At 45.3% G+C, this 115,345-nt stretch overlaps 20 non-coding genes across 20 annotated transcripts; all 20 read right to left on the bottom strand.

The window, feature by feature from the left end:
• Positions 1-3,446: 3,446 nt before the first annotated feature.
• TRNAP-CGG (transfer RNA proline (anticodon CGG)) lies at positions 3,447-3,519 on the bottom strand. Its single transcript has one exon. It is a non-coding gene; the product is annotated as a tRNA-Pro (tRNA).
• Positions 3,520-8,141: 4,622 nt separating this feature from the next.
• TRNAR-CCG (transfer RNA arginine (anticodon CCG)) lies at positions 8,142-8,214 on the bottom strand. The gene has a single exon. It is a non-coding gene; the product is annotated as a tRNA-Arg (tRNA).
• A 4,950-nt stretch (positions 8,215-13,164) lies between these two features.
• On the bottom strand, positions 13,165-13,237 carry TRNAR-CCG (transfer RNA arginine (anticodon CCG)). Its single transcript has one exon. It is a non-coding gene; the product is annotated as a tRNA-Arg (tRNA).
• Positions 13,238-17,854: 4,617 nt separating this feature from the next.
• TRNAR-CCG (transfer RNA arginine (anticodon CCG)) lies at positions 17,855-17,927 on the bottom strand. The gene has a single exon. It is a non-coding gene; the product is annotated as a tRNA-Arg (tRNA).
• A 4,732-nt stretch (positions 17,928-22,659) lies between these two features.
• Positions 22,660-22,732, bottom strand: TRNAR-CCG (transfer RNA arginine (anticodon CCG)). The gene has a single exon. It is a non-coding gene; the product is annotated as a tRNA-Arg (tRNA).
• A 4,904-nt stretch (positions 22,733-27,636) lies between these two features.
• TRNAR-CCG (transfer RNA arginine (anticodon CCG)) lies at positions 27,637-27,709 on the bottom strand. The gene has a single exon. It is a non-coding gene; the product is annotated as a tRNA-Arg (tRNA).
• A 4,618-nt stretch (positions 27,710-32,327) lies between these two features.
• TRNAR-CCG (transfer RNA arginine (anticodon CCG)) lies at positions 32,328-32,400 on the bottom strand. Its single transcript has one exon. It is a non-coding gene; the product is annotated as a tRNA-Arg (tRNA).
• A 4,822-nt stretch (positions 32,401-37,222) lies between these two features.
• Positions 37,223-37,295, bottom strand: TRNAR-CCG (transfer RNA arginine (anticodon CCG)). The gene has a single exon. It is a non-coding gene; the product is annotated as a tRNA-Arg (tRNA).
• Positions 37,296-42,117: 4,822 nt separating this feature from the next.
• Positions 42,118-42,190, bottom strand: TRNAR-CCG (transfer RNA arginine (anticodon CCG)). The gene has a single exon. It is a non-coding gene; the product is annotated as a tRNA-Arg (tRNA).
• Positions 42,191-47,312: 5,122 nt separating this feature from the next.
• Positions 47,313-47,385, bottom strand: TRNAR-CCG (transfer RNA arginine (anticodon CCG)). The gene has a single exon. It is a non-coding gene; the product is annotated as a tRNA-Arg (tRNA).
• Positions 47,386-52,205: 4,820 nt separating this feature from the next.
• Positions 52,206-52,278, bottom strand: TRNAR-CCG (transfer RNA arginine (anticodon CCG)). Its single transcript has one exon. It is a non-coding gene; the product is annotated as a tRNA-Arg (tRNA).
• A 15,053-nt stretch (positions 52,279-67,331) lies between these two features.
• Positions 67,332-67,404, bottom strand: TRNAR-CCG (transfer RNA arginine (anticodon CCG)). Its single transcript has one exon. It is a non-coding gene; the product is annotated as a tRNA-Arg (tRNA).
• A 4,841-nt stretch (positions 67,405-72,245) lies between these two features.
• Positions 72,246-72,318, bottom strand: TRNAR-CCG (transfer RNA arginine (anticodon CCG)). Its single transcript has one exon. It is a non-coding gene; the product is annotated as a tRNA-Arg (tRNA).
• A 4,822-nt stretch (positions 72,319-77,140) lies between these two features.
• TRNAR-CCG (transfer RNA arginine (anticodon CCG)) lies at positions 77,141-77,213 on the bottom strand. Its single transcript has one exon. It is a non-coding gene; the product is annotated as a tRNA-Arg (tRNA).
• Positions 77,214-81,941: 4,728 nt separating this feature from the next.
• On the bottom strand, positions 81,942-82,014 carry TRNAR-CCG (transfer RNA arginine (anticodon CCG)). Its single transcript has one exon. It is a non-coding gene; the product is annotated as a tRNA-Arg (tRNA).
• A 4,957-nt stretch (positions 82,015-86,971) lies between these two features.
• TRNAR-CCG (transfer RNA arginine (anticodon CCG)) lies at positions 86,972-87,044 on the bottom strand. Its single transcript has one exon. It is a non-coding gene; the product is annotated as a tRNA-Arg (tRNA).
• Positions 87,045-91,865: 4,821 nt separating this feature from the next.
• On the bottom strand, positions 91,866-91,938 carry TRNAR-CCG (transfer RNA arginine (anticodon CCG)). The gene has a single exon. It is a non-coding gene; the product is annotated as a tRNA-Arg (tRNA).
• A 4,997-nt stretch (positions 91,939-96,935) lies between these two features.
• Positions 96,936-97,008, bottom strand: TRNAR-CCG (transfer RNA arginine (anticodon CCG)). Its single transcript has one exon. It is a non-coding gene; the product is annotated as a tRNA-Arg (tRNA).
• A 4,821-nt stretch (positions 97,009-101,829) lies between these two features.
• On the bottom strand, positions 101,830-101,902 carry TRNAR-CCG (transfer RNA arginine (anticodon CCG)). Its single transcript has one exon. It is a non-coding gene; the product is annotated as a tRNA-Arg (tRNA).
• Positions 101,903-111,736: 9,834 nt separating this feature from the next.
• On the bottom strand, positions 111,737-111,809 carry TRNAR-CCG (transfer RNA arginine (anticodon CCG)). The gene has a single exon. It is a non-coding gene; the product is annotated as a tRNA-Arg (tRNA).
• Positions 111,810-115,345: the final 3,536 nt, after the last annotated feature.

Below are 115,345 nucleotides of genomic sequence, written 5' to 3'. Positions count from 1 at the left end.
AATACCACTGTACCCCAAAACTCAAACCTAGCCCTGAACCCTAAAAATAACCCTGTACCCCAAAACCCAAACCTACCCCTGAACCCTAAAATACCCCTGTACCCCAAAACCCACACCTAGCCCTGAACCCTAAAAATACCCCTGTACCCCAAAACCCAAACATAGCCCTGAACCCTTAAAATACCCCTGTACCCCAAAACCCAAACCTACCCCTGAACACTAAAAATACCCCTATACCCCAAAACCCAAACCTAGCCCTGAATCCTAAAAATACCCGTGTACCCCAAAACCCATACCTATCACTAAACCCTAAAACTACCCCTGTACCCCATAACCCAAAACTATATCTGAACCCTTAAAATGCCCAAACACCCCAAAACATATACCTCAGTACCCCAAAACATATACCCCTATACCCATACTTACCTTATCCAAACATTAAAAAAAACATGCTTTTACCATTCATGCATTTACAATGAATTTCGTTGTAAATGTATGTGTGGTAAAAGCATATTATATGTAATGCCATGCGTTATAATGGCATGGTGATGGATCAAACCCAGATCTTTTGACTGGGTGTGAGTGTTTGATTGGTTCAGATGCTCCGTCCATCACCACTCCCTTTTGTACCGGTTTTGGCCGCCATAAGTGTGGCAGGGCATGCTCAGACGTGAGTCCCTTGCTCACTTTGCCACTGGATTCAAGCAAGCCGGGCTGAAGACGGCTGGAATGCCAGAAACCGGTCCTTGGAAGCTTGTTTCCGGTCCAGGGAAGACATGGCTTGGCAGTTCGGGCTGGACTGTTCCCATGAGGCACAGGGTCAGACTGATTTGCATATAGCCATGTCTGAACTGGGGTGGCAGAGTGGGCTAAAGAACGGTGATGGATCAAACCCAGATCTTTTGACTGGGTGTGAGTGTTTGATTGGTTCAGATGCTCCGTCCATCACCACCCCCTTTTGTACCTCTTAAGTGCATCAGCAGTGCACTGTGAATCGGAGCATTTCACAGGCCTGTCACAGATAAGAAATGCTATCAAAACGAAATCCTACAAAACAATATACTACTGGCCAGCAGCAATTCATACCCGGACAACGTCGGGACGGGCTGCTAGTAATCTTATAAGAATGCAGGGGCGGCAGGGAGAGATACACCCTGTGAACTAAGTGTGATTTCAGGACTCCCTATTGATTTATAAATTCACACTTGTAATGGCCCAAAGAAGGTGTTGGCATACTAGGGTGCACTGTAATACCAGCAAACAATGAAGGGAAAGGGTCAAGCAGGTGACCTGTCTCTTCAAGTGTGAGGATGGTGACATTTGAACCCACAGATTACAGGTGTATCCAGGGAAAATGGTGTCCTCTGAAGTGAGTTAAGGATTCTCCCTACGGGAGGTTGGTGGCCTCTGCCTCAAGGAGCAGCATGTCTCTGAATATGGAATCAGACTCAAGGGCAGTCATTACTTTGATGAATAAGTGGGGCCTCTGGATTCAAGGGAAGTCAGATCCCTGATGACTGGGGCCAATGGATTCAAGGATGGTCAGGTCTCTGATGACTGGGGCCAATGGATTGAAGGATGGTCAGATCTGATGACTGGGGCCAATGGATTCAAGGATGGTCAGGTCTCTGATGACTGGGGCCAATGGATTCAAGGATGGTCTTGATTCTGGCCTCTGTATTCTTCGGACGGAGATTCCCTTACAAGCAGAGATGTGCGACAGTGTATACATTTTTTGACACAGAATTTGTTAAATTCCATAAACATTGTCTGGCATTCCACACAATAACAGTGTCAGAAGGAAATGTTTTTTCTGGGTTCTTGCATGACATTGTTTAAGCAAACGCACCCCTCATGTGAACACAACTCTCCAAATACCACAGGAGACTAGCACTAACACAAATTGTCTTTCTGCAAGACACTTTCATTGTAAACCACTCTCCCTCAGATATATTGTGAGACGTCTTCGGCAAGGTGTACTCTGCTTAAAAAATGTTACGCAAACTTGCCACAGGTGGCATTTTGATAAGACTAAAGAATTACACAACAATGTAGGATTTCAGAAGCAAAACTAAAAGTTTGCCCCGCCCCAGTGGCAGAGGATCGTAGATGTCCCATGGAGTGCACTGATGGAAGTTCCCAGACGAATATAGAGAGTGGGCGTAGCTCACAAAGGAGGTCTTAGAGAGCAACGATGTACCTGACCCGTGACCCCATCAATTTATAATGTCGATTCATTATCTGCTACGTTCCTCTGTAGTCCAGACTTACACTGTGATATCCAATGTGTTTCCACAACCAATGCTGAAGGTTCTGCTGCTCACCATCAATGAATGCATTTAGTGATGTTTTAATGAGTAAACACAAATAAAATAATGTTCTTTTTATAATTATTTGCCCGTGCATATTCTCTCAAGCCGAGGGACCGCCAATCTCTCGAGAGCACACAGTCAACTCTCAAATTTCTAGAGAGATGAAGGCCACCTTGGATGGCGAGGGAAGCTCCTAATGTTAAATGTGATGTCAGAATATAAGGGAAGGGATTCCTTGGAGAGAATGTGATGACTTCTGAATCTGTCCAGCACCTTTACAATGATCATGGCCGGCATTGGAAGACAGGAGATGGGTCGATAGCTGCAAGGGTCTTGTTTATTAAGGGAAGATATTTTTTTATTAATGTTTGAGCCAACACTGCTTACAGACTGAATGGAATTTTCCTGACTGGCACATTATTTATTATTTGGATAATGTCGGCCAGTATTGGCCCAATAGTCTGAGCTGCAAGGATGGCAACTATGCGAGGGTAAGGGGTGCATGGAAAGCCCGATTTAGAGGTTTTGATCAGTTTCGTAAGCTCAAACATAGAAGGTGGCATGGAGTGGCTAAGAGAGGAACCCATATCAGTTTGAATTGGAAATAGCACAGCTGATGAGGATGTAGATGTAAGAGAGGAGAAGTTTTTGTAACAGTCTTCAACTTTGAGGCAGAAGGCCTCCGCCACAGAGTTACTAAAGGATTGCCTGCAGTATTTAGGCAAGGAGGAAGTGTCGTGGTGAGTTATTTGATAGCCTCAAACAGTTCTTTTGGGGAGTTTGCGTCTGCTTCAGTTTTGCTGGGGACGTAGGCCGATTTCTCCTTGCGTATCAGCGTCTTATATCTAGATAGACTTATCTTATATTTGACCTTTTCTGAGTCACAGCATCTGACTCTCTCCATCTTTTCTCTTGTCTCCTGAAGACCTGTTTAAGGGACCTTATGTCGTCAGAGAACCATAGGCAGGTAGATGATCTCATTTGATCTTGGTCCATGTCACAGGAGACAAGATGGTGCTGGCCAAGTCTGGCTAGATTGTCTTTCATTTTGCTGGAGACATTACAAGACCTTCATGATTATGCTAATCTAGATCCCACCATGGGCACAATATGGCCATTTAAGAAAAAATCATACGACCCAGGTGGGACTCGAACCCACAATCCCCAGCTTCCGAGGCTGATGCCTTATCCATTAGGCCACTGGGCCTTGCTTGAACGAAAAGATAAGAGAACAACCACATCTGAAGAAAATGACTAGTATCAAACAGCCTGCAGAGAGCATTAAGAGACTCAAAGATACATCTTAACAGCACACTGACCACATACACAGAGTCAGTATGCCAATAGGACGTAATTCAGGTGTGGCAGGGGTAAGAAGCCAGGAACAGAGATACACTGAAATTACAAAACACTTCAGGTCCTGCCATTGTGGGTATTGCTTCTATATTAGACTGTGTAGAACAGAGTGTCTGCCCTGCCTCCGGGATAATAAGCCATGGGGAGTCTGACATCGAAATGATAGATGATCTTATAAGAATGCAGGGGCGGCAGGAAGAGAAACACCCTGTAAACTAAGTGTGATTTCAGGACTCCCTATCTATACTAATATAATAAAGAGAGAGCCCAAACCTTTGAGGCGGGTAATCTCAGGAACTACAGCACCAATCAAAACACCCAATACAGTGTTGGAAAGGGCATTTGCAGCAGAAGGACATAGGCTATGCAGACGTCCACCATATACATTTAAAAGGTAAAAGAACTGTGCCAGCAAAGTAGTCCCTTGTGGGCGTGTCTGCATTGTGCTGTGGGCGTGTGCTGGGGGGCGTGACAAACGCTGGGGGCGTTTGGTACATTCCGCCCTTCATGCCATGTCTCATATTGTGTGCTGTGGGCGTGTGCTGGGGGCGTGGGAGTGTGCGGGCGTGGGATTACGGAAAAAAAAGTGAGCGTTGTGCCCAATATTTTATGGTTTTTTCTTCCCAGGTTCTGTACATTCCAGCTCCGGGTGTCCACCCTGCTCCCTTTAAATACCCTGCACCCCATAATCATAACCCACCCTTACTCCTTAAAATACCCCACAAACCTTAAACACTAACCCATCTTAACCCTATAAATATACCATGTACCCCAAAACCCAAACCTATCCCTAAACCCTATAAATACCCCTGTACCCCAAAACCCAAACCTACCCCTGAACCCTAAAAATACCCCTGTACCCCAAAACCCAAACTCAGTCCTGAACCCTAAAAATACCACTGTACCCCAAAACTCAAACCTAGCCCTGAACCCTAAAAATAACCCTGTACCCCAAAACCCAAACCTACCCCTGAACCCTAAAATAACCCTGTACCCCAAAACCCAAACCTAGCCCTGAACCCTAAAAATACCCCTGTACCCCAAAACCCAAACCTAGCCCTGAACCCTTAAAATACCCCTGTACCCCAAAACCCAAACCTACCCCTGAACCCTAAAAATACCCCTATACCCCAAAACCCAAACCTAGCCCTGAATCCTAAAAATACCCCTGTACCCCAAAACCCATACCTATCACTAAACCCTAAAATTACCCCTGTACCCCATAACCCAAAACTATATCTGAACCCTTAAAATGCCCAAACACCCCAAAACATATACCTCAGTACCCCAAAACATATACCCCTATACCCATACTTACCTTATCCAAACATTAAAAAAAAACATGCTTTTACCATTCATGCATTTACAATGAATTTCGTTGTAAATGTATGTGTGGTAAAAGCATATAAAATGTAATGCCATGCGTTATAATGGCATGGTGATGGATCAAACCCAGATCTTTTGACTGGGTGTGAGTGTTTGATTGGTTCAGAGGCTCCGTCCATCACCACTCCCTTTTGTACCGGTTTTGGCCGCCATAAGTGTGGCGGGGCATGCTCAGACGTGAGTCCCTTGCTCACTTTCCCACTGGATTCAAGCAAGCCGGGCTGAAGACGGCTGGAATGCCAGAAACCGGTCCTTGGAAGCTTGTTTCCGGTCCAGGGAAGACATGGCTTGGCAATTCGGGCTGGACTGTTCCCATGAGGCACAGGGTCAGACTGATTTGCATATAGCCATGTCTGAACTGGGGTGGCAGAGTGGGCTAAAGAACGGTGATGGATCAAACCCAGATCTTTTGACTGGGTGTGAGTGTTTGATTGGTTCAGATGCTCCGTCCATCACCCCCCCCTTTTGTACCTCTTAAGTGCATCAGCAGTGCACTGTGAATCGGAGCGTTTCACAGGCCTGTCACAGATAAGAAATGCTATCAAAACGAAATCCTACAAAACAATATACTACTGGCCAGCAGCAATTCATACCCGGACAACGTCGGGACGGGCTGCTAGTAATCTTATAAGAATGCAGGGGCGGCAGGGAGAGATACACCCTGTGAACTAAGTGTGATTTCAGGACTCCCTATTGTTTTATAAATTCACTCTTGTAATGGCCCAAAGAAGGTGTTGGCATACTAGGGTGCACTGTAATACCAGCAAACAATGAAGGGAAAGGGTCAAGCAGGTGACCTCTCTCTTCAAGTGTGAGGATGGTGACATTTGAACTCACAGATTACAGGTTTATCCAGGGAAGATGGTGTCCTCTGAAGTGAGTTAAGGATTCTCCCTACGGGAGGTTGGTGGCCTCTGCCTCAAGGAGCAGCATGTCTCTGAATATGGAATCAAACTCAAGGGCAGTCATTACTTTGATGAATAAGTGGGGCCTCTGGATTCAAGGGAAGTCAGATCTCTGATGACTGGGGCCAATGGATTCAAGGATGGTCAGGTCTCTGATGACTGGGGCCAATGGATTGAAGGATGGTCAGATCTGATGACTGGGGCCAATGGATTCAAGGATGGTCAGGTTTCTGATGACTGGGGCCAATGGATTCAAGGATGGTCAGCTCTCTGATGACTGGGGCCAATGGATTGAAAAATGGTCAGCTCTCTGATGACTGGGGCCAATGGATTCAAGGATGGTCAGATCTGATGACTGGGGCCAATGGATTCAAGGATGGTCAGCTCTTTGATGTCTTGATTCTGGCCTCTGTATTCTTCGGACGGAGATTCCCTTACAAGCAGAGATGTGCGACAGTGTATACATTTTTTGACACAGAATTTGTTAAATTCCATAAACATTGTCTGGCATTCCACACAATAACAGTGTCAGAAGGAAATGTTTTTTCTGGGTTCCTGCCATGACATTGTTTAAGCAAACGCACCCCTCATGTGAACACAACTCTCCAAATACCACAGGAGACTAGCACTAACACAAATTGTCTTTCTGCAAGACACTTTCATTGTAAACCACTCTCCCTCAGATATATTGTGAGACGTCTTCGGCAAGGTGTACTCTGCTTAAAAAATGTTACGCAAACTTGCCACAGGTGGCATTTTGATAAGACTAAAGAATTACACAAAAATGTAGGATTTCAGAAGCAAAACTAAAAGTTTGCCCCGCCCCAGTGGCAGAGGATCGTAGATGTCCCATGGAGTGCACTGATGGAAGTTCCCAGACGAATATAGAGAGTGGGCGTAGCTCACAAAGGAGGTCTTAGAGAGCAACGATGTACCTGACCCGTGACCCCATCAATTTATAATGTCGATTCATTATCTGCTACGTTCCTCTGTAGTCCAGACTTACACTGTGATATCCAATGTGTTTCCACAACCAATGCTGAAGGTTCTGCTGCTCGCCATCAATGAATGCATTTAGTGATGTTTTAATGAGTAAACACAAATAAAATAATGTTCTTTTTATAATTATTTGCCCGTGCATATTCTCTCAAGCCGAGGGACCGCCAATCTCTCGAGAGCACACAGTCAACTCTCAAATTTCTAGAGAGATGAAGGTCACCTTGGATGCCGAGGGAAGCTCCTAATGTTAAATGTGATGTCAGAATATAAGGGAAGGGATTCCTTGGAGAGAATGTGATGACTTTTGAATCTGTCCAGCACCTTTACAATGATCATGGCCGGCATTGGAAGACAGGAGATGGGTCGATAGCTGCAAGGGTCTTGTTTATTAGGGGAAGATATGTTTTTTATTAACGTTAGAGCCAACACTGCTTACAGACTGAATGGAATTCTCCTGACTGGCACATTATTTATTATTTGGATAATGTCAGCCAGTATTGGCCCAATAGTCTAAGCTGCAAGGATGGCAACTATGCGAGGGTAAGGGGTGCATAGCAAGCCCGATTTAGAGGTTTTGATCAGTTTCGTAAGCTCAAACATAGAAGGTGGCATGGAGTGGCTAAGAGAGGAACCCATATCAGTTTGAATTGGAAATAGCACAGCTGATGAGGATGTAGATGTAAGAGAGGAGAAGTTTTTGTAACAGTCTTCAACTTTGAGGCAGAAGGCCTCCGCCACAGAGTTACTAAAGGATTGCCTGCAGTATTTAGGCAAGGAGGAAGTGTCGTGGTGAGTTATTTGATAGCCGCAAACAGTTCTTTTGGGGAGTTTGCGCCTGCTCCAGTTTTGTTGGGGACGTAGGCCGATTTCTCCTTGCGTATCAGCGTCTTATATCTAGATACACTTATCTTATATTTGACCTTTTCTGAGTCACAGCATCTGACTCTCTCCATCTTTTCTCTTGTCTCCTGAAGACCTGTTTAAGGGCCCTTATGTCGTCAGAGAACCTTAGGCAGGTAGATGATCCCATTTGATCTTGGTCCATGTCACAGGTGACAAGATGGTGCTGGCCAAGTCTGGCTAGATTGTCTTTCATTTTGCTGGAGACATTACATGACCTTCATGATTATGCTAATCTAGATCCCATCATGGGCACAATATGGCCATTTAAGAAAATATCATACGACCCAGGTGGGACTCGAACCCACAATCCCCAGCTTCGGAGGCTGATGCCTTATCCATTAGGCCACTGGGACTTGCTTGAACGAAAAGATAAGAGAACAACCACATCTGAAGAAAATGACTAGTATGAAACAGCCTGCAGAGAGCATTAAGAGACTCAAAGATACATCTTAACAGCACACTGACCACATACACAGAGTCAGTATGCCAATAGGACGTAATTCAGGTGTGGCAGGGGTAAGAAGCCAGGAACAGAGATACACTGAAATTACAAAACACTTCAGGTCCTGCCATTGTGGGTATTGCTTCTATATTAGACTGTGTAGAACAGAGTGTCTGCCCTGCCTCCGGGATAATAAGCCATGGGGAGTCTGACATCGAAATGATAGATGATCTTATAAGAATGCAGGGGCGGCAGGAAGAGAAACACCCTGTAAACTAAGTGTGATTTCAGGACTCCCTATCTATACTAATATAATAAAGAGAGAGCCCAAACCTTTGAGGCGGGTAATCTCAGGAACTACAGCACCAATCAAAACACCCAATACAGTGTTGGAAAGGGCATTTGCAGCAGAAGGACATAGGCTATGCAGACGCCCACCATATACATTTAAAAGGTAAAAGAACTGTGCCAGCAAAGTAGTCCCTTGTGGGCGTGTCTGCATTGTGCTGTGGGCGTGTGCTGGGGGGCGTGACAAACGCTGGGGGCGTTTGGTACATTCCGCCCTTCATGCCATGTCTCATATTGTGTGCTGTGGGCGTGTGCTGGGGGCGTGGGCGTGTGCGGGCGTGGGATTACGGAAAAAAAGTGAGCGTTGTGCCCAATATTTTATTGTTTTTTCTTCCCAGGTTCTGTACATTCCAGCTCCGGGTGTCCACCCTGCTCCCTTTAAATACCCTGCACCCCATAATCATAACCCACCCGTACTCCTTTAAATACCCCACAAACCTTAAACACTAACCCATCTTAACCCTATAAATATACCATGTACCCCAAAACCCAAACATATCCCTAAACCCTATAAATACCCCTGTACCCCAAAACCGAAACCTAGCCCTGAACCCTATAAATACCCCTGTACCTCAAAACCCAAACCTACGCCTGAACCCTGAAAATACCCCTGTACCCCAAAACCCAAACCTAGCCCTGAACCCTAAAAATACCCCTGTACCCCAAAACCCAAACCTACCCCTGAACCCTAAAATACCCCTGTTCCCCAAAACCCAAACCTAGGCCTGTACCCAAAAAATACCCCTGTACCCCAAAACCCAAACCTAGCCCTGAACCTTAAACACTACCCCATCTTAACCCTATAAATATACCATGTACCCCAAAACCCAAACCTATCCCTAAACCCTATAAATACCCCTGTACCCCAAAACCCAAACCTACCCCTGAACCCTAAAAATACCCCTGTACCCCAAAACCCAAACTTAGTCCTGAACCCTAAAAATACCACTGTACCCCAAAACTCAAACCTAGCCCTGAACCCTAAAAATAACCCTGTACCCCAAAACCCAAACCTACCCCTGAACCCTAAAATAACCCTGTACCCCAAAACCCAAACCTAGCCCTGAACCCTAAAAATACCCCTGTACCCCAAAACCCAAACCTAGCCCTGAACCCTTAAAATACCCCTGTACCCCAAAACCCAAACCTACCCCTGAACCCTAAAAATACCCCTATACCCCAAAACCCAAACCTAGCCCTGAATCCTAAAAATACCCCTGTACCCCAAAACCCATACCTAAACCCTAAAACTACCCCTGTACCCCATAACCCAAAACTATATCTGAACCCTTAAAATGCCCAAACACCCCAAAACATATACCTCAGTACCCCAAAACATATACCCCTATACCCATACTTACCTTACCAAACATTAAAAAAAACATGCTTTTACCATTCATGCATTTACAATGAATTTCGTTGTAAATGTATGTGTGGTAAAAGCATATAAAATGTAATGCCATGCGTTATAATGGCATGGTGATGGGTCAAACCCAGATCTTTTGACTGGGTGTGAGTGTTTGATTGGTTCAGATGCTCCGTCCATCACCACTCCCTTTTATACCGGTTTTGGCCGCCATAAGTGTGGCAGGGCATGCTCAGACGTGAGTCCCTTGCTCACTTTGCCACTGGATTCAAGCAAGCCGGGCTGAAGACGGCTGGAATGCCAGAAACCGGTCCTTGGAAGCTTGTTTCCGGTCCAGGGAAGACATGGCTTGGCAGTTCGGGCTGGACTGTTCCCATGAGGCACAGGGTCAGACTGATTTGCATATAGCCATGTCTGAACTGGGGTGGCAGAGTGGGCTAAAGAACGGTGATGGATCAAACCCAGATCTTTTGACTGGGTGTGAGTGTTTGATTGGTTCAGATGCTCCGTCCATCACCACCCCCTTTTGTACCTCTTAAGTGCATCAGCAGTGCACTGTGAATCGGAGCGTTTCACAGGCCTGTCACAGATAAGAAATGCTATCAAAACGAAATCCTACAAAACAATATACTACTGGCCAGCAGCAATTCATACCCGGACAACGTCGGGACGGGCTGCTAGTAATCTTATAAGAATGCAGGGGCGGCAGGGAGAGATACACCCTGTGAACTAAGTGTGATTTCAGGACTCCCTATTGTTTTATAAATTCACTCTTGTAATGGCCCAAAGAAGGTGTTGGCATACTAGGGTGCACTGTAATACCAGCAAACAATGAAGGGAAAGGGTCAAGCAGGTGACCTCTCTCTTCAAGTGTGAGGATGGTGACATTTGAACTCACAGATTACAGGTTTATCCAGGGAAGATGGTGTCCTCTGAAGTGAGTTAAGGATTCTCCCTACGGGAGGTTGGTGGCCTCTGCCTCAAGGAGCAGCATGTCTCTGAATATGGAATCAAACTCAAGGGCAGTCATTACTTTGATGAATAAGTGGGGCCTCTGGATTCAAGGGAAGTCAGATCTCTGATGACTGGGGCCAATGGATTCAAGGATGGTCAGGTCTCTGATGACTGGGGCCAATGGATTGAAGGATGGTCAGATCTGATGACTGGGGCCAATGGATTCAAGGATGGTCAGGTCTCTGATGACTGGGGCCAATGGATTCAAGAATGGTCAGCTCTCTGATGACTGGGGCCAATGGATTGAAGAATGGTCAGCTCTCTGATGACTGGGGCCAATGGATTCAAGGATGGTCAGATCTGATGATTGGGGCCAATGGATTCAAGGATGGTCAGCTCTTTGATGTCTTGATTCTGGCCTCTGTATTCTTCGGACGGAGATTCCCTTACAAGCAGAGATGTGCGACAGTGTATACATTTTTTGACACAGAATTTGTTAAATTCCATAAACATTGTCTGGCATTCCAGACAATAACAGTGTCAGAAGGAAATGTTTTTTCTGGGTTCCTGCCATGACATTGTTTAAGCAAACGCACCCCTCATGTGAACACAACTCTCCAAATACCACAGGAGACTAGCACTAACACAAATTGCCTTTCTGCAAGACACTTTCATTGTAAACCACTCTCCCTCAGATATATTGTGAGACGTCTTCGGCAAGGTGCACTCTGCTTAAAAAATGTTATGCAAACTTGCCACAGGTGACATTTTGATAAGACTAAAGAATTACACAAAAATGTAGGATTTCAGAAGCAAAACTAAAAGTTTGCCCCGCCCTAGTGGCAGAGGATCGTAGATGTCCCATGGAGTGCACTGATGGAAGTTCCCAGAAGAATATAGAGAGTGGGCGTAGCTCACAAAGGAGGTCTTGGAGAGCAACGATGTACCTGACCCGTGACCCCATCAATTTATAATGTCGATTCATTATCTGCTACGTTCCTCTGTAGTCCAGACTTACACTGTGATATCCAATGTGTTTCCACAACCAATGCTGAAGGTTCTGCTGCTCGCCATCAATGAATGCATTTAGTGATGTTTTAATGAGTAAACACAAATAAAATAATGTTCTTTTTATAATTATTTGCCCGTGCATATTCTCTCAAGCCGAGGGACCGCCAATCTCTCGAGAGCACACAGTCAACTCTCAAATTTCTAGAGAGATGAAGGTCACCTTGGATGGCGAGGGAAGCTCCTAATGTTAAATGTGATGTCAGAATATAAGGGAAGGGATTCCTTGGAGAGAATGTGATGACTTCTGAATCTGTCCAGCACCTTTACAATGATCATGGCCGGCATTGGAAGACAGGAGATGGGTCGATAGCTGCAAGGGTCTTGTTTATTAAGGGAAGATATTTTTTTATTAACGTTAGAGCCAACACTGCTTACAGACTGAATGGAATTCTCCTGACTGGCACATTATTTATTATTTGGATAATGTCGGCCAGTATTGGCCCAATAGTCTGAGCTGCAAGGATGGCAACTATGCGAGGGTAAGGGGTGCATGGCAAGCCCGATTTAGAGGTTTTGATCAGTTTCGTAAGCTCAAACATAGAAGGTGGCATGGAGTGGCTAAGAGAGGAACCCATATCAGTTTGAATTGGAAATAGCACAGCTGATGAGGATGTAGATGTAAGAGAGGAGAAGTTTTTGTAACAGTCTTCAACTTTGAGGCAGAAGGCCTCCGCCACAGAGTTACTAAAGGATTGCCTGCAGTATTTAGGCAAGGAGGAAGTGTCGTGGTGAGTTATTTGATAGCTGCAAAGAGTTCTTTTGGGGAGTTTGCGCCTGCTTCAGTTTTGTTGGGGACGTAGGCCGATTTCTCCTTGCGTATCAGCGTCTTATATCTAGATAGACTCATCTTATATTTGACCTTTTCTGAGTCACAGCATCTGACTCTCTCCATCTTTTCTCTTGTCTCCTGAAGACCTCTTTAAGGGCCCTTATGTCGTCAGAGAACCATAGGCAGGTAGATGATCTCATTTGATCTTGGTCCATGTCACAGGAGACAAGATGGTGCTGGCCAAGTCTGGCTAGATTGTCTTTCATTTTGCTGGAGACATTACAAGACCTTCATGATTATGCTAATCTAGATCCCACCATGGGCACAATATGGCCATTTAAGAAAAAATCATACGACCCAGGTGGGACTCGAACCCACAATCCCCAGCTTCGGAGGCTGATGCCTTATCCATTAGGCCACTGGGCCTTGCTTGAACGAAAAGATAAGAGAACAACCACATCTGAAGAAAATGACTAGTATCAAACAGCCTGCAGAGAGCATTAAGAGACTCAAAGATACATCTTAACAGCACACTGACCACATACACAGAGTCAGTATGCCAATAGGACGTAATTCAGGTGTGGCAGGGGTAAGAAGCCAGGAACAGAGATACACTGAAATTACAAAACACTTCAGGTCCTGCCATTGTGGGTATTGCTTCTATATTAGACTGTGTAGAACAGAGTGTCTGCCCTCCCTCCGGGATAATAAGCCATGGGGAGTCTGACATCGAAATGATAGATGATCTTATAAGAATGCAGGGGCGGCAGGAAGAGAAACACCCTGTAAACTAAGTGTGATTTCAGGACTCCCTATCTATACTAATATAATAAAGAGGGAGCCCAAACCTTTGAGGCGGGTAATCTCAGGAACTACAGCATCAATCAAAACACCCAATACAGTGTTGGAAAGGGCATTTGCAGCAGAAGGACATAGGCTATGCAGACGCCCACCATATACATTTAAAAGGTAAAAGAACTGTGCCAGCAAAGTAGTCCCTTGTGGGCGTGTCTGCATTGTGCTGTGGGCGTGTGCTGGGGGGCGTGACAAACGCTGGGGGCGTTTGGTACATTCCGCCCTTCATGCCATGTCTCATATTGTGTGCTGTGGGCGTGTGCTGGGGGCGTGGGAGTGTGCGGGCGTGGGATTACGGAAAAAAAAGTGAGCGTGTGCCCAATATTTTATTGTTTTTTCTTCCCAGGTTCTGTACATTCCAGCTCCGGGTGTCCACCCTGCTCCCTTTAAATACCCTGCACCCCATAATCATAACCCACCCTTACTCCTTAAAATACCCCACAAACCTTAAACACTAACCCATCTTAACCCTATAAATATACCATGTACCCCAAAACCCAAACCTATCCCTAAACCCTATAAATACCCCTGTACCCCAAAACCCAAACCTACCCCTGAACCCTAAAAATACCCCTGTACCCCAAAACCCAAACTTAGTCCTGAACCCTAAAAATACCACTGTACCCCAAAACTCAAACCTAGCCCTGAACCCTAAAAATAACCCTGTACCCCAAAACCCAAACCTACCCCTGAACCCTAAAATAACCCTGTACCCCAAAACCCAAACCTAGCCCTGAACCCTAAAAATACCCCTGTACCCCAAAACCCAAACCTAGCCCTGAACCCTTAAAATACCCCTGTACCCCAAAACCCAAACCTACCCCTGAACCCTAAAATACCCCTATACCCCAAAACCCAAACCTAGCCCTGAATCCTAAAAATACCCCTGTACCCCCAAACCCATACCTATCACTAAACCCTAAAACTACCCCTGTACCCCATAACCCAAAACTATATCTGAACCCTTAAAATGCCCAAACACCCCAAAACATATACCTCAGTACCCCAAAACATATACCCCTATACCCATACTTACCTTATCCAAACATTAAAAAAAAACATGCTTTTACCATTCATGCATTTACAATGAATTTCGTTGTAAATGTATGTGTGGTAAAAGCATATAAAATGTAATGCCATGCGTTATAATGGCATGGTGATGGATCAAACCCAGATCTTTTGACTGGGTTTGAGTGTTTGATTGGTTCAGATGCTCCGTCCATCACCACTCCCTTTTGTACCGGTTTTGGCCGCCATAAGTGTGGCAGGGCATGCTCAGACGTGAGTCCCTTGCTCACTTTGCCACTGGATTCAAGCAAGCCGGGCTGAAGACGGCTGGAATGCCAGAAACCGGTCCTTGGAAGCTTGTTTCCGGTCCAGGGAAGACATGGCTTGGCAGTTCGGGCTGGACTGTTCACATGAGGCACAGGGTCAGACTGATTTGCATATAGCCATGTCTGAACTGGGGTGGCAGAGTGGGCTAAAGAACGGTGATGGATCAAACCCAGATCTTTTGACTGGGTGTGAGTGTTTGATTGGTTCAGATGCTCCGTCCATCACCACCCCCTTTTGTACCTCTTAAGTGCATCAGCAGTGCACTGTGAATCGGAGCGTTTCACAGGCCTGTCACAGATAAGAAATGCTATCAAAACGAAATCCTACAAAACAATATACTACTGGCCAGCAGCAATTCATACCCGGACAACGTCGAGACGGGCTGCTAGTAATCTTATAAGAATGCAGGGGCGGCAGGGAGAGATACACCCTGTGAACTAAGTGTGATTTCAGGACTCCCTATTGTTTTATAAATTCACTCTTGTAATGGCCCAAAGAAGGTGTTGGCATACTAGGGTGCACTGTAATACCAGCAAACAATGAAGGGAAAGGGTCAAGCAGGTGACCTCTCTCTTCAAGTGTGAGGATGGTGACATTTGAACTCACAGATTACAGGTTTATCCAGGGAAGATGGTGTCCTCTGAAGTGAGTTAAGGATTCTCCCTACGGGAGGTGGTGGCCTCTGCCTCAAGGAGCAGCATGTCTCTGAATATGGAATCAAACTCAAGGGCAGTCATTACTTTGATGAATAAGTGGGGCCTCTGGATTCAAGGGAAGTCAGATCTCTGATGACTGGGGCCAATGGATTCAAGGATGGTCAGGTCTCTGATGACTGGGGCCAATGGATTGAAGGATGGTCAGATCTGATGACTGGGGCCAATGGATTCAAGGATGGTCAGGTCTCTGATGACTGGGGCCAATGGATTCAAGAATGGTCAGCTCTCTGATGACTGGGGCCAATGGATTGAAGAATGGTCAGCTCTCTGATGACTGGGGCCAATGGATTCAAGGATGGTCAGATCTGATGATTGGGGCCAATGGATTCAAGGATGGTCAGCTCTTTGATGTCTTGATTCTGGCCTCTGTATTCTTCGGACGGAGATTCCCTTACAAGCAGAGATGTGCGACAGTGTATACATTTTTTGACACAGAATTTGTTAAATTCCATAAACATTGTCTGGCATTCCAGACAATAACAGTGTCAGAAGGAAATGTTTTTTCTGGGTTCTTGCATGACATTGTTTAAGCAAACGCACCCCTCATGTGAACACAACTCTCCAAATACCACAGGAGACTAGCACTAACACAAATTGCCTTTCTGCAAGACACTTTCATTGTAAACCACTCTCCCTCAGATATATTGTGAGACGTCTTCGGCAAGGTGCACTCTGCTTAAAAAATGTTATGCAAACTTGCCACAGGTGACATTTTGATAAGACTAAAGAATTACACAAAAATGTAGGATTTCAGAAGCAAAACTAAAAGTTTGCCCCGCCCTAGTGGCAGAGGATCGTAGATGTCCCATGGAGTGCACTGATGGAAGTTCCCAGAAGAATATAGAGAGTGGGCGTAGCTCACAAAGGAGGTCTTGGAGAGCAACGATGTACCTGACCCGGGACCCCATCAATTTATAATGTCGATTCATTATCTGCTACGTTCCTCTGTAGTCCAGACTTACACTGTGATATCCAATGTGTTTCCACAACCAATGCTGAAGGTTCTGCTGCTCGCCATCAATGAATGCATTTAGTGATGTTTTAATGAGTAAACACAAATAAAATAATGTTCTTTTTATAATTATTTGCCCGTGCATATTCTCTCAAGCCGAGGGACCGCCAATCTCTCGAGAGCACACAGTCAACTCTCAAATTTCTAGAGAGATGAAGGTCACCTTGGATGGCGAGGGAAGCTCCTAATGTTAAATGTGATGTCAGAATATAAGGGAAGGGATTCCTTGGAGAGAATGTGCTGACTTCTGAATCTGTCCAGCACCTTTACAATGATCATGGCCGGCATTGGAAGACAGGAGATGGGTCGATAGCTGCAAGGGTCTTGTTTATTAAGGGAAGATATTTTTTTATTAACGTTAGAGCCAACACTGCTTACAGACTGAATGGAATTCTCCTGACTGGCACATTATTTATTATTTGGATAATGTCGGCCAGTATTGGCCCAATAGTCTGAGCTGCAAGGATGGCAACTATGCGAGGGTAAGGGGTGCATGGCAAGCCCGATTTAGAGGTTTTGATCAGTTTCGTAAGCTCAAACATAGAAGGTGGCATGGAGTGGCTAAGAGAGGAACCCATATCAGTTTGAATTGGAAATAGCACAGCTGATGAGGATGTAGATGTAAGAGAGGAGAAGTTTTTGTAACAGTCTTCAACTTTGAGGCAGAAGGCCTCCGCCACAGAGTTACTAAAGGATTGCCTGCAGTATTTAGGCAAGGAGGAAGTGTCGTGGTGAGTTATTTGATAGCTGCAAAGAGTTCTTTTGGGGAGTTTGCGCCTGCTTCAGTTTTGTTGGGGACGTAGGCCGATTTCTCCTTGCGTATCAGCGTCTTATATCTAGATAGACTTATCTTATATTTGACCTTTTCTGAGTCACAGCATCTGACTCTCTCCATCTTTTCTCTTGTCTCCTGAAGACCTCTTTAAGGGCCCTTATGTCGTCAGAGAACCATAGGCAGGTAGATGATCTCATTTGATCTTGGTCCATGTCACAGGAGACAAGATGGTGCTGGCCAAGTCTGGCTAGATTGTCTTTCATTTTGCTGGAGACATTACAAGACCTTCATGATTATGCTAATCTAGATCCCACCATGGGCACAATATGGCCATTTAAGAAAAAATCATACGACCCAGGTGGGACTCGAACCCACAATCCCCAGCTTCGGAGGCTGATGCCTTATCCATTAGGCCACTGGGCCTTGCTTGAACGAAAAGATAAGAGAACAACCACATCTGAAGAAAATGACTAGTATCAAACAGCCTGCAGAGAGCATTAAGAGACTCAAAGATACATCTTAACAGCACACTGACCACATACACAGAGTCAGTATGCCAATAGGACGTAATTCAGGTGTGGCAGGGGTAAGAAGCCAGGAACAGAGATACACTGAAATTACAAAACACTTCAGGTCCTGCCATTGTGGGTATTGCTTCTATATTAGACTGTGTAGAACAGAGTGTCTGCCCTCCCTCCGGGATAATAAGCCATGGGGAGTCTGACATCGAAATGATAGATGATCTTATAAGAATGCAGGGGCGGCAGGAAGAGAAACACCCTGTAAACTAAGTGTGATTTCAGGACTCCCTATCTATACTAATATAATAAAGAGAGAGCCCAAACCTTTGAGGCGGGTAATCTCAGGAACTACAGCACCAATCAAAACACCCAATACAGTGTTGGAAAGGGCATTTGCAGCAGAAGGACATAGGCTATGCAGACGCCCACCATATACATTTAAAAGGTAAAAGAACTGTGCCAGCAAAGTAGTCCCTTGTGGGCGTGTCTGCATTGTGCTGTGGGCGTGTGCTGGGGGGCGTGACAAACGCTGGGGGCGTTTGGTACATTCCGCCCTTCATGCCATGTCTCATATTGTGTGCTGTGGGCGTGTGCTGGGGGCGTGGGAGTGTGCGGGCGTGGGATTACGGAAAAAAAAGTGAGCGTGTGCCCAATATTTTATTGTTTTTTCTTCCCAGGTTCTGTACATTCCAGCTCCGGGTGTCCACCCTGCTCCCTTTAAATACCCTGCACCCCATAATCATAACCCACCCTTACTCCTTAAAATACCCCACAAACCTTAAACACTAACCCATCTTAACCCTATAAATATACCATGTACCCCAAAACCCAAACCTATCCCTAAACCCTATAAATACCCCTGTACCCCAAAACCCAAACCTACCCCTGAACCCTAAAAATACCCCTGTACCCCAAAACCCAAACTTAGTCCTGAACCCTAAAAATACCACTGTACCCCAAAACTCAAACCTAGCCCTGAACCCTAAAAATAACCCTGTACCCCAAAACCCAAACCTACCCCTGAACCCTAAAATAACCCTGTACCCCAAAACCCAAACCTAGCCCTGAACCCTAAAAATACCCCTGTACCCCAAAACCCAAACCTAGCCCTGAACCCTTAAAATACCCCTGTACCCCAAAACCCAAACCTACCCCTGAACCCTAAAATACCCCTATACCCCAAAACCCAAACCTAGCCCTGAATCCTAAAAATACCCCTGTACCCTCAAACCCATACCTATCACTAAACCCTAAAACTACCCCTGTACCCCATAACCCAAAACTATATCTGAACCCTTAAAATGCCCAAACACCCCAAAACATATACCTCAGTACCCCAAAACATATACCCCTATACCCATACTTACCTTATCCAAACATTAAAAAAAAACATGCTTTTACCATTCATGCATTTACAATGAATTTCGTTGTAAATGTATGTGTGGTAAAAGCATATAAAATGTAATGCCATGCGTTATAATGGCATGGTGATGGATCAAACCCAGATCTTTTGACTGGGTGTGAGTGTTTGATTGGTTCAGATGCTCCGTCCATCACCACTCCCTTTTGTACCGGTTTTGGCCGCCATAAGTGTGGCAGGGCATGCTCAGACGTGAGTCCCTTGCTCACTTTGCCACTGGATTCAAGCAAGCCGGGCTGAAGACGGCTGGAATGCCAGAAACCGGTCCTTGGAAGCTTGTTTCCGGTCCAGGGAAGACATGGCTTGGCAGTTCGGGCTGGACTGTTCACATGAGGCACAGGGTCAGACTGATTTGCATATAGCCATGTCTGAACTGGGGTGGCAGAGTGGGCTAAAGAACGGTGATGGATCAAACCCAGATCTTTTGACTGGGTGTGAGTGTTTGATTGGTTCAGATGCTCCGTCCATCGCCACCCCCTTTTGTACCTCTTAAGTGCATCAGCAGTGCACTGTGAATCGGAGCGTTTCACAGGCCTGTCACAGATAAGAAATGCTATCAAAACGAAATCCTACAAAACAATATACTACTGGCCAGCAGCAATTCATACCCGGACAACGTCGGGACGGGCTGCTAGTAATCTTATAAGAATGCAGGGGCGGCAGGGAGAGATACACCCTGTGAACTAAGTGTGATTTCAGGACTCCCTATTGTTTTATAAATTCACTCTTGTAATGGCCCAAAGAAGGTGTTGGCATACTAGGGTGCACTGTAATACCAGCAAACAATGAAGGGAAAGGGTCAAGCAGGTGACCTCTCTCTTCAAGTGTGAGGATGGTGACATTTGAACTCACAGATTACAGGTTTATCCAGGGAAGATGGTGTCCTCTGAAGTGAGTTAAGGATTCTCCCTACGGGAGGTGGTGGCCTCTGCCTCAAGGAGCAGCATGTCTCTGAATATGGAATCAAACTCAAGGGCAGTCATTACTTTGATGAATAAGTGGGGCCTCTGGATTCAAGGGAAGTCAGATCTCTGATGACTGGGGCCAATGGATTCAAGGATGGTCAGGTCTCTGATGACTGGGGCCAATGGATTGAAGGATGGTCAGATCTGATGACTGGGGTCAATGGATTCAAGGATGGTCAGGTCTCTGATGACTGGGGCCAATGGATTGAAGAATGGTCAGCTCTCTGATGAAGGGGCCAATGGATTCAAGGATGGTCAGATCTGATGACTGGGGCCAATGGATTCAAGGATGGTCAGATCTGATGACTGGGGTCAATGGATTCAAGGATGGTCAGCTCTCTGATGACTGGGGCCAATGGATTGAAGAATGGTCAGCTCTCTGATGAAGGGGCCAATGGATTCAAGGATGGTCAGATCTGATGACTGGGGCCAATGGATTCAAGGATGGTCAGCTCTTTGATGTCTTGATTCTGGCCTCTGTATTCTTCGGACGGAGATTCCCTTACAAGCAGAGATGTGCGACAGTGTATACATTTTTGGACACAGAATTTGTTAAATTCCATAAACATTGTCTGGCATTCCACACAATAACAGTGTCAGAAGGAAATGTTTTTTCTGGGTTCTTGCATGACATTGTTTACGCAAACGCACCCCTCATGTGAACACAACTCTCCAAATACCACAGGAGACTAGCACTAACACCAATTGTCTTTCAGCAAGACACTTTCATTGTAAACTACTCTCCCTCGGATATATTGTGAGACGTCTTCGGCAAGGTGCACTCTGCTTAAAAAATGTTACGCAAACTTGCCACAGGTGACATTTTGATAAGACTAAAGAATTACACAAAAATGTAGGATTTCAGAAGCAAAACTAAAAGTTTGCCCCGCCCCAGTGGCAGAGGATCGTAGATGTCCCATGGAGTGCACTGATGGAAGTTCCCAGAAGAATATAGAGAGTGGGCGTAGCTCACAAAGGAGGTCTTGGAGAGCAACGATGTACCTGACCCGTGACCCCATCAATTTATAATGTCGATTCATTATCTGCTACGTTCCTCTGTAGTCCAGACTTACACTGTGATATCCAATGTGTTTCCACAACCAATGCTGAAGGTTCTGCTGCTCGCCATCAATGAATGCATTTAGTGATGTTTTAATGAGTAAACACAAATAAAATAATGTTCTTTTTATAATTATTTGCCCGTGCATATTCTCTCAAGCCGAGGGACCGCCAATCTCTCGAGAGCACACAGTCAACTCTCAAATTTCTAGAGAGATGAAGGTCACCTTGGATGCCGAGGGAAGCTCCTAATGTTAAATGTGATGTCAGAATATAAGGGAAGGGATTCCTTGGAGAGAATGTGATGACTTCTGAATCTGTCCAGCACCTTTACAATGATCATGGCCGGCATTGGAAGACAGGAGATGGGTCGATAGCTGCAAGGGTCTTGTTTATTAAGGGAAGATATGTTTTTTATTAACGTTAGAGCCAACACTGCTTACAGACTGAATGGAATTCTCCTGACTGGCACATTATTTATTATTTGGATAATGTCGGCCAGTATTGGCCCAATAGTCTGAGCTGCAAGGATGGCAACTATGCGAGGGTAAGGGGTGCATGGCAAGCCCGATTTAGAGGTTTTGATCAGTTTCGTAAGCTTAAACATAGAAGGTGGCATGGAGTGGCTAAGAGAGGAACCCATATCAGTTTGAATTGGAAATAGCACAGCTGATGAGGATGTAGATGTAAGAGAGGAGAAGTTTTTGTAACAGTCTTCAACTTTGAGGCAGAAGGCCTCCGCCACAGAGTTACTAAAGGATTGCCTGCAGTATTTAGGCAAGGAGGAAGTGTCGTGGTGAGTTATTTGATAGCCGCAAACAGTTCTTTTGGGGAGTTTGCGCCTGCTTCAGTTTTGTTGGGGACGTAGGCCGATTTCTCCTTGCGTATCAGCGTCTTATATCTAGATAGACTTATCTTATATTTGACCTTTTCTGAGTCACAGCATCTGACTCTCTCCATCTTTTCTCTTGTCTCCTGAAGACCTGTTTAAGGGCCCTTATGTCGTCAGAGAACCATAGGCAGGTAGATGATCTCATTTGATCTTGGTCCATGTCACAGGTGACAAGATGGTGCAGGCCAAGTCTGGCTAGATTGTCTTTCATTTTGCTGGAGACATTACATGACCTTCATGATTATGCTAATCTAGATCCCACCATGGGCACAATATGGCCATTTAAGAAAAAATCATACGACCCAGGTGGGACTCGAACCCACAATCCCCAGCTTCGGAGGCTGATGCCTTATCCATTAGGCCACTGGGCCTTGCTTGAACGACAAGATAAGAGAACAACCACATCTGAAGAAAATGACTAGTATCAAATAGCCTGCAGAGAGCATTAAGAGACTCAAAGATACATCTTAACAGCACACTGACCACATACACAGAGTCAGTATGCCAATAGGACGTAATTCAGGTGTGGCAGGGGTAAGAAGCCAGGAACAGAGATACACTGAAATTACAAAACACTTCAGGTCCTGCCATTGTGGGTATTGCTTCTATATTAGACTGTGTAGAACAGAGTGTCTGCCCTGCCTCCGGGATAATAAGCCATGGGGAGTCTGACATCGAAATGATAGATGATCTTATAAGAATGCAGGGGCGGCAGGAAGAGAAACACCCTGTAAACTAAGTGTGATTTCAGGACTCCCTATATATACTAATATAATAAAGAGAGAGCCCAAACCTTTGAGGCGGGTAATCTCAGGAACTACAGCACCAATCAAAACACCCAATACAGTGTTGGAAAGGGCATTTGCAGCAGAAGGACATAGGCTATGCAGACGCCCACCATATACATTTAAAAGGTAAAAGAACTGTGCCAGCAAAGTAGTCCCTTGTGGGCGTGTCTGCATTGTGCTGTGGGCGTGTGCTGGGGGGCGTGACAAATGCTGGGGGCGTTTGGTACATTCCGCCCTTCATGCCATGTCTCATATTGTGTGCTGTGGGCGTGTGCTGGGGGCGTGGGCGTGTGCGGGCGTGGGATTACGGAAAAAAAGTGAGCGTTGTGCCCAATATTTTATTGTTTTTTCTTCCCAGGTTCTGTACATTCCAGCTCCGGGTGTCCACCCTGCTCCCTTTAAATACCCTGCACCCCATAATCATAACCCACCCTTACTCCTTTAAATACCCCACAAACCTTAAACACTAACCCATCTTAACCCTATAAATATACCATGTACCCCAAAACCCAAACATATCCCTAAACCCTATAAATACCCCTGTACCCCAAAACCGAAACCTAGCCCTGAACCCTATAAATACCCCTGTACCTCAAAACCCAAACCTACGCCTGAACCCTGAAAATACCCCTGTACCCCAAAACCCAAACCTACCCCTGAACCCTAAAATACCCCTGTTCCCCAAAACCCAAACCTAGGCCTGTACCCAAAAAATACCCCTGTACCCCAAAACCCAAACCTAGCCCTGAACCTTAAACACTACCCCATCTTAACCCTATAAATATACCATGTACCCCAAAACCCAAACCTATCCCTAAACCCTATAAATACCCCTGTACCCCAAAACCCAAACCTACCCCTGAACCCTAAAAATACCCCTGTACCCCAAAACCCAAACTTAGTCCTGAACCCTAAAAATACCACTGTACCCCAAAACTCAAACCTAGCCCTGAACCCTAAAAATAACCCTGTACCCCAAAACCCAAACCTACCCCTGAACCCTAAAATAACCCTGTACCCCAAAACCCAAACCTAGCCCTGAACCCTAAAAATACCCCTGTACCCCAAAACCCAAACCTAGCCCTGAACCCTTAAAATACCCCTGTACCCCAAAACCCAAACCTACCCCTGAACCCTAAAAATACCCCTATACCCCAAAACCCAAACCTAGCCCTGAATCCTAAAAATACCCCTGTACCCCAAAACCCATACCTAAACCCTAAAACTACCCCTGTACCCCATAACCCAAAACTATATCTGAACCCTTAAAATGCCCAAACACCCCAAAACATATACCTCAGTACCCCAAAACATATACCCCTATACCCATACTTACCTTACCAAACATTAAAAAAAACATGCTTTTACCATTCATGCATTTACAATGAATTTCGTTGTAAATGTATGTGTGGTAAAAGCATATAAAATGTAATGCCATGCGTTATAATGGCATGGTGATGGGTCAAACCCAGATCTTTTGACTGGGTGTGAGTGTTTGATTGGTTCAGATGCTCCGTCCATCACCACTCCCTTTTATACCGGTTTTGGCCGCCATAAGTGTGGCAGGGCATGCTCAGACGTGAGTCCCTTGCTCACTTTGCCACTGGATTCAAGCAAGCCGGGCTGAAGACGGCTGGAATGCCAGAAACCGGTCCTTGGAAGCTTGTTTCCGGTCCAGGGAAGACATGGCTTGGCAGTTCGGGCTGGACTGTTCCCATGAGGCACAGGGTCAGACTGATTTGCATATAGCCATGTCTGAACTGGGGTGGCAGAGTGGGCTAAAGAACGGTGATGGATCAAACCCAGATCTTTTGACTGGGTGTGAGTGTTTGATTGGTTCAGATGCTCCGTCCATCACCACCCCCTTTTGTACCTCTTAAGTGCATCAGCAGTGCACTGTGAATCGGAGCGTTTCACAGGCCTGTCACAGATAAGAAATGCTATCAAAACGAAATCCTACAAAACAATATACTACTGGCCAGCAGCAATTCATACCCGGACAACGTCGGGACGGGCTGCTAGTAATCTTATAAGAATGCAGGGGCGGCAGGGAGAGATACACCCTGTGAACTAAGTGTGATTTCAGGACTCCCTATTGTTTTATAAATTCACTCTTGTAATGGCCCAAAGAAGGTGTTGGCATACTAGGGTGCACTGTAATACCAGCAAACAATGAAGGGAAAGGGTCAAGCAGGTGACCTCTCTCTTCAAGTGTGACGATGGTGACATTTGAACTCACAGATTACAGGTTTATCCAGGGAAGATGGTGTCCTCTGAAGTGAGTTAAGGATTCTCCCTACGGGAGGTTGGTGGCCTCTGCCTCAAGGAGCAGCATGTCTCTGAATATGGAATCAAACTCAAGGGCAGTCATTACTTTGATGAATAAGTGGGGCCTCTGGATTCAAGGGAAGTCAGATCTCTGATGACTGGGGCCAATGGATTCAAGGATGGTCAGGTCTCTGATGACTGGGGCCAATGGATTGAAGGATGGTCAGATCTGATGACTGGGGCCAATGGATTCAAGGATGGTCAGGTCTCTGATGACTGGGGCCAATGGATTCAAGGATGGTCAGCTCTCTGATGACTGGGGCCAATGGATTGAAGAATGGTCAGCTCTCTGATGACTGGGGCCAATGGATTCAAGGATGGTCAGATCTGATGATTGGGGCCAATGGATTAAAGGATGGTCAGCTCTTTGATGTCTTGATTCTGGCCTCTGTATTCTTCGGACGGAGATTCCCTTACAAGCAGAGATGTGCGACAGTGTATACATTTTTTGACACAGAATTTGTTAAATTCCATAAACATTGTCTGGCATTCCAGACAATAACAGTGTCAGAAGGAAATGTTTTTTCTGGGTTCTTGCATGACATTGTTTAAGCAAACGCACCCCTCATGTGAACACAACTCTCCAAATACCACAGGAGACTAGCACTAACACAAATTGCCTTTCTGCAAGACACTTTCATTGTAAACCACTCTCCCTCAGATATATTGTGAGACGTCTTCGGCAAGGTGCACTCTGCTTAAAAAATGTTATGCAAACTTGCCACAGGTGACATTTTGATAAGACTAAAGAATTACACAAAAATGTAGGATTTCAGAAGCAAAACTAAAAGTTTGCCCCGCCCTAGTGGCAGAGGATCGTAGATGTCCCATGGAGTGCACTGATGGAAGTTCCCAGAAGAATATAGAGAGTGGGCGTAGCTCACAAAGGAGGTCTTGGAGAGCAACGATGTACCTGACCCGTGACCCCATCAATTTATAATGTCGATTCATTATCTGCTACGTTCCTCTGTAGTCCAGACTTACACTGTGATATCCAATGTGTTTCCACAACCAATGCTGAAGGTTCTGCTGCTCGCCATCAATGAATGCATTTAGTGATGTTTTAATGAGTAAACACAAATAAAATAATGTTCTTTTTATAATTATTTGCCCGTGCATATTCTCTCAAGCCGAGGGACCGCCAATCTCTCGAGAGCACACAGTCAACTCTCAAATTTCTAGAGAGATGAAGGTCACCTTGGATGGCGAGGGAAGCTCCTAATGTTAAATGTGATGTCAGAATATAAGGGAAGGGATTCCTTGGAGAGAATGTGATGACTTCTGAATCTGTCCAGCACCTTTACAATGATCATGGCCGGCATTGGAAGACAGGAGATGGGTCGATAGCCGCAAGGGTCTTGTTTATTAAGGGAAGATATTTTTTTATTAACGTTAGAGCCAACACTGCTTACAGACTGAATGGAATTCTCCTGACTGGCACATTATTTATTATTTGGATAATGTCGGCCAGTATTGGCCCAATAGTCTGAGCTGCAAGGATGGCAACTATGCGAGGGTAAGGGGTGCATGGCAAGCCCGATTTAGAGGTTTTGATCAGTTTCGTAAGCTCAAACATAGAAGGTGGCATGGAGTGGCTAAGAGAGGAACCCATATCAGTTTGAATTGGAAATAGCACAGCTGATGAGGATGTAGATGTAAGAGAGGAGAAGTTTTTGTAACAGTCTTCAACTTTGAGGCAGAAGGCCTCCGCCACAGAGTTACTAAAGGATTGCCTGCAGTATTTAGGCAAGGAGGAAGTGTCGTGGTGAGTTATTTGATAGCTGCAAACAGTTCTTTTGGGGAGTTTGCATCTGCTTCAGTTTTGTTGGGGACGTAGGCCGATTTCTCCTTGCGTATCAGCGTCTTATATCTAGATAGACTTATCTTATATTTGACCTTTTCTGAGTCACAGCATCTGACTCTCTCCATCTTTTCTCTTGTCTCCTGAAGACCTCTTTAAGGGCCCTTATGTCGTCAGAGAACCATAGGCAGGTAGATGATCTCATTTGATCTTGGTCCATGTCACAGGAGACAAGATGGTGCTGGCCAAGTCTGGCTAGATTGTCTTTCATTTTGCTGGAGACATTACAAGACCTTCATGATTATGCTAATCTAGATCCCACCATGGGCACAATATGGCCATTTAAGAAAAAATCATACGACCCAGGTGGGACTCGAACCCACAATCCCCAGCTTCGGAGGCTGATGCCTTATCCATTAGGCCACTGGGCCTTGCTTGAACGAAAAGATAAGAGAACAACCACATCTGAAGAAAATGACTAGTATCAAACAGCCTGCAGAGAGCATTAAGAGACTCAAAGATACATCTTAACAGCACACTGACCACATACACAGAGTCAGTATGCCAATAGGACGTAATTCAGGTGTGGCAGGGGTAAGAAGCCAGGAACAGAGATACACTGAAATTACAAAACACTTCAGGTCCTGCCATTGTGGGTATTGCTTCTATATTAGACTGTGTAGAACAGAGTGTCTGCCCTGCCTCCGGGATAATAAGCCATGGGGAGTCTGACATCGAAATGATAGATGATCTTATAAGAATGCATGGGCGGCAGGAAGAGAAACACCCTGTAAACTAAGTGTGATTTCAGGACTCCCTATCTATACTAATATAATAAAGAGAGAGCCCAAACCTTTGAGGCGGGTAATCTCAGGAACTACAGCACCAATCAAAACACCCAATACAGTGTTGGAAAGGGCATTTGCAGCAGAAGGACATAGGCTATGCAGACGCCCACCATATACATTTAAAAGGTAAAAGAACTGTGCCAGCAAAGTAGTCCCTTGTGGGCGTGTCTGCATTGTGCTGTGGGCGTGTGCTGGGGGGCGTGACAAACGCTGGGGGCGTTTGGTACATTCCGCCCTTCATGCCATGTCTCATATTGTGTGCTGTGGGCGTGTGCTGGGGGCGTGGGAGTGTGCGGGCGTGGGATTACGGAAAAAAAAGTGAGCGTGTGCCCAATATTTTATTGTTTTTTCTTCCCAGGTTCTGTACATTCCAGCTCCGGGTGTCCACCCTGCTCCCTTTAAATACCCTGCACCCCATAATCATAACCCACCCTTACTCCTTAAAATACCCCACAAACCTTAAACACTAACCCATCTTAACCCTATAAATATACCATGTACCCCAAAACCCAAACCTATCCCTAAACCCTATAAATACCCCTGTACCCCAAAACCCAAACCTACCCCTGAACCCTAAAAATACCCCTGTACCCCAAAACCCAAACTTAGTCCTGAACCCTAAAAATACCACTGTACCCCAAAACTCAAACCTAGCCCTGAACCCTAAAAATAACCCTGTACCCCAAAACCCAAACCTACCCCTGAACCCTAAAATAACCCTGTACCCCAAAGCCCAAACCTAGCCCTGAACCCTAAAAATACCCCTGTACCCCAAAACCCAAACCTAGCCCTGACCCCTTAAAATACCCCTGTACCCCAAAACCCAAACCTACCCCTGAACCCTAAAATACCCCTATACCCCAAAACCCAAACCTAGCCCTGAATCCTAAAAATACCCCTGTACCCCCAAACCCATACCTATCACTAAACCCTAAAACTACCCCTGTACCCCATAACCCAAAACTATATCTGAACCCTTAAAATGCCCAAACACCCCAAAACATATACCTCAGTACCCCAAAACATATACCCCTATACCCATACTTACCTTATCCAAACATTAAAAAAAAACATGCTTTTACCATTCATGCATTTACAATGAATTTCGTTGTAAATGTATGTGTGGTAAAAGCATATAAAATGTAATGCCATGCGTTATAATGGCATGGTGATGGATCAAACCCAGATCTTTTGACTGGGTGTGAGTGTTTGATTGGTTCAGATGCTCCGTCCATCTCCACTCCCTTTTGTACCGGTTTTGGCCGCCATAAGTGTGGCAGGGCATGCTCAGACGTGAGTCCCTTGCTCACTTTGCCACTGGATTCAAGCAAGCCGGGCTGAAGACGGCTGGAATGCCAGAAACCGGTCCTTGGAAGCTTGTTTCCGGTCCAGGGAAGACATGGCTTGGCAGTTCGGGCTGGACTGTTCACATGAGGCACAGGGTCAGACTGATTTGCATATAGCCATGTCTGGACTGGGGTGGCAGAGTGGGCTAAAGAACAGTGATGGATCAAACCCAGATCTTTTGACTGGGTGTGAGTGTTTGATTGGTTCAGATGCTCCGTCCATCACCACCCCCTTTTGTACCTCTTAAGTGCATCAGCAGTGCACTGTGAATCGGAGCGTTTCACAGGCCTGTCACAGATAAGAAATGCTATCAAAACGAAATCCTACAAAACAATATACTACTGGCCAGCAGCAATTCATACCCGGACAACGTCGGGACGGGCTGCTAGTAATCTTATAAGAATGCAGGGGCGGCAGGGAGAGATACACCCTGTGAACTAAGTGTGATTTCAGGACTCCCTATTGTTTTATAAATTCACTCTTGTAATGGCCCAAAGAAGGTGTTGGCATACTAGGGTGCACTGTAATACCAGCAAACAATGAAGGGAAAGGGTCAAGCAGGTGACCTCTCTCTTCAAGTGTGAGGATGGTGACATTTGAACTCACAGATTACAGGTTTATCCAGGGAAGATGGTGTCCTCTGAAGTGAGTTAAGGATTCTCCCTACGGGAGGTTGGTGGCCTCTGCCTCAAGGAGCAGCATGTCTCTGAATATGGAATCAAACTCAAGGGCAGTCATTACTTTGATGAATAAGTGGGGCCTCTGGATTCAAGGGAAGTCAGATCTCTGATGACTGGGGCCAATGGATTCAAGGATGGTCAGGTCTCTGATGACTGGGGCCAATGGATTGAAGGATGGTCAGATCTGATGACTGGGGTCAATGGATTCAAGGATGGTCAGGTCTCTGATGACTGGGGCCAATGGATTCAAGGATGGTCAGCTCTCTGATGACTGGGGCCAATGGATTGAAGAATGGTCAGCTCTCTGATGAAGGGGCCAATGGATTCAAGGATGGTCAGATCTGATGACTGGGGCCAATGGATTCAAGGATGGTCAGCTCTTTGATGTCTTGATTCTGGCCTCTGTATTCTTCGGACGGAGATTCCCTTACAAGCAGAGATGTGCGACAGTGTATACATTTTTGGACACAGAATTTGTTAAATTCCATAAACATTGTCTGGCATTCCACACAATAACAGTGTCAGAAGGAAATGTTTTTTCTGGGTTCTTGCATGACATTGTTTACGCAAACGCACCCCTCATGTGAACACAACTCTCCAAATACCACAGGAGACTAGCACTAACACCAATTGTCTTTCAGCAAGACACTTTCATTGTAAACCACTCTCCCTCAGATATATTGTGAGACGTCTTCGGCAAGGTGCACTCTGCTTAAAAAATGTTACGCAAACTTGCCACAGGTGACATTTTGATAAGACTAAAGAATTACACAAAAATGTAGGATTTCAGAAGCAAAACTAAAAGTTTGCCCCGCCCCAGTGGCAGAGGATCGTAGATGTCCCATGGAGTGCACTGATGGAAGTTCCCAGAAGAATATAGAGAGTGGGCGTAGCTCACAAAGGAGGTCTTGGAGAGCAACGATGTACCTGACCCGTGACCCCATCAATTTATAATGTCGATTCATTATCTGCTACGTTCCTCTGTAGTCCAGACTTACACTGTGATATTCAATGTGTTTCCACAACCAATGCTGAAGGTTCTGCTGCTCGCCATCAATGAATGCATTTAGTGATGTTTTAATGAGTAAACACAAATAAAATAATGTTCTTTTTATAATTATTTGCCCGTGCATATTCTCTCAAGCCGAGGGACCGCCAATCTCTCGAGAGCACACAGTCAACTCTCAAATTTCTAGAGAGATGAAGGTCACCTTGGATGCCGAGGGAAGCTCCTAATGTTAAATGTGATGTCAGAATATAAGGGAAGGGATTCCTTGGAGAGAATGTGATGACTTCTGAATCTGTCCAGCACCTTTACAATGATCATGGCCGGCATTGGAAGACAGGAGATGGGTCGATAGCTGCAAGGGTCTTGTTTATTAAGGGAAGATATGTTTTTTATTAACGTTAGAGCCAACACTGCTTACAGACTGAATGGAATTCTCCTGACTGGCACATTATTTATTATTTGGATAATGTCGGACAGTATTGGCCCAATAGTCTGAGCTGCAAGGATGGCAACTATGCGAGGGTAAGGGGTGCATGGTAAGCCCGATTTAGAGGTTTTGATCAGTTTCGTAAGCTTAAACATAGAAGGTGGCATGGAGTGGCTAAGAGAGGAACCCATATCAGTTTGAATTGGAAATAGCACAGCTGATGAGGATGTAGATGTAAGAGAGGAGAAGTTTTTGTAACAGTCTTCAACTTTGAGGCAGAAGGCCTCCGCCACAGAGTTACTAAAGGATTGCCTGCAGTATTTAGGCAAGGAGGAAGTGTCGTGGTGAGTTATTTGATAGCCGCAAACAGTTCTTTTGGGGAGTTTGCGCCTGCTTCAGTTTTGTTGGGGACGTAGGCCGATTTCTCCTTGCGTATCAGCGTCTTATATCTAGATAGACTTATCTTATATTTGACCTTTTCTGAGTCACAGCATCTGACTCTCTCCATCTTTTCTCTTGTCTCCTGAAGACCTGTTTAAGGGCCCTTATGTCGTCAAAGAACCATAGGCAGGTAGATGATCTCATTTGATCTTGGTCCATGTCACAGGTGACAAGATGGTGCTGGCCAAGTCTGGCTAGATTGTCTTTCATTTTGCTGGAGACATTACATGACCTTCATGATTATGCTAATCTAGATCCCACCATGGGCACAATATGGCCATTTAAGAAAAAATCATACGACCCAGGTGGGAATCGAACCCACAATCCCCAGCTTCGGAGGCTGATGCCTTATCCATTAGGCCACTGGGCCTTGCTTGAACGACAAGATAAGAGAACAACCACATCTGAAGAAAATGACTAGTATCAAATAGCCTGCAGAGAGCATTAAGAGACTCAAAGATACATCTTAACAGCACACTGACCACATACACAGAGTCAGTATGCCAATAGGACGTAATTCAGGTGTGGCAGGGGTAAGAAGCCAGGAACAGAGATACACTGAAATTACAAAACACTTCAGGTCCTGCCATTGTGGGTATTGCTTCTATATTAGACTGTGTAGAACAGAGTGTCTGCCCTGCCTCCGGGATAATAAGCCATGGGGAGTCTGGCATCGAAATGATAGATGATCTTATAAGAATGCAGGGGCGGCAGGAAGAGAAACACCCTGTAAACTAAGTGTGATTTCAGGACTCCCTATCTATACTAATATAATAAAGAGAGAGCCCAAACCTTTGAGGCGGGTAATCTCAGGAACTACAGCACCAATCAAAACACCCAATACAGTGTTGGAAAGGGCATTTGCAGCAGAAGGACATAGGCTATGCAGACGCCCACCATATACATTTAAAAGGTAAAAGAACTGTGCCAGCAAAGTAGTCCCTTGTGGGCGTGTCTGCATTGTGCTGTGGGCGTGTGCTGGGGGGCGTGACAAACGGTGGGGGCGTTTGGTACATTCCGCCCTTCATGCCATGTCTCATATTGTGTGCTGTGGGCGTGTGCTGGGGGCGTGGGCGTGTGCGGGCGTGGGATTACGGAAAAAAAAGAGAGCGTTGTGCCCAATATTTTATTGTTTTTTCTTCCCAGGTTCTGTACATTCCAGCTCCGGGTGTCCACCCTGCTCCCTTTAAATACCCTGCACCCCATAATCATAACCCACCCTTACTCCTTAAAATACCCCACAAACCTTAAACACTAACCCATCTTAACCCTATAAATATACCATGTACCCCAAAACCCAAACATATCCCTAAACCCTATAAATACCCCTGTACCCCAAAACCCAAACCTAGCCCTGAACCCTATAAATACCCCTGTACCTCAAAACCCAAACCTACGCCTGAACCCTGAATATACCCCTGTACCCCAAAACCCAAACCTAGCCCTGAACCCTAAAAATACCCCTGTACCCCAAAACCCAAACCTACCCCTGAACCCTAAAATACTCCTGTTCCCCAAAACCCAAACCTAGCCCTGAACCCTAAAAATACCCCTGTACCCCAAAACCCAAACCTAGCCCTGAACCTTAAACACTAACCCATCTTAACCCTATAAATATACCATGTACCCCAAAACCCAAACCTATCCCTAAACCCTATAAATACCCCTGTACCCCAAAACCCAAACCTACCCCTGAACCCTAAAAATACCCCTGTACCCCAAAACCCAAACTTAGTCCTGAACCCTAAAAATACCACTGTACCCCAAAACTCAAACCTAGCCCTGAACCCTAAAAATAACCCTGTACCCCAAAACCCAAACCTACCCCTGAACCCTAAAATAACCCTGTACCCCAAAACCCAAACCTAGCCCTGAATCCTAAAAATACCCCTGTACCCCAAAACCCATACCTATCACTAAACCCTAAAACTACCCCTGTACCCCATAACCGAAAACTATATCTGAACCCTTAAAATGCTCAAACACCCCAAAACATATACCTCAGTACCCCAAAACATATACCCCTATACCCATACTTACCTTATCCAAACATTAAAAAAAACATGCTTTTACCATTCATGCATTTACAATGAATTTCGTTGTAAATGTATGTGTGGTAAAAGCATATAAAATGTAATGCCATGCGTTATAATGGCATGGTGATGGATCAAACCCAGATCTTTTGACTGGGTGTGAGTGTTTGATTGGTTCAGATGCTCCGTCCATCACCACTCCCTTTTGTACCGGTTTTGGCCGCCATAAGTGTGGCAGGGCATGCTCAGACGTGAGTCCCTTGCTCACTTTGCCACTGGATTCAAGCAAGCCGGGCTGAAGACGGCTGGAATGCCAGAAACCGGTCCTTGGAAGCTTGTTTCCGGTCCAGGGAAGACATGGCTTGGCAGTTCGGGCTGGACTGTTCACATGAGGCACAGGGTCAGACTGATTTGCATATAGCCATGTCTGGACTGGGGTGGCAGAGTGGGCTAAAGAACAGTGATGGATCAAACCCAGATCTTTTGACTGGGTGTGAGTGTTTGATTGGTTCAGATGCTCCGTCCATCACCACCCCCTTTTGTACCTCTTAAGTGCATCAGCAGTGCACTGTGAATCGGAGCGTTTCACAGGCCTGTCACAGATAAGAAATGCTATCAAAACGAAATCCTACAAAACAATATACTACTGGCCAGCAGCAATTCATACCCGGACAACGTCGGGACGGGCTGCTAGTAATCTTATAAGAATGCAGGGGCGGCAGGGAGAGATACACCCTGTGAACTAAGTGTGATTTCAGGACTCCCTATTGTTTTATAAATTCACTCTTGTAATGGCCCAAAGAAGGTGTTGGCATACTAGGGTGCACTGTAATACCAGCAAACAATGAAGGGAAAGGGTCAAGCAGGTGACCTCTCTCTTCAAGTGTGAGGATGGTGACATTTGAACTCACAGATTACAGGTTTATCCAGGGAAGATGGTGTCCTCTGAAGTGAGTTAAGGATTCTCCCTACGGGAGGTTGGTGGCCTCTGCCTCAAGGAGCAGCATGTCTCTGAATATGGAATCAAACTCAAGGGCAGTCATTACTTTGATGAATAAGTGGGGCCTCTGGATTCAAGGGAAGTCAGATCTCTGATGACTGGGGCCAATGGATTCAAGGATGGTCAGGTCTCTGATGACTGGGGCCAATGGATTGAAGGATGGTCAGATCTGATGACTGGGGTCAATGGATTCAAGGATGGTCAGGTCTCTGATGACTGGGGCCAATGGATTCAAGGATGGTCAGCTCTCTGATGACTGGGGCCAATGGATTGAAGAATGGTCAGCTCTCTGATGAAGGGGCCAATGGATTCAAGGATGGTCAGATCTGATGACTGGGGCCAATGGATTCAAGGATGGTCAGCTCTTTGATGTCTTGATTCTGGCCTCTGTATTCTTCGGACGGAGATTCCCTTACAAGCAGAGATGTGCGACAGTGTATACATTTTTGGACACAGAATTTGTTAAATTCCATAAACATTGTCTGGCATTCCACACAATAACAGTGTCAGAAGGAAATGTTTTTTCTGGGTTCTTGCATGACATTGTTTACGCAAACGCACCCCTCATGTGAACACAACTCTCCAAATACCACAGGAGACTAGCACTAACACCAATTGTCTTTCAGCAAGACACTTTCATTGTAAACCACTCTCCCTCAGATATATTGTGAGACGTCTTCGGCAAGGTGCACTCTGCTTAAAAAATGTTACGCAAACTTGCCACAGGTGACATTTTGATAAGACTAAAGAATTACACAAAAATGTAGGATTTCAGAAGCAAAACTAAAAGTTTGCCCCGCCCCAGTGGCAGAGGATCGTAGATGTCCCATGGAGTGCACTGATGGAAGTTCCCAGAAGAATATAGAGAGTGGGCGTAGCTCACAAAGGAGGTCTTGGAGAGCAACGATGTACCTGACCCGTGACCCCATCAATTTATAATGTCGATTCATTATCTGCTACGTTCCTCTGTAGTCCAGACTTACACTGTGATATTCAATGTGTTTCCACAACCAATGCTGAAGGTTCTGCTGCTCGCCATCAATGAATGCATTTAGTGATGTTTTAATGAGTAAACACAAATAAAATAATGTTCTTTTTATAATTATTTGCCCGTGCATATTCTCTCAAGCCGAGGGACCGCCAATCTCTCGAGAGCACACAGTCAACTCTCAAATTTCTAGAGAGATGAAGGTCACCTTGGATGCCGAGGGAAGCTCCTAATGTTAAATGTGATGTCAGAATATAAGGGAAGGGATTCCTTGGAGAGAATGTGATGACTTCTGAATCTGTCCAGCACCTTTACAATGATCATGGCCGGCATTGGAAGACAGGAGATGGGTCGATAGCTGCAAGGGTCTTGTTTATTAAGGGAAGATATGTTTTTTATTAACGTTAGAGCCAACACTGCTTACAGACTGAATGGAATTCTCCTGACTGGCACATTATTTATTATTTGGATAATGTCGGCCAGTATTGGCCCAATAGTCTGAGCTGCAAGGATGGCAACTATGCGAGGGTAAGGGGTGCATGGTAAGCCCGATTTAGAGGTTTTGATCAGTTTCGTAAGCTTAAACATAGAAGGTGGCATGGAGTGGCTAAGAGAGGAACCCATATCAGTTTGAATTGGAAATAGCACAGCTGATGAGGATGTAGATGTAAGAGAGGAGAAGTTTTTGTAACAGTCTTCAACTTTGAGGCAGAAGGCCTCCGCCACAGAGTTACTAAAGGATTGCCTGCAGTATTTAGGCAAGGAGGAAGTGTCGTGGTGAGTTATTTGATAGCCGCAAACAGTTCTTTTGGGGAGTTTGCGCCTGCTTCAGTTTTGTTGGGGACGTAGGCCGATTTCTCCTTGCGTATCAGCGTCTTATATCTAGATAGACTTATCTTATATTTGACCTTTTCTGAGTCACAGCATCTGACTCTCTCCATCTTTTCTCTTGTCTCCTGAAGACCTGTTTAAGGGCCCTTATGTCGTCAAAGAACCATAGGCAGGTAGATGATCTCATTTGATCTTGGTCCATGTCACAGGTGACAAGATGGTGCTGGCCAAGTCTGGCTAGATTGTCTTTCATTTTGCTGGAGACATTACATGACCTTCATGATTATGCTAATCTAGATCCCACCATGGGCACAATATGGCCATTTAAGAAAAAATCATACGACCCAGGTGGGAATCGAACCCACAATCCCCAGCTTCGGAGGCTGATGCCTTATCCATTAGGCCACTGGGCCTTGCTTGAACGACAAGATAAGAGAACAACCACATCTGAAGAAAATGACTAGTATCAAATAGCCTGCAGAGAGCATTAAGAGACTCAAAGATACATCTTAACAGCACACTGACCACATACACAGAGTCAGTATGCCAATAGGACGTAATTCAGGTGTGGCAGGGGTAAGAAGCCAGGAACAGAGATACACTGAAATTACAAAACACTTCAGGTCCTGCCATTGTGGGTATTGCTTCTATATTAGACTGTGTAGAACAGAGTGTCTGCCCTGCCTCCGGGATAATAAGCCATGGGGAGTCTGGCATCGAAATGATAGATGATCTTATAAGAATGCAGGGGCGGCAGGAAGAGAAACACCCTGTAAACTAAGTGTGATTTCAGGACTCCCTATCTATACTAATATAATAAAGAGAGAGCCCAAACCTTTGAGGCGGGTAATCTCAGGAACTACAGCACCAATCAAAACACCCAATACAGTGTTGGAAAGGGCATTTGCAGCAGAAGGACATAGGCTATGCAGACGCCCACCATATACATTTAAAAGGTAAAAGAACTGTGCCAGCAAAGTAGTCCCTTGTGGGCGTGTCTGCATTGTGCTGTGGGCGTGTGCTGGGGGGCGTGACAAACGGTGGGGGCGTTTGGTACATTCCGCCCTTCATGCCATGTCTCATATTGTGTGCTGTGGGCGTGTGCTGGGGGCGTGGGCGTGTGCGGGCGTGGGATTACGGAAAAAAAAGAGAGCGTTGTGCCCAATATTTTATTGTTTTTTCTTCCCAGGTTCTGTACATTCCAGCTCCGGGTGTCCACCCTGCTCCCTTTAAATACCCTGCACCCCATAATCATAACCCACCCTTACTCCTTAAAATACCCCACAAACCTTAAACACTAACCCATCTTAACCCTATAAATATACCATGTACCCCAAAACCCAAACATATCCCTAAACCCTATAAATACCCCTGTACCCCAAAACCCAAACCTAGCCCTGAACCCTATAAATACCCCTGTACCTCAAAACCCAAACCTACGCCTGAACCCTGAATATACCCCTGTACCCCAAAACCCAAACCTAGCCCTGAACCCTAAAAATACCCCTGTACCCCAAAACCCAAACCTACCCCTGAACCCTAAAATACTCCTGTTCCCCAAAACCCAAACCTAGCCCTGAACCCTAAAAATACCCCTGTACCCCAAAACCCAAACCTAGCCCTGAACCTTAAACACTAACCCATCTTAACCCTATAAATATACCATGTACCCCAAAACCCAAACCTATCCCTAAACCCTATAAATACCCCTGTACCCCAAAACCCAAACCTACCCCTGAACCCTAAAAATACCCCTGTACCCCAAAACCCAAACTTAGTCCTGAACCCTAAAAATACCACTGTACCCCAAAACTCAAACCTAGCCCTGAACCCTAAAAATAACCCTGTACCCCAAAACCCAAACCTACCCCTGAACCCTAAAATAACCCTGTACCCCAAAACCCAAACCTAGCCCTGAATCCTAAAAATACCCCTGTACCCCAAAACCCATACCTATCACTAAACCCTAAAACTACCCCTGTACCCCATAACCGAAAACTATATCTGAACCCTTAAAATGCTCAAACACCCCAAAACATATACCTCAGTACCCCAAAACATATACCCCTATACCCATACTTACCTTATCCAAACATTAAAAAAAACATGCTTTTACCATTCATGCATTTACAATGAATTTCGTTGTAAATGTATGTGTGGTAAAAGCATATAAAATGTAATGCCATGCGTTATAATGGCATGGTGATGGATCAAACCCAGATCTTTTGACTGGGTGTGAGTGTTTGATTGGTTCAGATGCTCCGTCCATCACCACTCCCTTTTGTACCGGTTTTGGCCGCCATAAGTGTGGCAGGGCATGCTCAGACGTGAGTTCCTTGCTCACTTTGCCACTGGATTCAAGCAAGCCGGGCTGAAGACGGCTGGAATGCCAGAAACCGGTCCTTGGAAGCTTGTTTCCGGTCCAGGGAAGACATGGCTTGGCAGTTCGGGCTGGACTGTTCCCATGAGGCACAGAGTCAGACTGATTTGCATATAGCCATGTCTGAACTGGGGTGGAGGAGTGGGCTAAAGAACGGTGATGGATCAAACCCAGATCTTTTGACTGGGTGTGAGTGTTTGATTGGTTCAGATGCTCCGTCCATCACCACTCCCTTTTGTACCTCTTAAGTGCATCAGCAGTGCACTGTGAATCGGAGCGTTTCACAGGCATGTCACAGATAAGAAATGCTATCAAAACGAATTCCTACAAAACAATATACTACTGGCCAGCAGCAATTCATACCCTGACAACGTCGGGACGGGCTGCTAGTAATCTTATAAGAATGCAGGGGCGGCAGGGAGAGATAGACCCTGTGAACTAAGTGTGATTTCAGGACTCCCTATTGTTTTATAAATTCACTCTTGTAATGGCCCAAAGAAGGTGTTGGCATACTAGGGTGCTCTGTAATACCAGCAAACAATGAAGGGAAAGGGTCAAGCAGGTGACCTCTCTCTTCAAGTGTGAGGATGGTGACATTTGAACTCACAGATTACAGGTTTATCCAGGTAAGATGGTGTCCTCTGAAGTGAGTTAAGGATTCTCCCTACGGGAGGTTGGTGGCCTCTGCCTCAAGGAGCAGCATGTCTCTGAATATGGAATCAAACTCAAGGGCAGTCATTACTTTGATGAATAAGTGGGGCCTCTGGATTCAAGGGAAGTCAGATCTCTGATGACTGGGGCCTATGGATTCAAGGATGGTCAGGTCTCTCATGACTGGGGCCAATGGATTGAAGGATGGTCAGATCTGATGACTGGGGCCAATGGATTCAAGGATGGTCAGGTCTCTGATGACTGGGGCCAATGGATTCAAGGATGGTCAGCTCTCTGATGACTGGGGCCAATGGATTGAAGAATGGTCAGCTCTCTGATGACTGGGGCCAATGGATTCAAGGATGGTCAGATCTGATGGCTGGGGCCAATGGATTCAAGGATGGTCAGCTCTTTGATGTCTTGATTCTGGCCTCTGTATTCTTCGGACGGAGATTCCCTTACAAGCAGAGATGTGCGACAGTGTATACATTTTTTGACACAGAATTTGTTAAATTCCATAAACTTTGTCTGGCATTCCACACAATAACAGTGTCAGAAGGAAATGTTTTTTCTGGGTTCTTGCATGACATTGTTTAAGCAAACGCACCCCTCATGTGAACACAACTCTCCAAATACCACAGGAGACTAGCACTAACACAAATTGTCTTTCTGCAAGACACTTTTATTGTAAACCACTCTCCCTCAGATATATTGTGAGCCGTCTTCGGCAAGGTGCACTCTGCTTAAAAAATGTTACGCAATCTTGCCACAGGTGACATTTTGATAAGACTAAAGAATTACACAACAATGTAGGATTTCAGAAGCAAAACTAAAAGTTTGCCCCGCCCCAGTGGCAGAGGATCGTAGATGTCCCATGGAGTGCACTGATTGAAGTTCCCAGAAGAATATAGAGAGTGGGCGTAGCTCACAAAGGAGGTCTTGGAGAGCAACGATGTACCTGACCCGTGACCCCATCAATTTATAATGTCGATTCATTATCTGCTACGTTCCTCTGTAGTCCAGACTTACACTGTGATATCCAATGTGTTTCCACAACCAATGCTGAAGGTTCTGCTGCTCGCCATCAATGAATGCATTTAGTGAAGTTTTAATGAGTAAACACAAATAAAATAATGTTCTTTTTATAATTATTTGCCCGTGCATATTCTCTCAAGCCGAGGGACCGCCAATCTCTCGAGAGCACACAGTCAACTCTCAAATTTCTAGAGAGATGAAGGTCACCTTGGATGGCGAGGGAAGCTCCTAATGTTAAATGTGATGTCAGAATATAAGGGAAGGGATTCCTTGGAGAGAATGTGATGACTTCTGAATCTGTCCAGCACCTTTACAATGATCATGGCCGGCATTGGAAGACAGGAGATGGGTCGATAGCTGCAAGGGTCTTGTTTATTAAGGGAAGATATTTTTTTATTAACGTTAGAGCCAACACTGCTTACAGACTGAATGGAATTCTCCTGACTGGCACATTATTTATTATTTGGATAATGTCGGCCATTATTGGCCCAATAGTCTGAGCTGCAAGGATGGCAACTATGCGAGGGTAAGGGGTGCATGGCAAGCCCGATTTAGAGGTTTTGATCAGTTTCGTAAGCTCAAACATAGAAGGTGGCATGGAGTGGCTAAGAGAGGAACCCATATCAGTTTGAATTGGAAATAGCACAGCTGATGAGGATGTAGATGTAAGAGAGGAGACGTTTTTGTAACAGTCTTCAACTTTGAGGCAGAAGGCCTCCGCCACAGAGTTACTAAAGGATTGCCTGCAGTATTTAGGCAAGGAGGAAGTGTCGTGGTGAGTTATTTGATAGCCGCAAACAGTTCTTTTGGGGAGTTTGCATTTGCTTCAGTTTTGTTGGGGACGTAGGCCGATTTCTCCTTGCGTATCAGCGTCTTATATCTAGATAGACTTATCTTATATTTGACCTTTTCTGAGTCACAGCATCTGACTCTCTCCATCTTTTCTCTTGTCTCCTGAAGACCTGTTTAAGGGCCCTTATGTCGTCAGAGAACCTTAGGCAGGTAGATGATCTCATTTGATCTTGGTCCATGTCACAGGAGACAAGAGGGTGCTGGCCAAGTCTGGCTAGATTGTCTTTCATTTTGCTGGAGACATTACAAGACCTTCATGATTATGCTAATCTAGATCCCACCATGGGCACAATATGGCCATTTAAGAAAAAATCATACGACTCAGGTGGGACTCGAACCCACAATCCCCAGCTTCGGAGGCTGATGCCTTATCCATTAGGCCACTGGGCCTTGCTTGAATGAAAAGATAAGAGAACAACCACATCTGAAGAAAATGACTAGTATCAAACAGCCTGCAGAGAGCATTAAGAGACTCAAAGATACATCTTAACAGCACACTGACCACATACACAGAGTCAGTATGCCAAAAGGACGTAATTCAGGTGTGGCAGGGGTAAGAAGCCAGGAACAGAGATACACTGAAATTACAAAACACTTCAGGTCCTGCCATTGTGGGTATTGCTTCTATATTAGACTGTGTAGAACAGAGTGTCTGCCCTGCCTCCGGGATAATAAGCCATGGGGAGTCTGACATCGAAATGATAGATGATCTTATAAGAATGCAGGGGCGGCAGGAAGAGAAACACCCTGTAAACTAAGTGTGATTTCAGGACTCCCTATCTATATCTATACTAATATAATAAAGAGAGAGCCCAAACCTTTGAGGCGGGTAATCTCAGGAACTACAGCACCAATCAAAACACCCAATACAGTGTTGGAAAGGGCATTTGCAGCAGAAGGACATAGGCTATGCAGACGCCCACCATATACATTTAAAAGGTAAAAGAACTGTGCCAGCAAAGTAGTCCCTTGTGGGCGTGTCTGCATTGTGCTGTGGGCGTGTGCTGGGGGGCGTGACAAACGGTGGGGGCGTTTGGTACATTCCGCCCTTCATGCCATGTCTCATATTGTGTGCTGTGGGCGTGTGCTGGGGGCGTGGGAGTGTGCGGGCGTGGGATTACGGAAAAAAAAGTGAGCGTTGTGCCCAATATTTTATTGTTTTTTCTTCCCAGGTTCTGTACATTCCAGCTCCAGGTGTCCACCCTGCTCCCTTTAAATACCCTGCACCCCATAATCATAACCCACCCTTACTCCTTAAAATACCCCACAAACCTTAAACACTAACCCATCTTAACCCTATAAATATACCATGTACCCCAAAACCCAAACCTATCCCTAAACCCTATAAATACCCCTGTACCCCAAAACCCAAACCTAGCCCTGAACCCTATAAATACCCCTGTACCTCAAAACCCAAACCTACGCCTGAACCCTGAATATACCCCTGTACTCCAAAACCCAAACCTAGCCCTGAACCCTAAAAATACCCCTGTACCCCAAAACCCAAACCTACCCCTGAACCCTAAAATACTCCTGTTCCCCAAAACCCAAACCTAGCCCTGAACCCTTAAAATACCCCAGTACCCCAAAACCCAAACCTAGCCCTGAACCTTAAACACTAACCCATCTTAACCCTATAAATATACCATGTACCCCAAAACCCAAACCTATCCCTAAACCCTATAAATACCCCTGTACCCCTAAACCCAAACCTACCCCTGAACCCTAAAAATACCCCTGTACCCCAAAACCCAAACTTAGTCCTGAACCCTAAAAATACCACTGTACCCCAAAACTCAAACCTAGCCCTGAACCCTAAAATACTCCTGTTCCCCAAAACCCAAACCTAGCCCTGAACCCTTAAAATACCCCAGTACCCCAAAACCCAAACCTAGCCCTGAACCTTAAACACTAACCCATCTTAACCCTATAAATATACCATGTACCCCAAAACCCAAACCTATCCCTAAACGCTATAAATACCCCTGTACCCCAAAACCCAAACCTACCCCTGAACCCTAAAAATACCCCTGTACCCCAAAACCCAAACTTAGTCCTGAACCCTAAAAATACCACTGTACCCCAAAACTCAAACCTAGCCCTGAACCCTAAAAATAACCCTGTACCCCAAAACCCAAACCTACCCCTGAACCCTAAAATAACCCTGTACCCCAAAACCCAAACCTAGCCCTGAATCCTAAAAATACCCCTGTACCCCAAAACCCATACCTATCACTAAACCATAAAACTACCCCTGTACCCCATAACCCAAAACTATATCTGAACCCTTAAAATGCCCAAACACCCCAAAACATATACCTCAGTACCCCAAAACATATACCCCTATACCCATACTTACCTTATCCAAACATTAAAAAAAACATGCTTTTACCATTCATGCATTTACAATGAATTTCGTTGTAAATGTATGTGTGGTAAAAGCATATAAAATGTAATGCCATGCGTTATAATGGCATGGTGATGGATCAAACCCAGATCTTTTGACTGGGTGTGAGTGTTTGATTGGTTCAGATGCTCCGTCCATCACCACTCCCTTTTGTACCGGTTTTGGCCGCCATAAGTGTGGCAGGGCATGCTCAGACGTGAGTTCCTTGCTCACTTTGCCACTGGATTCAAGCAAGCCGGGCTGAAGACGGCTGGAATGCCAGAAACCGGTCCTTGGAAGCTTGTTTCCGGTCCAGGGAAGACATGGCTTGGCAGTTCGGGCTGGACTGTTCCCATGAGGCACAGAGTCAGACTGATTTGCATATAGCCATGTCTGAACTGGGGTGGAGGAGTGGGCTAAAGAACGGTGATGGATCAAACCCAGATCTTTTGACTGGGTGTGAGTGTTTGATTGGTTCAGATGCTCCGTCCATCACCACTCCCTTTTGTACCTCTTAAGTGCATCAGCAGTGCACTGTGAATCGGAGCGTTTCACAGGCATGTCACAGATAAGAAATGCTATCAAAACGAATTCCTACAAAACAATATACTACTGGCCAGCAGCAATTCATACCCTGACAACGTCGGGACGGGCTGCTAGTAATCTTATAAGAATGCAGGGGCGGCAGGGAGAGATAGACCCTGTGAACTAAGTGTGATTTCAGGACTCCCTATTGTTTTATAAATTCACTCTTGTAATGGCCCAAAGAAGGTGTTGGCATACTAGGGTGCTCTGTAATACCAGCAAACAATGAAGGGAAAGGGTCAAGCAGGTGACCTCTCTCTTCAAGTGTGAGGATGGTGACATTTGAACTCACAGATTACAGGTTTATCCAGGTAAGATGGTGTCCTCTGAAGTGAGTTAAGGATTCTCCCTACGGGAGGTTGGTGGCCTCTGCCTCAAGGAGCAGCATGTCTCTGAATATGGAATCAAACTCAAGGGCAGTCATTACTTTGATGAATAAGTGGGGCCTCTGGATTCAAGGGAAGTCAGATCTCTGATGACTGGGGCCAATGGATTCAAGGATGGTCAGGTCTCTGATGACTGGGGCCAATGGATTGAAGGATGGTCAGATCTGATGACTGGGGCCAATGGATTCAAGGATGGTCAGGTCTCTGATGACTGGGGACAATGGATTCAAGGGTGGTCAGCTCTCTGATGACTGGGGCCAATGGATTGAAGAATGGCCAGCTCTCTGATGACTGGGGCCAATGGATTCAAGGATGGTCAGATCTGATGGCTGGGGCCAATGGATTCAAGGATGGTCAGCTCTTTGATGTCTTGATTCTGGCCTCTGTATTCTTCGGACGGAGATTCCCTTACAAGCAGAGATGTGCGACAGTGTATACATTTTTTGACACAGAATTTGTTAAATTCCATAAACATTGACTGGCATTCCACACAATAACAGTGTCAGAAGGAAATGTTTTTTCTGGGTTCTTGCATGACATTGTTTAAGCAAACGCACCCCTCATGTGAACACAACTCTCCAAATACCACAGGAAACTAGCACTAACACAAATTGTCTTTCTGCAAGACACTTTTATTGTAAACCACTCTCCCTCAGATATATTGTGAGACGTCTTCGGCAAGGTGCAATCTGCTTAAAAAATTGTTACGCAATCTTGCCACAGGTGACATTTTGATAAGACTAAAGAATTACACAACAATGTAGGATTTCAGAAGCAAAACTAAAAGTTTGCCCCGCCCCAGTGGCAGAGGATCGTAGATGTCCCATGGAGTGCACTGATGGAAGTTCCCAGAAGAATATAGAGAGTGGGCGTAGCTCACAAAGGAGGTCTTGGAGAGCAACGATGTACCTAACCCGTGACCCCATCAATTTATAATGTCGATTCATTATCTGCTACGTTCCTCTGTAGTCCAGACTTACACTGTGATATCCAATGTGTTTCCACAACCAATGTTGAAGGTTCTGCTGCTCGCCATCAATGAATGCATTTAGTGATGTTTTAATGAGTAAACACAAATAAAATAATGTTCTTTTTATAATTATTTGCCCGTGCATATTCTCTCAAGCCGAGGGACCGCCAATCTCTCGAGAGCACACAGTCAACTCTCAATTTTCTAGAGAGATGAAGGTCACCTTGGATGGCGAGGGAAGCTCCTAATGTTAAATGTGATGTCAGAATATAAGGGAAGGGATTCCTTGGAGAGAATGTGATGACTTCTGAATCTGTCCAGCACCTTTACAATGATCATGGCCGGCATTGGAAGACAGGAGATGGGTCGATAGCTGCAAGGGTCTTGTTTATTAAGGGAAGATATTTTTTTATTAACGTTAGAGCCAACACTGCTTACAGACTGAATGGAATTCTCCTGACTGGCACATTATTTATTATTTGGATAATGTCGGCCAGTATTGGCCCAATAGTCTGAGCTGCAAGGATGGCAACTATGCGAGGGTAAGGGGTGCATGGCAAGCCCGATTTAGAGGTATTGATCAGTTTCGTAAGCTCAAACATAGAAGGTGGCATGGAGTGGCTAAGAGAGGAACCCATATCAGTTTGAATTGGAAATAGCACAGCTGATGAGGATGTAGATGTAAGAGAGGAGAAGTTTTTGTAACAGTCTTCAACTTTGAGGCAGAAGGCCTCCGCCACAGAGTTACTAAAGGATTGCCTGCAGTATTTAGGCAAGGAGGAAGTGTCGTGGTGAGTTATTTGATAGCCGCAAACAGTTCTTTTGGGGAGTTTGCGTCTGCTTCAGTTTTGTTGGGGACGTAGGCCGATTTCTCCTTGCGTATCAGCGTCTTATATCTAGATAGACTTATCTTATATTTGATCTTTTCTGAGTCACAGCATCTGACTCTCTCCATCTTTTCTCCTGTCTCCTGAAGACCTGTTTAAGGGCCCTTATGTCGTCAGAGAACCATAGGCAGGTAGATGATCTCATTTGATCTTGGTCCATGTCACAGGTGACAAGATGGTGCTTGCCAAGTCTGGCTAGATTGTCTTTCATTTTGCTGGAGACATTACATGACCTTCATGATTATGCTAATCTAGATCCCACCATGGGCACAATATGGCCCTTTAAGAAAAAATCATACGACCCAGGTGGGACTCGAACCCACAATCCCCAGCTTCGGAGGCTGATGCCTTATCCATTAGGCCACTGGGCCTTGCTTGAACGAAAAGATAAGAGAACAACCACATCTGAAGAAAATGACTAGTATCAAACAGCCTGCAGAGAGCATTAAGAGACTCAAAGATACATCTTAACAGCACACTGACCACATACACAGAGTCAGTATGCCAATAGGACGTAATTCAGGTGTGGCAGGGGTAAGAAGCCAGGAACAGAGATACACTGAAATTACAAAACACTTCAGGTCCTGCCATTGTGGGTATTGCTTCTATATTAGACTGTGTAGAACAGAGTGTCTGCCCTGCCTCCGGGATAATAAGCCATGGGGAGTCTGACATCGCAATGATAGATGATCTTATAAGAATGCAGGGGCGGCAGGAAGAGAAACACCCTGTAAACTAAGTGTGATTTCAGGACTCCCTATCTATACTAATATAATAAAGAGAGAGCCCAAACCTTTGAGGCGGGTAATCTCAGGAACTACAGCACCAATCAAAACACCCAATACAGTGTTGGAAAGGGCATTTGCAGCAGAAAGACATAGGCTATGCAGACGCCCACCATATACATTTAAAAGGTAAAAGAACTGTGCCAGCAAAGTAGTCCCTTGTGGGCGTGTCTGCATTGTGCTGTGGGCGTGCGCTGGGGGGCGTGACAAACGCTGGGGGCGTTTGGTACATTCCGCCCTTCATGCCATGTCTCATATTGTGTGCTGTGGGCGTGTGCTGGGGGCGTGGGCGTGTACGGGCGTGGGATTACGGAAAAAAAAGTGAGCGTTGTGCCCAATATTTTATTGTTTTTTCTTCCCAGGTTCTGTACATTCCAGCTCCGGGTGTCCACCCTGCTCCCTTTAAATACCCTGCACCCCATAATCATAACCCACCCTTACTCCTTAAAATACCCCACAAACCTTAAACACTAACCCATCTTAACCCTATAAATATACCATGTACCCCAAAACCCAAACCTATCCCTAAACCCTATAAATACCCCTGTACCCCAAAACCCAAACCTAGCCCTGAACCCTATAAATACCCCTGTACCTCAAAACCCAAACCTACGCCTGAACCCTGAATATACCCCTGTACCCCAAAACCCAAACCTAGCCCTGAACCCTAAAAATACCCCTGTACCCCAAAACCCAAACCTACCCCTGAACCCTAAAATACTCCTGTTCCCCAAAACCCAAACCTAGCCCTGAACCCTAAAAATACCCCTGTACCCCAAAACCCAAACCTAGCCCTGAACCTTAAACACTAACCCATCTTAACCCTATAAATATACCATGTACCCCAAAACCCAAACCTATCCCTAAACCCTATAAATACCCCTGTACCCCAAAACCCAAACCTACCCCTGAACCCTAAAAATACCCCTGTACCCCAAAACCCAAACTTAGTCCTGAACCCTAAAAATACCACTGTACCCCAAAACTCAAACCTAGCCCTGAACCCTAAAAATAACCCTGTACCCCAAAACCCAAACCTACCCCTGAACCCTAAAATAACCCTGTACCCCAAAACCCAAACCTAGCCCTGAATCCTAAAAATACCCCTGTACCCCAAAACCCATACCTATCACTAAACCATAAAACTACCCCTGTACCCCATAACCCAAAACTATATCTGAACCCTTAAAATGCCCAAACACCCCAAAACATATACCTCAGTACCCCAAAACATATACCCCTATACCCATACTTACCTTATCCAAACATTAAAAAAAACATGCTTTTACCATTCATGCATTTACAATGAATTTCGTCGTAAATGTATGTGTGGTAAAAGCATATAAAATGTAATGCCATGCGTTATAATGGCATGGTGATGGATCAAACCCAGATCTTTTGACTGGGTGTGAGTGTTTGATTGGTTCAGATGCTCCGTCCATCACCACTCCCTTTTGTACGGGTTTTGGCCGCCATAAGTGTGGCAGGGCATGCTCAGACGTGAGTCCCTTGCTCACTTTGCCACTGGATTCAAGCAAGCCGGGCTGAAGACGGCTGGAATGCCAGAAACCGGTCCTTGGAAGCTTGTTTCTGGTCCAGGGAAGACATGGCTTGGCAGTTCGGGCTGGACTGTTCCCATGAGGCACAGGGTCAGACTGATTTGCATATAGCCATGTCTGAACTGGGGTGGCAGAGTGGGCTAAAGAACGGTGATGGATCAAACCCAGATCTTTTGACTGGGTGTGAGTGTTTGATTGGTTCAGATGCTCCGTCCATCACCACCCCCTTTTGTACCTCTTAAGTGCATCAGCAGTGCACTGTGAATCGGAGCGTTTCACAGGCCTGTTACAGATAAGAAATGCTATCAAAACGAAATCCTACAAAACAATATACTACTGGCCAGCAGCAATTCATACCCGGACAACGTCGGGACGGGCTGCTAGTAATCTTATAAGAATGCAGGGGCGGCAGGGAGAGATACACCCTGTGAACTAAGTGTGATTTCAGGACTCCCTATTGTTTTATAAATTCACACTTGTAATGGCCCAAAGAAGGTGTTGGCATACTAGGGTGCACTGTAATACCAGCAAACAATGAAGGGAAAGGGTCAAGCAGGTTACCTCTCTCTTCAAGTGTGAGGATGGTGACATTTGAACTCACAGATTACAGGTTTATCCAGGGAAGATGGTGTCCTCTGAAGTGAGTTAAGGATTCTCCCTACGGGAGGTTGGTGGCCTCTGCCTCAAGGAGCAGCATGTCTCTGAATATGGAATCAAACTCAAGGGCAGTCATTACTTTGATGAATAAGTGGGGCCTCTGGATTCAAGGGAAGTCAGATCTCTGATGACTGGGGTCAATGGATTCAAGGATGGTCAGGTCTCTGATGACTGGGGCCAATGGATTGAAGGATGGTCAGATCTGATGACTGGGGCCAATGGATTCAAGGATGGTCAGGTCTCTGATGACTGGGGCCAATGGATTCAAGGATGGTCAGCTCTCTGATGACTGGGGCTAAAGGATTGAAGAATGGTCAGCTCTCTGATGACTGGGGCGATTGGATTCCAGGATGGTCAGATCTGATGGCTGGGGCCAATGGATTCAAGGATGGTCAGCTCTTTGATGTCTTGATTCTGGCCTCTGTATTCTTCGGACGGAGATTCCCTTACAAGCAGAGATGTGCGACAGTGTATACATTTTTTGACACAGAATTTGTTAAATTCCATAAACATTGTCTGGCATTCCACACAATAACAGTGTCAGAAGGAAATGTTTTTTCTGGGTTCTTGCATGACATTGTTTAAGCAAACGCACCCCTCATGTGAACACAACTCTCCAAATACCACAGGAGACTAGCACTAACACAAATTGTCTTTCTGCAAGACACTTTTATTGTAAACCACTCTCCCTCAGATATATTGTGAGACGTCTTCGGCAAGGTGCACTCTGCTTAAAAAATGTTACGCAATCTTGCCACAGGTGACATTTTGATAAGACTAAAGAATTACACAAAAATGTAGGATTTCAGAAGCAAAACTAAAAGTTTGCCCCGCCCCAGTGGCAGAGGATCGTAGATGTCCCATGGAGTGCACTGATGGAAGTTCCCAGAAGAATATAGAGAGTGGGCGTAGCTCACAAAGGAGGTCTTGGAGAGCAACGATGTACCTGACCCGTGACCCCATCAATTTAAAATGTTGATTCATTATCTGCTACGTTCCTCTGTAGTCCAGACTTACACTGTGATATCCAATGTGTTTCCACAACCAATGCTGAAGGTTCTGCTGCTCCCCATCAATGAATGCATTTAGTGATGTTTTAATGAGTAAACACAAATAAAATAATGTTCTTTTTATAATTATTTGCCCGTGCATATTCTCTCAAGCCGAGGGACCGCCAATCTCTCGAGAGCACACAGTCAACTCTCAAATTTCTAGAGAGATGAAGGTCACCTTGGATGCCGAGGGAAGCTCCTAATGTTAAATGTGATGTCAGAATATAAGGGAAGGGATTCCTTGGAGAGAATGTGATGACTTCTGAATCTGTCCAGCACCTTTACAATGATCATGGCCGGCATTGGAAGACAGGAGATGGGTCGATAGCTGCAAGGGTCTTGTTTATTAAGGGAAGATATTTTTTTATTAACGTTAGAGCCAACACTGCTTACAGACTGAATGGAATTCTCCTGACTGGCACATTATATATTATTTTTATAATGTCGGCCAGTATTGGCCCAATAGTCTAAGCTGCATGGATGGCAACTATGCGAGGGTAAGGGGTGCATGGCAAGCCCGATTTAGAGGTTTTGATCAGTTTCGTAAGCTCAAACATAGAAGGTGGCATGGAGTGGCTAAGAGAGGAACCCATATCAGTTTAATTGGAAATAGCACAGCTGATGAGGATGTAGATGTAAGAGAGGAGAAGTTTTTGTAACAGTCTTCAACTTTGAGGCAGAAGGCCTCCGCCACAGAGTTACTAAAGGATTGCCTGCAGTATTTAGGCAAGGAGGAAGTGTCGTGGTGAGTTATTTGATAGCCGCAAACAGTTCTTTTGGGGAGTTTGCGTCTTCTTCAGTTTTGTTGGGGACGTAGGCCGATTTCTCCTTGCGTATCAGCGTCTTATATCTAGATAGACTTATCTTATATTTGACCTTTTCTGAGTCACAGCATCTGACTCTCTCCATCTTTTCTCTTGTCTCCTGAAGACCTGTTTAAGGGCCCTTATGTCGTCAGAGAACCATAGGCAGGTATATGATCTCATTTGATCTTGGTCCATGTCACAGGTGACAAGATGGTGCTGGCCAAGTCTGGCTAGATTGTCTTTCATTTTGATGGAGACATTACATGACCTTCATGATTATGCTAATCTAGATCCCACCATGGGCACAATATGGCAATTTAGAAAAAATCATACGACCCAGGTGGGACTCGAACCCACAATCCCCAGCTACGGAGGCTGATGCCTTATCCATTAGGCCACTGGGCCTTGCTTGAACGAAAAGATAAGAGAACAACCACATCTGAAGAAAATGACTAGTATCAAACAGCCTGCAGAGAGCATTAAGAGACTCAAAGATACATCTTAACAGCACACTGACCACATACACAGAGTCAGTATGCCAATAGGACGTAATTCAGGTGTGGCAGGGGTAAGAAGCCAGGAACAGAGATACACTGAAATTACAAAACACTTCAGGTCCTGCCATTGTGGGTATTGCTTCTATATTAGACTGTGTAGAACAGAGTGTCTGCCCTGCCTCCGGGATAATAAGCCATGGGGAGTCTGACATCGAAATGATAGATGATCTTATAAGAATGCAGGGGCGGCAGGAAGAGAAACACCCTGTAAACTAAGTGTGATTTCAGCACTCCCTATCTATACTAATATAATAAAGAGAGAGCCCAAACCTTTGAGGCGGGTAATCTCAGGAACTACAGCACCAATCAAAACACCCAATACAGTGTTGGAAAGGGCATTTGCAGCAGAAGGACATAGGCTATGCAGACGCCCACCATATACATTTAAAAGGTAAAAGAACTGTGCCAGCAAAGTAGTCCCTTGTGGGCGTGTCTGCATTGTGCTGTGGGCGTGTGCTGGGGGGCGTGACAAACGCTGGGGGCGTTTGGTACATTCCGCCCTTCATGCCATGTCTCATATTGTGTGCTGTGGGCGTGTGCTGGGGGCGTGGGAGTGTGCGCGCGTGGGATTACGGAAAAAAAAGTGAGCGTGTGCCCAATATTTTATTGTTTTTTCTTCCCAGGTTCTGTACATTCCAGCTCCGGGTGTCCACCCTGCTCCCTTTAAATACCCTGCACCCCATAATCATAACCCACCCTTACTCCTTAAAATACCCCACAAACCTTAAACACTAACCCATCTTAACCCTATAAATATACCATGTACCCCAAAACCCAAACCTATCCCTAAACCCTATAAATACCCCTGTCCCCCAAAAACCCAAACCTACCCCTGAACCCTAAAAATACCCCTGTACCCCAAAACCCAAACTTAGCCCTGAACCCTAAAAATAACCCTGTACCCCAAAACCCAAACCTACCCCTGAACCCTAAAATAACCCTGTACCCCAAAACCCAAACCTAGCCCTGAACCCTAAAAATACCCCTGTACCCCAAAACCCAAACCTAGCCCTGAACCCTTAAAATACCCCTGTACCCCAAAACCCAAACCTACCCCTGAACCCTAAAATACCCCTATACCCCAAAACCCAAACCTAGCCCTGAATCCTAAAAATACCCCTGTACCCCCAAACCCATACCTATCACTAAACCCTAAAACTACCCCTGTACCCCATAACCCAAAACTATATCTGAACCCTTAAAATGCCCAAACACCCCAAAACCTATACCTCAGTACCCCAAAACATATACCCCTATACCCATACTTACCTTATCCAAACATTAAAAAAAAACATGCTTTTACCATTCATGCATTTACAATGAATTTCGTTGTAAATGTATGTGTGGTAAAAGCATATAAAATGTAATGCCATGCGTTATAATGGCATGGTGATGGATCAAATCCAGATCTTTTGACTGGGTGTGAGTGTTTGATTGGTTCAGATGCTCCGTCTGAGGTTCCGTGACGATTTGAACCCGTGTTTTCAATATTGTCGGAAATACATAATATTGGTATCAGCGAACCGCAAATGATCCATTTAGCACATCCTGGTGTTTTCGCTATGCTACGAGCAAGAGTACTCCTGCTATGAACACATTTCTGATCTACCCACGGCATCCATCTTAGATCATGGCAGCCATTTTGTCTTTCTTGCCCTCACATACGCAATAACCTCTGATCATTTCATTTCGATTAAGGACACGTAGCCTTAGCCGGAGATTCACCTCCTTCAGTGACACGTGCACCTTGGAACAGAACACGCTGTAGCTGCATGACTCGACAAAGGCTGCCTCCTCTGCCCGAGGCCAGCCCCACCGAACTGGTTCTCGTGTCCATTGTCCCGATCATGATTAGGCGGCCGAAGCCGGTAGCCTTGCCCATTTACAACCCACAAACATCCCTTATCCCACTTTTCTATCTTCCACACCTGGCTCCGTTCCTTTCTTTCTGAATCTTTATTAGGGGGAGGTAACGAAATTTACGATGAGGCGGTCCGGCTCTTGAATGCAATATTGACAAGGGATTGTGATGAACTAGTGGGAACCCCTCTTCGTAATGTTTGGCATCAGATATTATCAACGGTTCTTGTGTAACACCAAATATTTATTGTTTTAGGCACAAAGGTTTTGAGAATGTATTACATGTAAAGAATTCGCCCCCAGCTTAAAATTTAGTATATAAGGAGCAACCCTCTTTGTACAATTTGAACAGGCTCCTAGAATCTGCCCATGTGTGGTTTCTGTGACTTCTGTGTCCCTGCAGTAATAAACCTTTGGTCTTTGACGCCACCATCGAGAAGCCCGTGTTTCTGTTCATTTGCGCACCAAGGCAGGTGGAACTCCGGGGTCTTTGGGTGTTGTTCCCTGACACCTCTGGACGGAACCAAAAAGTCCAGAACTCCAAGTGGCGCCCAACATGGGGCGACGTCATTCGGTACCGGTCCAAAAGCCTGAAGAGTTCGAGAAGCTTCGTGTGAAGATTCCTGAGGGAGGCGCCCCACTTCATCGATCCCGGCATATCGCAAAAGTGGCCCGAAGTTCTCTTCCACGAGGGTTCCCGTTCAGGACGGCTGCAGTGGGCCGTTGCCTTGACCGTCGCCCTGTCTTGGACCCGAGGTGCAGTCCTTAGTACAGCGAAACGTGACGGGTTTCTCCTTGGTGACGTCTTCAGTGCCTCAGTTAAGTATTTAGTGGTTGCTAGCTGGTTACTTCGTGAGGGTTGTTAAAATCCTTTTTGGTTCTTGATTTGGTTTGGTTTCGTAAGATTATCACTGGTTGTTCTGGTTACGATAATCTATTTGGTTTAGTTTGGGTATCGATACATCAGTTCGTTTTGGTAGGCCTAAGTCCTTGGTTCAGGTGCACATATTTGTTTCTTGTTTTGTTTGTTCTGTGTTCCGGATTGCAAAATGGTAAGTCGGAGAAACTGTATGTTGTCTTGTTTTGGTTGCAACAGTGACTCACGATTGGAGGACTCATGTCTGGTTCCTCCGATTGGGACTCCCCTATATGACTTGTACTGTAAACATGGTGTGGGTCCTATATCTTATAATGAGGTGTGGGTCCGATACACTGAGAAAGATGGTGTCCTTAGTTGGCCACTGCATGGTAGTTTTGAACCCGAAATCCTTGACAATTTAGAAGCAAAATTGTTTAGGAAGAAAGCCCGGCCGTCAATGTTTGATTCTTTCCGTTACTGGCGAAAAGAATCCAAACAGAGAGAAATGAAGAGGTTAAAGAAAGAACAGAAAGAGCAAGAAGAGTTGACTCTGGAGCAAGCGGCTAAGCAGCTGCAAGTTAACGAGTCAGAGAAGGCCATAGAGGTGGCCATCAGAGAGCATAATTTAGCGATTGACAAGTGCTATCCTGCCTTGCCATCGAAAACAGCTAAGATACTAGAGGATTCCGAAAACGATCCTCTGTTGTCTTATTTGTTACGGTCACCTCCACCGTATGCACAAGGTGCTACGGCTCCACCTTTACCGAATGTACAATTGCCGGTTGCTGGACAACCTGGTATTCCTGCTCCTGCCCCTCAGAATCAAGCTCCTGTACCTCCTGTGGTCAATGTGAATGTTCCTACGGCTCCTCCTCCTCCTGGATTGCCGACTTCAATACCTGTATCTGTCTCGCTTACACCTACTGTTCCACAAACTATCTTTCTCGATACTTCTACTGTCCCGCTATCTGTTCCTACCTCTACTGTGTTCTCTGCGTCTGCGAGTGTGTTGACTCCACTTTCTGTTCGTCGAAGAATCCCTGATTCTGTATCTAACATTCTGTCTCCTTTATATAAAACTTTAATCAAGACTCCTACTTCTGACTCTGTTCAGAGACGTAGTCAGCTTCCGAGTACTGAGGAACGGGGAATTTTAGATTCCACGGCTCTCAGATGGATTTCGAAGAGTAGGAGATATAGTACGAGAGATGTGCTAGACACCTTTATGCAGTGGAAAGAACCAACGCAACGGTATGTCTTTGATGAGATGTGCTCGCTGTTACGTGAGGAGATAGAAGAAGATGATGTTGAATCGAATCTAGAAGACTTAATTAAGGTTCAGAAAGAGTTCGCTGCAGGAATGATAGTAGGCCAAAATATAGAAGAAGCGATGGAACTGATTTTAAGTTATAGAAATGATCCATCACTTCGTTCACCGAGAGATTTAGAGAAAAGCAAGACGAAGCTAAGTCGCCAATATCCAATGAGGGAGGTTCCTCCAATTTGGCGCGATGCTGTACAAGCTGATAATGTCAATGGTATTGTAGCTGCTCCGGCGCAATTCCAAAGAGTGTGGATACACATTCCGTGGAAGCGAGTTGAAGTGCTAGCAGTAAAGCAGGCCTTGCCAGACCCGCGTAAGAATCCTGCTGGATACTATAAGGAATTAACACAGACAGTTGAGGCTTGTATAATGAACTTAGCGGACATCGATATGTTATTTGGTAATGTAGTTCCTCAACCAATTTGGGCTAAAATTCGTAGAGAGAATCATCCAGCCCTAGGTGGTGATTGGGCAGCTATTGTTGCAGCGGATGGTCAGCAAGTAGGTGGTGCAAAACCCGAACCCCTAATTGCTAATCTTCCAGGTAGGATAATTGATTTAATGAAGACTCTGATGCCCGCATTGCGTGTTAATTGGGACAAATTGTCAGCATGTAGACAGAAAAAAGACGAAAGTGTCTCCGACTTCTTCACGAGATTCGAAGAGACTTTTGTAGATCACAGTGGTCAGGATATGAGCACAGAAGGAGGACAGAGACTGTTTGTCGATAAATTTGTGCATAATTTGTTACCTGAGTTATGCAATAAATTAAAAGATTCCGAGAGTGCGTGGGCTGTTTCTACAACTGCGCAAATTCTTGCAACTGCACAGTATTATGAAAATAGAGATAAAGAGGAAAAAGAAAAATCAGATAAGAAAACAAAAGATTTAAAAACTAAAGTTCTTTTGCAACAGGCGTATCCGCCTCGCATGAATCAGAATAATACGCAACAGAACTCGTATCAAAGAGCAGATTATAGTTCACCGAGGCCTCAATATCAGTGGAACCAGTGTGCGTACTGTAAGAAAGAGGGTCACTACAAGAATGAGTGTCTGATCTTAACGCAAAATAATGCAGCAGCAGCTCAGAGAGGTCGTGGTGGTTTTGTGCAAAATTCTAGAGGTCGAGGGCGAGGTGCTATGCCTCCACAGACGAACGATCGTCCTTCCAATCACTTTGATCAACGAAATGGACAGTTGGCCCAGCAAAATAGATCTCAACAGTATCTTGTTGAAGACTATTGTGAAGTGGATGAGGGATTTCAGCAAAATGGGTACTAGGACAGCCATGGACAGAGAGAGGGAGTAGTATCAGTTCCAGTGGATCAGAGTGGGCCTTATGTCGCAGTAGCAACATCAGGTGTAGTCGAACCGTTTCTGTTGGATACTGGTGCAGCAAAAAGTTCTATCATTCATGCGAAACTCCCTGGCGCACCTTTGTCCGGCTCAACTAATGTCTCTGTAGGTTTTTCAGGCGCCCCTGTTTACAACCCCATATCTGGTCCTTTGTCTATTTCTGTTGGACCGTGTCAATTGAAAGCACCCCTGATTTTGACGACGGGTTGTAATGAAAATCTGCTTGGTTTAGACTTGTTAAAACGACTATATGCGACATTGTACTGTTCTCCGGAAGGAGTACAGCTTACATTGGGTAAAAGAATCACCTCTCCGATGTACTTGTCAATGGATGCACTCCCGCCAGAGCTACGTTCACTCCCTGATTCTCTTTGGGCGACTGGTCCTAACGATGTAGGCCTTTTGGAAATACCACCATATGTAGTCACTTTGAAAGCGAATGTAAAATTTCCACGAATTCCTCAATATAAAATATCTAGTGAAGGTGAACGTGCACTTTTATTGATTGTACAAGATTTGATTAAGAAAAGTGTGGTTGAAGAAACTAGAGGAAATGTCTGTAACAGTCCTGTATTACCAATTTTGAAACGAACTGATCCTACAAAGCCTCCAGTGTATAGGTTTGTCATCGACCTCAGAGAAGTTAATAAGATTGTGATTCCACAGTTTCCTGTGGTTCCAGACATTACTGCCTTGTTAACATTGATTCCTGCTACAGCTACTTGGTTTTCAGTCATTGACTTGAAGAATGCCTTTTTCAGCATTCCGATAGCCGAGGAAAGCAGAGATATTTTCGGCTTCTGTCTAGGAGGTCGAAGTTTCAGATTTAAACGCGCTCCACAAGGCTATTGTGAGAGCCCATCTATTTACAGTCAAGCATTAAAAAGTCAGTTAGATACCTTTGTCCTTCCTCCAGGCTCTGCTCTAGTGCAGTATGTAGACGATCTTCTAGTGGCTGCCGATGACAAGGAAACTTGCAAAGCAGCTACGATTTCGTTATTACATCATTTGTCTAATTTGAATCACAAGGTATCACCTTCGAAAATGCAATACTGCTGCCAAGAAGTGACCTACCTAGGTCATCTCTTGTCAAAGGAGGGAAGGAAGTTGACCCCAGAGAGAATAAAAGCAATTACGCAGATGAGTGTTCCTCGCACGCAGAGAGAAGTGCGTGCCTTTCTAGGTATTACCTCTTACTGTAGGCAGTGGATCCCAAATTTTTCTCTTTTAGCAAAACCTTTGGTGGCTTTGACTGGGAAAAATGTTCCGAGTCCGGTGCCATGGTCTGATGAATGTCAGGAGAGTTTTACTGAATTACGAAAAGCACTGTGTTCAGCTCCTGTATTGGGTACACCTGATTACAGTAAGCCATTCACGCTCTACGTTCACGAGAGAGAAGGTTGCGCGTTGAGTGTTCTGACACAGACATTTGGTGATAAGCAACGCCCTTGTGCGTATTTTTCATCAACATTAGATCCGGTAGCTAGAGCGTTACCTAGTTGTTTGAGAGCTACAGCGGCAGCTGCGGCTTCCATTCGACAATCTGCTGGATTGGTGATGAACAACATGCTAGTGGTCATGGTTCCTCATGCTGTGGATACACTCATGAATCGAACCAAGACACAACACCTTACCAGTGCGAGACTATCTGGTTACGAGCTGACGTTATTAGCGAGTCATATTCAGATCAAAAGATGCAATGTATTGAATCCAGCAACGTTGTTGCCGGCTAATCAAGAGTCGAGTGATTCCGAGCCACATGATTGTTGTTTTAGAACGGAGGAAGAGACAAAAGGACGTATTGACTTAAAGGATACTCCATTATCAGATCCAGATGGTACGCTGTATGTGGATGGGTCATGCTTTAAATTGGAGAATGGTGATGTGACTGCTGCTTACGCAGTAACGACTCTGAAGACGATTGTGGAGACTGCAAGAGTGAGTCAGAATTCTGCCCAAGCTGCAGAATTAATAGCTTTAACAAGAGCGTGTGTTTTAGCTAAGGGAAAGAGAGTGAATGTGTTTACAGATAGTCAGTACGCGTTCGGCGTGGCCCATAGTTTTGGCCGTTTGTGGAAAGAAAGAGGTTTCATTACGTCCCATGGGACTAAGATTCAACATGGTCAGCTAGTTAACGACTTGTTGGAATCTCTAACCTTGCCGACTGAAGTTGCGATTGTAAAGTGCAGTGCTCATAAAGCAATCACGGATGATGTTGGTCGTGGGAATGCTTTTGCTGATGAGACTGCTAAACAAACAGCTAGAGACATGATGAGCAGAATGTATGTTGCTACGTCTGCAAGATGGATTGCTGAGTCTGGAATGTGTGAGGATACAATGGAAAGTGTGAAAGAGATTCAGAAAGAGGCAACTGAGGAAGAAAAACGTGTATGAAGAGAAAGTACGGGCAAGTTGGATTCGAATGGGTGTTGGATTGATTTGACAGAACAGCAGCGTTGGATGTTGCCTGATGCGTATGTGCTTGCAGTGGTGACAATGGCGCATGGAGTAGCGCATATAAGTTCTAAGGGAATCTGTAAGATGTTGGCTCCAGTCTGGAAGAATGATGGGATCAGTAAATGTGCAGAGAGAGTGGTGAAAATTGTATGGTATGCCTGATGCATAATCCTGGCAAGGGAACTCCAACTCCTGCTGGTCACTTCGCTCCTCCTTCCTGCCCCTTTGAAGTGATTCAGTTAGACTTCATTCACATGGATCGCTGTAATAATCTGAAATACGTCCTTGTGGTAGTCTGTGCTTTTTCCAGGTGGATCGAAGCATATCCACTAAAGGACAATACTGCCCTATCAACTGCCAAAATTCTTCTCAAAGAATATTTCCCTAGATTTGGAATGCCACGGATTGTATGGTCAGATAACGGAAGTGAGTTTATAGGGAAAGTTATGCAGAGTGTATGTACCGGCCTAGGCATAAGACAGAAGTTCCACAGTGCGAATCATCCCCAGTCTGCTGGTTTAGTAGAGGGTTACAATGGCACCCTCAAGCTGAAAATAGCTAAAATACAAGCATCCACAGGCTTACCCTGGCCAGATGCACTTCCTTTGGCTTTGCTATCAACAAGAGCAACTGTACATTCTAGAGTGGGGCTTAGCCCCTATGAGATAGTCTTTGGCCGCCCGGCAAATATTTGGGGTGTGCCGAGGCCTAAGGAGTTTTGTTCTCTAGAATATCCTATGTTGATAGACTACCTTTACGACTTGACTGCTAAATTGAGTCTTATTCACCAACAGGTTTTCGATGCATTGCCAAAGCCTCCGGAGAGTCCAGGGCATCAGCTGAAACCCGGCGATCAAATCGTGATCAGAAACTTCGCGAGGACGGAGAACCTTCAGCCCAGATACGTCGGCTCCTTCCAGGTCCTGCTTGCAACGAGAACAGCAGTTCGTGTAGCTGGCCGCAAGCATTGGGTGCACGCATCTCATGTTAAGCGTGTACCTTTGCCACTTCCTTACGACGACTGGGTGAAGAAGGGAATTGGTGCCTCCGAATTTGAACGTACGCCAAAGTTCATCCCTTTCAGCGATGCCGAATTGATTACCGACACTCCAAACTCTGACTCTCCTCCTGAAAAGACTCCTTTGAACTCTGAACATTTGTCCCCTGCATCAGAAAAAAATCTGTCATCTGCGAACTTGAACACTGCAACAGCTACCAGTGATACACTATTTGCCGATCAAACAGTACCTGCGAAGCAAAGATACAATTTACGACCTCGTAATATGGACAAATAAAGCAGGCAACTGCCCATTGTGATATTTTGAAATTTTGAACTTTTGCCTTCAGCCAGGAAGTTTGCTATTGTTTTATTGTTTTTAAAATTGCCTTGCCGTCTGGGTAGCCGTAGGGTCTTGGCTGTGTGCCTAGTTGAATCTGCGGGGGTCTGACACAAGGTCGATCTTTCTGTTGGTTCTGGGAACTCCCAGGGCTGATAGAGGCATTTTCATCTACGTACACATCATCAGTGGTCGCGAGCGGATTGTAGAAGATGGAGCTTCCTGCGCTGCAACGAGAAAATGTGATTTATGTTCGCAGAAACAGACTTTACAGAATTCTTCACAGCAAATGCTTTTTAATACAATGTGCCATTACATTTTTGATTGTTTTGATAACATTGGTGGGTGGAATCGTTTTCGGTATGAGTTTGATTTTTGTGCCAGTAACTACAGTACCTCCCCTTGATCCTGTTACTTCTACTGTTTCTTCTATACACTCTTTTCACTCGTTTCCTGAACATGAGCAAGCTCGACGCTCAGAATTCATTAATAACACTTTTGTACAGCTCTTGCATCAACACCAACTGGTAGTTAACACTACAGACTGCTGGGTGTGTGGCTTGATACCCCACACTATGGATAAAGGTATTCCCTATCTGGTTTTGCCTTTCAGCTACAATGGATCATTTTAGGCCCTCCAAACCATCTTTGCTTATGCCCTTGAAACCTATCCTCCACGTCCACCACGTTCCACTAAATATAACTCTGCCAACAAAGCTTTAGTCCAGGGAATTATTGACATGATCAAGGACGTCAATAATACTCCATCTTACCCTAGAGACGAATTGCGAGTGTATTTGAGTTGGAATTCTTCAGAGTATCGCCTTAGTTTGGGAGAAAGCAAGCGTAAAAGCTCAACTCCAATCTGGGTCGTACCTCACCGAGGTCAGGTCTGTTTGCAAGGTAATGGGAGAAATCCGAGAGCTCAGCTAGGGAGGAGTGAGTGCGTAGAGACTTATGTGTTTCCGGCTAACTCTTCCCCTGCCTTTCTTACTGCTAGGGGTACCTACTTCATCTGTCGAGACCGAGCTTATACATGGTTGCCTGCCGACTTTTCAGGCTCATGTTATATTGCTCGATTGTTGCCTCCAACATATACTGCTTCATCTGATTATCACAGGACTAGAGTAGCGAGAGGTGTCTTCAGCAAGGAAGATACTGCTGGTCAGGAAGCTGGAGACTTCTTTAAAGGCTTCCTTCCGTTCTGGGGGCCTATGGCCAATAGTAGAAACATACGTCAGCTAACACGGGTAGTTGAATCTACTATTACCGAAACTGCTGGTGCCCTTAGCAATTTGACAGCTGAGCTTCAGGCGGATAGACTCATGACGTTGCAGAACCGTATGGTTCTAGACGTTATACTTGCAGATCGAGGTGGGGTATGCAGAATGATCCAATCGAGCTGCTGTGTCTTTATTCCTAATAATGCTCCAACAGTCTATGAGGCGATCTCGAAGCTACACAAGATTTCCGATTCTATTCATGTAGACAAAGGAAACTGGTCCCTCATGGAGTGGTTTTGGACTCTGATATCAGCGTGGGGATGGAAGGTTCTGATGGTCATTGGTGTCATCTTAGTATTCCTCTTCTCATGCTGCCTGATTATCCAGTGTGGTCCTGCTCTGTGTAGTCTTTGTGCGGCAACCTGTTTTAGGAAACCACCTGCGTTTGGAGAAAAGGCACGAGAAAGGATGATGATACAACAGCATGTCACTGACCTGATGAGCATAGAATTAGACTCTGACATAGACTGAGTAATTGCCTATGTAAGGGCAAAAGGAGGGTCTGAGGTTCCGTGACGATTTGAACCCGTGTTTTCAATATTGTCGGAAATACATAATATTGGTATCAGCGAACCGCAAATGATCCATTTAGCACATCCTGGTGTTTTCGCTATGCTACGAGCAAGAGTACTCCTGCTATGAACACATTTCTGATCTACCCACGGCATCCATCTTAGATCATGGCAGCCATTTTGTCTTTCTTGCCCTCACATACGCAATAACCTCTGATCATTTCATTTCGATTAAGGACACGTAGCCTTAGCCGGAGATTCACCTCCTTCAGTGACACGTGCACCTTGGAACAGAACACGCTGTAGCTGCATGACTCGACAAAGGCTGCCTCCTCTGCCCGAGGCCAGCCCCACCGAACTGGTTCTCGTGTCCATTGTCCCGATCATGATTAGGCGGCCGAAGCCGGTAGCCTTGCCCATTTACAACCCACAAACATCCCTTATCCCACTTTTCTATCTTCCACACCTGGCTCCGTTCCTTTCTTTCTGAATCTTTATTAGGGGGAGGTAACGAAATTTACGATGAGGCGGTCCGGCTCTTGAATGCAATATTGACAAGGGATTGTGATGAACTAGTGGGAACCCCTCTTCGTAATGTTTGGCATCAGATATTATCAACGGTTCTTGTGTAACACCAAATATTTATTGTTTTAGGCACAAAGGTTTTGAGAATGTATTACATGTAAAGAATTCGCCCCCAGCTTAAAATTTAGTATATAAGGAGCAACCCTCTTTGTACAATTTGAACAGGCTCCTAGAATCTGCCCATGTGTGGTTTCTGTGACTTCTGTGTCCCTGCAGTAATAAACCTTTGGTCTTTGACGCCACCATCGAGAAGCCCGTGTTTCTGTTCATTTGCGCACCAAGGCAGGTGGAACTCCGGGGTCTTTGGGTGTTGTTCCCTGACACCTCTGGACGGAACCAAAAAGTCCAGAACTCCACGTCCATCACCACTCCCTTTTGTACCGGTTTTGGCCGCCATAAGTGTGGCAGGGCATGCTCAGACGTGAGTCCCTTGCTCACTTTGCCACTGGATTCAAGCAAGCCGGGCTGAAGACGGCTGGAATGCCAGAAACCGGTCCTTGGAAGCTTGTTTCCGGTCCAGGGAAGACATGGCTTGGCAGTTCAGGCTGGACTGTTCACATGAGGCACAGGGTCAGACTGATTTGCATATAGCCATGTCTGAACTGGGGTGGCAGAGTGGGCTAAAGAACGGTGATGGATCAAACCCAGATCTTTTGACTGGGTGTGAGTGTTTGATTGGTGCAGATGCTCCGTCCATCACCACCCCCTTTTGTACCTCTTAAGTGCATCAGCAGTGCACTGTGAATCGGAGCGTTTCACAGGCCTGTCACAGATAAGAAATGCTATCAAAACAAAATCCTACAAAACAATATACTACTGGCCAGCAGCAATTCATACCCTGACAACGTCGGGACGGGCTGCTAGTAATCTTATAAGAATGCAGGGGCGGCAGGGAGAGATACACCCTGTGAACTAAGTGTGATTTCAGGACTCCCTATTGTTTTATAAATTCACTCTTGTAATGGCCCAAAGAAGGTGTTGGCATACTAGGGTGCACTGTAATACCAGCAAACAATGAAGGGAAAGGGTCAAGCAGGTGACCTCTCTCTTCAAGTGTGAGGATGGTGACATTTGAACTCACAGATTACAGGTTTATCCAGGGAAGATGGTGTCCTCTGAAGTGAGTTAAGGATTCTTCCTACGGGAGGTGGTGGCCTCTGCCTCAAGGAGCAGCATGTCTCTGAATATGGAATCAAACTCAAGGGCAGTCATTACTTTGATGAATAAGTGGGGCCTCTGGATTCAAGGGAAGTCAGATCTCTGATGACTGGGGCCAATGGATTCAAGGATGGTCAGGTCTCTGATGACTGGGGCCAATGGATTGAAGGATGGTCAGATCTGATGACTGGGGTCAATGGATTCAAGGATGGTCAGGTCTCTGATGACTGGGGCCAATGGATTCAAGGATGGTCAGCTCTCTGATGACTGGGGCCAATGGATTGAAGAATGGTCAGCTCTCTGATGACTGGGGCCAATGGATTCAAGGATGATCAGATCTGATGGCTGGGGCCAATGGATTCAAGGATGGTCAGCTCTTTGATGTCTTGATTCTGGCCTCTGTATTCTTCGGACGGAGATTCCCTTACAAGCAGAGATGTGCGACAGTGTATACATTTTTTGACACAGAATTTGTTAAATTCCATAAACTTTGTCTGGCATTCCACACAATAACAGTGTCAGAAGGAAATGTTTTTTCTGGGTTCTTGCATGACATTGTTTACGCAAACGCACCCCTCATGTGAACACAACTCTCCAAATACCACAGGAGACTAGCACTAACACCAATTGTCTTTCAGCAAGACACTTTCATTGTAAACCACTCTCCCTCAGATATATTGTGAGACGTCTTCGGCAAGGTGCACTCTGCTTAAAAAATGTTATGCAAACTTGCCACAGGTGACATTTTGATAAGACTAAAGAATTACACAAAAATGTAGGATTTCAGAAGCAAAACTAAAAGTTTGCCCCGCCCTAGTGGCAGAGGATCGTAGATGTCCCATGGAGTGCACTGATGGAAGTTCCCAGAAGAATATAGAGAGTGGGCGTAGCTCACAAAGGAGGTCTTGGAGAGCAACGATGTACCTGACCCGTGACCCCATCAATTTATAATGTCGATTCATTATCTGCTACGTTCCTCTGTAGTCCAGACTTACACTGTGATATCCAATGTGTTTCCACAACCAATGCTGAAGGTTCTGCTGCTCGCCATCAATGAATGCATTTAGTGATGTTTTAATGAGTAAACACAAATAAAATAATGTTCTTTTTATAATTATTTGCCCGTGCATATTCTCTCAAGCCGAGGGACCGCCAATCTCTCGAGAGCACACAGTCAACTCTCAAATTTCTAGAGAGATGAAGGTCACCTTGGATGGCGAGGGAAGCTCCTAATGTTAAATGTGATGTCAGAATATAAGGGAAGGGATTCCTTGGAGAGAATGTGATGACTTCTGAATCTGTCCAGCACCTTTACAATGATCATGGCCGGCATTGGAAGACAGGAGATGGGTCGATAGCTGCAAGGGTCTTGTTTATTAAGGGAAGATATTTTTTTATTAACGTTAGAGCCAACACTGCTTACAGACTGAATGGAATTCTCCTGACTGGCACATTATTTATTATTTGGATAATGTCGGCCAGTATTGGCCCAATAGTCTGAGCTGCAAGGATGGCAACTATGCGAGGGTAAGGGGTGCATGGCAAGCCCGATTTAGAGGTTTTGATCAGTTTCGTAAGCTCAAACATAGAAGGTGGCATGGAGTGGCTAAGAGAGGAACCCATATCAGTTTGAATTGGAAATAGCACAGCTGATGAGGATGTAGATGTAAGAGAGGAGAAGTTTTTGTAACAGTCTTCAACTTTGAGGCAGAAGGCCTCTGCCACAGAGTTACTAAAGGATTGCCTGCAGTATTTAGGCAAGGAGGAAGTGTCGTGGTGAGTTATTTGATAGCTGCAAACAGTTCTTTTGGGGAGTTTGCATCTGCTTCAGTTTTGTTGGGGACGTAGGCCGATTTCTCCTTGCGTATCAGCGTCTTATATCTAGATAGACTTATCTTATATTTGACCTTTTCTGAGTCACAGCATCTGACTCTCTCCATCTTTTCTCTTGTCTCCTGAAGACCTCTTTAAGGGCCCTTATGTCGTCAGAGAACCATAGGCAGGTAGATGATCTCATTTGATCTTGGTCCATGTCACAGGAGACAAGATGGTGCTGGCCAAGTCTGGCTAGATTGTCTTTCATTTTGCTGGAGACATTACAAGACCTTCATGATTATGCTAATCTAGATCCCACCATGGGCACAATATGGCCATTTAAGAAAAAATCATACGACCCAGGTGGGACTCGAACCCACAATCCCCAGCTTCGGAGGCTGATGCCTTATCCATTAGGCCACTGGGCCTTGCTTGAACGAAAAGATAAGAGAACAACCACATCTGAAGAAAATGACTAGTATCAAACAGCCTGCAGAGAGCATTAAGAGACTCAAAGATACATCTTAACAGCACACTGACCACATACACAGAGTCAGTATGCCAATAGGACGTAATTCAGGTGTGGCAGGGGTAAGAAGCCAGGAACAGAGATACACTGAAATTACAAAACATTTCTGGTCCTGCCATTGTGGGTATTGCTTCTATATTAGACTGTGTAGAACAGAGTGTCTGCCCTGCCTCCGGGATAATAAGCCATGGGGAGTCTGACATCGAAATGATAGATGATCTTATAAGAATGCAGGGGCGGCAGGAAGAGAAACACCCTGTAAACTAAGTGTGATTTCAGGACTCCCTATCTATACTAATATAATAAAGAGAGAGCCCAAACCTTTGAGGCGGGTAATCTCAGGAACTACAGCACCAATCAAAACACCCAATACAGTGTTGGAAAGGGCATTTGCAGCAGAAGGACATAGGCTATGCAGACGCCCACCATATACATTTAAAAGGTAAAAGAACTGTGCCAGCAAAGTAGTCCCTTGTGGGCGTGTCTGCATTGTGCTGTGGGCGTGTGCTGGGGGGCGTGACAAACGCTGGGGGCGTTTGGTACATTCCGCCCTTCATGCCATGTCTCATATTGTGTGCTGTGGGCGTGTGCTGGGGGCGTGGGAGTGTGCGGGCGTGGGATTACGGAAAAAAAAGTGAGCGTGTGCCCAATATTTTATTGTTTTTTCTTCCCAGGTTCTGTACATTCCAGCTCCGGGTGTCCACCCTGCTCCCTTTAAATACCCTGCACCCCATAATCATAACCCACCTTTACTCCTTAAAATACCCCACAAACCTTAAACACTAACCCATCTTAACCCTATAAATATACCATGTACCCCAAAACCCAAACCTATCCCTAAACCCTATAAATACCCCTGTACCCCAAAACCCAAACCTAGCCCTGAACCCTATAAATACCCCTGTACCTCAAAACCCAAACCTACGCCTGAACCCTGAAAATACCCCTGTACCCCAAAACCCAAACCTAGCCCTGAACCCTAAAAATACCCCTGTAACCCAAAACCCAAACCTACCCCTGAACCCTAAAATACTCCTGTTCCCCAAAACCCAAACCTAGCCCTGAACCCTTAAAATACCCCAGTACCCCAAAACCCAAACCTACCCCTGAACCCTAAAAATACCCCTGTACCCCAAAACCCAAACTTAGTCCTGAACCCTAAAAATACCACTGTACCCCAAAACTCAAACCTAGCCCTGAACCCTAAAAATAACCCTGTACCCCAAAACCCAAACCTACCCCTGAACCCTAAAATAACCCTGTACCCCAAAGCCCAAACCTAGCCCTGAACCCTAAAAATACCCCTGTACCCCAAAACCCAAACCTAGCCCTGTACCCTTAAAATACCCCTGTACCCCAAAACCCAAACCTACCCCTGAACCCTAAAATACCCCTATACCCCAAAACCCAAACCTAGCCCTGAATCCTAAAAATACCCCTGTACCCCCAAACCCATACCTATCACTAAACCCTAAAACTACCCCTGTACCCCAGAACCCAAAACTATATCTGAACCCTTAAAATGCCCAAACACCCCAAAACATATACCTCAGTACCCCAAAACATATGCCCCTATACCCATACTTACCTTATCCAAACATTAAAAAAAAACATGCTTTTACCATTCATGCATTTACAATGAATTTCGTTGTAAATGTATGTGTGGTAAACGCATATAAAATGTAATGCCATGCGTTATAATGGCATGGTGATGGATCAAACCCAGATCTTTTGACTGGGTGTGAGTGTTTGATTGGTTCAGATGCTCCGTCCATCACCACTCCCTTTTGTACCGGTTTTGGCCGCCATAAGTGTGGCAGGGCATGCTCAGACGTGAGTCCCTTGCTCACTTTGCCACTGGATTCAAGCAAGCCGGGCTGAAGACGGCTGGAATGCCAGAAACCGGTCCTTGGAAGCTTGTTTCCGGTCCAGGGAAGACATGGCTTGGCAGTTCGGGCTGGACTGTTCACATGAGGCACAGGGTCAGACTGATTTGCATATAGCCATGTCTGGACTGGGGTGGCAGAGTGGGCTAAAGAACAGTGATGGATCAAACCCAGATCTTTTGACTGGGTGTGAGTGTTTGATTGTTTCAGATGCTCCGTCCATCACCACCCCCTTTTGTACCTCTTAAGTGCATCAGCAGTGCACTGTGAATCGGAGCGTTTCACAGGCCTGTCACAGATAAGAAATGCTATCAAAACGAAATCCTACAAAACAATATACTACTGGCCAGCAGCAATTCATACCCGGACAACGTCGGGACGGGCTGCTAGTAATCTTATAAGAATGCAGGGGCGGCAGGGAGAGATACACCCTGTGAACTAAGTGTGATTTCAGGACTCCCTATTGTTTTATAAATTCACTCTTGTAATGGCCCAAAGAAGGTGTTGGCATACTAGGGTGCACTGTAATACCAGCAAACAATGAAGGGAAAGGGTCAAGCAGGTGACCTCTCTCTTCAAGTGTGAGGATGGTGACATTTGAACTCACAGATTACAGGTTTATCCAGGGAAGATGGTGTCCTCTGAAGTGAGTTAAGGATTCTCCCTACGGGAGGTGGTGGCCTCTGCCTCAAGGAGCAGCATGTCTCTGAATATGGAATCAAACTCAAGGGCAGTCATTACTTTGATGAATAAGTGGGGCCTCTGGATTCAAGGGAAGTCAGATCTCTGATGACTGGGGCCAATGGATTCAAGGATGGTCAGGTCTCTGATGACTGGGGCCAATGGATTGAAGGATGGTCAGATCTGATGACTGGGGTCAATGGATTCAAGGATGGTCAGGTCTCTGATGACTGGGGCCAATGGATTCAAGGATGGTCAGCTCTCTGATGACTGGGGCCAATGGATTGAAGAATGGTCATCTCTCTGATGAAGGGGCCAATGGATTCAAGGATGGTCAGATCTGATGACTGGGGCCAATGGATTCAAGGATGGTCAGCTCTTTGATGTCTTGATTCTGGCCTCTGTATTCTTCGGACGGAGATTCCCTTACAAGCAGAGATGTGCGACAGTGTATACATTTTTGGACACAGAAGTTGTTAAATTCCATAAACATTGTCTGGCATTCCACACAATAACAGTGTCAGAAGGAAATGTTTTTTCTGGGTTCTTGCATGACATTGTTTACGCAAACGCACCCCTCATGTGAACACAACTCTCCAAATACCACAGGAGACTAGCACTAACACCAATTGTCTTTCAGCAAGACACTTTCATTGTAAACCACTCTCCCTCAGATATATTGTGAGACGTCTTCGGCAAGGTGCACTCTGCTTAAAAAATGTTACGCAAACTTGCCACAGGTGACATTTTGATAAGACTAAAGAATTACACAAAAATGTAGGATTTCAGAAGCAAAACTAAAAGTTTGCCCCGCCCCAGTGGCAGAGGATCGTAGATGTCCCATGGAGTGCACTGATGGAAGTTCCCAGAAGAATATAGAGAGTGGGCGTAGCTCACAAAGGAGGTCTTGGAGAGCAACGATGTACCTGACCCGTGACCCCATCAATTTATAATGTCGATTCATTATCTGCTACGTTCCTCTGTAGTCCAGACTTACACTGTGATATCCAATGTGTTTCCACAACCAATGCTGAAGGTTCTGCTGCTCGCCATCAATGAATGCATTTAGTGATGTTTTAATGAGTAAACACAAATAAAATAATGTTATTTTTATAATTATTTGCCCGTGCATATTCTCTCAAGCCGAGGGACCGCCAATCTCTTGAGAGCACACAGTCAACTCTCAAATTTCTAGAGAGATGAAGGTCACCTTGGATGCCGAGGGAAGCTCCTAATGTTAAATGTGATGTCAGAATATAAGGGAAGGGATTCCTTGGAGAGAATGTGATGACTTCTGAATCTGTCCAGCACCTTTACAATGATCATGGCCGGCATTGGAAGACAGGAGATGGGTCGATAGCTGCAAGGGTCTTGTTTATTAAGGGAAGATATGTTTTTTATTAACGTTAGAGCCAACACTGCTTACAGACTGAATGGAATTCTCCTGACTGGCACATTATTTATTATTTGGATAATGTCGGACAGTATTGGCCCAATAGTCTGAGCTGCAAGGATGGCAACTATGCGAGGGTAAGGGGTGCATGGCAAGCCCGATTTAGAGGTTTTGATCAGTTTCGAAAGCTTAAACATAGAAGGTGGCATGGAGTGGCTAAGAGAGGAACCCATATCAGTTTGAATTGGAAATAGCACAGCTGATGAGGATGTAGATGTAAGAGAGGAGAAGTTTTTGTAACAGTCTTCAACTTTGAGGCAGAAGGCCTCCGCCACAGAGTTACTAAAGGATTGCCTGCAGTATTTAGGCAAGGAGGAAGTGTCGTGGTGAGTTATTTGATAGCCGCAAACAGTTCTTTTGGGGAGTTTGCGCCTGCTTCAGTTTTGTTGGGGACGTAGGCCGATTTCTCCTTGCGTGTCAGCGTCTTATATCTAGATAGACTTATCTTATATTTGACCTTTTCTGAGTCACAGCATCTGACTCTCTCCATCTTTTCTCTTGTCTCCTGAAGACCTGTTTAAGGGCCCTTATGTCGTCAGAGAACCATAGGCAGGTAGATGATCTCATTTGATCTTGGTCCATGTCACAGGTGACAAGATGGTGCTGGCCAAGTCTGGCTAGATTGTCTTTCATTTTGCTGGAGACATTACATGACCTTCATGATTATGCTAATCTAGATCCCACCATGGGCACAATATGGCCATTTAAGAAAAAATCATACGACCCAGGTGGGACTCGAACCCACAATCCCCAGCTTCGGAGGCTGATGCCTTATCCATTAGGCCACTGGGCCTTGCTTGAACGACAAGATAAGAGAACAACCACATCTGAAGAAAATGACTAGTATCAAATAGCCTGAAGAGAGCATTAAGAGACTCAAAGATACATCTTAACAGCACACTGACCACATACACAGAGTCAGTATGCCAATAGGACGTAATTCAGGTGTGGCAGGGGTAAGAAGCCAGGAACAGAGATACACTGAAATTACAAAACACTTCAGGTCCTGCCATTGTGGGTATTGCTTCTATATTAGACTGTGTAGAACAGAGTGTCTGCCCTGCCTCCGGGATAATAAGCCATGGGGAGTCTGACATCGCAATGATAGATGATCTTATAAGAATGCAGGGGCGGCAGGAAGAGAAACACCCTGTAAACTAAGTGTGATTTCAGGACTCCCTATCTATACTAATATAATAAAGAGAGAGCCCAAACCTTTGAGGCGGGTAATCTCAGGAACTACAGCACCAATCAAAACACCCAATACAGTGTTGGAAAGGGCATTTGCAGCAGAAGGACATAGGCTATGCAGACGCCCACCATATACATTTAAAAGGTAAAAGAACTGTGCCAGCAAAGTAGTCCCTTGTGGGCGTGTCTGCATTGTGCTGTGGGCGTGTGCTGGGGGGCGTGACAAACGCTGGGGGCGTTTGGTACATTCCGCCCTTCATGCCATGTCTCATATTGTGTGCTGTGGGCGTGTGCTGGGGGCGTGGGCGTGTGCGGGCGTGGGATTACGGAAAAAAAAGAGAGCGTTGTGCCCAATATTTTATTGTTTTTTCTTCCCAGGTTCTGTACATTCCAGCTCCGGGTGTCCACCCTGCTCCCTTTAAATACCCTGCACCCCATAATCATAACCCACCCTTACTCCTTAAAATACCCCACAAACCTTAAACACTAACCCATCTTAACCCTATAAATATACCATGTACCCCAAAACCCAAACATATCCCTAAACCCTATAAATACCCCTGTACCCCAAAACCCAAACCTAGCCCTGAACCCTATAAATACCCCTGTACCTCAAAACCCAAACCTACGCCTGAACCCTGAATATACCCCTGTACCCCAAAACCCAAACCTAGCCCTGAACCCTAAAAATACCCCTGTACCCCAAAACCCAAACCTACCCCTGAACCCTAAAATACTCCTGTTCCCCAAAACCCAAACCTAGCCCTGAACCCTAAAAATACCCCTGTACCCCAAAACCCAAACCTAGCCCTGAACCTTAAACACTAACCCATCTTAACCCTATAAATATACCATGTACCCCAAAACCCAAACCTATCCCTAAACCCTATACATACCCCTGTACCCCAAAACCCAAACCTACCCCTGAACCCTAAAAATACCCCTGTACCCCAAAACCCAAACTTAGTCCTGAACCCTAAAAATACCACTGTACCCCAAAACTCAAACCTAGCCCTGAACCCTAAAAATAACCCTGTACCCCAAAACCCAAACCTACCCCTGAACCCTAAAATAACCCTGTACCCCAAAACCCAAACCTAGCCCTGAATCCTAAAAATACCCCTGTACCCCAAAACCCATACCTATCACTAAACCCTAAAACTACCCCTGTACCCCATAACCCAAAACTATATCTGAACCCTTAAAATGCCCAAACACCCCAAAACATATACCTCAGTACCCCAAAACATATACCCCTATACCCATACTTACCTTATCCAAACATTAAAAAAAACATGCTTTTACCATTCATGCATTTACAATGAATTTCGTTGTAAATGTATGTGTGGTAAAAGCATATAAAATGTAATGCCATGCGTTATAATGGCATGGTGATGGATCAAACCCAGATCTTTTGACTGGGTGTGAGTGTTTGATTGGTTCAGATGCTCCGTCCATCACCACTCCCTTTTGTACCGGTTTTGGCCGCCATAAGTGTGGCAGGGCATGCTCAGACGTGAGTCCCTTGCTCACTTTGCCACTGGATTCAAGCAAGCCGGGCTGAAGACGGCTGGAATGCCAGAAACCGGTCCTTGGAAGCTTGTTTCCGGTCCAGGGAAGACATGGCTTGGCAGTTCGGGCTGGACTGTTCCCATGAGGCACAGGGTCAGACTGATTTGCATATAGCCATGTCTGAACTGGGGTGGCAGAGTGGGCTAAAGAACGGTGATGGATCAAACCCAGATCTATTGACTGGGTGTGAGTGTTTGATTGGTTCAGATGCTCCGTCCATCACCACCCCCTTTTGTACCTCTTAAGTGCATCAGCAGTGCACTGTGAATCGGAGCGTTTCACTGGCCTGTTACAGATAAGAAATGCTATCAAAACGAAATCCTACAAAACAATATACTACTGGCCAGCAGCAATTCATACCCGGACAACGTCGGGACGGGCTGATAGTAATCTTATAAGAATGCAGGGGCGGCAGGGAGAGATACACCCTGTGAACTAAGTGTGATTTCAGGACTCCCTATTGATTTATAAATTCACTCTTGTAATGGCCCAAAGAAGGTGTTGGCATACTAGGGTGCACTGTAATACCAGCAAACAATGAAGAGAAAGGGTCAAGCAGGTGACCTATCTCTTCAAGTGTGAGGATGGTGACATTTGAACTCACAGATTACAGGTTTATCCAGGGAAGATGGTGTCCTCTGAAGTGAGTTAAGGATTCTCCCTACGGGAGGTTGGTGGCCTCTGCCTCAAGGAGCAGCATGTCTCTGAATATGGAATCAAACTCAAGGGCAGTCATTACTTTGATGAATAAGTGGGGCCTCTGGATTCAAGGGAAGTCAGATCTCTGATGACTGGGGCCAATGGATTCAAGGATGGTCAGGTCTCTCATGACTGGGGCCAATGGATTGAAGGATGGTCAGATCTGATGACTGGGGCCAATGGATTCAAGGATGGTCAGGTCTCTGATGACTGGGGCCAATGGATTCAAGGATTGTCAGCTCTCTGATGACTGGGGCCAATGGATTGAAGAATGGTCAGCTCTCTGATGACTGGGGCCAATGGATTCAAGGATGATCAGATCTGATGGCTGGGGCCAATGGATTCAAGGATGGTCAGCTCTTTGATGTCTTGATTCTGGCCTCTGTATTCTTCGGACGGAGATTCCCTTACAAGCAGAGATGTGCGACAGTGTATACATTTTTTGACACAGAATTTGTTAAATTCCATAAACTTTGTCTGGCATTCCACACAATAACAGTGTCAGAAGGAAATGTTTTTTCTGGGTTCTTGCATGACATTGTTTAAGCAAACGCACCCCTCATGTGAACACAACTCTCCAAATACCACAGGAGACTAGCACTAACACAAATTGTCTTTCTGCAAGACACTTTTATTGTAAACCACTCTCCCTCAGATATATTGTGAGCCGTCTTCGGCAAGGTGCACTCTGCTTAAAAAATGTTACGCAATCTTGCCACAGGTGACATTTTGATAAGACTAAAGAATTACACAACAATGTAGGATTTCAGAAGCAAAACTAAAAGTTTGCCCCGCCCCAGTGGCAGAGGATCGTAGATGTCCCATGGAGTGCACTGATGGAAGTTCCCAGAAGAATATAGAGAGTGGGCGTAGCTCACAAAGGAGGTCTTGGAGAGCAACGATGTACCTGACCCGTGACCCCATCAATTTATAATGTCGATTCATTATCTGCTACGTTCCTCTGTAGTCCAGACTTACACTGTGATATCCAATGTGTTTCCACAACCAATGCTGAAGGTTCTGCTGCTCGCCATCAATGAATGCATTTAGTGAAGTTTTAATGAGTAAACACAAATAAAATAATGTTCTTTTTATAATTATTTGCCCGTGCATATTCTCTCAAGCCGAGGGACCGCCAATCTCTCGAGAGCACACAGTCAACTCTCAAATTTCTAGAGAGATGAAGGTCACCTTGGATGGCGAGGGAAGCTCCTAATGTTAAATGTGATGTCAGAATATAAGGGAAGGGATTCCTTGGAGAGAATGTGATGACTTCTGAATCTGTCCAGCACCTTTACAATGATCATGGCCGGCATTGGAAGACAGGAGATGGGTCGATAGCTGCAAGGGTCTTGTTTATTAAGGGAAGATATTTTTTTATTAACGTTAGAGCCAACACTGCTTACAGACTGAATGGAATTCTCCTGACTGGCACATTATTTATTATTTGGATAATGTCGGCCAGTATTGGCCCAATAGTCTGAGCTGCAAGGATGGCAACTATGCGAGGGTAAGGGGTGCATGGCAAGCCCGATTTAGAGGTATTGATCAGTTTCGTAAGCTCAAACATAGAAGGTGGCATGGAGTGGCTAAGAGAGGAACCCATATCAGTTTGAATTGGAAATAGCACAGCTGATGAGGATGTAGATGTAAGAGAGGAGAAGTTTTTGTAACAGTCTTCAACTTTGAGGCAGAAGGCCTCCGCCACAGAGTTACTAAAGGATTGCCTGCAGTATTTAGGCAAGGAGGAAGTGTCGTGGTGAGTTATTTGATAGCCGCAAACAGTTCTTTTGGGGAGTTTGCGTCTGCTTCAGTTTTGTTGGGGACGTAGGCCGATTTCTCCTTGCGTATCAGCGTCTTATATCTAGATAGACTTATCTTATATTTGACCTTTTCTGAGTCACAGCATCTGACTCTCTCCATCTTTTCTCCTGTCTCCTGAAGACCTGTTTAAGGGCCCTTATGTCGTCAGAGAACCATAGGCAGGTAGATGATCTCATTTGATCTTGGTCCATGTCACAGATGACAAGATGGTGCTTGCCAAGTCTGGCTAGATTGTCTTTCATTTTGCTGGAGACATTACATGACCTTCATGATTATGCTAATCTAGATCCCACCATGGGCACAATATGGCCCTTTAAGAAAAAATCATACGACCCAGGTGGGACTCGAACCCACAATCCCCAGCTTCGGAGGCTGATGCCTTATCCATTAGGCCACTGGGCCTTGCTTGAACGAAAAGATAAGAGAACAACCACATCTGAAGAAAATGACTAGTATCAAACAGCCTGCAGAGAGCATTAAGAGACTCAAAGATACATCTTAACAGCACACTGACCACATACACAGAGTCAGTATGCCAATAGGACGTAATTCAGGTGTGGCAGGGGTAAGAAGCCAGGAACAGAGATACACTGAAATTACAAAACACTTCAGGTCCTGCCATTGTGGGTATTGCTTCTATATTAGAGTGTCTGCCCTGCCTCCGGGATAATAAGCCATGGGGAGTCTGACATCGCAATGATAGATGATCTTATAAGAATGCAGGGGCGGCAGGAAGAGAAACACCCTGTAAACTAAGTGTGATTTCAGGACTCCCTATCTATACTAATATAATAAAGAGAGAGCCCAAACCTTTGAGGCGGGTAATCTCAGGAACTACAGCACCAATCAAAACACCCAATACAGTGTTGGAAAGGGCATTTGCAGCAGAAAGACATAGGCTATGCAGACGCCCACCATATACATTTAAAAGGTAAAAGAACTGTGCCAGCAAAGTAGTCCCTTGTGGGCGTGTCTGCATTGTGCTGTGGGCGTGCGCTGGGGGGCGTGACAAACGCTGGGGGCGTTTGGTACATTCCGCCCTTCATGCCATGTCTCATATTGTGTGCTGTGGGCGTGTGCTGGGGGCGTGGGCGTGTACGGGCGTGGGATTACGGAAAAAAAAGTGAGCGTTGTGCCCAATATTTTATTGTTTTTTCTTCCCAGGTTCTGTACATTCCAGCTCCGGGTGTCCACCCTGCTCCCTTTAAATACCCTGCACCCCATAATCATAACCCACCCTTACTCCTTAAAATACCCCACAAACCTTAAACACTAACCCATCTTAACCCTATAAATATACCATGTACCCCAAAACCCAAACCTATCCCTAAACCCTATAAATACCCCTGTACCCCAAAACCCAAACCTAGCCCTGAACCCTATAAATACCCCTGTACCTCAAAACCCAAACCTACGCCTGAACCCTGAATATACCCCTGTACCCCAAAACCCAAACCTAGCCCTGAACCCTAAAAATACCCCTGTACCCCAAAACCCAAACCTACCCCTGAACCCTAAAATACTCCTGTTCCCCAAAACCCAAACCTAGCCCTGAACCCTAAAAATACCCCTGTACCCCAAAACCCAAACCTAGCCCTGAACCTTAAACACTAACCCATCATAACCCTAAAAAATATACCATGTACCCCAAAACCCAAACCTATCCCTAAACCCTATAAATACCCCTGTACCCCAAAACCCAAACCTACCCCTGAACCCTAAAAATACCCCTGTACCCCAAAACCCAAACTTAGTCCTGAACCCTAAAAATATCACTGTACCCCAAAACTCAAACCTAGCCCTGAACCCTAAAAATAACCCTGTACCCCAAAACCCAAACCTACCCCTGAACCCTAAAATAACCCTGTACCCCAAAACCCAAACCTAGCCCTGAATCCTAAAAATACCCCTGTACCCCAAAACCCATACCTATCACTAAACCATAAAACTACCCCTGTACCCCATAACCCAAAACTATATCTGAACCCTTAAAATGCCCAAACACCCCAAAACATATACCTCAGTACCCCAAAACATATACCCCTATACCCATACTTACCTTATCCAAACATTAAAAAAAACATGCTTTTACCATTCATGCATTTACAATGAATTTCGTTGTAAATGTATGTGTGGTAAAAGCATATAAAATGTAATGCCATGCGTTATAATGGCATGGTGATGGATCAAACCCAGATCTTTTGACTGGGTGTGAGTGTTTGATTGGTTCAGATGCTCCGTCCATCACCACTCCCTTTTGTACGGGTTTTGGCCGCCATAAGTGTGGCAGGGCATGCTCAGACGTGAGTCCCTTGCTCACTTTGCCACTGGATTCAAGCAAGCCGGGCTGAAGACGGCTGGAATGCCAGAAACCGGTCCTTGGAAGCTTGTTTCTCGTCCAGGGAAGACATGGCTTGGCAGTTCGGGCTGGACTGTTCCCATGAGGCACAGGGTCAGACTGATTTGCATATAGCCATGTCTGAACTGGGGTGGCAGAGTGGGCTAAAGAACGGTGATGGATCAAACCCAGATCTTTTGACTGGGTGTGAGTGTTTGATTGGTTCAGATGCTCCGTCCATCACCACCCCCTTTTGTACCTCTTAAGTGCATCAGCAGTGCACTGTGAATCGGAGCGTTTCACAGGCCTGTCACAGATAAGAAATGCTATCAAAACGAAATCCTACAAAACAATATACTACTGGCCAGCAGCAATTCATACCCGGACAACGTCGGGACGGGCTGCTAGTAATCTTATAAGAATGCAGGGGCGGCAGGGAGAGATACACCCTGTGAACTAAGTGTGATTTCAGGACTCCCTATTGTTTTATAAATTCACACTTGTAATGGCCCAAAGAAGGTGTTGGCATACTAGGGTGCACTGTAATACCAGCAAACAATGAAGGGAAAGGGTCAAGCAGGTGACCTCTCTCTTAAAGTGTGAGGATGGTGACATTTGAACTCAGATTACAGGTTTATCCAGGGAAGATGGTGTCCTCTGAAGTGAGTTAAGGATTCTCCCTACGGGAGGTTGGTGGCCTCTGCCTCAAGGAGCAGCATGTCTCTGAATATGGAATCAAACTCAAGGGCAGTCATTACTTTGATGAATAAGTGGGGCCTCTGGATTCAAGGGAAGTCAGATCTCTGATGACTGGGGCCAATGGATTCAAGGATGGTCAGGTCTCTGATGACTGGGGCCAATGGATTCAAGGATGGTCAGCTCTCTGATGACTGGGGCTAATGGATTGAAGAATGGTCAGCTCTCTGATGACTGGGGCGATTGGATTCAAGGATGGTCAGATCTGATGGCTGGGGCCAATGGATTCAAGGATGGTCAGCTCTTTGATGTCTTGATTCTGGCCTCTGTATTCTTCGGACGGAGATTCCCTTACAAGCAGAGATGTGCGACAGTGTATACATTTTTTGACACAGAATTTGTTAAATTCCATAAACATTGTCTGGCATTCCACACAATAACAGTGTCAGAAGGAAATGTTTTTTCTGGGTTCTTGCATGACATTGTTTAAGCAAACGCACCCCTCATGTGAACACAACTCTCCAAATACCACAGGAGACTAGCACTAACACAAATTGTCTTTCTGCAAGACACTTTTATTGTAAACCACTCTCCCTCAGATATATTGTGAGACGTCTTCGGCAAGGTGCACTCTGCTTAAAAAATGTTACGCAATCTGGCCACAGGTGACATTTTGATAAGACTAAAGAATTACACAAAAATGTAGGATTTCAGAAGCAAAACTAAAAGTTTGCCCCGCCCCAGTGGCAGAGGATCGTAGATGTCCCATGGAGTGCACTGATGGAAGTTCCCAGAAGAATATAGAGAGTGGGCGTAGCTCACAAAGGAGGTCTTGGAGAGCAACGATGTACCTGATCCGTGACCCCATCAATTTAAAATGTTGATTCATTATCTGCTACGTTCCTCTGTAGTCCAGACTTACACTGTGATATCCAATGTGTTTCCACAACCAATGCTGAAGGTTCTGCTGCTCCCCATCAATGAATGCATTTAGTGATGTTTTAATGAGTAAACACAAATAAAATAATTTTCTTTTTATAATTATTTGCCCGTGCATATTCTCTCAAGCCGAGGGACCGACAATCTCTCGAGAGCACACAGTCAACTCTCAAATTTCTAGAGAGATGAAGGTCACCTTGGATGCCGAGGGAAGCTCCTAATGTTACATGTGATGTCAGAATATAAGGGAAGGGATTCCTTGGAGAGAATGTGATGACTTCTGAATCTGTCCAGCACCTTTACAATGATCATGGCCGGCATTGGAAGACAGGAGATGGGTCGATAGCTGCAAGGGTCTTGTTTATTAAGGGAAGATATTTTTTTATTAACGTTAGAGCCAACACTGCTTACAGACTGAATGGAATTCTCCTGACTGGCACATTATATATTATTTTTATAATGTCGGCCAGTATTGGCCCAATAGTCTAAGCTGCATGGATGGCAACTATGCGAGGGTAAGGGGTGCATGGCAAGCCCGATTTAGAGGTTTTGATCAGTTTCGTAAGCTCAAACATAGAAGGTGGCATGGAGTGGCTAAGAGAGGAACCCATATCAGTTTAATTGGAAATAGCACAGCTGATGAGGATGTAGATGTAAGAGAGGAGAAGTTTTTGTAACAGTCTTCAACTTTGAGGCAGAAGGCCTCCGCCACAGAGTTACTAAAGGATTGCCTGCAGTATTTAGGCAAGGAGGAAGTGTCGTGGTGAGTTATTTGATAGCCGCAAACAGTTCTTTTGGGGAGTTTGCGTCTGCTTCAGTTTTGTTGGGGACGTAGGCCGATTTCTCCTTGCGTATCAGCGTCTTATATCTAGATAGACTTATCTTATATTTGACCTTTTCTGAGTCACAGCATCTGACTCTCTCCATCTTTTCTCTTGTCTCCTGAAGACCTGTTTAAGGGCCCTTATGTCGTCAGAGAACCATAGGCAGGTAGATGATCTCATTTGATCTTGGTCCATGTCACAGGTGACAAGATGGTGCTGGCCAAGTCTGGCTAGATTGTCTTTCATTTTGATGGAGACATTACATGACCTTCATGATTATGCTAATCTAGATCCCACCATGGGCACAATATGGCCATTTAAGAAAAAATCATACGACCCAGGTGGGACTCGAACCCACAATCCCCAGCTACGGAGGCTGATGCCTTATCCATTAGGCCACTGGGCCTTGCTTGAACGAAAAGATAAGAGAACAACCACATCTGAAGAAAATGACTAGTATCAAACAGCCTGCAGAGAGCATTAAGAGACTCAAAGATACATCTTAACAGCACACTGACCACATACACAGAGTCAGTATGCCAATAGGACGTAATTCAGGTGTGGCAGGGGTAAGAAGCCAGGAACAGAGATACACTGAAATTACAAAACACTTCAGGTCCTGCCATTGTGGGTATTGCTTCTATATTAGACTGTGTAGAACAGAGTGTCTGCCCTGCCTCCGGGATAATAAGCCATGGGGAGTCTGACATCGAAATGATAGATGATCTTATAAGAATGCAGGGGCGGCAGGAAGAGAAACACCCTGTAAACTAAGTGTGATTTCAGGACTCCCTATCTATACTAATATAATAAAGAGAGAGCCCAAACCTTTGAGGCGGGTAATCTCAGGAACTACAGCACCAATCAAAACACCCAATACAGTGTTGGAAAGGGCATTTGCAGCAGAAGGACATAGGCTATGCAGACGCCCACCATATACATTTAAAAGGTAAAAGAACTGTGCCAGCAAAGTAGTCCCTTGTGGGCGTGTCTGCATTGTGCTGTGGGCGTGTGCTGGGGGGCGTGACAAACGCTGGGGGCGTTTGGTACATTCCGCCCTTCATGCCATGTCTCATATTGTGTGCTGTGGGCGTGTGCTGGGGGCGTGGGCGTGTGCGGGCGTGGGATTACGGAAAAAAAAGTGAGCGTTGTGCCCAATATTTTATTGTTTTTTCTTCCCAGGTTCTGTACATTCCAGCTCCGGGTGTCCACCCTGCTCCCTTTAAATACCCTGCACCCCATAATCATAACCCACCTTTACTCCTTAAAATACCTCACAAACCTTAAACACTAACCCATCTTAACCCTATAAATATACCATGTACTCCAAAACCCAAACCTATCCCTAAACCCTATAAATACCCCTGTACCCCAAAACCCAAACCTAGCCCTGAACCCTATAAATACCCCTGTACCTCAAAGCCCAAACCTACGCCTGAACCCTGAAAATACCCCTGTACCCCAAAACCCAAACCTAGCCCTGAACCCTAAAAATACCCCTGTACCCCAAAACCCAAACCTACCCCTGAACCCTAAAATACCCCTGTTCCCCAAAACCCAAACCTAGCCCTGTACCCTAAAAATACCCCTGTACGCCAAAACCCAAACCTAGCCCTGAACCTTAAACAGTAACCCATCTTAACCCTATAAATATACCATGTACCCCAAAACCCAAACCTATCCCTAAACCCTATAAATACCCCTGTACCCCTAAACCCAAACCTACCCCTGAACCCTAAAAATACCCCTGTACCCCAAAACCCAAACTTAGTCCTGAACCCTAAAAATACCACTGTACCCCAAAACTCAAACCTAGCCCTGAACCCTAAAAATAACCCTGTACCCCAAAACCCAAACCTACCCCTGAACCCTAAAATAACCCTGTACCCCAAAACCCAAACCTAGCCCTGAATCCTAAAAATACCTCTGTACCCCAAAACCCAAACCTAGCCCTGAACCCTTAAAATACCCCTGTACCCCAAAACCCAAACCTACCCCTGAACCCTAAAAATACCCCTATACCCCAAAACCCAAACCTAGCCCTGAATCCTAAAAATACCCCTGTACCCCAAAACCCATACCTATCACTAAACCCTAAAACTACCCCTGTACCCCATAACCCAAAACTATATCTGAACCCTTGAAATGCCCAAACACCCCAAAACATATACCTCAGTACCCCAAAACATATACCCCTATACCCATACTTACCTTATCCAAACATTTAAAAAAACATGCTTTTACCATTCATGCATTTACAATGAATTTCGTTGTAAATGTATGTGTGGTAAAAGCATATAAAATGTAATGCCATGCGTTATAATGGCATGGTGATGGATCAAACCCAGATCTTTTGACTGGGTGTGAGTGTTTGATTGGTTCAGATGCTCCGTCCATCACCACTCCCTTTTGTACCGGTTTTGGCCGCCATAAGTGTGGCAGGGCATGCTCAGACGTGAGTCCCTTGCTCACTTTGCCACTGGATTCAAGCAAGCCGGGCTGAAGACGGCTGGAATGCCAGAAACCGGTCCTTGGAAGCTTGTTTCCGGTCCAGGGAAGACATGGCTTGGCAGTTCAGGCTGGACTGTTCCCATGAGGCACAGGGTCAGACTGATTTGCATATAGCCATGTCTGAACTGGGGTGGCAGAGTGGGCTAAAGAACGGTGATGGATCAAACTCAGATCTTTTGACTGGGTGTGAGTGTTTGATTGGTTCAGATGCTCCGTCCATCACCACCCCCTTTTGTACCTCTTAAGTGCATCAGCAGTGCACTGTGAATCGGAGCGTTTCACAGGCCTGTCACAGATAAGAAATGCTATCAAAACGAAATCCTACAAAACAATATACTACTGGCCAGCAGCAATTCATACCCGGACAACGTCGGGATGGGCTGCTAGTAATCTTATAAGAATGCAGGGGCGGCAGGGAGAGATACACCCTGTGAACTAAGTGTGATTTCAGGACTCCCTATTGTTTTATAAATTCACTCTTGTAATGGCCCAAAGAAGGTGTTGGCATACTAGGGTGCACTGTAATACCAGCAAACAATGAAGGGAAAGGGTCAAGCAGGTGACCTCTCTCTTCAAGTGTGAGGATGGTGACATTTGAACTCACAGATTACAGGTTTATCCAGGGAAGATGGTGTCCTCTGAAGTGAGTTAAAGATTCTCCCTATGGGAGGTTGGTGGCCTCTGCCTCAAGGAGCAGCATGTCTCTGAATATGGAATCAGACTCAAGGGCAGTCATTACTTTGATGAATAAGTGGGGCCTCTGGATTCAAGGGAAGTCAGCTCTCTGATGACTGGGGCCAATGGATTCAAGGATGGTCAGGTCTCTGATGACTGGGGCCAATGGATTGAAGGATGGTCAGATCTGATGACTGGGGCCAATGGATTCAAGAATGGTCAGGTCTCTGATGACTGGGGCCAATGGATTCAAGGATGGTCAGCTCTCTGATGACTGGGGCCAATGGATTGAAGAATGGTCAGCTCTCTGATGACTGGGGCCAATGGATTCAAGGATGGTCAGATCTAATGACTGGGGCCAATGGATTCAAGGATGGTCAGCTCTTTGATGTCTTGATTCTGGCCTCTGTATTCTTCGGACGGAGATTCCCTTACAAGCAGAGATGTGCGACAGTGTATACATTTTTTGACACAGAATTTGTTAAATGCCATAAACATTGTCTGGCATTCCACACAATAACAGTGTCAGAAGGAAATGTTTTTTCTGGGTTCTTGCATGACATTGTTTACGCAAACGCACCCCTCATGTGAACACAACTCTCCAAATACCACAGGAGACTAGCACTAACACAAATTGTCTTTCTGCAAGACACTTTCATTGTAAACCACTCTCCCTCAGATATATTGTGAGACGTCTTCGGCAAGGTGCACTCTGCTTAAAAAATGTTACACAAACTTGCCACAGGTGACATTTTCATAAGACTAAAGAATTACACAAAAATGTAGGATTTCAGAAGCAAAACTAAAAGTTTGCCCCGGCCCAGTGGCAGAGGATCGTAGATGTCCCATGGAGTGCACTGATGGAAGTTCCCAGAAGAATATAGAGAGTGGGCGTAGCTCACAAAGGAGGTCTTGGAGAGCAACGATGTACCTGACCCGTGACCCCATCAATTTATAATGTCGATTCATTATCTGCTACGTTCCTCTGTAGTCCAGACTTACACTGTGATATCCAATGTGTTTCCACAACCAATGCTGAAGGTTCTGCTGCTCGCCATCAATGAATGCATTTAGTGATGTTTTAATGAGTAAACACAAATAAAATAATGTTCTTTTTATAATTATTTGCCCGTGCATATTCTCTCAAGCCGAGGGACCGCCAATCTCTCGAGAGCACACAGTCAACTCTCACATTTCTAGAGAGATGAAGGTCACCTTGGATGCCGAGGGAAGCTCCTAATGTTAAATGTGATGTCAGAATATAAGGGAAGGGATTCCTTGGAGAGAATGTGATGACTTCTGAATCTGTCCAGCACCTTTACAATGATCATGGCCGGCATTGGAAGACAGGAGATGGGTCGATAGCTGCAAGGGTCTTGTTTATTAAGGGAAGATATTTTTTTATTAACGTTAGAGCCAACACTGCTTACAGACTGAATGGAATTCTCCTGACTGGCACATTATTTATTATTTGGATAATGTCGGCCAGTATTGGCCCAATAGTCTGAGCTGCAAGGATGGCAACTATGCGAGGGTAAGGGGTGCATGGCAAGCCCGATTTAGAGGTTTTGATCAGTTTCGTAAGCTCAAACATAGAAGGTGGCATGGAGTGGCTAAGAGAGGAACCCATATCAGTTTGAATTGGAAATAGCACAGCTGATGAGGATGTAGATGTAAGAGAGGAGAAGTTTTTGTAACAGTCTTCAACTTTGAGGCAGAAGGCCTCTGCCACAGAGTTACTAAAGGATTGCCTGCAGTATTTATGCAAGGAGGAAGTGTCGTGGTGAGTTATTTGATAGCCGCAAACAGTTCTTTTGGGGAGTTTGCGCCTGCTTCAGTTTTGTTGGGGACGTAGGCCGATTTCTCCTTGCGTATCAGCGTCTTGTATCTAGATAGACTTATCTTATATTTGACCTTTTCTGAGTCACAGCATCTGACTCTCTCCATCTTTTCTCTTGTCTCCTGAAGACCTGTTTAAGGGCCCTTATGTCGTCAGAGAACCTTAGGCAGGTAGATGATCTCATTTGATCTTGGTCCATGTCACAGGTGACAAGATGGTGCTGGCCAAGTCTGGCTAGATTTTCTTTCATTTTGCTGGAGACGTTACATGACCTTCATGATTATGCTAATCTAGATCCCACCATGGGCACAATATGGCCATTTAAGAAAAAATCATACGACCCAGGTGGGACTCGAACCCACAATCCCCAGCTTCGGAGGCTGATGCCTTATCCATTAGGCCACTGGGCCTTGCTTGAACGAAAAGATAAGAGAACAACCACATCTGAAGAAAATGACTAGTATCAAACAGCCTGCAGAGAGCATTAAGAGACTCAAAGATACATCTTAACAGCACACTGACCACATACACAGAGTCAGTATGCCAAAAGGACGTAATTCAGGTGTGGCAGGGGTAAGAAGCCAGGAACAGAGATACACTGAAATTACAAAACACTTCAGGTCCTGCCATTGTGGGTATTGCTTCTATATTAGACTGTGTAGAACAGAGTGTCTGCCCTGCCTCCGGGATAATAAGCCATGGGGAGTCTGACATCGAAATGATAGATGATCTTATAAGAATGCAGGGGCGGCAGGAAGAGAAACACCCTGTAAACTAAGTGTGATTTCAGGACTCCCTATCTATACTAATATAATAAAGAGAGAGCCCAAACCTTTGAGGCGGGTAATCTCAGGAACTACAGCACCAATCAAAACACCCAATACAGTGTTGGAAAGGGCATTTGCAGCAGAAGGACATAGGCTATGCAGACGCCCACCATATACATTTAAAAGGTAAAAGAACTGTGCCAGCAAAGTAGTCCCTTGTGGGCGTGTCTGCATTGTGCTGTGGGCGTGTGCTGGGGGGCGTGACAAACGGTGGGGGCGTTTGGTACATTCCGCCCTTCATGCCATGTCTCATATTGTGTGCTGTGGGCGTGTGCTGGGGGCGTGGGAGTGTGCGGGCGTGGGATTACGGAAAAAAAAGTGAGCGTTGTGCCCAATATTTTATTGTTTTTTCTTCCCAGGTTCTGTACATTCCAGCTCCGGGTGTCCACCCTGCTCCCTTTAAATACCCTGCACCCCATAATCATAACCCACCCTTACTCCTTAAAATACCCCACAAACCTTAAACACTAACCCATCTTAACCCTATAAATATACCATGTACCCCAAAACCCAAACCTATCCCTAAACCCTATAAATACCCCTGTACCCCAAAACCCAAACCTAGCCCTGAACCCTATAAATACCCCTGTACCTCAAAACCCAAACCTACGCCTGAACCCTGAATATACCCCTGTACCCCAAAACCCAAACCTAGCCCTGAACCCTAAAAATACCCCTGTACCCCAAAACCCAAACCTACCCCTGAACCCTAAAATACTCCTGTTCCCCAAAACCCAAACCTAGCCCTGAACCCTTAAAATACCCCAGTACCCCAAAACCCAAACCTAGCCCTGAACCTTAAACACTAACCCATCTTAACCCTATAAATATACCATGTACCCCAAAACCCAAACCTATCCCTAAACCCTATAAATACCCCTGTACCCCAAAACCCAAACCTACCCCTGAACCCTAAAAATACCCCTGTACCCCAAAACCCAAACTTAGTCCTGAACCCTAAAAATACCACTGTACCCCAAAACTCAAACCTAGCCCTGAACCCTAAAAATAACCCTGTACCCCAAAACCCAAACCTACCCCTGAACCCTAAAATAACCCTGTACCCCAAAACCCAAACCTAGCCCTGAATCCTAAAAATACCCCTGTACCCCAAAACCCATACCTATCACTAAACCATAAAACTACCCCTGTACCCCATAACCCAAAACTATATCTGATCCCTTAAAATGCCCAAACACCCCAAAACATATACCTCAGTACCCCAAAACATATACCCCTATACCCATACTTACCTTATCCAAACATTAAAAAAAACATGCTTTTACCATTCATGCATTTACAATGAATTTCGTTGTAAATGTATGTGTGGTAAAAGCATATAAAATGTAATGCCATGCGTTATAATGGCATGGTGATGGATCAAACCCAGATCTTTTGACTGGGTGTGAGTGTTTGATTGGTTCAGATGCTCCGTCCATCACCACTCCCTTTTGTACCGATTTTGGCCGCCATAAGTGTGGCAGGGCATGCTCAGACGTGAGTTCCTTGCTCACTTTGCCACTGGATTCAAGCAAGCCGGGCTGAAGACGGCTGGAATGCCAGAAACCGGTCCTTGGAAGCTTGTTTCCGGTCCAGGGAAGACATGGCTTGGCAGTTCGGGCTGGACTGTTCCCATGAGGCACAGAGTCAGACTGATTTGCATATAGCCATGTCTGAACTGGGGTGGAGGAGTGGGCTAAAGAACGGTGATGGATCAAACCCAGATCTTTTGACTGGGTGTGAGTGTTTGATTGGTTCAGATGCTCCGTCCATCACCACTCCCTTTTGTACCTCTTAAGTGCATCAGCAGTGCACTGTGAATCGGAGCGTTTCACAGGCATGTCACAGATAAGAAATGCTATCAAAACGAATTCCTACAAAACAATATACTACTGGCCAGCAGCAATTCATACCCTGACAACGTCGGGACGGGCTGCTAGTAATCTTATAAGAATGCAGGGGCGGCAGGGAGAGATAGACCCTGTGAACTAAGTGTGATTTCAGGACTCCCTATTGTTTTATAAATTCACTCTTGTAATGGCCCAAAGAAGGTGTTGGCATACTAGGGTGCACTGTAATACCAGCAAACAATGAAGGGAAAGGGTCAAGCAGGTGACCTCTCTCTTCAAGTGTGAGGATGGTGACATTTGAACTCACAGATTACAGGTTTATCCAGGGAAGATGGTGTCCTCTGAAGTGAGTTAAGGATTCTCCCTACGGGAGGTTGGTGGCCTCTGCCTCAAGGAGCAGCATGTCTCTGAATATGGAATCAAACTCAAGGGCAGTCATTACTTTGATGAATAAGTGGGGCCTCTGGATTCAAGGGAAGTCAGATCTCTGATGACTGGGGCCAATGGATTCAAGGATGGTCAGGTCTCTGATGACTGGGGCCAATGGATTGAAGGATGGTCAGATCTGATGACTGGGGCCAATGGATTCAAGGATGGTCAGGTCTCTGATGACTGGGGCCAATGGATTCAAGGATGGTCAGCTCTCTGATGACTGGGGCCAATGGATTGAAGAATGGTCAGCTCTCTGATGACTGGGGCCAATGGATTCAAGGATGGTCAGATCTGATGGCTGGGGCCAATGGATTCAAGGATGGTCAGCTCTTTGATGTCTTGATTCTGGCCTCTGTATTCTTCGGACGGAGATTCCCTTACAAGCAGAGATGTGCGACAGTGTATAAATTTTTTGACACAGAATTTGTTAAATTCCATAAACTTTGTCTGGCATTCCACACAATAACAGTGTCAGAAGGAAATGTTTTTTCTGGGTTCTTGCATGACATTGTTTAAGCAAACGCACCCCTCATGTGAACACAACTCTCCAAATACCACAGGAGACTAGCACTAACACAAATTGTCTTTCTGCAAGACACTTTTATTGTAAACCACTCTCCCTCAGATATATTGTGAGCCGTCTTCGGCAAGGTGCACTCTGCTTAAAAAATGTTACGCAATCTTGCCACAGGTGACATTTTGATAAGACTAAAGAATTACACAACAATGTAGGATTTCAGAAGCAAAACTAAAAGTTTGCCCCGCCCCAGTGGCAGAGGATCGTAGATGTCCCATGGAGTGCACTGATGGAAGTTCCCAGAAGAATATAGAGAGTGGGCGTAGCTCACAAAGGAGGTCTTGGAGAGCAACGATGTACCTGATCCGTGACCCCATCAATTTAAAATGTTGATTCATTATCTGCTACGTTCCTCTGTAGTCCAGACTTACACTGTGATATCCAATGTGTTTCCACAACCAATGCTGAAGGTTCTGCTGCTCCCCATCAATGAATGCATTTAGTGATGTTTTAATGAGTAAACACAAATAAAATAATTTTCTTTTTATAATTATTTGCCCGTGCATATTCTCTCAAGCCGAGGGACCGACAATCTCTCGAGAGCACACAGTCAACTCTCAAATTTCTAGAGAGATGAAGGTCACCTTGGATGCCGAGGGAAGCTCCTAATGTTACATGTGATGTCAGAATATAAGGGAAGGGATTCCTTGGAGAGAATGTGATGACTTCTGAATCTGTCCAGCACCTTTACAATGATCATGGCCGGCATTGGAAGACAGGAGATGGGTCGATAGCTGCAAGGGTCTTGTTTATTAAGGGAAGATATTTTTTTATTAACGTTAGAGCCAACACTGCTTACAGACTGAATGGAATTCTCCTGACTGGCACATTATATATTATTTTTATAATGTCGGCCAGTATTGGCCCAATAGTCTAAGCTGCATGGATGGCAACTATGCGAGGGTAAGGGGTGCATGGCAAGCCCGATTTAGAGGTTTTGATCAGTTTCGTAAGCTCAAACATAGAAGGTGGCATGGAGTGGCTAAGAGAGGAACCCATATCAGTTTAATTGGAAATAGCACAGCTGATGAGGATGTAGATGTAAGAGAGGAGAAGTTTTTGTAACAGTCTTCAACTTTGAGGCAGAAGGCCTCCGCCACAGAGTTACTAAAGGATTGCCTGCAGTATTTAGGCAAGGAGGAAGTGTCGTGGTGAGTTATTTGATAGCCGCAAACAGTTCTTTTGGGGAGTTTGCGTCTGCTTCAGTTTTGTTGGGGACGTAGGCCGATTTCTCCTTGCGTATCAGCGTCTTATATCTAGATAGACTTATCTTATATTTGACCTTTTCTGAGTCACAGCATCTGACTCTCTCCATCTTTTCTCTTGTCTCCTGAAGACCTGTTTAAGGGCCCTTATGTCGTCAGAGAACCATAGGCAGGTAGATGATCTCATTTGATCTTGGTCCATGTCACAGGTGACAAGATGGTGCTGGCCAAGTCTGGCTAGATTGTCTTTCATTTTGATGGAGACATTACATGACCTTCATGATTATGCTAATCTAGATCCCACCATGGGCACAATATGGCCATTTAAGAAAAAATCATACGACCCAGGTGGGACTCGAACCCACAATCCCCAGCTACGGAGGCTGATGCCTTATCCATTAGGCCACTGGGCCTTGCTTGAACGAAAAGATAAGAGAACAACCACATCTGAAGAAAATGACTAGTATCAAACAGCCTGCAGAGAGCATTAAGAGACTCAAAGATACATCTTAACAGCACACTGACCACATACACAGAGTCAGTATGCCAATAGGACGTAATTCAGGTGTGGCAGGGGTAAGAAGCCAGGAACAGAGATACACTGAAATTACAAAACACTTCAGGTCCTGCCATTGTGGGTATTGCTTCTATATTAGACTGTGTAGAACAGAGTGTCTGCCCTGCCTCCGGGATAATAAGCCATGGGGAGTCTGACATCGAAATGATAGATGATCTTATAAGAATGCAGGGGCGGCAGGAAGAGAAACACCCTGTAAACTAAGTGTGATTTCAGGACTCCCTATCTATACTAATATAATAAAGAGAGAGCCCAAACCTTTGAGGCGGGTAATCTCAGGAACTACAGCACCAATCAAAACACCCAATACAGTGTTGGAAAGGGCATTTGCAGCAGAAGGACATAGGCTATGCAGACGCCCACCATATACATTTAAAAGGTAAAAGAACTGTGCCAGCAAAGTAGTCCCTTGTGGGCGTGTCTGCATTGTGCTGTGGGCGTGTGCTGGGGGGCGTGACAAACGCTGGGGGCGTTTGGTACATTCCGCCCTTCATGCCATGTCTCATATTGTGTGCTGTGGGCGTGTGCTGGGGGCGTGGGCGTGTGCGGGCGTGGGATTACGGAAAAAAAAGTGAGCGTTGTGCCCAATATTTTATTGTTTTTTCTTCCCAGGTTCTGTACATTCCAGCTCCGGGTGTCCACCCTGCTCCCTTTAAATACCCTGCACCCCATAATCATAACCCACCTTTACTCCTTAAAATACCTCACAAACCTTAAACACTAACCCATCTTAACCCTATAAATATACCATGTACTCCAAAACCCAAACCTATCCCTAAACCCTATAAATACCCCTGTACCCCAAAACCCAAACCTAGCCCTGAACCCTATAAATACCCCTGTACCTCAAAGCCCAAACCTACGCCTGAACCCTGAAAATACCCCTGTACCCCAAAACCCAAACCTAGCCCTGAACCCTAAAAATACCCCTGTACCCCAAAACCCAAACCTACCCCTGAACCCTAAAATACCCCTGTTCCCCAAAACCCAAACCTAGCCCTGTACCCTAAAAATACCCCTGTACGCCAAAACCCAAACCTAGCCCTGAACCTTAAACAGTAACCCATCTTAACCCTATAAATATACCATGTACCCCAAAACCCAAACCTATCCCTAAACCCTATAAATACCCCTGTACCCCTAAACCCAAACCTACCCCTGAACCCTAAAAATACCCCTGTACCCCAAAACCCAAACTTAGTCCTGAACCCTAAAAATACCACTGTACCCCAAAACTCAAACCTAGCCCTGAACCCTAAAAATAACCCTGTACCCCAAAACCCAAACCTACCCCTGAACCCTAAAATAACCCTGTACCCCAAAACCCAAACCTAGCCCTGAATCCTAAAAATACCTCTGTACCCCAAAACCCAAACCTAGCCCTGAACCCTTAAAATACCCCTGTACCCCAAAACCCAAACCTACCCCTGAACCCTAAAAATACCCCTATACCCCAAAACCCAAACCTAGCCCTGAATCCTAAAAATACCCCTGTACCCCAAAACCCATACCTATCACTAAACCCTAAAACTACCCCTGTACCCCATAACCCAAAACTATATCTGAACCCTTGAAATGCCCAAACACCCCAAAACATATACCTCAGTACCCCAAAACATATACCCCTATACCCATACTTACCTTATCCAAACATTTAAAAAAACATGCTTTTACCATTCATGCATTTACAATGAATTTCGTTGTAAATGTATGTGTGGTAAAAGCATATAAAATGTAATGCCATGCGTTATAATGGCATGGTGATGGATCAAACCCAGATCTTTTGACTGGGTGTGAGTGTTTGATTGGTTCAGATGCTCCGTCCATCACCACTCCCTTTTGTACCGGTTTTGGCCGCCATAAGTGTGGCAGGGCATGCTCAGACGTGAGTCCCTTGCTCACTTTGCCACTGGATTCAAGCAAGCCGGGCTGAAGACGGCTGGAATGCCAGAAACCGGTCCTTGGAAGCTTGTTTCCGGTCCAGGGAAGACATGGCTTGGCAGTTCAGGCTGGACTGTTCCCATGAGGCACAGGGTCAGACTGATTTGCATATAGCCATGTCTGAACTGGGGTGGCAGAGTGGGCTAAAGAACGGTGATGGATCAAACTCAGATCTTTTGACTGGGTGTGAGTGTTTGATTGGTTCAGATGCTCCGTCCATCACCACCCCCTTTTGTACCTCTTAAGTGCATCAGCAGTGCACTGTGAATCGGAGCGTTTCACAGGCCTGTCACAGATAAGAAATGCTATCAAAACGAAATCCTACAAAACAATATACTACTGGCCAGCAGCAATTCATACCCGGACAACGTCGGGATGGGCTGCTAGTAATCTTATAAGAATGCAGGGGCGGCAGGGAGAGATACACCCTGTGAACTAAGTGTGATTTCAGGACTCCCTATTGTTTTATAAATTCACTCTTGTAATGGCCCAAAGAAGGTGTTGGCATACTAGGGTGCACTGTAATACCAGCAAACAATGAAGGGAAAGGGTCAAGCAGGTGACCTCTCTCTTCAAGTGTGAGGATGGTGACATTTGAACTCACAGATTACAGGTTTATCCAGGGAAGATGGTGTCCTCTGAAGTGAGTTAAAGATTCTCCCTATGGGAGGTTGGTGGCCTCTGCCTCAAGGAGCAGCATGTCTCTGAATATGGAATCAGACTCAAGGGCAGTCATTACTTTGATGAATAAGTGGGGCCTCTGGATTCAAGGGAAGTCAGATCTCTGATGACTGGGGCCAATGGATTGAAGGATGGTCAGGTCTCTGATGACTGGGGCCAATGGATTCAAGGATGGTCAGGTCTCTGATGACTGGGGCCAATGGATTGAAGGATGGTCAGATCTGATGACTGGGGCCAATGGATTCAAGAATGGTCAGGTCTCTGATGACTGGGGCCAATGGATTCAAGGATGGTCAGCTCTCTGATGACTGGGGCCAATGGATTGAAGAATGGTCAGCTCTCTGATGACTGGGGCCAATGGATTCAAGGATGGTCAGATCTAATGACTGGGGCCAATGGATTCAAGGATGGTCAGCTCTTTGATGTCTTGATTCTGGCCTCTGTATTCTTCGGACGGAGATTCCCTTACAAGCAGAGATGTGCGACAGTGTATACATTTTTTGACACAGAATTTGTTAAATGCCATAAACATTGTCTGGCATTCCACACAATAACAGTGTCAGAAGGAAATGTTTTTTCTGGGTTCTTGCATGACATTGTTTACGCAAACGCACCCCTCATGTGAACACAACTCTCCAAATACCACAGGAGACTAGCACTAACACAAATTGTCTTTCTGCTAGACACTTTCATTGTAAACCACTCTCCCTCAGATATATTGTGAGACGTCTTCGGCAAGGTGCACTCTGCTTAAAAAATGTTACACAAACTTGCCACAGGTGACATTTTCATAAGACTAAAGAATTACACAAAAATGTAGGATTTCAGAAGCAAAACTAAAAGTTTGCCCCGGCCCAGTGGCAGAGGATCGTAGATGTCCCATGGAGTGCACTGATGGAAGTTCCCAGAAGAATATAGAGAGTGGGCGTAGCTCACAAAGGAGGTCTTGGAGAGCAACGATGTACCTGACCCGTGACCCCATCAATTTATAATGTCGATTCATTATCTGCTACGTTCCTCTGTAGTCCAGACTTACACTGTGATATCCAATGTGTTTCCACAACCAATGCTGAAGGTTCTGCTGCTCGCCATCAATGAATGCATTTAGTGATGTTTTAATGAGTAAACACAAATAAAATAATGTTCTTTTTATAATTATTTGCCCGTGCATATTCTCTCAAGCCGAGGGACCGCCAATCTCTCGAGAGCACACAGTCAACTCTCACATTTCTAGAGAGATGAAGGTCACCTTGGATGCCGAGGGAAGCTCCTAATGTTAAATGTGATGTCAGAATATAAGGGAAGGGATTCCTTGGAGAGAATGTGATGACTTCTGAATCTGTCCAGCACCTTTACAATGATCATGGCCGGCATTGGAAGACAGGAGATGGGTCGATAGCTGCAAGGGTCTTGTTTATTAAGGGAAGATATTTTTTTATTAACGTTAGAGCCAACACTGCTTACAGACTGAATGGAATTCTCCTGACTGGCACATTATTTATTATTTGGATAATGTCGGCCAGTATTGGCCCAATAGTCTGAGCTGCAAGGATGGCAACTATGCGAGGGTAAGGGGTGCATGGCAAGCCCGATTTAGAGGTTTTGATCAGTTTCGTAAGCTCAAACATAGAAGGTGGCATGGAGTGGCTAAGAGAGGAACCCATATCAGTTTGAATTGGAAATAGCACAGCTGATGAGGATGTAGATGTAAGAGAGGAGAAGTTTTTGTAACAGTCTTCAACTTTGAGGCAGAAGGCCTCTGCCACAGAGTTACTAAAGGATTGCCTGCAGTATTTATGCAAGGAGGAAGTGTCGTGGTGAGTTATTTGATAGCCGCAAACAGTTCTTTTGGGGAGTTTGCGCCTGCTTCAGTTTTGTTGGGGACGTAGGCCGATTTCTCCTTGCGTATCAGCGTCTTGTATCTAGATAGACTTATCTTATATTTGACCTTTTCTGAGTCACAGCATCTGACTCTCTCCATCTTTTCTCTTGTCTCCTGAAGACCTGTTTAAGGGCCCTTATGTCGTCAGAGAACCTTAGGCAGGTAGATGATCTCATTTGATCTTGGTCCATGTCACAGGTGACAAGATGGTGCTGGCCAAGTCTGGCTAGATTTTCTTTCATTTTGCTGGAGACGTTACATGACCTTCATGATTATGCTAATCTAGATCCCACCATGGGCACAATATGGCCATTTAAGAAAAAATCATACGACCCAGGTGGGACTCGAACCCACAATCCCCAGCTTCGGAGGCTGATGCCTTATCCATTAGGCCACTGGGCCTTGCTTGAACGAAAAGATAAGAGAACAACCACATCTGAAGAAAATGACTAGTATCAAACAGCCTGCAGAGAGCATTAAGAGACTCAAAGATACATCTTAACAGCACACTGACCACATACACAGAGTCAGTATGCCAAAAGGACGTAATTCAGGTGTGGCAGGGGTAAGAAGCCAGGAACAGAGATACACTGAAATTACAAAACACTTCAGGTCCTGCCATTGTGGGTATTGCTTCTATATTAGACTGTGTAGAACAGAGTGTCTGCCCTGCCTCCGGGATAATAAGCCATGGGGAGTCTGACATCGAAATGATAGATGATCTTATAAGAATGCAGGGGCGGCAGGAAGAGAAACACCCTGTAAACTAAGTGTGATTTCAGGACTCCCTATCTATACTAATATAATAAAGAGAGAGCCCAAACCTTTGAGGCGGGTAATCTCAGGAACTACAGCACCAATCAAAACACCCAATACAGTGTTGGAAAGGGCATTTGCAGCAGAAGGACATAGGCTATGCAGACGCCCACCATATACATTTAAAAGGTAAAAGAACTGTGCCAGCAAAGTAGTCCCTTGTGGGCGTGTCTGCATTGTGCTGTGGGCGTGTGCTGGGGGCGTGACAAACGGTGGGGGCGTTTGGTACATTCCGCCCTTCATGCCATGTCTCATATTGTGTGCTGTGGGCGTGTGCTGGGGGCGTGGGAGTGTGCGGGCGTGGGATTACGGAAAAAAAAGTGAGCGTTGTGCCCAATATTTTATTGTTTTTTCTTCCCAGGTTCTGTACATTCCAGCTCCGGGTGTCCACCCTGCTCCCTTTAAATACCCTGCACCCCATAATCATAACCCACCCTTACTCCTTAAAATACCCCACAAACCTTAAACACTAACCCATCTTAACCCTATAAATATACCATGTACCCCAAAACCCAAACCTATCCCTAAACCCTATAAATACCCCTGTACCCCAAAACCCAAACCTAGCCCTGAACCCTATAAATACCCCTGTACCTCAAAACCCAAACCTACGCCTGAACCCTGAATATACCCCTGTACCCCAAAACCCAAACCTAGCCCTGAACCCTAAAAATACCCCTGTACCCCAAAACCCAAACCTACCCCTGAACCCTAAAATACTCCTGTTCCCCAAAACCCAAACCTAGCCCTGAACCCTTAAAATACCCCAGTACCCCAAAACCCAAACCTAGCCCTGAACCTTAAACACTAACCCATCTTAACCCTATAAATATACCATGTACCCCAAAACCCAAACCTATCCCTAAACCCTATAAATACCCCTGTACCCCAAAACCCAAACCTACCCCTGAACCCTAAAAATACCCCTGTACCCCAAAACCCAAACTTAGTCCTGAACCCTAAAAATACCACTGTACCCCAAAACTCAAACCTAGCCCTGAACCCTAAAAATAACCCTGTACCCCAAAACCCAAACCTACCCCTGAACCCTAAAATAACCCTGTACCCCAAAACCCAAACCTAGCCCTGAATCCTAAAAATACCCCTGTACCCCAAAACCCATACCTATCACTAAACCATAAAACTACCCCTGTACCCCATAACCCAAAACTATATCTGATCCCTTAAAATGCCCAAACACCCCAAAACATATACCTCAGTACCCCAAAACATATACCCCTATACCCATACTTACCTTATCCAAACATTAAAAAAAACATGCTTTTACCATTCATGCATTTACAATGAATTTCGTTGTAAATGTATGTGTGGTAAAAGCATATAAAATGTAATGCCATGCGTTATAATGGCATGGTGATGGATCAAACCCAGATCTTTTGACTGGGTGTGAGTGTTTGATTGGTTCAGATGCTCCGTCCATCACCACTCCCTTTTGTACCGATTTTGGCCGCCATAAGTGTGGCAGGGCATGCTCAGACGTGAGTTCCTTGCTCACTTTGCCACTGGATTCAAGCAAGCCGGGCTGAAGACGGCTGGAATGCCAGAAACCGGTCCTTGGAAGCTTGTTTCCGGTCCAGGGAAGACATGGCTTGGCAGTTCGGGCTGGACTGTTCCCATGAGGCACAGAGTCAGACTGATTTGCATATAGCCATGTCTGAACTGGGGTGGAGGAGTGGGCTAAAGAACGGTGATGGATCAAACCCAGATCTTTTGACTGGGTGTGAGTGTTTGATTGGTTCAGATGCTCCGTCCATCACCACTCCCTTTTGTACCTCTTAAGTGCATCAGCAGTGCACTGTGAATCGGAGCGTTTCACAGGCATGTCACAGATAAGAAATGCTATCAAAACGAATTCCTACAAAACAATATACTACTGGCCAGCAGCAATTCATACCCTGACAACGTCGGGACGGGCTGCTAGTAATCTTATAAGAATGCAGGGGCGGCAGGGAGAGATAGACCCTGTGAACTAAGTGTGATTTCAGGACTCCCTATTGTTTTATAAATTCACTCTTGTAATGGCCCAAAGAAGGTGTTGGCATACTAGGGTGCACTGTAATACCAGCAAACAATGAAGGGAAAGGGTCAAGCAGGTGACCTCTCTCTTCAAGTGTGAGGATGGTGACATTTGAACTCACAGATTACAGGTTTATCCAGGGAAGATGGTGTCCTCTGAAGTGAGTTAAGGATTCTCCCTACGGGAGGTTGGTGGCCTCTGCCTCAAGGAGCAGCATGTCTCTGAATATGGAATCAAACTCAAGGGCAGTCATTACTTTGATGAATAAGTGGGGCCTCTGGATTCAAGGGAAGTCAGATCTCTGATGACTGGGGCCAATGGATTCAAGGATGGTCAGGTCTCTGATGACTGGGGCCAATGGATTGAAGGATGGTCAGATCTGATGACTGGGGCCAATGGATTCAAGGATGGTCAGGTCTCTGATGACTGGGGCCAATGGATTCAAGGATGGTCAGCTCTCTGATGACTGGGGCCAATGGATTGAAGAATGGTCAGCTCTCTGATGACTGGGGCCAATGGATTCAAGGATGGTCAGATCTGATGGCTGGGGCCAATGGATTCAAGGATGGTCAGCTCTTTGATGTCTTGATTCTGGCCTCTGTATTCTTCGGACGGAGATTCCCTTACAAGCAGAGATGTGCGACAGTGTATACATTTTTTGACACAGAATTTGTTAAATTCCATAAACTTTGTCTGGCATTCCACACAATAACAGTGTCAGAAGGAAATGTTTTTTCTGGGTTCTTGCATGACATTGTTTAAGCAAACGCACCCCTCATGTGAACACAACTCTCCAAATACCACAGGAGACTAGCACTAACACAAATTGTCTTTCTGCAAGACACTTTTATTGTAAACCACTCTCCCTCAGATATATTGTGAGCCGTCTTCGGCAAGGTGCACTCTGCTTAAAAAATGTTACGCAATCTTGCCACAGGTGACATTTTGATAAGACTAAAGAATTACACAACAATGTAGGATTTCAGAAGCAAAACTAAAAGTTTGCCCCGCCCCAGTGGCAGAGGATCGTAGATGTCCCATGGAGTGCACTGATGGAAGTTCCCAGAAGAATATAGAGAGTGGGCGTAGCTCACAAAGGAGGTCTTGGAGAGCAACGATGTACCTGACCCGTGACCCCATCAATTTATAATGTCGATTCATTATCTGCTACGTTCCTCTGTAGTCCAGACTTACACTGTGATATCCAATGTGTTTCCACAACCAATGCTGAAGGTTCTGCTGCTCGCCATCAATGAATGCATTTAGTGAAGTTTTAATGAGTAAACACAAATAAAATAATGTTCTTTTTATAATTATTTGCCCGTGCATATTCTCTCAAGCCGAGGGACCGCCAATCTCTCGAGAGCACACAGTCAACTCTCAAATTTCTAGAGAGATGAAGGTCACCTTGGATGGCGAGGGAAGCTCCTAATGTTAAATGTGATGTCAGAATATAAGGGAAGGGATTCCTTGGAGAGAATGTGATGACTTCTGAATCTGTCCAGCACCTTTACAATGATCATGGCCGGCATTGGAAGACAGGAGATGGGTCGATAGCTGCAAGGGTCTTGTTTATTAAGGGAAGATATTTTTTTATTAACGTTAGAGCCAACACTGCTTACAGACTGAATGGAATTCTCCTGACTGGCACATTATTTATTATTTGGATAATGTCGGCCAGTATTGGCCCAATAGTCTGAGCTGCAAGGATGGCAACTATGCGAGGGTAAGGGGTGCATGGCAAGCCCGATTTAGAGGTATTGATCAGTTTCGTAAGCTCAAACATAGAAGGTGGCATGGAGTGGCTAAGAGAGGAACCCATATCAGTTTGAATTGGAAATAGCACAGCTGATGAGGATGTAGATGTAAGAGAGGAGAAGTTTTTGTAACAGTCTTCAACTTTGAGGCAGAAGGCCTCCGCCACAGAGTTACTAAAGGATTGCCTGCAGTATTTAGGCAAGGAGGAAGTGTCGTGGTGAGTTATTTGATAGCCGCAAACAGTTCTTTTGGGGAGTTTGCGTCTGCTTCAGTTTTGTTGGGGACGTAGGCCGATTTCTCCTTGCGTATCAGCGTCTTATATCTAGATAGACTTATCTTATATTTGACCTTTTCTGAGTCACAGCATCTGACTCTCTCCATCTTTTCTCCTGTCTCCTGAAGACCTGTTTAAGGGCCCTTATGTCGTCAGAGAACCATAGGCAGGTAGATGATCTCATTTGATCTTGGTCCATGTCACAGATGACAAGATGGTGCTTGCCAAGTCTGGCTAGATTGTCTTTCATTTTGCTGGAGACATTACATGACCTTCATGATTATGCTAATCTAGATCCCACCATGGGCACAATATGGCCCTTTAAGAAAAAATCATACGACCCAGGTGGGACTCGAACCCACAATCCCCAGCTTCGGAGGCTGATGCCTTATCCATTAGGCCACTGGGCCTTGCTTGAACGAAAAGATAAGAGAACAACCACATCTGAAGAAAATGACTAGTATCAAACAGCCTGCAGAGAGCATTAAGAGACTCAAAGATACATCTTAACAGCACCCTGACCACATACACAGAGTCAGTATGCCAATAGGACGTAAATCAGGTGTGGCAGGGGTAAGAAGCCAGGAACAGAGATACACTGAAATTACAAAACACTTCAGGTCCTGCCATTGTGGGTATTGCTTCTATATTAGAGTGTCTGCCCTGCCTCCGGGATAATAAGCCATGGGGAGTCTGACATCGCAATGATAGATGATCTTATAAGAATGCAGGGGCGGCAGGAAGAGAAACACCCTGTAAACTAAGTGTGATTTCAGGACTCCCTATCTATACTAAAATAATAAAGAGAGAGCCCAAACCTTTGAGGCGGGTAATCTCAGGAACTACAGCACCAATCAAAACACCCAATACAGTGTTGGAAAGGGCATTTGCAGCAGAAAGACATAGGCTATGCAGACGCCCACCATATACATTTAAAAGGTAAAAGAACTGTGCCAGCAAAGTAGTCCCTTGTGGGCGTGTCTGCATTGTGCTGTGGGCGTGCGCTGGGGGGCGTGACAAACGCTGGGGGCGTTTGGTACATTCCGCCCTTCATGCCATGTCTCATATTGTGTGCTGTGGGCGTGTGCTGGGGGCGTGGGCGTGTACGGGCGTGGGATTACGGAAAAAAAAGTGAGCGTTGTGCCCAATATTTTATTGTTTTTTCTTCCCAGGTTCTGTACATTCCAGCTCCGGGTGTCCACCCTGCTCCCTTTAAATACCCTTTACCCCATAATCATAACCCACCCTTACTCCTTAAAATGCCCCACAAACCTTAAACACTAACCCATCTTAACCCTATAAATATACCATGTACCCCAAAACCCAAACCTATCCCTAAACCCTATAAATACCCCTGTACCCCAAAACCCAAACCTAGCCCTGAACCCTATAAATACCCCTGTACCTCAAAACCCAAACCTACGCCTGAACCCTGAATATACCCCTGTACCCCAAAACCCAAACCTAGCCCTGAACCCTAAAAATACCCCTGTACCCCAAAACCCAAACCTACCCCTGAACCCTAAAATACTCCTGTTCCCCAAAACCCAAACCTAGCCCTGAACCCTAAAAATACCCCTGTACCCCAAAACCCAAACCTAGCCCTGAACCTTAAACACTAACCCATCATAACCCTATAAATATACCATGTACCCCAAAACCCAAACCTATCCCTAAACCCTATAAATACCCCTGTACCCCAAAACCCAAACCTACCCCTGAACCCTAAAAATACCCCTGTACCCCAAAACCCAAACTTAGTCCTGAACCCTAAAAATACCACTGTACCCCAAAACTCAAACCTAGCCCTGAACCCTAAAAATAACCCTGTACCCCAAAACCCAAACCTACCCCTGAACCCTAAAATAACCCTGTACCCCAAAACCCAAACCTAGCCCTGAATCCTAAAAATACCCCTGTACCCCAAAACCCATACCTATCACTAAACCATAAAACTACCCCTGTACCCCATAACCCAAAACTATATCTGAACCCTTAAAATGCCCAAACACCCCAAAACATATACCTCAGTACCCCAAAACATATACCCCTATACCCATACTTACCTTATCCAAACATTAAAAAAAACATGCTTTTACCATTCATGCATTTACAATGAATTTCGTTGTAAATGTATGTGTGGTAAAAGCATATAAAATGTAATGCCATGCGTTATAATGGCATGGTGATGGATCAAACCCAGATCTTTTGACTGGGTGTGAGTGTTTGATTGGTTCAGATGCTCCGTCCATCACCACTCCCTTTTGTACGGGTTTTGGCCGCCATAAGTGTGGCAGGGCATGCTCAGACGTGAGTCCCTTGCTCACTTTGCCACTGGATTCAAGCAAGCCGGGCTGAAGACGGCTGGAATGCCAGAAACCGGTCCTTGGAAGCTTGTTTCTCGTCCAGGGAAGATTTGGCTTGGCAGTTCGGGCTGGACTGTTCCCATGAGGCACAGGGTCAGACTGATTTGCATATAGCCATGTCTGAACTGGGGTGGCAGAGTGGGCTAAAGAACGGTGATGGATCAAACCCAGATCTTTTGACTGGGTGTGAGTGTTTGATTGGTTCAGATGCTCCGTCCATCACCACCCCCTTTTGTACCTCTTAAGTGCATCAGCAGTGCACTGTGAATCGGAGCGTTTCACAGGCCTGTCACAGATAAGAAATGCTATCAAAACGAAATCCTACAAAACAATATACTACTGGCCAGCAGCAATTCATACCCGGACAACGTCGGGACGGGCTGCTAGTAATCTTATAAGAATGCAGGGGCGGCAGGGAGAGATACACCCTGTGAACTAAGTGTGATTTCAGGACTCCCTATTGTTTTATAAATTCACACTTGTAATGGCCCAAAGAAGGTGTTGGCATACTAGGGTGCACTGTAATACCAGCAAACAATGAAGGGAAAGGGTCAAGCAGGTGACCTCTCTCTTAAAGTGTGAGGATGGTGACATTTGAACTCAGATTACAGGTTTATCCAGGGAAGATGGTGTCCTCTGAAGTGAGTTAAGGATTCTCCCTACGGGAGGTTGGTGGCCTCTGCCTCAAGGAGCAGCATGTCTCTGAATATGGAATCAAACTCAAGGGCAGTCATTACTTTGATGAATAAGTGGGGCCTCTGGATTCAAGGGAAGTCAGATCTCTGATGACTGGGGCCAATGGATTCAAGGATGGTCAGGTCTCTGATGACTGGGGCCAATGGATTGAAGGATGGTCAGATCTGATGACTGGGGCCAATGGATTCAAGGATGGTCAGGTCTCTGATGACTGGGGCCAATGGATTCAAGGATGGTCAGCTCTCTGATGACTGGGGCTAATGGATTGAAGAATGGTCAGCTCTCTGATGACTGGGGCGATTGGATTCAAGGATGGTCAGATCTGATGGCTGGGGCCAATGGATTCAAGGATGGTCAGCTCTTTGATGTCTTGATTCTGGCCTCTGTATTCTTCGGACGGAGATTCCCTTACAAGCAGAGATGTGCGACAGTGTATACATTTTTTGACACAGAATTTGTTAAATTCCATAAACATTGTCTGGCATTCCACACAATAACAGTGTCAGAAGGAAATGTTTTTTCTGGGTTCTTGCATGACATTGTTTAAGCAAACGCACCCCTCATGTGAACACAACTCTCCAAATACCACAGGAGACTAGCACTAACACAAATTGTCTTTCTGCAAGACACTTTTATTGTAAACCACTCTCCCTCAGATATATTGTGAGACGTCTTCGGCAAGGTGCACTCTGCTTAAAAAATGTTACGCAATCTGGCCACAGGTGACATTTTGATAAGACTAAAGAATTACACAAAAATGTAGGATTTCAGAAGCAAAACTAAAAGTTTGCCCCGCCCTAGTGGCAGAGGATCGTAGATGTCCCATGGAGTGCACTGATGGAAGTTCCCAGAAGAATATAGAGAGTGGGCGTAGCTCACAAAGGAGGTCTTGGAGAGCAACGATGTACCTGACCCGTGACCCCATCAATTTAAAATGTTGATTCATTATCTGCTACGTTCCTCTGTAGTCCAGACTTACACTGTGATATCCAATGTGTTTCCACAACCAATGCTGAAGGTTCTGCTGCTCCCCATCAATGAATGCATTTAGTGATGTTTTAATGAGTAAACACAAATAAAATAATGTTCTTTTTATAATTATTTGCCCGTGCATATTCTCTCAAGCCGAGGGACCGCCAATCTCTCGAGAGCACACAGTCAACTCTCAAATTTCTAGAGAGATGAAGGTCACCTTGGATGCCGAGGGAAGCTCCTAATGTTACATGTGATGTCAGAATATAAGGGAAGGGATTCCTTGGAGAGAATGTGATGACTTCTGAATCTGTCCAGCACCTTTACAATGATCATGGCCGGCATTGGAAGACAGGAGATGGGTCGATAGCTGCAAGGGTCTTGTTTATTAAGGGAAGATATTTTTTTATTAACGTTAGAGCCAACACTGCTTACAGACTGAATGGAATTCTCCTGACTGGCACATTATATATTATTTTTATAATGTCGGCCAGTATTGGCCCAATAGTCTAAGCTGCATGGATGGCAACTATGCGAGGGTAAGGGGTGCATGGCAAGCCCGATTTAGAGGTTTTGATCAGTTTCGTAAGCTCAAACATAGAAGGTGGCATGGAGTGGCTAAGAGAGGAACCCATATCAGTTTAATTGGAAATAGCACAGCTGATGAGGATGTAGCTGTAAGAGAGGAGAAGTTTTTGTAACAGTCTTCAACTTTGAGGCAGAAGGCCTCCGCCACAGAGTTACTAAAGGATTGCCTGCAGTATTTAGGCAAGGAGGAAGGGTCGTGGTGAGTTATTTGATAGCCGCAAACAGTTCTTTTGGGGAGTTTGCGTCTGCTTCAGTTTTGTTGGGGACGTAGGCCGATTTCTCCTTGCGTATCAGCGTCTTATATCTAGATAGACTTATCTTATATTTGACCTTTTCTGAGTCACAGCATCTGACTCTCTCCATCTTTTCTCTTGTCTCCTGAAGACCTGTTTAAGGGCCCTTATGTCGTCAGAGAACCATAGGCAGGTAGATGATCTCATTTGATCTTGGTCCATGTCACAGGTGACAAGATGGTGCTGGCCAAGTCTGGCTAGATTGTCTTTCATTTTGATGGAGACATTACATGACCTTCATGATTATGCTAATCTAGATCCCACCATGGGCACAATATGGCCATTTAAGAAAAAATCATACGACCCAGGTGGGACTCGAAACCACAATCCCCAGCTACGGAGGCTGATGCCTTATCCATTAGGCCACTGGGCCTTGCTTGAACGAAAAGATAAGAGAACAACCACATCTGAAGAAAATGACTAGTATCAAACAGCCTGCAGAGAGCATTAAGAGACTCAAAGATACATCTTAACAGCACACTGACCACATACACAGAGTCAGTATGCCAATAGGACGTAATTCAGGTGTGGCAGGGGTAAGAAGCCAGGAACAGAGATACACTGAAATTACAAAACACTTCAGGTCCTGCCATTGTGGGTATTGCTTCTATATTAGACTGTGTAGAACAGAGTGTCTGCCCTGCCTCCGGGATAATAAGCCATGGGGAGTCTGACATCGAAATGATAGATGATCTTATAAGAATGCAGGGGCGGCAGGAAGAGAAACACCCTGTAAACTAAGTGTGATTTCAGGACTCCCTATCTATACTAATATAATAAAGAGAGAGCCCAAACCTTTGAGGCGGGTAATCTCAGGAACTACAGCACCAATCAAAACACCCAATACAGTGTTGGAAAGGGCATTTGCAGCAGAAGGACATAGGCTATGCAGACGCCCACCATATACATTTAAAAGGTAAAAGAACTGTGCCAGCAAAGTAGTCCCTTGTGGGCGTGTCTGCATTGTGCTGTGGGCGTGTGCTGGGGGGCGTGACAAACGCTGGGGGCGTTTGGTACATTCCGCCCTTCATGCCATGTCTCATATTGTGTGCTGTGGGCGTGTGCTGGGGGCGTGGGCGTGTGCGGGCGTGGGATTACGGAAAAAAAAGTGAGCGTTGTGCCCAATATTTTATTGTTTTTTCTTCCCAGGTTCTGTACATTCCAGCTCCGGGTGTCCACCCTGCTCCCTTTAAATACCCTGCACCCCATAATCATAACCCACCTTTACTCCTTAAAATACCTCACAAACCTTAAACACTAACCCATCTTAACCCTATAAATATACCATGTACTCCAAAACCCAAACCTATCCCTAAACCCTATAAATACCCCTGTACCCCAAAACCCAAACCTAGCCCTGAACCCTATAAATACCCCTGTACCTCAAAGCCCAAACCTACGCCTGAACCCTGAAAATACCCCTGTACCCCAAAACCCAAACCTAGCCCTGAACCCTAAAAATACCCCTGTACCCCAAAACCCAAACCTACCCCTGAACCCTAAAATACCCCTGTTCCCCAAAACCCAAACCTAGCCCTGTACCCTAAAAATACCCCTGTACGCCAAAACCCAAACCTAGCCCTGAACCTTAAACAGTAACCCATCTTAACCCTATAAATATACCATGTACCCCAAAACCCAAACCTATCCCTAAACCCTATAAATACCCCTGTACCCCTAAACCCAAACCTACCCCTGAACCCTAAAAATACCCCTGTACCCCAAAACCCAAACTTAGTCCTGAACCCTAAAAATACCACTGTACCCCAAAACTCAAACCTAGCCCTGAACCCTAAAAATAACCCTGTACCCCAAAACCCAAACCTACCCCTGAACCCTAAAATAACCCTGTACCCCAAAACCCAAACCTAGCCCTGAACCCTAAAAATACCTCTGTACCCCAAAACCCAAACCTAGCCCTGAACCCTTAAAATACCCCTGTACCCCAAAACCCAAACCTACCCCTGAACCCTAAAAATACCCCTATACCCCAAAACCCAAACCTAGCCCTGAATCCTAAAAATACCCCTGTACCCCAAAACCCATACCTATCACTAAACCCTAAAACTACCCCTGTACCCCATAACCCAAAACTATATCTGAACCCTTGAAATGCCCAAACACCCCAAAACATATACCTCAGTACCCCAAAACATATACCCCTATACCCATACTTACCTTATCCAAACATTTAAAAAAACATGCTTTTACCATTCATGCATTTACAATGAATTTCGTTGTAAATGTATGTGTGGTAAAAGCATATAAAATGTAATGCCATGCGTTATAATGGCATGGTGATGGATCAAACCCAGATCTTTTGACTGGGTGTGAGTGTTTGATTGGTTCAGATGCTCCGTCCATCACCACTCCCTTTTGTACCGGTTTTGGCCGCCATAAGTGTGGCAGGGCATGCTCAGACGTGAGTCCCTTGCTCACTTTGCCACTGGATTCAAGCAAGCCGGGCTGAAGACGGCTGGAATGCCAGAAACCGGTCCTTGGAAGCTTGTTTCCGGTCCAGGGAAGACATGGCTTGGCAGTTCAGGCTGGACTGTTCCCATGAGGCACAGGGTCAGACTGATTTGCATATAGCCATGTCTGAACTGGGGTGGCAGAGTGGGCTAAAGAACGGTGATGGATCAAACCCAGATCTTTTGACTGGGTGTGAGTGTTTGATTGGTTCAGATGCTCCGTCCATCACCACCCCATTTTGTACCTCTTAAGTGCATCAGCAGTGCACTGTGAATCGGAGCGTTTCACAGGCCTGTCACAGATAAGAAATGCTATCAAAACGAAATCCTACAAAACAATATACTACTGGCCAGCAGCAATTCATACCCGGACAACGTCGGGACGGGCTGCTAGTAATCTTATAAGAATGCAGGGGCGGCAGGGAGAGATACACCCTGTGAACTAAGTGTGATTTCAGGACTCCCTATTGTTTTATAAATTCACTCTTGTAATGGCCCAAAGAAGGTGTTGGCATACTAGGGTGCACTGTAATACCAGCAAACAATGAAGGGAAAGGGTCAAGCAGGTGACCTCTCTCTTCAAGTGTGAGGATGGTGACATTTGAACTCACAGATTACAGGTTTATCCAGGGAAGATGGTGTCCTCTGAAGTGAGTTAAGGATTCTCCCTATGGGAGGTTGGTGGCCTCTGCCTCAAGGAGCAGCATGTCTCTGAATATGGAATCAGACTCAAGGGCAGTCATTACTTTGATGAATAAGTGGGGCCTCTGGATTCAAGGGAAGTCAGCTCTCTGATGACTGGGGCCAATGGATTCAAGGATGGTCAGGTCTCTGATGACTGGGGCCAATGGATTGAAGGATGGTCAGATCTGATGACTGGGGCCAATGGATTCAAGAATGGTCAGGTCTCTGATGACTGGGGCCAATGGATTCAAGGATGGTCAGCTCTCTGATGACTGGGGCCAATGGATTGAAGAATGGTCAGCTCTCTGATGACTGGGGCCAATGGATTCAAGGATGGTCAGATCTAATGACTGGGGCCAATGGATTCAAGGATGGTCAGCTCTTTGATGTCTTGATTCTGGCCTCTGTATTCTTCGGACGGAGATTCCCTTACAAGCAGAGATGTGCGACAGTGTATACATTTTTTGACACAGAATTTGTTAAATGCCATAAACATTGTCTGGCATTCCACACAATAACAGTGTCAGAAGGAAATGTTTTTTCTGGGTTCTTGCATGACATTGTTTACGCAAACGCACCCCTCATGTGAACACAACTCTCCAAATACCACAGGAGACTAGCACTAACACAAATTGTCTTTCTGCAAGACACTTTCATTGTAAACCACTCTCCCTCAGATATATTGTGAGACGTCTTCGGCAAGGTGCACTCTGCTTAAAAAATGTTACACAAACTTGCCACAGGTGACATTTTGATAAGACTAAAGAATTACACAAAAATGTAGGATTTCAGAAGCAAAACTAAAAGTTTGCCCCGCCCCAGTGGCAGAGGATCGTAGATGTCCCATGGAGTGCACTGATGGAAGTTCCCAGAAGAATATAGAGAGTGGGCGTAGCTCACAAAGGAGGTCTTGGAGAGCAACGATGTACCTGACCCGTGACCCCATCAATTTATAATGTCGATTCATTATCTGCTACGTTCCTCTGTAGTCCAGACTTACACTGTGATATCCAATGTGTTTCCACAACCAATGCTGAAGGTTCTGCTGCTCGCCATCAATGAATGCATTTAGTGATGTTTTAATGAGTAAACACAAATAAAATAATGTTCTTTTTATAATTATTTGCCCGTGCATATTCTCTCAAGCCGAGGGACCGACAATCTCTCGAGAGCACACAGTCAACTCTCAAATTTCTAGAGAGATGAAGGTCACCTTGGATGCCGAGGGAAGCTCCTAATGTTAAATGTGATGTCAGAATATAAGGGAAGGGATTCCTTGGAGAGAATGTGATGACTTCTGAATCTGTTGAGGCACCTTTACAATGATCATGGCCGGCATTGGAAGACAGGAGATGGGTCGATAGCTGCAAGGGTCTTGTTTATTAAGGGAAGATATTTTTTTATTAACGTTAGAGCCAACACTGCTTACAGACTGAATGGAATTCTCCTGACTGGCACATTATTTATTATTTGGATAATGTCGGCCAGTATTGGCCCAATAGTCTGAGCTGCAAGGATGGCAACTATGCGAGGGTAAGGGGTGCATGGCAAGCCCGATTTAGAGGTTTTGATCAGTTTCGTAAGCTCAAACATAGAAGGTGGCATGGAGTGGCTAAGAGAGGAACCCATATCAGTTTGAATTGGAAATAGCACAGCTGATGAGGATGTAGATGTAAGAGAGGAGAGGTTTTTGTAACAGTCTTCAACTTTGAGGCAGAAGGCCTCTGCCACAGAGTTACTAAAGGATTGCCTGCAGTATTTAGGCAAGGAGGAAGTGTCGTGGTGAGTTATTTGATAGCCGCAAACAGTTCTTTTGGGGAGTTTGCGCCTGCTTCAGTTTTGTTGGGGACGTAGGCCGATTTCTCCTTGCGTATCAGCGTCTTATATCTAGATAGACTTATCTTATATTTGACCTTTTCTGAGTCACAGCATCTGACTCTCCATCTTTTCTCTTGTCTCCTGAAGACCTGTTTAAGGGCCCTTATGTCGTCAGAGAACCTTAGGCAGGTAGATGATCTCATTTGATCTTGGTCCATGTCACAGGTGACAAGATGGTGCTGGCCAAGTCTGGCTAGATTTTCTTTCATTTTGCTGGAGACGTTACATGACCTTCATGATTATGCTAATCTAGATCCCATCATGGGCACAATATGGCCATTTAAGAAAATATCATACGACCCAGGTGGGACTCGAACCCACAATTCCCAGCTTCGGAGGCTGATGCCTTATCCATTAGGCCACTGGGCCTTGCTTGAACGAAAAGATAAGAGAACAACCACATCTGAAGAAAATGACTAGTATCAAACAGCCTGCAGAGAGCATTAAGAGACTCAAAGATACATCTTAACAGCACACTGACCACATACACAGAGTCAGTATGCCAATAGGACGTAATTCAGGTGTGGCAGGGGTAAGAAGGCAGGAACAGAGATACACTGAAATTACAAAACACTTCAGGTCCTGCCATTGTGGGTATTGCTTATATAGTAGACTGTGTAGAACAGAGTGTCTGCCCTGCCTCCGGGATAATAAGCCATGGGGAGTCTGACATCGAAATGATAGATGATCTTATAAGAATGCAGGGGCGGCAGGAAGAGAAACACCCTGTAAACTAAGTGTGATTTCAGGACTCCCTATCTATACTAAAATAATAAAGAGAGAGCCCAAACCTTTGAGGCGGGTAATCTCAGGAACTACAGCACCAATCAAAACACCCAATACAGTGTTGGAAAGGGCATTTGCAGCAGAAGGACATAGGCTATGCAGACGCCCACCATATACATTTAAAAGGTAAAAGAACTGTGCCAGCAAAGTAGTCCCTTGTGGGCGTGTCTGCATTGTGCTGTGGGCGTGACAAACGCTGGGGGCGTTTGGTACATTCCGCCCTTCATGCCATGTCTCATATTGTGTGCTGTGGGCTTGTGCTGGGGGCGTGGGCGTGTGCGGGCGTGGGATTACGGAAAAAAAGTGAGCGTAGTGCCCAATATTTTATTGTTTTTTCTTCCCAGGTTCTGTACATTCCAGCTCCGGGTGTCCACCCTGCTCCCTTTAAATACCCTGCACCCCATAATAATAACCCACCCTTACTCCTTAAAATACCCCACAAACCTTAAACACTAACCCATCTTAACCCTATAAATATACCATGTACCCCAAAACCCAAACCTATCCCTAAACCCTATAAATACCCCTGTACCCCAAAACCCAAACCTAGCCCTGAACCCTATAAATACCCCTGTACCTCAAAACCCAAACCTACGCCTGAACCCTGAATATACCCCTGTACCCCAAAACCCAAACCTAGCCCTGAACCCTAAAAATACCCCTGTACCCCTGTATCCCTGAACCCTAAAATACTCCTGTTCCCCAAAACCCAAACCTAGCCCTGAACCCTAAAAATACCCCTGTACCCCAAAACCCAAACCTAGCCCTGAACCCTAAAAATACCCCTGTACCCCAAAACCCAAACTTAGTCCTGAACCCTAAAAATACCACTGTACCCCAAAACTCAAACCTAGCCCTGAACCCTAAAAATAATCCTGTACCCCAAAACCCAAACCTACCCCTGAACCCTAAAATAACCCTGTACCCCAAAACCCAAACCTAGCCCTGAATCCTAAAAATACCCCTGTACCCCAAAACCCATACCTATCACTAAACCCTAAAACTACCCCTGTACCCCATAACCCAAAACTATATCTGAACCCTTAAAATGCCCAAACACCCCAAAACATATACCTCAGTACCCCAAAACATATACCCCTATACCCATACTTACCTTATCCAAACATTAAAAAAAAACATGCTTTTACCATTCATGCATTTACAATGAATTTCGTTGTAAATGTATGTGTGGTAAAAGCATATAAAATGTAATGCCATGCGTTATAATGGCATGGTGATGGATCAAACCCAGATCTTTTGACTGGGTGTGAGTGTTTGATTGGTTCAGATGCTCCGTCCATCACCACTCCCTTTTGTACCGGTTTTGGCCGCCATAAGTGTGGCAGGGCATGCTCAGACGTGAGTCCCTTGCTCACTTTGCCACTGGATTCAAGCAAGCCGGGCTGAAGACGGCTGGAATGCCAGAAACCGGTCCTTGGAAGCTTGTTTCCGGTCCAGGGAAGACATGGCTTGGCAGTTCGGGCTGGACTGTTCCCATGAGGCACAGGGTCAGACTGATTTGCATATAGCCATGTCTGAACTGGGGTGGCAGAGTGGGCTAAAGAACGGTGATGGATCAAACCCAGATCTTTTGACTGGGTGTGAGTGTTTGATTGGTTCAGATGCTCCGTCCATCACCCCCCCCTTTTGTACCTCTTAAGTGCATCAGCAGTGCACTGTGAATCGGAGCGTTTCACAGGCCTGTCACAGATAAGAAATGCTATCAAAACGAAATCCTACAAAACAATATACTACTGGCCAGAAGCAATTCATACCCGGACAACGTCGGGACGGGCTGCTAGTAATCTTATAAGAATGCAGGGGCGGCAGGGAGAGATACACCCTGTGAACTAAGTGTGATTTCAGGACTCCCTATTGTTTTATAAATTCACTCTTGTAATGGCCCAAAGAAGGTGTTGGCATACTAGGGTGCACTGTAATACCAGCAAACAATGAAGGGAAAGGGTCAAGCAGGTGACCTCTCTCTTCAAGTGTGAGGATGGTGACATTTGAACTCACAGATTACAGGTTTAGCCAGGGAAGATGGTGTCCTCTGAAGTGAGTTAAGGATTCTCCCTACGGGAGGTTGGTGGCCTCTGCCTCAAGGAGCAGCATGTCTCTGAATATGGAATCAAACTCAAGGGCAGTCATTACTTTGATGAATAAGTGGGGCCTCTGGATTCAAGGGAAGTCAGATCTCTGATGACTGGGGCCAATGGATTCAAGGATGGTCAGGTCTCTGATGACTGGGGCCAATGGATTGAAGGATGGTCAGATCTGATGACTGGGGCCAATGGATTCAAGGATGGTCAGGTCTCTGATGACTGGGGCCAATGGATTCAAGGATGGTCAGCTCTCTGATGACTGGGGCCAATGGATTGAAGAATGGTCAGCTCTCTGATGACTGGGGCCAATGGATTCAAGGATGGTCAGATCTGATGACTGGGGCCAATGGATTCAAGGATGGTCAGCTCTTTGATGTCTTGATTCTGGCCTCTGTATTCTTCGGACGGAGATTCCCTTACAAGCAGAGATGTGCGACAGTGTATACATTTTTTGACACAGAATTTGTTAAATTCCATAAACATTGTCTGGCATTCCAGACAATAACAGTGTCAGAAGGAAATGTTTTTTCTGGGTTCTTGCATGACATTGTTTAAGCAAACGCACCCCTCATGTGAACACAACTCTCCAAATACCACAGGAGACTAGCACTAACACAAATTGCCTTTCTGCAAGACACTTTCATTGTAAACCACTCTCCCTCAGATATATTGTGAGATGTCTTCGGCAAGGTGCACTCTGCTCAAAAAATGTTACGCAAACTTGCCACAGGTGACATTTTGATAAGACTAAAGAATTACACAAAAATGTACGATTTCAGAAGCAAAACTAAAAGTTTGCCCCGCCCTAGTGGCAGAGGATCGTAGATGTCCCATGGAGTGCACTGATGGAAGTTCCCAGAAGAATATAGAGAGTGGGCGTAGCTCACAAAGGAGGTCTTGGAGAGCAACGATGTACCTGACCCGTGACCCCATCAATTTATAATGTCGATTCATTATCTGCTACGTTCCTCTGTAGTCCAGACTTACACTGTGATATCCAATGTGTTTCCACAA

The sequence above is a fragment of the Lissotriton vulgaris genome, chromosome 5 (genome assembly GCF_964263255.1).
Source record: "Lissotriton vulgaris chromosome 5, aLisVul1.2, whole genome shotgun sequence".
Lineage (NCBI taxonomy): Eukaryota > Metazoa > Chordata > Amphibia > Caudata > Salamandridae > Lissotriton > Lissotriton vulgaris.
Note: the sequence above shows the minus strand (reverse complement) of the source record. Positions and strands in the feature narration are given on the sequence as shown.